The following is a 126,812-nucleotide window of genomic DNA, read 5'->3' as shown; positions in this document are numbered from 1 at the left end:
GTGTTTTGTTTTTTTCTTCGTCATACATTTTGAAGTATTGCTAACACTACAATGAAACCGTTCACAACGACTGCAGTTCAGCTCATGGCTCAATGAGAATGACGTTAAGTGTTATGAATGGAGCTTGAGTTGTGGGAATTCAAATGAACGATGTTAATCATTGTTTCTGTTTCTGTGAAACTCAATTAAACATTAAAGCATTAACACACACACACACACACACACTGTGTTTTCCTGTACTAGAAATATTTTCCCAGACACACACCCATACTGAAAGCAGCCACCCGGCTCGTCCGCTGCCTGCTTCCAGAAGATGAACAGCTAAGCATATGTATCTGTGTCATTGTCTTCTCCCTACGTCCCCGTTCTCTCCACAGTCACACGTCAACTCATTCTCACAGTGTTTGTCTGAAGTCACACTGCAGCGCGCCCAGGCGAGAGCAAAGGACGGCACAAAGCGCGGCACTACAGATACTGTTATCTGTCCTGCCAAGCCGGCGACTGCCAGGGAAACATTCCCATTGCTGGGGATACCACACCAGGAATTCTTATTGGTTCAAGCCAGGCTGCTGGGACCATCATGGCAAAACATATTTGGTACCAATGCAGTTTAATTCAAGTTCCCAGCTTTTAATCCTCCTCTATTGAACGTTAAACGTTATGAGATTTTTTAACGTGTTTGAATAATTTCAAAGCTGCGTCGTGACGTTGCTGCTGACCTGTGCTGCATCCAACACTTAAAGGATTTAATATTCCCCAATCAAGAAATAATGGGGGTACTAAGATATACACTTTATGAGTCATTTAAGAATTGCAAAAATTCAAAGAGTAGATAAGGGGATGGAAACAAAAAACCCTGCATCACCAGGAGAAGAGGAGGAATGACAGTTGGACACATTCACACTCAAAGAGTGAGAGAGAGAGAGAGAGAGAGAGAGAGAGAGAGAGAGAGAGATCATGTTTCACTGTCCTGAATTCTCTGTGTAACCCTCAGACAATACTCATACTGACATTCCTTTATTCCACCTGAAAGCCTCACACACACACACACTCTTATTACACACACACACCTGAACTGTCGAGCAGTGGGCTTCATGCTGTATACTACACATGCATCCTCTCTCAGCTCACCACAAGCTGCCCCTCATTTACTCTATCGTATCCTGCTCTCACTATGTCACAACCCTCGTGGGTGACTTAGCATCCTGGTGTGTGTGTGTGTGTGTGTGTGTGTGTGTGTGTGTGTGTGTGTAATAGCAGTGGAAAAAACGGTACTGAGGAATTTCACTTCTTAAACAGTCAGCTAGTTACTATTAATCACCCAGCTACGGCTCAGCTAGCTCAGGAATGTGGCCTTTAACAACACACACACACACACACACACACACACACACACACACACACACACACACACACACACACACACACACACACACACACACACACACACACACACACACACACACACACACACACACACACACACACACACACACACACACACACACACACACACAGTTAGTCTTATAAGCTGGTCTTTACCTGCGTTTATGACGCATGCTTTAACTTCTTCAGTTTTCGGAGGAGCGTTCGTGTTTTCATCTCTCTTGCTCTCAGCATTTTACTTTCAATCATTTCAAGCAACATTCAGTTAAAGGGTAAAGCTCCAACAGGCACCCACATGTTCCAAGAGATGTGTGTGAGTGGGCCACTGGGTGAGGGGTGACATGGGGTGTGCTTTCTGCGGGGGGCCTGTATGGGGTGTGTGTGTGTGTGTGTGTGTGTGTGGGGTCACTCTCCTCCCTCCTCCACTGCTGTTACTGTCTTCACTCAGCACTCAGAGAGAGAGAGAGAGAGAGAGAGAGAGAGAGAGAGAGAGAGAGAGAGAGAGAGAGAGAGAGAGAGAGAGAGAGAGAGAGAAACACTGGCTCTTTTGTACCATTATAAGACAGACCACTACCACACATCTATTCCCCCCCCCCCCACTCACACACGCACACACTCTCTCTCTGCTCAGTCAGCCCTATCCTTCTGAGTAAGGTGCACCTGCAAGACAGCACAGCACACTCACACACACACACAGAGACTCACACAGATACTTGAGGTGACGTGGAGAAACAGAAACAGGGACGGTAGAAAGAAAAGCCCGGAATTCCACATTACTCCACAATATTTCTCTTTTCTTTCTTTCTTCAGCGCTTAACTGAAGTTCCAGGCCAATCGCTTTCTTCTCTTGTTTTTTAGTCTTTACTAACGCACATAATGATGATGTGGGTTTGAGAGTGGGGGAGGAAGGAGGGATTCTGGAGTAGAGTCAGGCTCAAGCCGGTTTGAAAGCTGACCAAAAACTGTGTTTGAAGTTCCACATCTCACAGCAGTCAGACAAAACGTGTGCACTGAATGCATGCTGACCGTCTGTCACTTTGACTGTACCGTAAAGACGACGCCTCAAGCACCGTTCACTCATTTCCTTTGACAGAAAACAGACAGAAAACTAGTCAAATCCAAAACTGAAAGCTGCGTGGTGACAGATCCGTCAAACATTTTGGGCAGCGTTCGAGGCTATCCTGGGATGTTTGACCTGTTGACCTGAGAAAGGTCATCTTGTGTGAGCAGTAAAACTATACTGTCACTGTTTGTGTATACTGTTTTTTTTATAACTGTAAAAACTCATTTACCATTCCATCGAGGACACATGTTCGAACCATGTGGAAAACTAAAGCGTAGACACATTGAGGACATGAGCATGAACAGGCTCATTTAAAGAATCGCTCCATCTACATCATGCAAAAGGTCCAAAGGTCCTCAAAGACAATAAGTTAAGAGCGGAAATAAAACAAAAACAAAGCATGCTGTGTAATACCTCATGTTTGAGTCTTCAGATAACTTCCTGTCAAATCCCTGGTATCTATTGTCAGTGATACTTTTATTATTGGTTTATTGGTTACGTTGACAGTATTTTATGTAACTGGGCCAATCGGTTATGTAAGTGATGCCCCCCGCCCCCCAGAGGTTTAGCTTATCAACATACTGTAGGAGTGAACTGTTTTATGTTTGTGCATGTGTGTGTGTGTGTTTGTGTGTTTCTTCATTATTTATGCCCTGCAGTATTGCAGCTGTACAGTGCAGAGTGGGAATTAGATTAAGACAGGAGCTGGAGAAAACAGCAACTGAAAAAGACGCTAACATCACAGTGAGGGAAAACACAGACAAGAACCTCTCTCTCTCTCTCTATCTCTCTCTCTTCACTACAGGAGCACTAATGATACAACCGTGAGTAATGAGAATGAGAAAACACGATCTAAGTAGTAAAGCACTAAGTTAAAGATGGTTCTGACACACTGACTGACTTGTGTTGTGCGTGTGTGCCGTGTTAATGCTATGAGTATTTCCCACTAACTATGCGGTTTAATTTGATTTGTCTTACTCTGTTTAACTTCCTTTCCTTTTGGTTTTTTCTCCAACAGGAATGCTGCCATGCACCATTCAAACTCTCAGCTATAATCCAGACCGGTCACACATATTATCCTTTGGGAACCACTGTGCTGGATTCATGGGTGAAACTAATTTGAGTCTCAGACAGGCAAAAAAAAGAAAAATGTCATGAGCAAAAGAAAATCCCCTTTGAGTGGAAGGTCTCTCGACTGTGATTTAAAGTGTTTGTGTTCATGCGTGTGGATGTGTCTCTGCAGGCAGAACTGTGTCAAAATGGCAGTAAACCGGACCCAAAGCAAGGAAGTGTGGCTTTTCTGAGCTCTGACACTCCTGACTGCTGAGACAATTTCCATAGCAGAGAGGGAGAGTGCTGGTCTGAGTCGTGCATTACTGCCAAATTCGCGCAGATTTTCTAAAAATAAATAAATAAATAAAAAAACATTCATTATTCATGACTCCCCGCTGCCTTTTTCCAGCCCAAACTCAGACCCTTTCCCCGAGAGCTGCTCAACACAAGTCTTTGGGTTAAAGCACACACACATGTTGGAGCAAAGAGTGAAGGATCAAAGGAATGCATTCAGTGCATAAAATGTTTTTTTTTTTTAAAGTTACCTGCTTTTAAACATACTCAACTACATGCATGTTTAATATGTTTCTAAGTTTAGAAATCGTCAAGATTTCCCGCTTCCTGAGTATATGGTTTAAATAAGTAATTAAGTGTGCCATTAATTCATGCTGTCGCCTGTTATGTATATTCCTGCCATATTCAGCAAAAGGACATGCAGCGAGATAGAGATAATCTCACTTAAACGGCATTTTGCCATCGTTTCATCAAAAAAACTGACTCGTTACTATAGTTACAAGTTAACACAAGTCACAAGGCAAATGAAATTAAAGACTTTGAATCAAGAATAAAGTCATTACAGGCTGGAAATAAGAAAGCAAAGTCATGTATAGTTTCCATGTGTCCTCCTGCCCTGCAAGCGACAGGCTGCAAGAAAAAGACAGATTTGGTAAGGTAGGAATGAAAGGAAACGGGAGAGAAGAACATGTGTGAATTGCAGTTTCAGAATAAAGATGGCAACATTTTTGCACACACGTGTGATTCAATTATACTGTGTGTGAAAATGTCTTCTTTATTTGAAGAAGAAAAAAAAGCGTGTGTGTGTTTTAACAATCCAGACAGTCTAATTCCTTCCTGGGACATCAGCATCTGTCTGTCTGTGACCTTGAGGAGTGTCACCCCCCCCCCCCCTCCCTCCCTGAATTCACACAAGAGCCGTGAAGCAAACAGTGGATTTCGACTTGGACAGAGAATTAAGAACAGAAATGCACAGAGTGAATGTAAGTTATGCGACTGAACTTGCCTTTCAAGCTCTTGAGAGTACATTCCTCTGTACGCGAGGTGAAGTGGTTGGGGGGGGGGGGGGGGGGGGGGGGGGGGGTGTATTAGAAGTATAGCTGGTGTAAGTGGCCAGTAACTAATGTTTCAACCAAACTTAATAATAGGCTTCTCCTCAAAACTATAGGCTATGACGTGTGGCCGGAGCCTCCAGGTGTAGTCATTCCTTAAAGCAATCTGCTCAGCCTGCAAATACACCTGTTCTCAACGCAGGCTATTGAACCCTCTGATACATTCACATCGAGAGCAACAGCACATGATCCGGGTACCCCATGTACCTGCACTCTCTCCTGAGTGGTCTATTCTTATTTATGTTCATTTACTAAATGTTTTTGGTTTGCCTCTTTTGGAAAGCACATCATTGCCCCGACAAAAGCTTTCGCTTAATCCAGTCAACTTTCCCGACATCTCGGAATGTGGGTGGCAAAGCATGCATTGAGCCCGGCAACGCGTCCCGTCTACATCACAGAATGCCATGCAACATGAAGAAGAAAAACCGCGATTCATTTCAGCACATGCAGCGTCGAACAGCTTACCTGCTCCGTGCATGACTTGGGCACCTGAACTTCGAGTATCTTTGATTCCGTAGCCTATCCTTCAAACCGCGGTCAAGTAGCGGCACATAGCAACACAAATTACCCTTGTTCAGCAGCTCCAAGTTCCCCCACCAGAGAAAGACTTCACCCGCCGCCACCATTGGAAAGCGCGCCATCGCGCGGCCGTTGAGCGCGCGCGACTCAACAGGTGCATAAAGGGAGGGGCAGGTTAGAGTGCTGCCTTCATGTACTTGCGAAAATATAGTGATTTGCACTACTTTTTTTTTTGTGGAAATCTGGTCATGCACTTTTACCTGTGAGGCTAGTAGGCCATAACATCTCTCGTGCAGTAGGCGTAATATTTATTATGCTACCATTTCATGTGCAGTTTCAGCTCATAAGACTTGTTCTTAAAATCCCGAGTAAACAAAATGGGCATGATGCATAACATTGAATGTGCAATATAACAAAGCAAAAAATAAATAAACGTGCAATTAAAATCACGGTGCAATACAATTTAATGTGCGTAATATTCTTCTACGGTGCAATGATACTCAAATGTCATACAGCCCTGAAGACTGCACTGAGTATTGTTTTTTTTCCTCTATACTTCTATTTCGACTTCTTTTATGGACGAACGTGTGATTACTAAGAACACGTGTGATGTTCTTTGTTTTGTTTGTATTGATGCACAGCTAATTGACAACAAAGCGCTTCTATTCCATTGTATTTATTAAAAGAATAAATAACATGAAACAATGAACAATGATTTCTCACCTTACGCCTATTTTCTTGATTACCATCAGCAAGGAGATAGCTCAGAGGGATATATAGATAAAAGCCTGTTTCATTTAACCAGCTGAATAAAACATCAAAGCAACCAAAAAATGATTATAATATTATTAGAGTGACTTTTATCATCAGTAATAAAAGTAGTAGATTACTGGCAAAACAGCACTATTGACATTGTAACAGTGAAAGCAGCACAGCAATCTAACACACTGTATGATATCAAAAAGATGCATATCCTTCACACTATAGTTTTAAATGTAATTAATCATTATGAGCGTATGACAGCCTCATTCATCCATTAAATCGGCTCTGGTAAGGAATGCACTGATGATTCATCTATGTGATCAGTAGGTGGCAACATTTCAACACAAGTCATCCATCTGGATAGGATATGTGCAGTTTCCGGCACACCAGTGTACCGGTATTAAAAATTAGTGGAGGTTCCAAAGACTTCAAAATAAAAGCACAGAACTAGTTCCTTCAAAGTCGTTTTTAGTTAGTAAATGAACATCTTAATTCAGTATTGGGACCTTTAGATTGAAATCAAATCCTAAATGAAAAAACAAAACAAAAAGTAAAGCAGATTTTGAAATTCCTTGGCATGTCTAATTAATGGAAGTTATGTATTGTGTTTTTTTGAAGCACAGGCCGCTGTAATATAATAATGCCATGAAATCATTTCGGATGACTATCTTCTGCCTTTTTTAAAAACTGTATTTCACATGATAGAACTGAATAACACAGATTGTCCTATCTCTTCATGAAAACATTAGTTGTTAGAACTAGTTGAACATAAGCCTTTGTGAGTTTAAAATATACTTTAAATGAATGTCTTTAAAACATTTTGTGCATAATTTGTTGATAAGTGAACTAGGTCTTTGTACAGAAATAATCTGTCAGGGTATTATTTTGAAATTGCTTCACCGGATATAGTAAGGTCATAGGATGTGTTGACACTAGGGACCACGAGCGATGAATGACAACATTGAGAACTAGCTCATCAGTATTGTAATATTCAGACAGGGATGTGTGAGGATGTCGACGGACTTAACGCAGAGCCACAAACCCTCTGTCATCTGTCTGCACTCCTTTTCTCTTCTCCGGTGAGTGGAAGCAAAGAGAGGCGCACAGTTTGTCCATCTCTGTTTGTTAGCATCATCACCCAAGTCTAATGCATCCCTGACAGCGATCTGAACTATTAAAAACAGCAAACGCAGCATACGATTTTACAAATTATTTGGGGAAGTATGGGCATAATGAATATTGTTTTGATTGACTCTAACACTTTTCATTTGCACACACCATCCTGCCTGGTGTCATTGTTGATTTGTGATGTCACAGTGTTCATGCCTGATATTTAGATTATTATTGTTTCTGACTTACAGACTCGTCAAATGACAGAACATGCCATCTGCACAGTTGTATTTGATGAGGTAGGTAGGTGTGTCAGGTGTGCTTCTCGTTGCCAGTGTAAACACACATCTACTTACTATCTGGAGGCCAAGCAGCCTGCTGAACCTCGCGATGGCCACCGCGGGTTTCCCCAGGAAGAGTGTGTACGTGGCTGGAGCTAACGTGACAGTCCCAGCTGTGGGCCGGCCTGTGTGTGTCAACGGGACACCGTGGATCCTGTACCTGCTGGAGGAGTGCGTGGATAATGTGTGGGAGTACTGCAGCGTGGTCATAGGACTGGTATCCATGTTCTGTTTTCTGCTGTCCACTTTACCGTGAGTATGAAAGAAACTGTGATTTCATCGTCTTTACCAAGTGTTAAAGTTTGTGTGAGAACAAGGTGCTCAGTAATAATTTACTCTGAGCAAGTGATTGGACCATGGTTTTCAGTATTATAATTAGGTCCACCCAAGAAGATTTCATGGTTGATTTATTTTTAGTTTGTCATTTTTTAAACATTGAAACGTAATTGGAAATCACACAAATATTGCCAGAAAACATACCACCTACAGTAATAATGTTTTATCTTCCTCTGTATCTTTATGTTTATGAGCATGTGTGATTATGGAAATAATTTGATCTTATTTGTTTTTGTCTAATAATATAGGCAGGTCTATGAGGCGTACAGGAATGGTAAAGTAGAGGAGGCCATGTCTTTTGGCTTCCTTATCTTCCTCTTCAGTGGAGACCTGACCAGCTTTGCCGGCTGCTACCTCACCAGCCAGCTTCCTATCCAGGTAAAAACACACACACACACACCAGATTCGTTGGTTAGCAGCCATCTGCATCGACTGGATGGCCCAAGAAAGTGGAACACAGGGAGAATAAGAAACACAAGGCTTGATAGAGACAGGAATACATACTCACAAAGCAAAAGAAAAAAACAACTACAGGTGATACAAGCATATGTTTACAATGATGATTATAGTCTATGCATCTTTCTTTGCATATACATTGGAGTACAGCAGGCGAACACAATAGCACTCACACATGGTTATTTTCATGCACACACAGTCAAATTAACACTTTGAACTTAACTACCCATAAGAGACATGATGTGAGTTATGTGTCAAAACCTAACATTCTGAATTACCTTTAACGATCCCTTTTTTTTTTTAAGGTTGTCACAGTGGTGTTCTACATCTTCACAGACCTGATCCTCGTCTCTCAGTTTCTCTACTATAAGATCAAGAACAGCTCCAGCAGAAGTAAGCCCTAATAATGTTTCAGCGGTAAAATGCAGAAGGCGAGCGATGGTGTCTTTATGCTTTTTAAGTTAAAAAATATATATATATATCTGAAACTGTAGCTTAATGGAAAGCGTAATCATGTAGAAAGACACACTGTATGCCAAGTTGTTGACTTGTTTGCTTTCTAATTGGAGTTGCATGACCTTCAGGAGGGAAAGCTTGGATGAAGGACACTCAACTGTACGAGAACCTCAGGAATAACCCTTTAGTCACAGGCTGCATACAGAACCATCTAGACCAGGGCTTCCCAAACTTTTCAGCTCGTGACCCCCAAAATAAGGATGTCAGTGACTGGGGACCCCGACTGTACCTGGAGGTGGTTATAACATACAGTGTAATGTGCCTGTCTGAACACCTGTAACACAAAGAAACTACACACAGGCATGAATCAGCCGAATAAAATCATAAAAGTAATTTATCATGTCAGACAGGCGAGAAGCAGAATACGTGTAGGTCCTTTCCATATATAGGCTTTAGCGCTGAGTGGACATACAAAACATAATGAATAGACATACAGGTGTGTAAAAGCAGCAGACATACACATTTTATAAACATTCATTTCATTTTCATTTGAAACAACGATAGGATTATATATTTTTCAAAAAGAGCTACCGTACTTTTGTATATATTTTTACAATCAATCGTTAAATACACAATTTTAGTGTATGTCACCCCCCTCTTGGTGCCCACGGCCCCCTGGGTGGTCATGTTTATATCAATCCTCCTTCATGAGTAAACCAATTCATGAATTATTAACATCATATTTAACATCATGATGTGGGATTATAACGGGAATGGAAAAAAATCGTGTTTCTCTTCTATGCGTGTAGAGATGAACCAGGTCCAGTTAAAGCTGTCGTATATCTGAGTGGTTGACATCAACTAGCTCGTTTATGACTCCTACTCAGTGTAGTGGAATTTGTCAAAACTCTGTCGCCTGTGTGTGATGCTGTGGACTGAGTATCAGCCAGTGCAAATAGTTGGATTTTATTCTTTGGCTTATTTGGACTGTGTTCATCACTCTTTGTTCTTTGCGTTTGTGTGTACCCTAGAGAGCCCTTTTCTGAAGTGGATGTGCTTCACGTGGTGTGGCGCTGCTACAATCATTCTCCTTGCTTTACCCAAACTCATCATCGATAACAGTCCAACTTTAGACACCCAGGTAGGTGGATTGTGTCCACTTTCTACTGTACATATTTGCGTTCATGATTGATTGTGAGGTACTTCATTAGACTTAATGAATATATGATAGTCTCCTTTTTTGTTTTATTTTTTTGGGGGGGGGGATTGCAATTGTTTGGTTACCATTGTAAAGTTGCAACATTTTTGACTCATTCCCCTCTCTTTCTCTCTCTCTTTCTCTATGCAGAGTCCTCCTACCTCTAGATCAGTGGAAATCACCGGCTATATATGTGGATACCTGGCGTCTGTCTTCTACCTTTGCTCCCGTTTCCCCCAGCTCTATAAAAATGTAAGTCAGATGTGGAGTTTATGTTCTTCTCGACGGGAGACCGTGCTCGGGGTCTGATCTAAGGGGGTCCATAGAAAATGATCTTATTGTCTGTTCGTCATAAACACGGACTCTGTTCGTGCGCTTGCAGGGGGAGGCAGGGTTTGTGTGTTTGTATACACACAAAATGTGTGAATTAATGAGAAGCAGAAGTTAAAGACAATAGAGCAGTTGTGCTGGAGAAGCATCCTGGCGCTGATCATCCTGGGATCATTGTAGTCTGTAGACCATGCTGGAGAAACTTCTGGGCGCACACCACACACACACACGCACAAAAACACATATTCCTTGACTTGTGTGAGATATTCAAGTTAGATTTTGTTTGTTGTAAGTTTAGACAAGCCTTCTTTTTAGCAAAAATGTTAGTTGTTACTTCATTGATTTAATGCTGTTTTCTTTGGATGTAATCCAGTTCCAGCGACAGTCCACGGAGGGCACCTCCTACCTGTTGTTCGCCCTGGCTATGATGGGTAACGGGACATACGGATTAAGCGTCGTCGTTGTCCTTCCTGCACTGAGGGGCTCAAGACAGTCCTTCATCATCAAACATCTGGCCTGGCTCATCGGCAGCCTGGGAGTGCTCATACTTGACTTCTTTGTATCCTTTCAATCACAACTCGCAGCCACCAAGCCTATGAAATCTAAAACCTGCACGGGAAAAGATGAAGTACTGTTCACCGCGTTTACATTTGCACACAAGCAAAATGGTTACTGTCTTTGGCTTGTCATTTAAGCTCTTTCATACAGTTCTGATTCACATGTTGGAATGAAATTACAACAGTGTGTTTAAGGTTGCCAATAACATCTGGTTGGTGAGGGGGGCTTTGGCTCAGTTGGTAGAGTCGGTTGGGGAAGGTTGGGCGTTCTCCAGCTCCTGTGGCATCTTGTCCACTGTGTCCATTAGCAAGACACTCAACCACAAATAGCTCCTGGTGCTTCATCAGCGGCATATTCATGTGTTTGAATGGGATGAGTTACTTCTGATGGACACGTTACATTCATTGTAACCTCTGCCATCAATGTGTGAATATGTCAGCGTAAAAGTGCTTTGAGTCGTCAGAAGACTAGAAAAGCGCAGTATAAGCCCAAGTCCATTAACCATAAATTATTTATCTCCAAATTAAGACTTGAGCCAAGCGTTCCCTCTGTTTCCAGTCTTAGGCTATACTAACTGGGAGCAGGTCATAGCCTTGTTTTGGACACTTTAAAGGGGAGACATTGCTGATTTCCTGATTTTCTCATCTAATACAATTGCAAGAAAGGAAACTAGCTAAGAAGATGTCATCTGTGCATTTAAGATGCTTTATCATAACTTCTCATTTTAAAGTTATTCTATGTCTTGTATGTCTTTGTGGAGCCTTAACCTGTTCAGGTGACTCTCCAGTTTGTCATGTACAGGAAGAACAAATCTGCCAAAAGCAGCAAACCACTCAGCATCCCAGAGGTGGAGCCGCTGCTGTGTGAGGAAGTGGAACTATCAATGCTATAGGACAACATCATTTGGATCAAGAGCTGACTGTCAGTCTTTGTTGTTTTTTTGGGGGGTTTTTTTTTATTGATTTACTCTGAACAAGTTCAGGAACAGTACTACACCACACTGTCCACCCAGAGGACTACAGCCCCCGTACGACAGGCCTGCAACCTGAACTGTGAGACCAACCAGCAGCCCATGAGTTGATTAAATCATTGATTAAGTCTCCACTGGGATCCCTTGATTTTGTTTTGCATGGAACAACATTTTTTTTTTTTCTCTCAAAATCTCAATCTCTCATTATCTCAATCTGTCACACCCAAAAGAAAAAGATGTCTTTCCCCAAGTGTCATAGAACAATGAAGTGCCTGTTAGATTAACTATTTTTTGACAGGGTAAATATTGATGGAGAGGATTGCGGTATTATAATTGGTTACATGTTATTGGACTGTTTAACCTGATTTGGTATTTGAGTGGCGTAAACATCCGAGTTTGTCTACAGGGAGCTTTTCCTTCTACCTGAAAGACATTCATTTGACTTCAGGCATGTTATGGCCTCATTCCTAGTTCAAAGGGATGCTGCATTTCTCTGATGTTTTTGCTCCCCTGATAAAGAAGAGACAGTTTGTGCCTTCAAGACTAAACACGGTCCCAATGTGAAAACACTGTATAGTTAAAGTATTTTAATTTGAGAATGGAGTTGAATTCGTAAAAGATTCAGAACTGTGTTTTTTTTCATTTTGTACATTTTCCTATTAAAACTAAAACAGATTGGTTATGCCTTTATAATTGCAATGAGTTGCATTAACAGTTTTTCTTGTAATCTTTCAACTGCTACTGTCCATCTTTCTGACACCCAAAGGCTTTTATTTAAAAACAGACTTGATGGTTAAATGGCTCATTTTAAGACGGATTGAAGAACAGGAAAACTAATAGTGTTTTTTTCGACACTTATTAAAGATGTACAAAACTGGAGGTTTCAGTCTTATCAGGTTTGAAGTAGAAGACACCCTTGTCAAGTCAACTTGTAAATTCACCTTCTTTTAGCTCCTTTAAGGTGGTAAGATGGCGTCAAAGAAGAGCAGAAACAAGAGAGAACACATCCTTGTCCTAGTCATGAGCTCCATGAACACTACCAGTAAACAGACAAATGTTGCACAGTACATTTCTGATGCTTTCCCTCTCCAATAAGAATACCTAACGTACTGATCTGCATTTTTTTCTACATCAGTATCGTACAGATGGGATTATTTCTCCGCAGTGTGTGTAATATGAGCACAGTGCTTCATGTTTCGTAACAGTCCTTCTGTAAACGGAAGGGAAAGTAACCTGAGCCCATTTATTTTGCAGCATCCATCATTTTTTGTTCTTATTTTGGTCATGTGAACTGGTTGGTTCTGGTTTTGGTCCATTATCCATGTACTTTGGAGAAGAAATATTGGAGTGGTCTGTGACACTGGTCTCTCATTTATGGTGCAATCTTATTTCAGCTATAGCTCTGATTAGTTTTCATGGTAAAAATGCGTTCTTTCTTGTTCAGATTTAGAAAAGGTCATTCATGCATTCGTCCCTCTCAGACATTTCCGTTAAGCACTGTACTCTAGTATCAGTGAGGGAAGCATTCATTATCCACACTTTGTACAACATGAAACTGCTTGGCTTAAAACTGCCTCCAGAAGTAACAAGCTCTCAGTTCTCTCATGTTCTCAGTGCTCTTCACTGGTTACCAGTTTAAGAATTCATTTAAAGTTTTGTGTTTTTAAAGCCCTCCGCAGTCAGTCACCATGTTATTTTTGTGATATTTTACCTCATCTGATTTCTGTTTGATCATTCCTTAACCCTGATTTGTGACAAAGGGTCATGGGGTTTGAGATGTTTTGGCCCCTAAACTTTGCATCTCCCTGCCAGAGGATCTCAGATTATGAGCCAATTCTGTGTCCACTTATAAATGATTGCTGAACACTTTCTTTCATCCAAGGGTCCTCTCTTAATTGCTGTGCTTCTTTTTATATTGTCACTTTTATTTATTTTATCTTACTGTGCATTTTTGACTTTTTTATCACTGCCTATGTTTTGTTTGTTTTTTCCCCAGGTATTGAAGTGTTGGCCTGCGTGGCATCTTTTTAAAGATACATTATAAGGAAATTGTATTACTATCTTTATTATTACTATTATTATTACTTTAGGCATTTTTTTTACCTATAGTCTTTGTATATTATTTTTGTATTGCATGATTCATACTTTGATACCTTCTGAGTTATGTTCCAAATGAGCCTGATGTACTTCTAAGCGTAGCACTTAAACCAGCATATTCATTGTAAATATAACTACTGCATACTGTCGCACACTTACCTTAATTGATTATTTTCACTCTGTAAGTTAATGTGTTGTTCAGATGTATTTATTGTATCACATTAAAGCTCCTGTGAGATGTTTTTAGCTGAAACAGACTTCATTCTAATGCACCGTTATGACTTACAAAAGCCAAAAGCTGTATCTATGACGTCTATATAGTAAATAACTGTGTTTTAGTTCAGCGATATCGTCGAGATCTAACGGAAAAATTCTCACAGGAGCTTTAAGACATACGGCCAGTTTTATTTTAAATGTTAGCTCTTGCTTTTCCTCATGTAAAAATGTCATATTTATAATTATAACTGATTATTTATTGTACAAAACTTAAATAAACTGTGTTAGTCTTTGTTTTTTGAATGAGAGGTAACTTTTCCCTTTAAGTATTATGATAGATAGATAGATAGATAGATAGATAGATAGATACTTTATTGATCCTTTATTGAACCTGTGAAGCAGTTAATAACATATCAAGACGAGTACGACAGGGACGGAGCTACTGAATGTGCGGCCACTCGCGTCGGCGCACAGGTTGTGTGTATGTGACACAACAAAGATCCTGATATGATGTGAATGCACACAGAGAGAAAGACTTAAGAACTCATGGTGTCAGTTCCTCCAGTAGTCTAAGCCTATAGCAGCATAACTAGTAGCTGCATTAGCCCTAACTATAAGGTTTAAAGGAATGTTCTAAAAGTACAGAGTGTATGTGCCTCTCGGACCCTGACTGATGTGAATCCAAAGGACAGGCGCCTGATAACTGAAGGCTCTACCTCCCATAGTGCATTTAGAGAGGTATTAGAAGAGGCTGGCATTCTAGGAGCATATGTTCTACTTAATTTTATTCTTCTTAACATGATAGAGGTTCAAAGAATGTGGAAACCATGATTAGTTTATTATTTATTATTTAGTTTTCGTTTCAATCATTCTTATTTATTTAATGACATTTTTCGCACCTACTAAAAATGACGTTGAATATTATGTTGTTTGCATATATTTCAGAATGCCTTGATTTACTCACTTTACTGACTGATCTGTCATAACGAATTGACGTGGGCTAACTGTTAAGCATGTATAGTTCCATTATTGGTTGTAACTCATTTTTAACAGTAGGCCTATTCAAATGTAATGTAGTCGAGCTGGCTGAAGTATGATTCTAAATTCAAACCAGGGGCAATGGATAGTATTTGTGAAAAATGGATAAACAAGGGAATCACAGCAATATGCACAACAATTGATCGGGGCAAAATTAAAAGCTTTTAAAAACTGAAGAGGGAATATGGATTGGAGGATTACGACCAGTTTAAGTATTACGAAATTACAGACTTCTTTGAGAAAGAAATAAAACCAGATGTTCCTCAGGAGCTGAACAAAGTAACCATAACACTATGTAATGCATTTAGAAACAATACTGAAAAGTGGTTTCAGCACCGTACCAGGGTCTGGAGAAGAACAGAGGAACTTATACATAAGAGATGGATGGGTATACGAAGGTAAAATACCTAACTGAGGAGGACTGGTTTAACACAATGTGATGTACAGAAAACCACCAGCTCTAGGAGGTGGAGATCATTTTGCTGGAAAAATATGATCTCCCAAAACAAAGAGGAAATTTTCGACTACACAACAAACTGGAGACGTTGTGGGGTGCAAATTATAGGTCACACCCAATGTTTTTGGGACTGTAATACAATCAGAAAATATTGATGTGTGGGTAAGACTGAAAACAATACTGGGATATGAACAACCAAAGATGTGAGATATTGTATCTGTGTCTAACCTGACTGGGGAACATGCACAACCTGAAATCAGATTCTGGTTGAAATTCTCCTGGCTGCTGCCAAAAAGGCAATCATCAGGAAATAGAGAGGACACTCCAACTCTGAGGAACAGGCTGGAAGTGGTCGAGGAGATACTCCATATGGAAAGACTCACGTCTATACAGAGTCACCACCGAAAACTTTGATGTCTGAGGCATTACTACTTAGAACTACTTATGAATCCCACTGGCACTGTCCTGTGTTCTTTATGTTTATACCACAAATCAATGAAATCAGAGTAAAAAAAAAAGTAATGTAGTCTGCACAAAAAATAATGCTCAATTGAATGTTTACATTTATTTTAGGGTTTAGTGCTTCAAATAACTATTTGTGATATTTTTATTATGGCGTTTCACGAATCCTTTTTGCATTTGATGGAGCTTCCTAGTGACCAATAGATGATAGTGTGCTCCTCTGAGGGCGGGACTAGGGAAATTTCTGGGGGGTTCGAGGGAGGGACTTCCTCCATGGTAGTGGTTGGATGGCAGGCAGCTGCTTGGCTTGACACGTAACTGAAGTTAAAGGTGCTATGGAGGCCTTGTAGAGGACTTGAGGATTTACTTCACTCTTCATAAGCGTTTTAGACACTGGACACTTCTAAGTGGGCTGAGAAAAGGTGAACAACGTAGAGCAGCGGTTTAGTCGTCAGCCTGTGAACAGCAGCGCAGAGTTTGACGTGAAGTCAGGAGAAAATCTGAGCGGCGACTTTGAAGTCACAGGGGAGAGTCGTAAGTGGATGCGGCTTCGCGAAATAATGTACACACTGGGAATATATTAGCACTAAAGTCGTCTTTTCAGTGTAGAAATGCTCGGGGAGGGGGGGTTTCTTTAGTTCATACACCAGGAGGTGGGAAAAAAAAGTTGTGTGTCGGAAGTTTCCAGCAGCAGAGACGGGGCTTCCTCGCGCAGACAGCGGGGAGGGCTGCGGGTCCAACATGGGGAATGGGGTGTGCTCCCGGAGGCAGCGCAGGATCTTCCAGTTTCTCCTGCTGCTCACCGTGGTCTGCGGGATGATGTACGGGGGGATGATCTCGTATGAGGTGCACAAACAGCTCAAGAGGACAGAAGCGATGGCGCTGAAGTACCAGCAACATCAAGAGTCGCTGTCGGCACAGCTCCAAGGTAAACGGGTGGGAAAGTGAATTGCAGAATCTCACCTGACTTGATTTATTAGCTTTCACATTTAACAGAAGGTCGGTTCGACATTGCAATACCATTTTTAAGTTTGTGTTGGAAAACTAGTTGAACATCGTGCGTATGCAATGACTCCAGTGCAGATTGTGTGTGTGTTTGGTCTGACCTTACTGAACTGCAGGCGACATACACTGAACAACATGCTGAAGCCTTCTTTGACCCCTGACCTTGTTTGGCTTCATAATCTCGTGATCACCAGGTTATGGTCTGAGCAGATTTGGCTTTAAAGGTCAACAGTGAGTTATACCCTATTGGACAGGTCTCTTACTGTCAGACTGAAATAGGGCCCCTCACTTGCTGAGGCTATGATACAGTACACACACACACACACACACACACACACACACACACACACACACACACACCTGGCTGAAGTCACTGTGTCCCCAGGCTCACCTCAACAGTATACATCAGTACACTTGAATGTCATGAGGTCACCCAGAACATCTGCTTCTCTTTGCCACAGCTGGAGAAGCATCAAAGGAAAAATGGTCACCAGCAGCTTAATGATACAGAAAGGTTGACAGCGTAGCACACAGACAACACAACAGTATTGATTGCATCACTTTTGATGATGTGGCCTTGTTGTTGTCTTGTCACTGCTAACAGAGTAGGCCTTCCCTTAACTTTCACATGTACTGTACTCACTGTGGAATGGTTTCTGCTCAATATTATAATGAAGGGTGAACTGATGTATCGGTTGAACATTAGTCTGCCGATACTGATCCTGGTTCCGGTTAGAGCTTTAACGATCAGATATTTGACCATATTGATTATCTTATTGCTTCTATTAATTTTGGACTGTATAAGACGGACAGTTGTGAAAATGTTACAATGCTGTTAAAGCTCAGATGTGTTGATGTGGCTTGTAACGTTTCAACGAAAACTTGATTTAGTTTGTCTTAAGAAAAACTGTGAGTCCTCAGAACTAAGCGGCAATCTTTTTCATTTATTCTTTTGCTTCAGTTATGGTCGAAGCGATCTGTCTTTGGACTGCTGAAGGATCTGTTTTCTGTTAACTTATCAGTGAATTTGAAAGGCAGACCAGTTTGTCTGCCCTTTTTGGATCAGATATGTTTCTTCTCCTCTGAGTCCCTGGTTGAACCCAAGAAGCATCCTTCCAGTCCTGAAAAATGGAGCCGATGCAGAAGTCTGCGTGCTTGTGGCTGGCTCCAAGATCACTGGAAGTCAAATACACATGACGGGCAAAAAGCTGTTTTTACTGCATAAATAAGCATTACACACTGTACGGCTCTGTAATGGCTCTGTTGTGATTTTGAAAATGATAAATGTTATCCATAGTTAAGCGGGTAGCTGACATGATTGACAGGTGGGCGTGATGCAATGATTCGTCAAGATGTTTTAAACCCGCCTCAGCTTGGCTTCTCAGCCTGTCGTTAGGTTGACTGAAAGTTAGAGAAAGATTTCCAGCACGGCGGCGGCTGCCGATGATCCTCCAGAGCCGTGACAGAAGGATTCGTCCATTAATCTTTAGTCTACAGTTGAACCCCATCATTTAAAAGGGGGGAACATTGCTGCTTTGTTTAAATCTGTCGGCAAAGAGTCAGTCATTTTAGTCACAGACATTAAACATTGTCTGGAGAACAAACAAAAATCCCACTTCAAAATGCTGACACTCTCAACTGACCTGACCTTCAGTTCACTATGTATCCCTGTTTAACAGAATGTAATGTTTCAATTACCACTCACAGGCCCCATCTCTGCTAATGATAAAGGCTCCTTGCCCTACAGTAACCTCACGGGTGTGCTCCCTCTATATAAACACTTGAACACTTGCTGCTGTGTGGGCAGGATGGGAGGTTTTGTATCATGCCGTTATGCCATGAGTTTGAAATGAATAGCTTGATGCAGAGCACACTCCTACATCACATCACATCAAACGTGCCACACACACACACGCACACACACACACACACACACACACACACACACACACACACACACACACACACACACACACACACACACACACACACACACACACAGTCAAATACTGTGACTGTGTTTAGTCCAGAGTCTGGACCTGTTCAAACCAGCTGTCCTCGCTCCACAGCTTGGTTCTAGGAGTTATCCTTCAGACTTCTAGTTGTCACATTTAATAATAATGTGGGTAGTAATGCACACAGCCACAGAATGAACTGTGATTGTTTAGTCATCACTATGTGTAATGACATTGACACAGTTAGACAAACAGCTAATAGTTAATAATAAATATTTAACTCTCTGAATCTGTTCGCAAACACGTTTACTTTATCACTTATTAATTCCTTCAATATATAAACAGACCACCAACCATATAAAACAAGTTTTATATCCATTTGAATGCTACAGATTTATTTCCAATTTTTCACTGCTGACAGTTTTCTCTTCTTGAACTCTGACCTTTGGATTGACACTTCATTTGACCAATCAGGACCTTTCATTCACTGCTCCTAGTCTTCTTATAGCCTGAGTTGAAACAACGCTTTTTTTTTGCCTCTCTTCTCCATGGCAGCAGTTCACCATTTGTTCAGTGTTGTAGCTTGTATGTCTGAGATTATAGTGGTGAAAGTGAATTCAAGCGATGTAATTAAAATCATTTATCGGAAGTTAGATGTTTGAGGTAACATCCACGTTAAAAATGAATACACAAAGTGAATGCTGATAACTAACACGTGTGCCCAGATCTTGCCCATCCAACATGCAGACTGAACATTTTAAGTCTTCTCTCCCAGAGCTAAAAAGAGGTTCCTTAAGGCTAGTTTCCACCATGCGGTTCACTTCGGTTCATCCCGTTACGGCACACATTTTTTGTTTCCATAGTCTGAAGATCCCCAAATAACCGATCCGTACCATCCTACTTTTGGGGTGCCATGAATATCGATCGGACCCTAAAAGCTGGAGCTAAACACTGCAGTCTCTTGATTGGTCGAAAGGATCGTCACTTGCAAAATGCAAAATGCAGCGGCATTAAAGGACAAACACACCCCCGCCGTGTTGAAATACTCGATTGTTTACGTCTGTATTTCACAGCCTGCTCTGAAACAAAGCTGGATTGTGTTTTTAACAAAGAGCCACATGTCAGTGACAAAGTAGATGAATTTGCTGAATGTTGGTCTTTCTTCACCGTGTCGCGTTTTTCTTCTTTGTTGAATTTATTAGCGGGGTACACTGTGTCGCGCTGCTATGACGTCACACTATTACTGTATGTAGCTGACGCTGCTATCAGCATCCGGCTTACACGCCGCCTACCAAACAGAGCACGTTTGGCTGTGGAAACACAAACGGGAACCAAACTGTACTGATCCATATCAGAGCGCTTCGTGGAAACATATCACACATATGGCTCTTATTTAGTTTTTCCTAGGACTGTGACAGTATAATGTGACTCTGGAACACCATCGCTGAACTCCAAGCACCACACCCTTCCCTTCATTGTGAATATATGGATCATTTAGGAAATCACAAGGCCATGGCAACCTGATATCCATGGCTGACTGTTGATGACTTGTTTTGTGTCCTATATTTAGAGGTGGGCCGTAGCCTGGGGGACGTAAGCCAACCATATTGATTCACTGCTGCCCATGCTAACCACCCGCTGCCAGCTGTCTGTCATTTAAACAGATCAACCGGCACTTGTGGTTATGGATGCACTCTGACAAATATGTCCTTGTAATTCAGCACGCCCCCCCTCCCTCACACATACACAACCGTCATTGTTTACATATCTTTGTTCAGCATAAATCAAGTGAAATAATTAGTATTTTTCTCAGTAAGCTTTGTTAAAAAGGAACATGAGGACGGTCAAATTGTATGTATGTGTATGTGTGTGTGTGTGTGTATATGTGAGTGTGTGTTTACTGGGTTTAAAGGTACCTGTGTAGGTTGTGTTTACTTGAGGTTTGAAAAAGAAGCAACAGGAAATACCAGGAGAGGAGGTGGAAGTTTCATAACAGTAATATCTTGCTGCCTGTCTTTGAAAGTTTCCACGTGTTTGTGCTTTTGGTGGCAGCGTTGCCCTGCGTGATGAAAAAAATAAATGACGATAAAATGACCTTGTGCACTTGCATACTTACAAAAAATGTGCACGTTTGAGATTCAGCGCTATATTGTAAAAATGTTTTAGAAAAAAAAAAAAAAAGGAGCATTCATTCATTTTCTGGAAAACTCAAATTGCTGTCTGAACTGTAAGGATATTATTCTATAGTTTGCTTTTATGCTCAGATTTTCTGATCTGGTGTTCTCTCCAGCTCGGGGCTTGTCCTGCAGAGAGAGTTGACCTGCATGAGTCAGACGTCACTTCAGGTCACACGGCTCAGGTGTTCGGGAAGCTCTGATCAAGTGAGATCGACATACATGAACCAATCATTCAACAGCTATTGGATAGATTTATTGTCTTTATTCCATTTGTATGCTCTCCTCAAGACATTTGAAGCTTGGCTCCGGTGTTCGCGGTATGTGTGCGCAAGGCTGGTAGTGTAAACACACACTCCTCAAACAAAGTGGTGGAGCTCATTTTCCCTGTGAGATTGATAGTATTCCCCAGCTCGCACCTGATTGGATAACTTAAAGTAATCGTGTCTCCCTCTCAACCAGTGAGCCAGTAAAGGTCACTGGGATAGAGAGCCGCCTTGTTCTCTCTCTAACAGTGGATGAACTTTCACCACACCGTGAAGGAAACGTTTCGTCATTCATTCTCCTTTCTCATTGAGTTTTTTTTAAATTTATTTTTATTTATTTTTTTATGTGACAAAGGTAGTCGGCACTGCAGCAACAGTAACGGTTGTCTTTTTGTGAAATCACATTTTTATTGAATTGCGAAACAACAATAATCATCATTTTCTGATTCAGAGCAGTTTTTGATGCTTTCTCTTGAAGTTGTCGATGTGAAGCCCGTGCAGTTGTATGTGGAACATATTGTGTTCAGATTGACTTTTCCTTCTGAGCACTATTAGTAGGCTTGAATAATTGAAAAGCACATCGAAATAACGTCATCTTTATGCTGTAGCTGCTTTGCCCTTCTTGTCTGTAATATCCCCCAGAGAGAGGGAGTGTGTGCTGGGACTGAACTCAGCTAAAAGCAACATGGCCTCATGTCCTGGCACTCCCTAACGTCATGTAACTGCACATCCATCCCATAATGCTCAGAAGACATTTGGCAGCGTTTATTTTTCTCTTTCAGTTATTGGTAGTTTGCAGCATTTCAGATGTTTTTTTTTTGTTTGTTTGTTTTGGGGGTTTTTTACACTCGGTAAACGTTGAAGGTCACATGTTACCTCTTTCTCAGTCTCACGTTGTGAAGCCGAGGATCACCGTGCTCCATCCACTCTGTCGAGGGCATCATAACAAAGACTTTCAAAGCTGTCATAACAGACTCAATGTGGGACCTCAGCAGTGACTGGTGAAGTAAAGTAGGGACGCAATGTGTTTCCTCACTCTGCTCTTTTATGTTGACGTTTACAACGAGCAAGACCTTCACTCCTCTCCATGTGCTTTTATAGAGGCAGCAGAAGGCAGATTGATTTGTTTTAATTGTGACTTTCGTCTGTTTGAAATATGCTTTCAGAGACAGCGGCCGAGAAGAACATACAGAGCCTTTCTTTTTCCAAAGCAGTTATTGTTTATAATTGTTATATATATTATATTATGTTATTATTTGTAGTTTTAGATTTAAGTCATTAAGTCACAATTAACAGACGTGACAGGGGGGGAACAGCCGCCACGTTTCACTACGAAAAGTTCAATCAGACATGAAATCATTCAACACTGTTTTTCCTGAGACGACTCTCACTGACATGCTCAGTTGTTCCCCCGTTGAGCCTACAATGCCACTCTTTGTTTGCTGCAGCCTCCCGAGTGTGGAACAGAAGTCCCTGTTGTTACAGTATATGTGGAAGTGGAGGAAGCTTTTAATCATCAACATGAACACAGTGAGAGAGATGGATCGATAGACCAATGAGACTTGAGCCTCAGCCTCCAGAAAGCGCTCTCTCACTCACTCACTCACTCACTCACTCACTCACTCACTCTCTCTCTCTCTGTTCATCCAGTGACTTTGCTCGCTCTAGTTTGGTCCTGTCTTTTATTTAGCTCTTTGTGTTTTTCTCTTTGCCCTCTCATTCCCTCTCGTACATTTGTCTTCTCTGTTTTATTTCCCTGTTATGTCCCTTATTGTCCTCCCTCAAGTTTATCCTGGAATCTGTTGAGTTGGCACTCAGAATGAGGAACAGACACATCATCCGTTAGCTTACTCTATTTGTCTCCGAAAGTACTTTTTGTTTTTAAACGTGCTCTCCGTGTAAGAGAAGAAATAGTTCAACAGCTTGAGTGCAAAACCCCCCCCCAAAAAAACTCATTGAAATATTTTTTTCTCCTTTTCATATCCGCCACTCTTCCTTCCTGTCCTCTTTTTTTTGTTGGTTGTTTCTCCAATTTCATCTCTGCCAAAATGTGACACACACACACACACACACACACACACACACACACACACACACACACACACACACACACACACACACACAGAGACACACACACACAGGAGCACACTTAGCCTGCAGAGGCAGTTTTATAAGTTGTTCTGGTTTGCTGAGGTGGTTTTCTTTTAACCACGCAAAGAAGATTTCTTCACCGGTGAAGGAAACGAGTGGACCAAAAAAACACGTAAAAATGCAAACCAGCACTTTGAACTCTTTAGTTACCTTTCTTTACCTGTGTGTAATTCTTGCCTTGAAGGCTGTGCTGATATTATCTCCATCCTGTTCGCTCCTAACATGACCCTCATTCCAAACGAGGATTATTTCTGTGTATCCATGGATTTGATCATCTTCAAAGTGCCGGAGGTGAAATCATTAAAATCTGTGTGATAGGAGCAGCTGGAGAGGTCAGAGGTGAATGTGAGGGATGCGGGAGCGTTCAGGTGATCCAGGAGCTTTTGTTGATATTTACCATGTGCTCGCTTTGTCAGCATGAGCTTTACAATAAAAGAAAAAAAAAAACATTTCATCCTCTCCAAACTCGCCTCCGTAAAGGTGCAATTGTTCATGAGCTAACGCTACCTAGGAAGCACGAAAGCATGCCCAGCAGAGAGATAACGTGAACAGAGGTCACACTGCATATCACATCCCCACAAAATTCACCTCCTCGTTCAGTCGTTCACTCTAAGATCAGCGTTTGTGAATTCCTCATTTGTGCGCTGTGTGTATTTGTGTAACCGCTCTTTTTTTCATTTAGTTAACTCTCCTTCAAACAGAGTTCAAACCTATCACTTAACCTCTCTGTTCCCTCTCTCTCTCCCCCTCCCTCCGTCTCCGTCCTCTGTGCCCAGTGGTGTACGAGCATCGCTCCAGGTTGGAGAAGTCGCTTCAGAAGGAGAGACTCGAGCATAAAAAGGCCAAAGAAGGTGAGAAAAACGACGTCCACACTCCATTCCAGCTCTCGCGCTCTGACTGTCCGTGAGGAGACACTCGGCTCACATTCTGAGAGCACTTCAGGCATTTTTCACATCACTCTCGTATTTTGTTCCAACATATTCGAAGACCTTTGGCAAGTCACTCCGAGACTTCTCTTTAACGCTTGAGACGTGATGTGCTTATGTTCAAAGCTTTTTTTATGTTCACAGCTAGAGCTGTGTACTCGCAAAATGAACCATAATCAGGATTATTTAGATGCATATCAAGATCAAGATTGTTAAACACAGTCGCTCGTTCATTTTACAACATCAGATGAGTGAATCCTGATTTTTTTGTTTTTTGTCATCTTGGGAAGACGTCGAACTCAAACTTGAAACTTTATCCAGCTCTGTTCACAACATCTGCAGCATCTGATCTAAACAGAGTTATAACAGGCTCTTTTCTTTTTTCTTTTTTTTTTAAATTTCACAACAAGATAACGGCGGGCGGCGCTGGTGCTGCAGTGTGTGTGCCCCCTGTACGGAGGGGTTCAAGTCTGACCTGTAGCTCCTCTCTCTCTCTCTCTCTCTCTCTCTCTCTCTCTCTCTCTCTCTCTCTCTCGTCTCTCTCTCTCGTCTCTCTTGTCTTTCTTGTCTCTCTAATAAAATCTCAAAAAGCCCCAAATAGAGCTTTAAAAACAAAAAACAACAACAACAAAAAAACGAGATAAGGCTGTGAAAAAACATGTTATTATGAGACCCAGTAAAAAAAACAAAACGGGGGTGGTAGAGTCGGTTCTCACAACCAGAAGGTCAGGGTTTGGGGTCTGCAGCAGCGACATGTGCGATCTGTCCTCGTGTGGGAAGCTCTTTGAGCAGTCAGAAGTCTCGAGAAGCTCAAGTTAAAAATGCCGGAGTATTCATTCAAACTGGAGGTGAATGTTTTATAGAGTGAGAAATGTAAATGCATGTCACCTTACGTGTCATTCTGCTTCTGTTTCTCAGATTATCTGGTTTATAAACTTGAATCACAACAGTCGCTCAACAAGGAGAAGGTAGGTTTTCAGCTCTTCATTAACTGACCCACGTTTTCTCTTTTTTTGTCTGATTTGAAGTAACGATGGTTTCACTTCACTGCTTTGGATTTTGAAGCAGCTTAAGCAGCTGCTGCTACAAACGCATTAAATATAATTCAAGTGTTGTTCATTACCTGATGTGTCAGCAGCAAAAAGCCCAAAACATAAAGTCACGCATGTCGTTTTTTTAAATTTATGATTGTATAGCACGTTGTTTTTGTTTGTTTTATGTTCAAACAGCAAGACTCCAACAGCAAGTTCAACTCTCTCCAGGTGCAGCATCAGATGCTGAAGGTACAGATCCTGTTGAGCATCTCATTCCCCCCTCTCATCTTCATCTTCTTCTTGTTTCTCATAAACACCTCACACTCTCTTTTTTTAAATATATATATTTTTTTATTATTATTTATTTATACACCAGGCGGTAATTACATATTTAAATTGAGAACAGACATAAAGTTGGGTAAGGGAAATGGGGGAATTAAAGTTGGGTGAGGGATAAAAACAACGGGGAAAAACAGAATAATACTATTAATAGTAATAATGGCAATTATAAAATAAAACATTAACGAAGCAACAACGAAAAAAAAATCCTCTCTCTGACCTCAGCACACTGTGGGCTGAAGTTAGTTTAATTGACCGGTTTCACTTTGATGAATGTTGACAATTTTACGAGACCAAACACATCCTTGCAATGACAATGCTGTGTTTGGTTCAGAATCAGCACGAAGACCTGAAGAAGCAGTTTTACGAGCTTCAGGACCAGCAGCAGGTTCAGGGCGAGGACCACAGCCGGCTGCTGGGCGAGCACAAAGAGCGCTACGACAAACTGCAGCAGGTCAAAGAGCTGGAAGTCTCTCAACTCAAAGGTACTGATAGTCACACAGGCTGAAGCTTCTGTACCACACAGCCGTCTCATCATTGAACATTCTCACTCTGTCTCCATCTTCTGACTGGAGGAAATACTGCACGTCTGAAGCTGTGCACACTGTCGGCTCAAGACCAGAAATGAAACGTTCGTGCTCGTCTTTGCTTCACAGTTTCTTACTTTGCTTTTACTTCCCTCAGCTCGTGTGTCGCTGTTCGTGAGACAGAAATGTCATGTGTCCGATGCTTTGAACAGAGACTATTTGTATCGTGTTTAAAAAGGATTAGAGGAAAAAGATTCTAATTCATATGTTGCACATGTGTTCAGTTCTGTTTGATGACACTGGCTCCCTGACTTGATGCATGTGATGTTTTGTTCTCTGTGTGCTGGCAGAAAATGTTTATAACCTGAGAGAGGAAAATAAACAGCTGAGGAAAGCCCACCATGAAATCCACACACAGCTGCAGGAAGCACAGGTGAGATGTCCACACATGGATCCTTTAACGTTAAAGCGCTTCATTCAAAAGAGGAAAAGTGTACTTCAGTGTTCGGCTGCTCTGGTGCGTTCAGGTTCGTCATGAGGACCTGAAGGCATCCCACGACCAGCTCGCACTGACACTGGAGGACCACAAGAGTGCGCTGGCTGCAGCACAGGTACGAGACATGTCGACTCATTGTGACCGCCCGCTCAGCACAACGGCTGATGGGTGCAACATTTCTGCTTTACAAACACGTTTGTTTTTATCAAGTCAACTGTTGATGTAATTGTCCTTGTTAGTTTTCTTCTTCCTCCTGTTCAAACAAGCCTCCTCACTCTGATCCATCCATTTCACTCCTTTTTAATCTTTTTATGTAAAACTGCCAATTATCTCCTTTTAACTTTGTGTTTGTTTTATTGTTTTTTAAACCCTGCATGTAAGGTGTCCTTGGGTTTTTTTGAAAGGCACCCTCAAATAAAATGTATTATTATTATTATCATTAAACAAAAAAAATCAAATAAGCTCGAGCAGTCATCTGATGTATGCATCATCGTGTTTTTAGCTGAGGCTAGTTTACACACTTGTCCCTAGTAGGGCTTTTAGTTAAGAATAACAATGCAAATTAATATTGTTAAAAAAAGTTAAAACTAATAATACAGATACGTGTTGATAAAATAGAAAATGAAACAATGGAAGTGGGAAAATCATACAGAGAGAATACAATATAAAGTACAGAGAGAACACGGTATGTGTTTCTGTCGTTCAGGTTAAATGCAGAACATGAAGTTCCTCTCGGCTCTTCTTTAACCTTTTGTTCTCACCTTGTCAAATGGTTCTTATAGTAGAACGTGTAAGATGGGAAAAAACATGTGGAAGGGGAAAAAAGAGGCCTGGGTCTCGCCTAGTGTTGGGAGAAATAAGATCAGATCTCTCACACACACACACACACACACACACACACACACACACACACACACACACACACACACACACACACACACACACACACACACACACACACACACACACACACACACACACACACACACACACACACACACACACACACACACAGACTGAAGACTCTGGTTTAGTCAGGGCTGTCTGAACAGTGCATCTAAAGCACGTTCCAGCCAATCAGCGTTGGGTGTGGAGTGAGACAGGGAAAGCATCTTTTATTTTTTTTAAAGTTTTTAATTATATGTATGTGTTATGTAGTCTTAACTACATGGTTCACAGACGTCACATACTTGTGATCATAAGAAGGCTTTTAACTTGACACATTCTGGTAGTAAACAGGTTTAGATGAAGCCTGGGGCAAATGTGGTTTATTTTTAGACACAGATTAAACATTGAACACTAAATGGAGAGCATCGGCATCAAAACATTTCTGCAGATATCCAGGCCATTCCTTCACAAATCCCAGCGCTCTCCCAGAGGTCAGAAAACTGATGGTTAAAGGCCGGGTTGGTCATTGTGAAAGTCCCTTTCTCTCTGTGCTCGCTCAAAAGCCACGCCCCTCACAGATTTTCTTTGTTTCTTTTTTTTATAGAGCACATGAATTATTAAATTCAACCAAATCTTAGAAAAGTTTATCTGGAGCAAATGAGCGACCCTGCATTCATGCAGCATCATGCACATGCCCCGCGATTTTCCCTCCTCGTCCTTCATTAGTTGTACTTTTGTTTCTTCTAGGTGCAGGTGGAAGGATTTAAGCAGCTGAAAGATTCCCTGAACAGAGCGCCCAATCCAAGAGAGTCGAACCCTAACCCTGCACAAGTAGCCATCGTAGCGCCTGAGTCCCATGTTCAAGAAGCGCATGAAGGCCAAATACTTGATCGGCCACATAACGACGAACCGGTCCACGAGGAAGATCATCAGGACGCCGTGTCCAGGGTAATGTGGGAGTCTTTGGTATCCCTTTGACATCAAGACAGGAGTTATTACACCAAATGTATATAAACGCACATTCCTTTGTCTTTCTTTTTTGTTTCAGTTAAACAATCAAGAAGAGTCCCAGCATGCTTTGCCAGAAAAAGAGGAGGATGGAGAGGGCGAAGCGGAGAGGAGGAGGGAGCTGGCGGAGGAGGAGATGGCTCAGGCAGGACAGCCTCAGAAGCTGGAGGAGGATCCCGATCAACCTCAGGACGAGCAGCAAGAGGGAGAAGAGGAGCCACAACTGCCGGACGAGAACGCGCTGGATCGACAAAGACGCCCGCCGCTACCGGTCAGAACTGGTTTAGACCTCTGAGTGTTATTTAAACAGAGCTCAAAGGGATCGTGACTGTATATCATTTTAAACGTGTATACAGACAGTGTCTTATTTTTAGGCTACCATCTTTTAAACTTTGTTAAAAAAAAAAAGGATTCCTAACCTTTCCTCCAAGCTTTTGCCACAAATTAGCACTAACTCTTTTATGTTTGTTTTACTTATAACTGAATATCTCTCTCCACTTGTCTTTTTTGAAAGGTTCTCCATCCTGAGGCCCAGCTGCAGCACGAGGCCCACGCACAGGCGGAGCGAGGGAAGTCGCCGTATGAGCAGCAACAGGAGCAGCAGCGTCTAGAGGCCCAGAGGGCCGAGGAGCGCAGGCAGATCCAGCTGCATCAGGAGGCCCTGCAGGCTCAGAGGGACAGGGTGCTGAAGGAGCGGGAGCAGAGGCTGAAGGCGGAACAGGAGAGGGAGCAGCAGCAGCAAAGGGACGCTGACAGAAGGGAGCAGCTGCTGAGAGAGGAGCACCAAAGGTCAGTTTGAATTAGTTGGAACTAAAAATCAAGCGCCAGAGAATGCCAACATTTCAACCCTAAAGGCACACGAACACTATTCAATCCGTACCATGCTCCACCCCTGTTGTTTGTTTGACTAGTGGGAGCGCTCCGATCCGTGCTCAAGCACTGAACACTTCCTAGGCTTTGGCTGTATTTTAGTGAAATGACTCAACATCAGTCACAAAGTCAGTAAAGCAGCCGTCATGTCCTCTGCGTTGATTTCCGATGTGCAGACGCAGACTCGACTGTTCGTCCTTTTTTTTATGTTTTTATTTTACTAGTAAAGTAAGCACGCTTCGTAATTAAGTGACATCCTGCGTGGGTTGTATCAGATGACAGACGTACACGGGTAACTGATCAGGCAACACTACAAGAACAAGAAATGCACTTCAGACACGTTTTCTTTTAACCCATCGTCTTTTTGCTACATTTTATTTATTTATTTATTTTCTTTTTAAGTCCTTTAGGGGAGATGGTGAACACACAGTTCTTATAAAGCACTTTCCCTCAACACAAACATGTTTTCATGATGGGTAAAAGCTTTAACAGCATGATGTCTAATAACTTTTCCTGACATGTAAAGCTCTGTTTGAATGTGGCTGTTGTCTTCTGACTGCCTCGCACTGTCACTGTTGTTCTTAGGAAGAGGACAGAATATGAGAATATGGACAACGACATTGTTCAGGGAGAGGAGGAGCGTCACACCGATGATGAAGAAGGTGAGACACAATGATCAACTGTTGCATGGTATAATCACAGAAGCAGTGTGGCTATCGATGTATTTATTGTCGCCATGTTTTACAGAGAGAGATGTTCACATGTTGCACGGCAAGGAGGAGAGACGAGAAGCAGACCCCCGGGCGTCTCCACATCAGCGGGTGACTGCACGCTCCATCTGTCCCAACAGGCGCATCCTCAGCGCCTGTTTGTTCTTTCAGCACGCTCAGTCACTTAACATTCACACCAGTGTATCATGTGTCCATTCAGCCATCCATCCACGAATCCATTCTTTTACCCCCACGCAATCACACACACACACACACACACACACACACACACACACACACACACACACACACACACATCTTCTCCTTGTCTGTCATCCCAGTGAGCTATTAAATCTCCTGATTAGCAACAAGGCAATTAATACAACATCAGGGAACACTAACGACCACAGTCAGCTTTGATTTATTATCCTCCATGCTGCAGCTTTATAACATTAACACTTCCATGCTCTTATTGCAATGTTCCTGCAAACATCCAGCCACCCTCTTTTGTCCTTTTTTACGGAACTACTCTCTCGTCCTCCGCAGGGTGCTGGGGAGGCCGACGTAGACCCTGAGGACGATCCAAACAACCAGGGAGAGGACGAGTTTGAGGAGGCTGAAGACCAGCAGCAGCAGCACAAGGTCGCAGCGGAGGAAGAAGAGGTGGGAGAGGAGGATGAGGAGCCCGCACCGGCCCAGCACAAAGACGCACATGAAGGAGCTGAGCAACCCGCCGTGGAGGAAGAACTGGTTGTAAGTAACACGATGGACGGGACAATGTGGGGGACAAGACACTCAGCTTTTAGTGGAGTCAAGTTCAGTTATTAATATCACAGCAAAATGAAGCTCTGACCTCGGTGAAAGATTAAAGGTAGGCTTGATAACGGAAGAAAGAAGCATGTATTTCATGTTGAATGTCCGGCCTCTTTTTTATTGTTTTAAATGTTTTCAATTGGGAGAGCGTTTGCAGCAGCAGGGTGCCACCTGATGCCTGAGCTCTTCACCTGTTTTTGTGCGGCCGCTCCGAAGGGCTCAACTTGAAAATCTTCCAGCTTTTCAGAAAGGCGCTGTTGAAGTCACCAACTCTCTTCCAAATGTCTGACATTCCCCGTATATTGGCCTCCGACAGATCGCTTCTCATATCAACATCCTCTTTGCTTCGTGTCTGCTGGGGTAAATTACAAAACTGCAGCGTCAGTCATACAGTGGCCATTGTTGACAGACGGTTGTCATAGAGACAGGATGGACGTACAGTGCTTTTCTGCCAGGAAAAAAAAACATGTGCACATCAGTAATGGTGGTATAACAGGGTGTTTGAAATAAATATGGTGAAATTGTGATTTAACATGCTGGTACCATTTCTTCAGATTGCTGGAAACCCGGATCAACAGGAAGACGCACTGGATGACCAGTACCAGGAGGAAGCAGAGGACGAGGTTTGTATCATTACACTAGGACAACGACATAGTTAGATAGTTATTCCAACTATTCACTCCTCAAATGATTTTGTGTAACTTTTTTTGTTTTGGGTGGGTGGGGTCTTACAGGCTCAGGAGGACATCGCCGGTGGTCGGAGGAGGGAGGAGGAGGAGGAGGTTGAGGAGGAAGGAGAGGATCCATATAATGAGGAGAACTTAGAGCAGGTGGGTTCTTCTTCCATAGAGGACAGACGCTCTGTGTCGAATTTAGTTTAAAGATTGATTTATGCTGATCCATAATAAATACAAACATATTATGTTACCATACTGGATGTCTATACTAAACTGTTGGCATTTTCCCTGAACGAAAACTTCTCGAGAACCTGCTGACCAATTAGAGCAAAGAATGATGCCAAGTATATATATATATATATATATATATATATATATATATATATATATATATATATATATATATATATATATATAATAGTCTCAGGCAGAGGCTTAATAAGGCATTTTTCTGACATGGTTAAGAAGGTTTTTTGAGCTACAGTCGGTGTCCCAGACTGACAGAAGTTGGTGAATGTCAGTAGAGCCATTTTCACATATGCACTCCGGATAATATGTGGATAATTACGGTAGGATTGCTCCTGAGGTTCTCCTGACCTGCCGTTCACATACACTCTTCACAGCTGGAGACTTTCCCTGTTAGAAGAAAGGGGCGGGGTCAGGGGATTTCCTGAGGTACTTACATGACGTAAAAAAACAAACAACAGAGTCGGCTACACAATGCTATATTGACAATGTTTACTTTTGATCAGTGCAGTCAAACGGAATGACAACATCCACAAAGGAGAGGATAGGAAGAAACTGGGGGGGGGGTGTCTGTCTGTCTGTCTGTCTGTCTGTCTGTCTGTCTGTAAGTGATGTGACTCTTCCCTCAGCATGTTCTGATAAATGAGGGAGATCAGGTGTGCAGTCTGTCAGGTGTCTGGTTACCAGCCCTGCTTGCTTTATTTCATTTACCCAGAGAGGAAATGTGTTTTAATGGAGAAGCTTTTCACCATCAACATGAACGTTATTTCCTCCTCCGGTTTTAAACTGGGATGAAAAGGGTAACAATAACCAGGTTGGACTTATATATTACCTAGAAGTCCTTTTTATTTTTTTTATTTTTTTATTTTTTTTTTTAAAGATTTGTTTTGGGCCTTTGCCTTTAATGATAGAGGGAGGAAAGTGGATAGAGTCGGAAAGGGGGGAGAGAGTGGGGAGAGACATGCGGGAAATGGGCCACAGGCCGGACGCGAACCCGGGCCGCCCGCGCGCGAGGACTGAGCCTCAATACGTGGGGTCGCGCGCACTGCCGCTGCGCCACTGGCGACCCCAGAAGTCCTTTTTTTAAAGAAGTGATAGGATCTTGAAAGTTGAGTAATGATAACTAGCAGTCTTAAGCAAGACATCTGACTCTCTACTACTCTCTGTTTGTGTAACTGACCCTGACTTTTATTTATTTAGCACCCCTTACTTTTTTGTCATTAACAGTCTTTTTTTGTGCAGGTAAAATGTGTGGATATTATAACAGCTTTGGTGAGATTATCTTATTATCACTCCATGTGAGTCTGGATGGGGCAGACGCAGCTTGGCTCGTCACCTACCGAGTGAATGTTCTCTGTTGCTCTGTAATTTGAGCTCAGTGGAGCTTTCATTTCATTCAGCTTCATTCATCCACCGCTGCACAGTTTGAGTTTCAGTTGACCCTTCACAAAGGTGTCACTGCTTCTGTTTGCCCCCAGTGAGCAGAAGACAGATGCTACGTTGTGAACAAGCCTCAAAGATTCGAGCAGCACGAGGTTTCACACGTTAGGCCTCCATCGTGTTCTACCTTCTGCTTTATCTTCATGTGAAATTGTCCGGAAGACGGTAGAATTCTCATTTGTGTGTGTTTGTCATTTGTTTTCAGGACGAGGTGAAAAACCAGGAGGTAAAAAGAAAGGATGTGGCTCATGGAAAACAGACAGGGAATAATGAGGAAGAGAATTACGAAGAGGAGGAAGCAGAGGAGGAAACAGTTGGTAAGGACAAGGGAACCAATAGGAGGGCAGAGATGTAAGCTGGATGCAGACTTTGACCAATCGCAGTGCCTTTTTAGGCTGACCATAGAGCCTATCAGGGTTTTTTTTTTGCTCGTTTCCCAAAGGAATTAAATCAGCCATCCATTCAGAAGCCTTATTTTGAAAATTGTGATCTCATGCCTGAAAGATGGGATGCAGTTCAAAAACTGTGGAGATGGAACTGAGCAGCTTACACTGTGGAAATGGACAGACTTTTTGGGTGGAAATGGCATGTATACTGTATTTTTTTTATTCATTTGCCTTTCTGTCTACTCCCATGTCTGCCTGTTTGCATGCCTGCTTCTGTTTAATAGCAGCAAACAGGCAGAGAATGTATTTTTATCATGAGCTGTCTTTGAGTATGTATAAAGAAAGTGAGGATAAATTAAGTTGTGTTATTCTGATTTCTTTACGTTCAGGCTTTTGTATGTATGTTTTCTTTTTAGTGTTCAAATTTGAATAGATATATTGTCATTCCAATCAGTCCAGTTGTTTTCTGTTATTTATTGTTGATTGTAACATCTCCGACAATCATAAAAAGGTGCAAAAGTGTCCTTTAACTTTTCAAGACTGATCTGATTTGTTACATGGTGGCTTTTATGTGCCGTGACACAGGAGTATTTTTAGTGGATTTTTTTTATTCTGCAACTGGCAGTCAAAGAGATGATTCTAGTGAAGCTGTAATGTAATCAAAGTGCCTTTTACATTTTCAGAAACCTCTTCGAGGTCTTCGACATTTTTCACTGGGATAAGTTTATCAATTGGACAGGACCTTATATGGAGTGGCTGTGTGTCACTTTAACTGCTGGTGTGAATGAAATTCACAAACGCTATGCAATTCACTTCTTTAGCAAACTGTTGTACAATGTAAAGTTCAATAAAAGATGACAATTTGTACTTTTTCCAACAGCTATATTTGATACAATAAAATGGGGTTGGATGGGGATCAACTCTGTCACCTGAATGCTCTGTATGTGGGAAATAAAGAGGTTGAAGAGTATGGGTTGCTTGTGTTCAACTTTTAGTTTGCAATTTGTTTCCATGTTTAGTAAGGAGGGTTTCTTTATGGGCCGGCTGCAACTCAGTTGGTACAGTCGGTTGTCTCTCAATTGGGAGGTCATGGGTTCGATCCCCAGCTCCTGCAGGAGCAAATAGCTTCCACTGCTTTATCAACGGTGTATGTGTTCGCACGGGATGAAGTTACTTCTGATTATTAATTTGATCCATTCTCCAACCTTCACCCAGCGTGTGCTAAACACTGAACTTATAACCGCTCAAATATATAAACAACTGGGTCATCCTCTCCTCAGGTAAAAGATCCAAAGGGCAAATATCTCAGCGTTGCTCATAGAAGCTACCTTAATGACTGATGTCTGTTTAGAAAAGAATAAAAACGTCATGTCCTTGTCTTTCACAGACTGACATCAAAGGTCTTTTCTGGGGCTCATTTGGTAGTCGTCGTCTCTCAAAAAAAAAAACCAGAAGGTTGAGGGTTTGATCCCCAGCTCCAGCAAGCAACATGTTGACCGCTCTGTGCCTTTGAATTGCCCCACTCGGATAAATAAAGTTATTATTTTTTTAAAAACACATTAGTGTATAAATGAGTGGATGTGACGTGGTGTAAGAGCGCCATACAAGCTCAGTTCCATTGACCGTTTTAGAAAGGTTGTGCATTAATGTGTCATGTCATTACAGGCCTTGGTTATATAAAGCTTCATAAAGAACCTGCTTTCAGCTCTGATGTTATCAAACAATCTGTGAATCAGCAGGAAATACATTGTTTGCATCCTTTTTTTTTTTTTTTTTAATATATGAATGTAAAGTGTTGTTAGCTTTGGAGTCTTTTGACTTGAATATGTGTTGAATATTACTGAAAGGAGACCCTCCACAGAACAGTTGACTCCTTCTCTTTTCCAGACAGCACCTGCAGAGGAAGTTGTTGGGCTTCTCTTGCTTCTGTCCTGTTGCCTGACATAGATGATAAAATGGATGGATGGACTTGTAGTTAGCTTATTTGAGCTGTGTGCACTTATTCTTCATGTCTATTTCCATCAGTGGCAAGACGATCATGAATGTTTCAGGCGAGGGGGGAATAATCTGCTATTTCTGTAAACAAACCCCTTCACTTGTTAGTAGATCCAGTGTTCACTTCAAGCTCAGGCTGCTGAGTAGAAATCCGGTCAGCTCTGTTCCTTCCTTCTTCTGCTTCAGACTAGAGGTGAGATGATCGTGTGGTGTGTCTGCTCACATGGGACGTGAACTCACAAATCAGGCAGAAGTGAAACATCAAACGAGAGGAGGTTGAGGCAGGCGATTAACAGGATACGTCCCAAGCACAGCGTCTCAATCAAACCGTCCCTCCACACCTCTCAGTCTCTATTCCTGCCTTCCCTCTCACTTCCTGTCACCACTTCCTCTCTCTGCCTCTAACCGTGCCTTCCTCCCCACTCCTTACTCTTTCTTCCTGTCATCATTCGTCTATGCTGCTGTGAGTTTGTTGATCTCCCCAGAGGGATTGTGGGATGCTGGATGAGTACACGAGCAACAGGTGTCTCATTACTGTGCTAATAGCAGGCCACAGGGAGACACACACACACACACGCACACACACGCACAGTGACGAGCAATGGTAGGGATGAAAACTCCTCCTCATTTCTCATATTCTTGTGCTCAATCCACAGTCATTTCATGGCTGATTTACCAGGCGTGAATAATTCCAACATGTGATGCCTGAAGCTGCAGGCTATCTTAAGATGCATGCCCACACAACTGCCACCAAATCTTCCGTTTAACACAAGTGCAAGATTTACTTGAAAGGAGGAGCTCCAAGCCATGACAAAGTGTATATTTTACACCCACATTTGTTTGGAGGAAAATCGACTCAAAATAATCTGCTATTTGGTTACAAGGATTTTTTTTGGGGGGGGGGTGAATAAAAACTAGCGTTAAAAAATAAGCCACAACAATTATCGACGGTTTATGGCAAACATTACTTGCTTCTGGTCTTGACCTGAATGTGGTTTTGCAGCACACAAGAATGAATCCCGCAAGCTCATTATATGGTCTCTGTGCAGCAGCTCTCCTTCGTCAGCTACAGTTCGATCTCTATCGCAACACACACACATAAAATATGCAATTGCACAAACAATGTAGCACACTTAAACAAACCCCAATGAGGCATGTAACAAGGAGTTTGTGCCTGGCAGTATGCTTGTTAGAGAGATATCAGCTGCCTAGATCGTTAAGTCTCAGGGTAACTTTGAGCGAAGAGAAGGCGAGCGCTGTTTGTGTGTGTGTGTGTGTGTGTGTGTGTGTGTGTGTGTGTGTGTGTGTGCACCAGTTCATACTTGAGACGTGTGTTCTGCACTATCAGATAACAAAGTGTGTTTATGTTTCAGGTGGAAGGCTGTAAATGAAACCACCATTAAAGAATATGCTGCTGCTGCTGCATTGTATGAATAAATCACCTCAAGCTCAGACAGGAAGGTGGTGTGTGTGTGTGTGTTAGTGTGTGTGTGTTAATGTTGGTTTTATTCTTTTTTTCCAGAACACTTTGCAGAAGCACGAGTACAATTATTTATTGAGAGAATAAAATCCCGCACGTGTGACAAGGATGGCTCTTTCGGGTGAAGTTTCTGTGTTCATGTCTATCGAAGTTTGTGACCTGCTGCACGACGCTCACGGGTCGTTACCCAGTCATCAGAGGACAGGAGCAGCCATTATCACAGGGAGTCAGGACACTAAATGTTTGATAAGCCTCAAAGTGGAAGTCTTGTTACTCTCCTCAGATAAAATGGATCTACAATAAAGACACAGTCACTGATGAAAGACTTTTCAAAAGTTGCACAGCTTGTGTGGGACCATGAAAACACACTGATGTAAGAAATAAACAGATGGATACTGAAATAGTATTTTCCATTTATTATCCAAATTTGGGTAAAAAAAAATGCAAGTACAAAGAAATAATAATATAGCCAATAATAAAAAAAAACCATTTTGCATCACTGCAACGTCTTATTTGACAGCACTGACAGTGTGGCCTAAAAAGTGTTTTTCTCTGTGATGCAATTTGTAGTGTTCCTCTGCACAGCTCGGTGACAGTTTTTGTGGGATGAAGGGATATTTTTTTCCAAGGCCCTCTCATCATAACCACAACTATCTAGAGGGATGTCATAAAAGATTGCACATCCTGGTGGTTTCTGGGAAATGTAGTCTGGGAGGAGGAGAATCATCTGGCAGCTTGGGGAGTCCATCTAGGACCTCCAACTTTGGCAAACACAGGAAAACTCTGCACAGAGAGAAACGAATACTGGTTCAATCAACGTATATAAACTGTTTTTTTCTTCATGTACCCACTCTCTTCTTGCTCTGATGCACTCTGCTTCACGATCCCCCCCCCCCACCCGTCCTCACCGTGAACGGTAGTCCTGAGTAAAGGTCACTGGGTTGCGGCTGAGGCTGAGGGAGCGGATCGGGGTGTTTTCCAGAGACCCAAGTCCCCGAAGGGAGCTGATGGCATTCTCAGAGAGACATAGGTGCTCCACAGCTGGAAGCCTTGGCAGCTGACGCAGACATACCAGGTGGTTACGCTGCAGGTTAAGTATTCTGCACCTGCTCAGTGGAAACATGAATATAGCTTAGCTTTCTTTGACTTTACTCTACAATGCTTAACAGGGATAAAATGACTCGTTGAACACAGGTAACGGATGTTATTTGTGCTGGTTGTTTAACAGTGAAGACAGTGGTGCCGCCTGGTCAGTGTGCTTCACACCTTGGCAGACGTACAGAACTCAGGTTAGTGAGGGAGTTGTCTATCAGTTGAAGTTTCTCCACACGGATCAACCGGCGGAGGATCCGGAGGAAGTTCTCCTGCTGGAAGGGGTCACCCAAGTTCTGGTAGGACAAATTTAACTCCTGGGAGGAGACGGGTTGTGATAACTGTCAGTCTTCATTTCTCTCTCTCTCTCTCTCTCCATACAGTTATGAACAGTCTCATTTCGTTTGTTACAGACTCACCACACAGTTTTCCCAATTCTCCTGAAGCCTCTCCTCCCACCTCTGTCCCTCCTCCGCTCTTATTTTCCTCCCACGCTCCAAACAGAGGTCACCCCCCTCTCTTTCAAACAGCTCCTCCTCAGTTGGCCCTTTTTTGATGACAAATACAGAATAAAAAGTTGATCATTACATTGACATGAAATTAAAGCAAATATAAGGGATACCACAAAGTGGAATATTTCTGTTTAAGTTCATTTAAACTAAGGTGGGGGGGTATTTTAGATCCTGACCGATAATATCGACCGATACGAGTGCTAGATGGAATCATCAGTCACGCAGTATTTCATTCTAGTTTCATTGGATTACACTAGCAGTTCCCACGAGAAGTTCCCAGTTACTTTCCAGTTGAACGACCATCTTGTCTTCCTTATGCTGTGCATCTTTTCCAAAAGCGTTTGATAATGGCAATTAATGCAATAAATGTGTATTTCTAAGTCTATCGATCTCTAAAGTTCAAGCATAGATCAAAGCATGATATATCGGCAGATTTATCAGTATCAGATGTTGGTATTTGCACAACGTTATTAATCCGTCTTGGGGCGTTTAAGAACAGCTTGAGCACAGAAAAACAGGAATAAACATCATCTCTAGGACCCCCTCTGTGCATCCCATCTCTCCCGGTTAAATTTCGCATGCTGCTTCCTCACCTTTACGCCCCGCTGTACCTCTCTGAACTCACCCACCCACACTCTCAGCTCTTCCTCTTCCCTTCAATCACCTTCACGCCTGTCCACCTTCGGGTCCAGAGCCTTCAGTCGATCTGCCCCCCCCCACCTCTGGAACTCCCACCCACCTCACATCGACTTCTTAAACTGCCATATTCAGTCTGATCACTCTCTTCCCTAGTCTCATAAATCCACTACATCCTGTCATTTTATCGATGTGATTGTTACTTTGCTGTTTTTATATTTGCTTTGGAAGAGGACCTTGAGAGTTTTGAATAAATTTAAATTAAATAAAATGCGTTATTGTTATAAAGACGTAGTAAAGGTTTATTAACAAATACTTCAACAGAGCTCAAATAAAGAAAAGGAGATACCAACGTGATGAAGACCAGACTGGATAAACTAATAACGACATGATCATCAGTCAAAGGAATAAAAAAGATCCGTGGGCCTAAGAGGAGCGGTGAGAAAAAAAATCAGCATTCCCTTCTAATCTCAAACAGGAAGTCTCACAGCTGCAAACACAGAGCAGAGGAGGAGTTCTACTGTGGCTGCAGTGTTTCGTTTCCCACAGTGATCCAGACCTTCTCTGACCCTGGGGCAGGTCAGCTGGTCACCTGTGACATCACACTGCTCCAGGCGATGCCACGACACAAACCGGAAACGACTGGATGGAAGCTGACGTCAAAAGAGAAAGAGGACAATTCATGTGAAGGAATAGATTTAATCCACACTCAGGTTCAAAGTGAAAATACACACACACACACACACACACACACACACTGAAGGCTACGTCCAATGCTAACGGGCGATCTATGCCTCTAAACTACATGAGGAAGGTTTGACTTTCACAATGGCAGCTGTCACGCTTGCCTGCTTGCTTGCTTAATGGACTTGAGCTCTTCAGTGGTCAAATGTGTCGATTCGTTGATGTGCGGATGTCGTTTTATTTTTTGGTAAACTTGTTTATCTAAAAAAAAAAAAAAAAGGTAGAGAAGAATGATTGGAGTTTAAAAATAAAAATCCATGTTTTTTTCTGAATATTTATTTAGTGTATGACCAGGGCTCTCAGTGTTAGAAAGGGATTTATTCCATTTTAGATAAAATAATCCAACTTCCCTTATTTGAAAGTCAAATTCATTGATTCATGAAATTCCCCAGAGACAAATGACTCGGCATAACGGCCAAAAGGAGAGGTGTAAAAGGAAGGGCTTAGGAGAAAAGGAGACGCACATAAACTTAATGTAGTGTAGCTTCCCATTAGTGAAATATAAACGCTGCTTCCTCAATTTGAAGTTAGCATGTAGCCAAAACCAACGGGCAATTTTTAGGACCATTAACCGACATGCTCCCTGTGTTAACAAGGTAAACGCATTCAGGTATTACTCAGCCTCCTACTGTATTTCATCTCTTATATTTCTCTCCTTTATTTAAAAGAATCTTAAAATATTATCATTAAGACAGAACTACAGACATACAGGTGATCGATCTGCTTGTAAACCAAACGTCTGAATCTAGTCATGCTAAAACATTGAAATACTTTATTTTTCCGTTTGTGTGAGCTCCTTTGTATTCTTGCCGATGGATAGCGTAGGGACTTCATAGCTTATTAATGTAACACACAATGAAACATAGCAATTGTGTGTTAGCTGTCTTTTGTTGTGTTGACCCTGTTTGGGTTTTTGTCCCAGTCTAAATGTTGCTTGACTCTTTCACCCCCTCTTACACTCTTCATGTCATTCAGCCTTACTTTGTGTGCGTAACTTTACACCTCCCTGTGTTACTCTAGACACACTGTCAGAGTGACCCCTCTCAACCTGACCACTGACTGGACACTCATAGAACGGCCCTGGTCCTGTTATTGAGTTTGATGTAATACCTGAAGACAACATGCAAAGTAAAACAGAACTATCTTTTTTTAAGTTCTTTATGAATGTTGGATGGCTTCAGACCTCACAAAGTCATGAATGTGTAATGTATTTTACCACATACTCTGCTAGGAACATAGAGAGAATACCTTTTTTTTTTCAAATATTAAAGTGGGTAAAAAAACGTTCTTTTTCACTTTCAGTGGTCTGAGCATGAGAAGAGAGAGCGAGAGAGAGAGAGAGAGAGAGAGAGAGAGAGAGAGAGAGAGAGAGAGAGAGAGAGAGAGAGAGAGAGAGAGAGGAGCAGAAGAAAGGCTGGAATAAAAGGATAAGAAGGGTTAGGGAAAGAGGAAAGACAGATAAGATATATGCTGAAGGAGAAAAGGCAAAAGACCTGAACGAAGAAGAAGAAGAAGAAGAAGAAGAAGAAGAAATGCCTGGAAGACATCATCATGTACGAGTTCTTGTTATGTGTGTGATGTGCGTGTCCATGTTTGCTCCACTCACAGGTGTAGATACAAGTCCAGAATCAGGACTGTGGTCCACAGAGAAAGGAGTGCGTGTAACCCTGAGGTCAGAGCACTGTGAGGAGTGGGATTTGGGAAAACTGCCACTGAGAGTGTTCACACCTGAGGAACTGAGAAAGATAGGAAAAGCAGAAAGAGGTGGGACAGAAGAGGGAATTAAAGGTGGGAAGAGTAAAAAAAAAACAACAACACATTTTCACATGTTTTGTTGCTGACCCAGAAAGGAAGCTGCCTGTTTCGTAATGTAAACCCTGCTGAGTGCTGAAACCCTGACCACCGGCAGAGTGGTGTGAGTTACGGTGAACTGGGCCTGACAATGCACTTCAGCACTCGTTGCTAAGGCAGCAGCGGACACCTGAGCAATGTGCTGTTTTCAGTAGCCTATGTTAATTACAGCCTAATAGATAATTCTACATTAAGTAGGTCTACCACATTTTTCAATCATTATACCTTCAACAAAAAGTAAGATTAGGCACTATTAGCTCTGCTAGGCCAGTGGTTCTGAAAGTGGGTCCCAGGACCCCCAGGGGGTGCGGACCATAGCTTGGGGGTCAGTGGAATAATTTACAAAAAATTGTGTCTTGCACCACAAACGGGGACTTGCACTAGTAAAATCAGCTGCTTTGTCCAATACTCCCGCCCACTTTAGTTTTGCGCCAAGATATCAACTCTGATAGGATCTTGACATGACTGTCACTTTAGTCAAAACCATTAAAAAAAATAAAATAAAACAAAAAACACCTTGGAGGTAACATTTTCACAAAGTTTATAAAATAAATTATTTGAATTATGAAATATAAATGTAGCCTAATTCTACTGTGGGAAAGTATTCCATAGTACATGGATACATTGTATTAATATGTGTTTATCAACATAAGGGGGTCCTGTCTAATTTGAAAGGTGTCCATGTTTTAAAAAAGTTTGACAAGCCCTGATCAAACTAGGTATATACAGTAGGTATACAGTATATACCCATTTTGAGGGAGGGTAGCCTATAGCTTTAAAATAAATAAATAAATAAAGCTGTCCTCTCCTGATAATTGGCAAACAGCACATTGTGACAGAACACAATATGGCTGCTGTTTTTTTCTTACCTTTCTGACATGTCCCAGTTGTCTTGTGATAAATTCTTCTGGCCTTCGTTAACACTTGGTAAACGGCCCGGTCAAGCCCCGACACGCTGTAGCTGTTGCCCATGGAGCCCGATTGATTTTCACGGGGAAAGAAAATAAGCGTGCTGTCGCTCTTTCTCAGCAGTCTGACACCGGACGGTGTGTGGGCCCTACACTGCAGGTAGAGACCGTCCGCGCGCTGAACTGCTGGTTGCCTAGCAACAGTGATCAGGTGTGTCACACAGGAGAGGTAGAAATTGTACTGTTGCACGTCTACCTAATATTTATGACTTACAGGGCCTACAACAATAGACAACAATAGACCGGTTGAGAACAGATCAGCTGTTTTTTTAATTTTATTTTTTTATAAATTTGTGACAGCCCAATTAAAAAACCCATCATGGTTATTATTATTATAAGCCTAGCAGAAGCAGTATTATTATTGTTGTCATTCCTTTTTGTTTGTGCTAATGTTGTTGTTGTTTATGAGTATTAGAACAGACAGGGTTTTTTGAGTATTATATTTGTAAATTATTAATATTTGAATGCTTCAGCCAGTACATTTTAGAGTTACACTAAATGTATACAGTTATATTCCTGTAACTTCAGAATCAGAATCGTTTTTTATTGCCAAGTACATTTACATTTACAAGGAATTTGTCTTGGTGTATTGGTGCAAAAAACAGTGCACACGGGAAATAAGGCTAAAATAACAAGGAGCCTATAAATAAAATGAAATATAAGAAGCAAGTGTCAAATAAAAAAAACACACAAATTAGAAAAGGTGCATGAAAAAAAAAATAATTAAAGTCCAGTTAGTGTTAATGTAACACATAAAGAAACAGTTACAGCCTTCTTTTAGGTCTTGAGATATCTGATATACCCCAACAGTGATCACGGCCCCTTGTTATTTTACTGTCCACCTCTGGATAGTTTCCTAGATGCTTAAGCATTACTTGTCACACAGAGAGATTGATCGACAGCTTCTCTGGTGTTTCAGTCTCTCTGAATGTTGTCACTGGCAGGAGGCAGGATAGGGTTTTAGATTTTCAGAGCACACAATGAAGACAGAAGGCTCAGCTATCACACCAGCTGGTGAAAGTAATTTAGATTATAACTTCTTACACCCATGGGCTGTCATTCTTCAACAACGCAGCTTGTTGTGTTTAAGATATTGCAGCGCTGAAGCACACTGTGCACACTGAAGAGATGAAAAAGCTATTACATTTTCATAAAGGTAAATGAAAACCCTTGGCACTGAAGGGGACTGATAAAATGATGTGCTCAACATTGCACAGAGCTAGTTTTTAGCACATCTATTGCTTGTGCCAGTTATTTAAAGACCAGATTATCATTTGCCTTTGCTATTTAATGCTTTAAGTCAATTTAACTGTCTGAAAATATTGTTTACGTGTCCTGTCATAGATAATTCTTGTTCCAGAAACGTATACTCCAGGTAAGAAAAGGTGAGGATAACATGCAATGGCAGGAAACATCTGCCTGGGAAAACATAGTAAATGTTTTATTTTTTTAATTTCATGATTACCTTTTCAGTGCCATGCAGACAGCAGTGAATGTTAGCTATATATTAGCGATTCAATTAATTTATAAGGGACCCTTTTTTATTCAATATCAGTATATTTAGATTGTGAATACATACTCAGCTTTAGGCATAAAACATGTGAAATAAACAATAACTTTATATATGTGATAGACCAGGGCAGATTGTCTCTTTAATAGAGGGAGTAAAATTAAATGTAGGTTAAATATGTCACACACAGTAAGTTCTTTTTAAGGGATACATATCTGAATCCATATGCAGGCCTCATTCTTCCCACATCACCGTATACCCTTGCAAGGCACATAAGATCTGTTTCTTGTGTTTTTGTGAGTGCGTGTGTGTATGTGTGTGTAGCTAGGTAATGTCGCAGGTCTGAAACTAATCCAAAAAGCCTTGGCAGGACACTGTATTCCCTGAAAACCGGATTTTGGTTGAAAGCCAACATCTGTCCTTAGCCAGAGTGCAACAGATAATGATTTAAAGTCTATTCCATACAGTGGCTGAAAATATAATGGACTTTTCTTTAGCAAACCCTTGATGCATGTTTTAAAAACATCCTAAATGCCATGGATGGCCTGTCTAAGCTGCAACGTCCTTGAAAACACTGCACTTACTGTACAATGACCTCTTCTCAAAGACAAGGACACAAGCTCATAATGGGAACACATTCATGATTTTATTTTGTAAAGACTGAATACAGCTGGTGTTACTGTTTTTCCCTGTATATACATCCAAAACAGTATAGCACATCTTGCCCCTTTTTGTTTCTATAGCAACCTGCTATAGTTACGCAGTCTCTCTGCTCACCTGTGAGATGCCCAGCTTTGGCTTAACCAACCAATCAGATGGGATAAGGCATAATAGTTCATCAGCAGATGTGCCTATAGTGTAAAAAAACAACTATAATATTTTCTGTAGATATAGAAGATATGTTACTAAGATTCATTTTATTTAAAGAAAATGTTTGCACGTGTATTCTGCAATAAATATTGAGCATATATGTATATAACATAATGTCTAAGTTACAGATATTTTTAAGGTGTGAAAATTACAGTGTGTGCATACTGCATCTGGAGTAAGAAACAGTAGACTTTTTTAGAAATAGAGAGAAAATTATTTTGTGCATCGTGTTTGGTAGCAGGTGAGTACGAAGCCGCTAAACTTAAAGGGGTTGTGCGTGGATTACATTTCATGTGTTCTTTTCACTCATATACAAACCATTCTTAACTCGAGAATATGTACATCTTCCCCTTTTCTGCATTTCTGTCCAAGAGATTAAAGCTTACAGTATCAAAACACAGTCACATTATATTTCATATGTCATATTTCAATATATAATATATTGTATAGTATTTATTTTATGTCTTTTTTTCAAGAGTATAAAACACAGCTGAAGATGGCAATAGTAAGATAGGCAGCGTTTATGATGTCTGGATCTGATTGGCTGAGATTGGGTGACCTCACACCATTATTACATGGAGTCAAAGTCGTGGTCGTTGGGCTCAATGACTTCAGGGGTCATGACCCTGCCCATGAAGATGATGGACCCTGTGGAGTGGGGGCATGTACAATGCAAAGTCAGATAAAAACACCCTAAAAACATTACATATAGTGGTATGTTCAGATATATTCACAGATATACATACCTGTCCTTCGGTTTCTAATGACAAAGAAGAATGGGTGATCAGCCATGACCTGAGGGTACAGCACCAGGGTCCTGGTCAGGGCAATCATTCCTATAAAAGAGAGAGAGCAGACACAACATTTACTTTCAACGGGGTTGGGCAGTGACTGATGAAGTGAGTTTTCCATGGTGACCCATTCATGCAAAGAATTTTTTTTTTTTTATATGTATCGTAAATATTTTTTAGAGAAGAATAAAAGAAAAAGTCTACCTGACCCGACAGCTCCCTCTGCCCCCTCCTCAGTCACCTCCAGGTAAGCCTTCTGCACGGCCTTCCCGATGAACAGGTCTTTACCATCTGCCAAACACATAAAATCACACAAATGATCACCCTGTCTATACAATAGGGATCAGTCAGTCTGAGATGTGAAGAGGGTGCGATGTGGACTTTAATATTAGAATTAGTCTGTGCAGAAGTGAAACTTTTCAAGCTTAGAGTACAGAGGGTTCTCATAATTAAATAAAATCACATAAGAAACCAGATTACAAGGTCCCATCATACAGGAAAGTCCTGATAATTTGATGGAATCCTTTTAAAACTCTATCTTACCTTATCTATCCACAGTAAGGCATTGCTTGTGGATATAATGTGTGCCTTACAACTAAAAGCCCAGTACAATCAGCTGATTTACAATAACAGTTCCTTCAAATGACGAGTCAGAATAAGCTGTTTTGGACCTGGTCATCAAATTGGTTTAAAAAGGTGTGCTACGATATTTTGGTAGATTTAAAGTAATGAAGTAGGGAGCATTTTAGCTACTCACAAAGTGAATTACCATTTTTTTTCTTTAATGCATATCATCATAACTTATTCACGTCTCAATCGTTCTTACTCTGCTGAATCTCTCTATCTGTCTTTCTCTCTGGATCTATTTTTGCCTTATGATGTGACAGCTCTGACCTGCCCACTCTGTGCCAGTTACCTTGGTTACCTTAGAAAGTACTGGAGGCTACTTTACTGCAGCTAAGGAGCAGAAATACTAAACTGAGCACCTAATGTCAGCATTCTGGACCATTTGTCTTTCTTTGTTTGTTTTGGCTGTGGTGGGTTTCAAGTTACCTGTCATGGCAGACAGATCAGCATCATTGGTGAAGATGTTCTTTATTCCTAGCTCCTGTAGTGTGCTCCTCAGGTCAACCTTCTGTTCCACTTTGAATCTGACAATACCAATCACATTTTTGATAATAAGTCATGAAAAAAAATACATACACTACAAATCCCAAAGGAGAAATTCTGTTTTTTACAGTTGTCCGTATGACTGTTATTGAAAGACATGCTTCTCAAACACGTAGGCCCTAATTACAAACATTACCACACTAACAGGACCTGTGGACATGCATTAGCGGAGAGATGTCAGAATGGGTCTGCGACACAGAGAAAACACCAGAGCTGTTGGAGGTTCAGTGTCTTACTGCACCTCTCACAAGTACCCACCTGGAGCCTCTCCAGCAACCAGACCAACTCTGCAACTGGGACTTGAACCAGTGACACTTTGGTTCCCATCACTCGTCCCTACAGACTGAGCTACTGCTATTACCAGAGTCAATCATTTTTAGTTAACTTGCTGTGCTGCAACATAAAACTATTATTATTGTTACCTTTGGAGATGTTGCAGAAGCTAAGATATTTAAAACATGAATACAACGTTATGCCACCCTTATTTCAAAAGAAGATTTTAACATTTAAGGGCTCAACGCTGTGTGGTTGTATTTTATATTTACAACTAACTAAAGGCAAGGTATATTATTTATTCTTGCACCTGCAATGTTTGCACCCTTAGAATTAAAAATCAATTTTATGAAGAGCAGTTTCTTACTTACAGGAATAAGTAAATCATACAAGGACGTCAGGGTGCAATTAAAAAAAAAAAAAGAAGCATCAATGCTGTTAGAGATCTTTCCACCTACTTAATAAAACTACAACTTACACAGGGGACGTTCTCTGTTTGCTTTGGAGTCTGGTTAATATAAGCATTGAACAGAAATCCAAGATGTAGAGCCAATTAAGTTTTTATCTAGCAGCAAAGGCATGTTAGGTCAACTGGGAATGCAGAACAACTTCTGGTACTTCTGGAACGACTTGCTAGTATACAAGAATGAATTTGTGAGTACATGTGTATGTCTTCTCTCACCTCGGTAGGTAGACCTCCACTTTCTGCCGTTTGACATTGTTAGCCCATTCCTCCAGCAGCTGTGCTTTGATGATGAGCTCCAGGGATGCTAGTGGTACCTCCTGCCGGGGAAGAACGATCATCATGGACATGTCCTCTCCCTCATAAGGCATCTCCAACACCTGGTACACGCCGCCTGCTTCCTGTGAGCCATCGCTGAACTCGCCTGACCAGGAGGACATCAGGAAAAAAATGCAAACATTAAAGGTACGAAAACACATGAATTGGTGCCTGCAGTAATGGATTTGTGAGGCTAAACCTACACAATTGTAAGACTGTTAAAGCCGATAGATTGAATGTATTGCAAGGTACGTGGTCCTTTTATTGATTGACTCATTAAAATCAACTGGTGCTTTACTTAAATGACTTAAGTCACACGTGATGTGTAAAAGGTATTACAGGCGTACTTGTTTGTATTCCTGTCGTGCTGAAAAGGCTGTGCGGAAATCTCAACAAAAAGCAGGAAAGGATTCCGTGTTAAGAGTGAGTTTGCACACAAATCTTTTCAGGAAAGAAATAAATCCCAGTAGCGGGAGAAGAAAAGGAAGAAAGAGCTAATATCTTCTTAGAGTTACTCTAACAGGGGCTTAGAAGTGATACGTTAGAGCCTTCAGGTGGAGCTTTAAATGACTTCCTCTCTATATGTAATTAAAAAAAGATAATAATCCTTAACAGGACGACAACAACAGTTAACTTGAATTAAGTGATGCAGAATTTAATATTATAATTTATTCCTCAGCATACCGTAATAATGATAATGAATTATGTAATAATCCTTCTGTACACAAAACAAGTCCAACTAGATTTCACGTCTACATGCAAGGTTATCTCACTGACTTTTTTCCGTGAAACATGTTGATTATGGGGCAATTAACAACGCCCAATCTTTGCACATGGTTTTTCGTTTGAAGCTGCTTAAAAGGGAAAATTAGTACAAAAAGACTTTTCATCCCTCGTTTCATCCCAGAGAAAGGCAGGCAGGGCTCCACTGAACATCTTACTTTAACCAATATGATTGTGTTTCAAAAAGAAAAAAAGCCTTCCCTTCAGGGACCTGAACACACAAACACTCATTATGCTCATTACACACACAGCGGATCACACATTCACAGATTTCCTCGATCCTGCGTGTGTGAGGATGAGTATGTGTGCACCGTGTGAACGTAGGTGTATGAAACGGTGCCATCTCACTGCAAACACTAAGACTGCACCAAAATAACTCGATGCGTCCATTTTAGCAGCAGTGCAGTTAGAATCTGTTTTTGTGTCTTTGGCAGTTCGTCAAATGACGAGGAGAAAAGACAGACTGGAATCACTAAGATGTAGCAGCATTATAAAACAGCCTTTAGGACTAGGTAAACACAGGCTAGCACCTCACGATGTTCTCAAAGTACCTAATACACAGATATATAACACATAAAGTGCAAAAAGGTACAGTAAAGATATACTGATAAAAACAGTTCATGATGACTTTCCAGACATGAAAACTGTTTGTTGCATGTTTGTGTCACGGTTTGGTTTTGTGTATGTTGTATTTCTGAGTTCTGTTTCATATGTTCCCTCGTGTTGTTTTTCCGAGATACTTTGTTTCCTTGTGTCCTTCTATGTTGTCTTTAATAGTGTTGCCTGTTTTACTTGTGCATTCATGTTTCTTAGTTCAGTCTTTAGTGTTCCCTGTTTTAAGTTGTAGTTCTGGTCTTCAGTTTTCTTGTTTCCTGTCTTTCTGTGTTTCCCTCCTGTCTTGATTACCCTGATTGTCCTCACCTGTCTTATTAGTCTCACCTGTGTCTGATTACCCCTCGTCTATTTAGTCTCTGTGTTCCTTCCCTCGTGTTGTCGGATCATTGTCTTTTGTCTGTACTGTAAGTTGGATGTTTCCAAGCGTTCTCTGCTCTCTGGATTTACTTTGTTTTAGTGCTCAGGGTTTTTTCTCGTTAGGATTTTGTTTTAGGAAGTAGGTTTTTGTTTGTGTTTTTGCCTTTTAGTTGAATTAGCTAATTTTCTGCACTTGGGTCCTCCTCCATGTTTTCTGCCCGAGTCGTGACAATTTGCCTCGTAGATCACTACAGAATGCAGAACAATAACGGCGGAAAATCAAATCAAACTTTAAGGATGCTATATGAAGCTCTGGTGATGTACAAGCCTTACGCTGCTTTTCTCTGCCACCATGATGCTGTTTTTCCTTGATTCTTAATATAGAATATTATCCCTTGAGCTGTGTATGAACTAGAGCTGCTTTTTGAGCGTGTAATTAAAATAACTATTTAAATGTAGCTTATTGCAATAGTGTAAAGACTAAATATATTGTAGGGTAAGTCGCAGCTCCAAATAAAAGCTGTTTGTTTCATTTGACTATTTTAAGACTATTTTCATGAAGTAAAGGTTTGAAGGGCAACGGATATCATGTTGAATGAAAACGTAACACCGAATTAGAGCCTTTGTAATACAAAACTTTATGAATGAACACAGACTGCCATATTATAGCCGATCCCAAAGGCTGAATGAATCAAGTTTATCTGCAGTATGTAACCATATCAGTGCAATAACACCATAAAAATGGCCTTTAAAGTGTACTACGATCTCATACACGTTGAGAGTTTTTGCAAGCAAAAAACTTTGCAGCAGCAGACTCAGTGAGCAGAACAAAAAGGAGCCTTTCCTGGGAATAACCCTCCCATTATGAATATTTTAAATCTAAGATTCACATTTTAAATAACCTCCAGAAAAATTTGATGAAATTCCACGTGTCCGCACACACAGTCCTTCCCTACCGTAGTAGAAGTCTCCCAGTTGGTACATCATGAGCGTCTGGACCTCAGAGCCGTCGTCTTTGCTAAAGGAGAAGGTTCTGGTGTTCTCTGGCCTGAACTGGTTTTTCCAGGAGCCCCTGAAGTAGATTGCATTCACCAGAGTTAGGCGGGTCACGCTACTGAAGTCCTCAGCTGATAGCAGCTCACGGATCTTACCTGGAGGGGGTGAGATAGATAAATAGATGTGTATTTATTTATTTAGTACGTCTTTCTTCCCCCTTCCCTCTCTCACTCACTCTCGGTATGATTTTCCACCCAGCTGTTGATCTGCTCGGCAACGGCTGCTGATTCGCTGAAGTCTACGGTTTCCACGTCAGCCCTGAAGTACTTTCTCATCAGGTGCAGAAACTCAGGGTTAAAGGTGACACCCTCCTGCAGGAAGAGGCTGTTGGCAAATCGGATCACGTAGTTGGTGTCATCATCTGATAGAGCTGTGGTGAGGTTCTGGAGCAAAGAGAACTCCACGCCTGGAGGACAGAGAGAGAAATCCACACTTTTACTGGAGGTGAGTCAACAGGAGGACAGACCTGTGGAAACATTTGATACTTGATGATTTTGAAATAGAAATCCTTCAAGGTCCTTCAGTTTGTTTTTAATTATTAAGGGTACAGCACTATAGAATTTCTAAGTAAGAAAAAACAAATACAGTATGTGTGCACCTTCCTCCTTAAAAAGAGAAAAGTAGGAATATTAAAAAGTGGCACTTCCTCTGTAACGGTTTAAATAATTTTATAAAAAATTTGAAATACTCAAGTTGTTTAATATCACCCATCCTAAGAAGTAGGTGACTCACAGGAGAAACATAAAAACAGGACAGTCAATGTTGAAGCAGCAGAGGCCAAGGCGTTCAAAGGTTAGATTGGATTAGTCAGAAAATGATACTACCTCTAAATATCCCTCTCTTTATTTCCCTCTTAAAGAGACTGTCTATGTAATTCAGGCTTTTTGATGAGGAAAAAAAAGTCTTATCAAGGTGACATCATCAGGGTTTTATTGTGTAGACTTTGAGAAAACTGTCAACAGAGCTATAAAGAACATACTCAAAGATTTCCCGGGCTGAGAAGAGCTCCTTGTGACAAGTTGTGGATGTATATACAATTGAGAGTGCCTCTTGAATTAAATATTAATTCTTGGTGGTCTTGTCTTTGTGAATGTGTCTCTCACCTGGCAGGAGGTGGCTGAATCCCACCGCCTGTCGGATCTCCTCCAGTGACGTCCCCTTGGCTCCCAGCTCCACCATGCCGAGGGCCACAGCCACACTCAGCGGGGAGAAAATGATGTTGTCCTGATCCCCCACTGCCTGCAGCTGGTGGTACAGTCTGACCGAGAACTCTGATGTAGTGTCCTCTGGAATATCCGCCGCCCGGCAACAGTAGCGTGGAAACAGGATGGAGGGGAGGAGGAGCGGAAGGAGGAGCGGGGACAAAACTTCCAGGGTCAACATGGCAGCGCAGGCCACAGATAGCTGAGGAAAAGAGGGATGAATAAATGAAAGAAAGGAGGGAGAGAAGGGATTTAAAGAGATTGAAGGGGGAAAGAGAGAGTGGGGAGAGAACGAGGCACAAGACCGAAAATATGTTTAAAAATCATAGAAAGATTGATGAAAGGATTAAGGAATGGGAAATGATGGAAAATGGGACAAAAGTGTGGAAGGAACAGATGAGGATGGAGAGAGGACAAGATGAAAGACAGAAACAGTTTTGGGGAGGGACAGAGCCAGAAGTGGAGAGAAGAGGATTTGCAGAGGGGCGAGAGAGGGAGAGATAAAGGTAGAGAAGGGAGGGAGACAGATGAAAGGAGAGAGAGAGCAAGGATGTAGGACGATGAAAAAGAGAGACAGAAAACTTCCGTTGGTCAATTATTCTGCCAATTTAACCGTGAACAGAGAAAAGGAACGAGTTTATGAACAGCGGGAAACAATTTAAACTTGTGAGCAGAGGAGAATCTTGAAACACAATGAGGACTTAATAATCACTTGAAGTGTCCTTTTAAATGAGAAAGAAAGAACGTATGGATTCTGATAACATCAGATAGAAGGGCCAAGGTCAAAGAAGAGATAGAAACGTAAAGGGAAACAAACAGAAAGAAATAGATTGTGTATGATAACAGAAAAACAGAAAGAGAGGATGAGAATGAGAGGCAGACTGAGATAGATGTAACAAAACAAAAATAATACTCCGTAACCATACAGATGTAGTGCTGACGGCAGCCAACTCTGAGCTAAATGAGCTCATGCATATTTTATTGCCATTCTTATCATCTAGAGTCAAATCAGCCTTTTCCCTTCAAATCTGCCTTTCCTCTCTCTCTCTCTCTCTCCCTGCATGCGAGCCTTTGTATGTTAACAAGCGACTTCCTCTCTGTCTGAACAGAATGACTGATTGAGAAGAGGCCTTTGCTACCCCGCTTCCTCCATCCATCCCCCCCTCATCTCCTCCCCCCCCATCTCATGTCTGCGTCATCTATCATCACCCATCTTGTCTTCTCTATCATTTTTCTACTTTCTATACCTTTTCGGATTCCCGAGCCCACCCGCTACCGCTTAAAAATACAAGGAATATACACACACTGCACCATCTCTCTGGCGCTGTTGTTGCCAGGCAACATTGTTCTGCTACCCAAATAAAAAAAGGCAGAATTATGATATGTGATATATAGTATAAATATACAGAGAGATGGTGAGTGGAAAAAGAGATGGGGGGGGGGGGGGGGGGGGGGGGAGAGAGAGTGTGAATTATCACATGGGCGCTTGTTTTGCTGTTAGTCTCTCTGCTGTGTTGTCATTATACAGGTTGAAAAGAGAATTCTATTAGCAGTCCCATGCAGGGCTGGAATCTGCTGGCTGCTACTGTATGAGGGGGACTGCAGGTGACTGCACTCTCAATGTACCTGATTGTCAAAAGCAACAACAATGGGCAGCAGCCAGAAAATGAGTGGACCATCCTGCTGAGTACAGTCCTGTCCTCTGCTGTGCTCTGGCATGGGACAAGGTATTTTCTCTCCAAAATATAGCAGTCCTGCCTGAGGGACCCATTAATGTTAAATCCATTAAAGGATTAGTTTTTTTCTGTGTTTTTTTTTTCTCTTTACTGTCAACACATTTCTTAAGCAGACTAAATGAAGTATTGATTCTATTACAGGTGGGACAAAATATTGATAAGGAAATACATCCTTTTCCTGACTAGTGTGATACAGAAAAATATAAAAAATACGATTGTCTAAATAGATTTCCATGCAATTTAATTTACCCTGTTGGCACTGGTGTTTATGACATCAATGAATGCAATCTGACCAGCAGTTAATTAGCCAAAGAAGAAGTTGATAGCAGTAGGTAGAAATTGATAGTGGTCAAATAAGATCACAGGACAACAGACAAGAACGAAAGCAAAAAGAATTTAGACGGGGGCGCCTGTAGCCTAGCGGTTAGCGCAAGTGGCCCCATGTGGACTCTCCCACTCTCTCTCTCTCTCCTAGACCTCTAGCTCTATCTACTGTCCTGTCTCTAAAGATAATGGCATAAAAAGCCCTCCAAAATAAACAACAAAAAATAAAAAAAAATAGAAGTGAAGAGAAGAAGCATGAGAAGATGTGAAACTGAAACCAAATTACAGTGAATAAATACAGTATATGGATTCTGGGCTGATTGTTTTCTTAAGTGAATCAGATATTGAGACGTCTTGCAAAAAAACAATCATAGCAAAATGACTGTATTGTAATACTATTGTCATTGTGTATTGCATATTGTGCCGTTGGTAATCCTGTTTTTTTTTTTCTTACCACTACTAGATTCTATTCCTCTGTTTCTGCAGCCAAAGATATCCCCTGTTTTTCATAACACTGACAATAACACATGAATGAATACCAAACGTTTACAAAAATTGAAACTATATGAGTTTTCAAAATACTCAGCAGAATGGTCATTTTAAAAATTATGTTATGTTATGTTTTCCATTTTTTGTGTGTTTGTCTTTTTATGTAAGCATCAGCCTGACAGCTATATACATCCTGGTGAAACAACACACAAAGCTGACCAGCCCTGCATATATTTCACTGTATCAAGCCGAAAAGATTTCAAGTAGGATTTCCCCTTCTCTTTCGAAACGCACACTGCCCCCGTCACTTCCACTTAGTATCCCTCTGAGCAGACGGTCAAGGTCTCCTCTTGTTTTTACTCTCTTAATAAGTCTTCTGACAAACTTCTTTTGACAGCTATGGCACTGACCAAACTGTCAGATGGATTCACATCCACTTGAATTACCAAGTGGAAAGGCGTTCGTCTTTCGAGCTACCTCACATGGAAATAAGTCACAGCCTCTGACTTTTTTAGATCCAAGATATATTTTTTTATTGTCACTAATCACTCACTAATCCATAAATGTAGGAGCCATTTTAGTCATTTAAATGTATGAATACTGATTTCAGTAAATGCTAGTCAAACATGTGATGAAAACAATTAGAAATAAGAATATTTAGAAATAGGGAATATTACATTTAAAATGTGATACTGGTATTGCTTATGTTAATGAATAATGAAAATGAATATTTTTTGTGATGGGTGGAGTTGAGTAATTATAGTGGGCGAGATTGAGGTTTGTCTGTCTGTGGTGAAGTGGGAAGGAGCATCACGCTGAACATTTTTTGATCATGTCTAAGTTCAGATTTGTCGATATTAAGTTTGGACGGTGTCATTTTCTCAGGAGTCCTAAAGCAGGTATTTACAAAAAACTAATTTACAATTACAAGACACCTCACAGGACAGTGCCCAAGACAGAACAGAAAAGTTGTAATAAAAGGGCTTGCTGCCAAGAGTTAATACTACAGGATGCTCCATCAAGTAATTGTAAATGTACTTGAGCTTGTATAGAGCTTCTGAATACCCAAAGAGCTTTTACACTACAGGTCACATCGACCAATTTAAACCCATTCAAACACTGATGGCAGAGACAGTTATACACCAAGTGACGACCGCCGGTGTAAATAAATGAAGCCTATGCGGAAGTGCAGCATCCTGCAGTTCGTGAGTTTTCCACTTGAGGCTGGCTGAAGAAGCACTAGGAGTTACATACCCTCCGTTAAAAGAAAAAAAAAAAAGGTGAGAGCCAAAAGCAGCAAATTGGAGTCTTGACTGGCACACAATGTAAGTCAGGTGTATTTTTTGATAATTAATCCATTTGGATTTTTAGTCATAAGTTGTATAGCTGACCTGACCGACGGGTGGGTGCGAGGTAAAGTTTCATCAAGAGACTTTTAACCCACCTCAGCTCCAGAGCCTGTTGTTAGGTTGACTTAAAGTTAGGGTGAGAGCATTTCCATGGAGACAGCAATCTATGGGACTCCAAAGCCCCCTGTATTAACAAGATGGGTGATGTCACTCAGGCTTCGTCCATTAATCAATGTCTATGGTATTATTAACTAATCCATTAATGCTCATTCACACGCTGCTGAGGAAGCAGCAGAAACAATTCTAAGTATAATGTCTTGCCCAAGGACACATCTGACATGTGGCTGCAGGAGCTGGGGATTAAACCCCTTAATGTTCCGGTTCAGAGATGACCGACTCTACCACTGATCCACAGCCAATCCCAGTTCCCGGACAGTTTTCGTGTCTCAGTTGGCAGCTATGAAGTCATTTTCGAATGTATTCTCTACAGCCCCGTTTCCACCAAGCGTTCCGGTATGGATCAGTGCAGCTTGGGACGGTTTGGTTGTCACATCCCCGGGTTAAGGGTTTAGTTTATTTCTGTTTCCCTCATGTATCATGTCTTGTGTTTGTGTTTTACTTCGATACTTACCCTGTGTCTCGTTTCAGGTCTGTTGGCTGCATGCCCTTCCCCCAGTGTTTCCCACTCTGCTGATTCCCTGATGTGTCTCACCTGTATCTTGTTAACTCCACCCCCTTTCAGTATATAGTGTCTGTGTTTCCCCTCACTCCTTGCCAGTTCATCTTGTCTCTTTGTAGCAGTGTTACCAACATTCTTCTGTTTAGCCTACCTGATCTCACCCAGTGTGTTTTTGACCTCGATATTCTGCCTGCTGTTTTTGATACTTCTGCCTGGACTGATTGATTATCGTTTACCGAACCTTGCCTGCGATCAACGGATTGTGAAACTGCCTTTACCCTTGAGTCGTGCGTTTGAATCTCTTTGCCTGGTCTTGATATTGGTTCGGTAAAACCTGATCCTGTTTGCATTTCCACCGCCAACCGTGCCATAAGCCAGATGCCGATAGCCACGTCAGCTACATAAATAGCGTCACATGATAGCAGTTAACAGCTAACCTGCTAATAAATTCAACAAAGGAGAAAAATGCGAAACAGTAAACAAAACCAACGATGGAAGACATCAGGCAATTCATCTACTTTGTTACTGGCATGTGGTTCTTTATTACAGAAATGCAATCGAGCTGTTTCAGAGAAGGCTTTGTGTCACAAGGAGAAATACAGAATAAAAAACAATTGACTAAGTGTTCAAGCACGGCGGGGCTGTGTTCCCTACTGTCACACAAGGAAGTGATGATCCCTTCGACCAATCAAAAAACGGCAGTGTTTAGCTCCATCTTTTAGGGTCAGATCGATTAACTTAGCACCCTAACAAACAGTAGCTTGGTACGGGTTGGTAATTTGGGGATCTTTTCCGACTTTAGTCTCTGGAAACACCCCAAAATGCTTGCTGTACGAAGCGAACTGAACCGCTAAGTGGAAACAGGGCTTAATTAAACTGAAACAGAACTTTAAAATTAAAATCAGATTTTAAAAATCTCTTCAAAGGAACACAGACATAGAAGTTGTGGTTCTATAATGATGCTATCATTTTAAGTTGAATGAAGCTTGAAAAAGTATCCCATAGGCACAGAACTTCAGTGTTGAAAATAGATACTGTCAGTCACGTGTCTTCACCTACTCTCAGTTGTCAGCAGTGAGTCAGACATTGCGGAGAGAGGGACAGATTTAGAGAGTTAGAAAGGCTGAGGGAGAGGTGGGGGCAGCTGGCAGAGATGTAAATGGAGGTAATGTTCCTGACCTTCTGAGCTGTGGGAGCTGAACTTTTCGGAGACAGACAGCCCTACTTTCTGTAAGGGAAGACGCAGCCATGCAGCTAAGCCAGGGAAAGTAGTGTGGAGCATAATTGTGAGTGCTCCTCTGTGTGTCTGTGTTCCAGTGTGCATGTGTGGGTGGATAATAACATCATGGGTGGCTGGCTATTACTTGTAACCGTGACACCATTTTGACCTCTTGAGTTTATGGCACTGTCTCCAAGGGAAGCCCACACTTGAGAGCCAAACGTTGGCTCCAATATGCTCAGGTGGGGTTCCCAGCATGCCTCACAGGTTGGTTGGAGAAACCCAAAACCTGTCTATAAAATTCCCCCCTGCGACTTAAAGAGCTGAATATGTCAGGAAATCTCTCAGGGTTTAAGTTGCAGGGGCTTAATTCTGACAACATGATTAATTCCATGCAATTAAACTTACTGGCCTTTAAAAGCAGCCTCTAATCTGTCCGTGTAATCCTAATTCTAGAGCAGAATTAATCGCCAGTTGACATTTAGACAACTAAAACGTGATGTTGCCCAAACCCACAGCATCTTCCCCAAATCTTTCTGCCATTTAAACCCTACACCTTCAGACGACATGCTTCGGAGACCAGGGGGAAATTTATCAAACATGGACGTTCTTATTGACAGTTCACGTACACAGGTACATACACACATTGAAGAACATAATTCCATAGACTCCACCAAGCGAAGGTTGCCAAGGCAACTGGTAGTGATCGACATTTTTTGTTTGCCAAGCTGACAGAGAGATTTTTTCCCCTTAAAAGATATCTTCCTCCTTTCATGTAGACAGATAAACTGTCTTTCCTTTTTTTCCCCATACGACTCAGCACTTTCTGTCTCACATAGCCCTTCTCTGAGCTGACTACTCACACCAGCTCCAGTTCTGTTTGACTTTGCCTCATACACACACACACACACACTGAGGATGTATTTTTTTCAAAATCAAGGCACATCCCCACTTTTCTTCTTACCTCTGAACTGATCATTATGAAGCTCCAGAAAAGTCCCCCAACGGTAGCTCCCCCTTCGCTTCAGCTCATATCACAGCACAGTGCTACACTTAAAGGCTCTGAGTACACTTCCAAACTGCTGAAGCTCATCGGGACTTTAACGAAGTCTGTGAAAGTGCTAAACTCCCATATCATCCAGGCCTGTGCCTCTGGGAATATACTTCAGAAAATCATGTCTATGATTATCTCTTGCCCTGAAAAAAAAGTCTGCATTTCTGCAATGGACGCCCTGCAAAAGATGGCAGGGGAAATCTGAATATGTCTAACTTTAAAAGCGCTCTGCAGAACAGAGATAATAGAGTCTGATTATCATTCATGGCTTTCAAGTTTTCCTTGGAGGCGCCATTGTCCCCACTCCTTGCATTTTGTTCTGTACTTGAAATGAGTTAAATGCAGGCAGGCATGCACACACACGCACAAGAGGGATCAAACCCACATCATTAATATCACATCTCCAAATCTATGTAAGTGTCTCACTCTCCTGTTTTTGTTTTTTTTATATATACAAATAGACACCTAACCTACTGCACATTTGCTGGTGTGTAGAATACATGTACCGAGTGGTGGCAGAACTTTTTCACAGGGAGGCTGCCGTAAAGCCCAGTGGTGGGCAGAGCTGCAGTCTAGGACAAAGAAACTACTTAACTCTTATGGCGGGTGGGGACTTTCATTACTGTGCCTGATAAAGTGGCTACAATTCATCAATCTAGTCGACCTCTTTGCTTCACGCCTCCAGTTGTACCCACTACAGCAACCAGGCAACAGCAGTTAAATTACCAGTACTGTGTCTCTTTATAGAAAGGCACATTTTGTTGATAAAAGCCCACATGTATGCAAAATTAGTTGGTTCTTTAGCTCATTTAGTTACACCACCTTTCGCAATTTTCCCTTTCCACAGGTCCTATTTGTGAGAAGCATGTCTCTAGTCTGATGTAAACCAGAAATTCCCTCGGGTAAAGTATGTAAAATAAAATAAAAATGTTAAAAATCTGTGTGTGTCCATTTTATAATGTTATAATGCAATATCTTTCAGCAAATTATTATCTGACAATAAGTTTTATTTTGTCACAAATAATCCAGGGGACCAGAACAACTACTTTGTATCCAGTGTGACTTGTATATCTGTTGACAGACACAGTGAGAAATGTGTAGACCAAGGTGACACCTTTTATTGGGTGCTTATGTAAAAGGTGAAGCTATATTTTGCTGCTTGTGGCTCAATTGTGGCTCAGCTCGGGCAGCATGCTCAATAGAAGGACTCTGACACCGTTACAGCTTAATGAACATCAGCTGTGATTCAATTCATTATTTACACCCAAGCTTTTTCCTTCTGTAAAAAAAATAGTGACCTGGGCAGCTCTGATATTAGTGGTGGAGTTGAGATGCAGCCTTCATAAACATTATCAGCTGTTAATAATTAAACCTGTACTTGCTCTTGGTAAAAAATTAAGTCCCACATCAATAAAGTTGTAGTTAAAAGCCAGAGGGTTCTACCCAGATCAGAAGAGGATCGTAAAATGTATCATAGATTATTATTCTTCGCTCTGATACAAATGGCTGTTGTCGAAACGGTATGCAGATATAAGTAATGCCATATAACTTGACATTATTTTGTATTCTCAGAGAATCCTGTCATTGCAATATTAAACACCGGTATGAACTTTTCCCCATAAACAGTTTTTTTACATTAAAAACCTAGATCCATGAGTCCAATGTAACTGTGATATGTGCCTATTCTGCTCTTACCGTCGTCAACCAGCCGTCAACCTTTATCTGTTCCAGTGACAGACAAAATCTCCTTTCTGCAGCCCATTGCAGTGTGTTAGCTCAGTCCGCCCTTTATTTGGAAAATAACATGACAAGCTAGGACACCAGCCTGAAGTCCCGGGATGCTCACTGTACACGCCACAGAGGACAAACAGAGGTTAACAACCCTTTATTAATCCCTGATAACAGAGACACCCACAGGGTGAGGCACACACACACACACACACACACACACAGATAAAAAGATATAAAGAGTTCAATAGACTGAGAGACAAAGTGAAGATTAAAAAACAGGCAAATACAAGCAGAAACTAACAATCAAAAGGAGATATGCAGGTAAGACATGGCACACAAGAGGAAGATAAAGAGCGTAAAGAACTATGACAACAGCTTTAATGCAGATTCCAGCTATGAATCTGAGCCAGAGATGCATTGTCCCCCTGCAATGTATGGAAACATGTTTGCCTATACTCTATAAGCGCAGAGTCTGCCAAGAAACAACGACTCAACAGTTTCTCACTTAATATCAGAAAACACACACTGAAACACAGACGAACATACGCTGTTAGCTGCAGCACTGTGGGAGCATAGGGGCTTTGAGCTGTAATTGGATCAGCCCCGATATGGGGTCAGTGGAAGAGTGAAAAGACTGGAGGCTTTCTCAAATTCACTAAAGACCTGGGGGACACCAGAGAACAAGAAAGGTCACTATCAACTAGTCCTGAGGGAGGATGGTGTGCAAACATATATCTCAGTGAGTGTGTGTGTGTGTGTGTGTGTGTGTGTGTGTGTGTGTCTAAGTTAGAAGAGAAAACAGAAAATAAATTACAGAAGGTAATACACCAAGAAGGTAAAAGACAGAAGTTGGCATTCTTCAGAGGGAGGGATGGTTATGTGCTAACTTAAATTATTTGCATGGAGGTGTGAAAGTGAATCTATCAGGACCATCCTTTAATTTGCCTTGGCATTTATTCTCTTCATTGCTGCTGTATGGTCCGAGTGATGAGAGTGCATTGGTTTGAACGATCAACCATTTCACTCCTCCTTAAAGATCTTCCTCTCTCTCATTGTCCCTTTCTCTACACTCAGCACATCCTTCAATGAAACCAATCAGTCAGCAGATCAATTCTAGGAACGTCTGTGTGTGTGTATGTGTGTGTGTGTGTGTGTGTGTGTGTGTGTGTGTGTGTGTGTGTGTGTGTGTGTGTGTGTGTGTGTGTGTGTGTGTGTGTGTGTGTGTGTGAATCTTTCAACCAACAGATGGATGTATACAGAATGGACTAAAAGCTTGAAACAGAAAAGGTTACAGAGGTTGCACAGTGTGTGCGTTGGGAAATGGAGGGTCGCCAGTTCAAGTCTTGATGCGGACAAAAATATGGAACTGGGACTGGTAGCTGCACCCATAGTACTCACACCCATTAGTGCATGTCCACAGGTCCTGCTTGTGATTGTGTGTGGTTCAGGCCTGTGTGTGTAAGAAGCATGTCTCTACAATAACAGAGTGCGAACCACAATTTCCCTCTCGGGGATTAATAAAGTATATAAAATAAAATCAATTTTAAAAAAATACAGTGCACATTACATTAGTACAATCTTTTGGGGGGTTTTGTAGTTTGAGTTTCAGCATTGTCCCACCCTACAATTTTCAAATATTGTGAGGTAACTATATGCAACAGTTGTGGTGTTCATCAGAGAGTTTGGACTTCTTTCTGGAGGTTTCTTTTTGTATTCATCACATTTTCACCAGCACAGATGTAGTTCATTTCACTTTGGGACATTTTTATATGGAAGTTTAAGTTTAAGACAGTGAAATTTAAATCCTATTGCACACACACACACACACACACGCGCAAACACAAAATCAAGGTTATGTTCGGCAGTCACACACTGTGCACGAGTGCTTCTCCCCTCCCTGCGTGTTTTGTTTCGCAAGGCTGATTTGAAAGACATTTAATTATTGAAATGCAATTAATGTAGCGCTCACTGGGAATAGACTGCACGCACAAACACCACGCACCTACATACACTGACACCAAAGGTATAGCAGAGTGAGGAAAACGCAGCCTGGGAATAGAGATTAACCAGTGATTCAGATGCCTATGGGATTAATACATTGAGATTATGACTGAGCTGGATATTATTTTTTTCTGAAAATGGAGCAGCTATATCTACAGGACTAAATAGGATTTAAGAGGTCATTTTCTTAGCTGCAGAGGTAAAGAGCTCATATGTGCAATGAGAGAAAAATATGAGGAGGACACTGAGTTGTGTATTATTGTTCATCATTTCTGCCCTGTTCTCCCACACATATATCATCCCTTTAATTTAGCTTGAGTTTTGTATATTTCTTTCAGGTGATTGAAAAAAAAGTATTGTGTCTTTATATAATGGATGACCTAAAACAACATGTTTTTTGTTTCTCAATGAACACACATTTACTTATACAGGGATTTTTTTTTTGGACCAGGCTAATACAGGCTGCCTCGTTAATTCACTCATTCACAAACACACACGCGCGCACACACACACACACACACAAACACGCGCGCGCGCACACACACTTACTCACTGCGCCTTATAGCCTCTATTTTCAAGGACAAGAATCCCACAGCAATGAGCTAGTTTCCAGGGGAAAAACAAATCAACAGAACAAAAATAAACCCTGCTTTTGAGGACCACCTACCAAAATTAAACAGAACTGGGTGGTGGACACACGTTATGCTGGGCTTTATTCCATAGCCTTAAAAAAAATGTTTGGCTCAAATGTGCGTCTCCATCCGCCCCTATATTAAGACCCAACACATGTTGATTCTGACATAATAATCTCCTTCATAATTTCCTTTATAAAATCCTCTTCTACCAGAACAGATTTTACACCTTGATAAAAAAAATCTACGATAATTCTCAAATGCAGGCTGTTATTTTTAAATCATAAAGCACATATAATTACGTTTGTCATACCCTGCTGCCGTGTCAATCAGAAACATCCGCAATCACACCCACACCCACACCCGTTGTTTTTTAATGCATAAAAACTGTTCTTACCGATAAACCAAGCAGTGTAGGGATGGATAGATGTGTGCTGGATTTCTCTGCTGCTCTCATCCAGAGCTGCAGCTCGGTGCCTGTTCGTTTGCCGCAGACCCCGCCCCCTCCACAACCAATGCTCCAATGAACGGAGACCAAAGAGTTTGATTGGGAATAAAAACAACACCCTCTGCTGTTTCCGTCATTGTTTGTGCGAGGGTTCATTCACCTATGTGTTCGAGCCAAACAATGGCAAAATACTCTCATTAAAAGTGCATTCACCTGATTCTACGAGTCGTAACATGCAGACCCCGACATATTTGTATTGTGACTTTTTCCCCTTGAAATGATCCTGTCTGTTGCCAAACGTGCATTCAACTTGTCCAGAATAACCCGAAAATCCCGTGAAAACACAAGACAAAATGTATTAACTCTGCCGTTGAATTTAACGCCAACTGTTTGAGAATAATGAGATAAAAATGATCTTAAACTACAACCACATACTTTGTAATATTAAGCATACAACGCAGTTACAGTAATTTAGCACTTTGGTCATAATAATAAACCAGGTAAGAATAAAAACGTTAGAACTTCACAACATCAGTTTACGTTGAAGCTGTTTAAAATGCGATTTTATGTCATTTAAAAGAACAAACGCGTCTGTACGCAGCTCAATAATAAGGGACAGCGAAAAAAGGGTTAAAAACGACACCACCTGCTCCTTCTGGGATTTGAAGTTTACTTTGGTGTCTATTACAACGGAGGCGTATGGGGGAGAGTTTCCGAGAGAACTACAAGCAGCCTCTCGTGCGATACCGAGGGACGTTCACTCAGCACCTCCCACCCGGCTCTCGATGTTTGTCAGGAAGAAAAACTTCCTGATTGACATAAAGCACAACAAGAGAAGGTGAGTAGACCCCGTTTGATCAACTAACTGTGCATTTCGCTCTCTTGTTGAGACATGTTTTGTATTATCATCATCATCAGCGGATACTTAGATGGTAACGTGGCGCTGTTTATCTAGGAGCGGGGTGGATCACCTGCTGTGAACTGGTAATCTCTTCCTACCTGCAGGTAGGCTATAATTAGCTCTTTTCTAAGTGTCCAACTTATCGCCGTGTTCTCCGTCAATGGCAGCATTAAACAGGCTGCAGTCATGCCTTGCAGCTACTTCCCCAGCCTCTCCATCAGTTGGATGAGGTGACTCGTTGGGGTACAGAGGTTAGTCCATCTCCTCTCATCACCCTCAGCGTCTTGATGCCATGAGCATCAATACTATGAACTTTGGGCCGTCTGCTGCTTTTTGAGGATACCATTCCACACAGCTTTATATGTTAAGGAATAACTATAAAGGTTTACAGACGTTTTCAGAAAGGCCTTTGTCCTGACAAGTGTAACTATAAGCCATAGTTGTGCGCAAACCCCGCGGCAGGCACACCTAACAGGTATTTGTTACACCTTGGTTAATAGGCTGGATGAACAGGTGTGGCAGTATCTGTTGTTTGTATTGAGCGTCTATGAAATAGGAATATTACATGTATCTCTGTCAGTGTCATCCTCTGTCCTTCTACTCCAAAAAAACTGCAGGCAATCTTTTCTTATTTCAATTAAAGACAATTCGCTAAACCTTAGATGAAGAATGAAGGTGTTTCAGGCCCAAATTAAATGTCTGTGTCTTGGCTGTTAATAACCTTAAAAGTTAAAGTGTCTTTATTATCCCCTGTGAAATGCAATTTATTTTGCAGTCAGCAATGATACTTCACCAGGCCAACAAAAAAAGACAACATAATACCACAATTGAAAACAATCACTATAGCCAATAGTCCAAAGGGAACAATATCGAATCTATTTGATGTGGATCTTTTCTGAATTTAATTTCGGGTTTGCCTTTGATTCATTTACTGTGTTTTGTTGTCACAGTTGCACATGCACACCTACTCTTGTGGGCCTGTGGTAATATAAATTCAAGCAGTTTCATCTGTCAATTGTTTGAATTGTGTGAATGGTCCTGAGGGGAAAAGAAGGTCAGAAAACAGCTGGATTGACGTATATATTCTACAATGTTTTAATATAGATAGATAGATAGATAGATAGATGGATAGATATTATTTTCACAAAAATGTTGTGATCTGAGAAAAGGGACAAGACCTCACAGACAGGACAGGCAGGACAAACTTCACTGATAGGACAGAAAGGGCAAAAAGCCAGACAGACAAATAGGATTTATTTAGAAAAGAATGGCATGGTCATACTGATTGAGCTACTGAGAAACACTGCACATTATGGTTTGCTGTAGTTTTAGTAAGAAAGGAAAGAATTTTTGTAAAAAAAAACAATTCAATAAAATAGAAAAAAAAAAAAAAAAAAAACAGCAGTAAACAGGAATCAGATTTGAAGGTGTTGCAAAAAAGAGGACCAAGATATTTTAAAAGGAAGCCATATGATTTTTTAAAGATGCTGTCAATTTTCAAAGTTTTGAGGTTTGAGTCGTCTGTGTGAGTAGGTTGAGCCGGTGGAGTATGGATACTTTGGTTCTGTCTTTCCAGGTTTGTAGCACAACTTTTTTTTTTTTTTATTGGCAATGCTGAGAGATATTAAGAAGAAGGGTTTGAGGGGTTTTGAGAGTGACAGAAAAGAAATGTCACCTCGTAGTGCAATGACGGGGCATTGGAGGACCTCAGACAGCTCGCTCATGACCTCGGAGCTGAAGGTTTTGAACGTGTGTGCAGGTCCAGAGGGCGTGGAAGTAGTCATCAGTCGTGGTGGGACAGTGTGGACAGGGGTTATTTTGGCTGAAGCCCATACAGTAAAGTTTGTGAGAGGTGCAGTGTGTTTTCACGGATGACCTCAAACTGAACGAGTTTGGTTTTTGAATTACACATCGTAGAGAATATGTTATTGCATTGTTTGTGATTTGGGAGATTGTTGATCCGTTTGTCTGTCGGAGTTGGTACTGTTCTATCTTTAGATGTGTGGATTGAGTTTTGTGGTGTTGAAACAGTTGTAGTTTTACATAGAGAGGGCTGTGCTAGTTAAAGGCTGAGTTATTCATGTATTTCCTGATCACTTCTTTGAATGAAAGTAGCAGTGGTCTCGTATGTTGTGATTCGCTGCCCCTGACTGGTGACTCCCCTCCATTCCAGTTTGGGAAGTTGGCGGTTTTATTGTTGATTAAGAACATGGGGTTACTCCAGAGTGGGCTGTGGATGGATGGCTGTAGACTATATTGGAATTTTTCATGGGACTTCCACCATGCTGATAGAGTTGTGTTGATTGTGTTATGCTGTTTATAGCAGCTTTACGTTTGAATGGATTCGTCTACAAATGGGAGCGTGTGTATTTGTAATTTTCCAGATGAACTAGTTTCAATATCTAACCAGGGGGGGTTGCTGTGGTTTGTCCAATGTCTGATGGATAGTAATTGGTGTGATAGAAAGTAGTAGTAGCAAGAATTAGTGGCTCAGTGTCCACCATATTGTTTGGATTTTTGGATGGTAGACGGTTTGATTCTGGATTTATTTTCTTTTTCCAATAGAAACGAGTGACTGTACTGAGAGAGGGGCGGGGTAGTAGGGCTCATTGCAACAAGGGTAGTTAACTTCAGGGAGGTTTATTGTGATGGTGGAGATTCGGCCTATTGAGGATAATGGTAATATCTTCTGTCTTTCCTGAGTGTATTTTATTTCTGGCAGAAGAGGAGCGTCGTTGAGTTACAATTTCCAAGTTACATAATCCATTTGGCTGCGTCACTTTATGGACTGATGGAAGAGATGATGATGATGATGGATGATTTGTGATATATAATAGGATGTCATCAGTATACAGACTGATTTTGTGGTGATCTGATTTGGATTTGACGCCTGAGATATTGTGGCCGCCAAGGAGTTCAATTAAAAGGGCAAAAAGAAGTGGAGATAACGGGCCATCCTTGTCGAGTTCCTCTTTGTAATTGGAATGGTTTTGATATCAGTCTATTAGTTTTGACAGTGAGTTATAGTGAGTGTAAACGGCTTAAAAATTTTGGTTTTAAGTCACTGGGGAAGCGTGCAAATAAAATCAGCTTCAGAGGCGCTATCGTGAAGAGCAGAGTGTGTTTCTCTTAACCGAAAAAATACACGTATAAAACATTGATAAGCTTTGGATGGACAACTGAAGATGTTAGTGAACTATTTTAGCTTATTTAACCTTCGTGTGTATTCATGTCATTTATAGGGATACTCTTCACACTGGCTGCCAAAATAATCCACCCTTTTCTTTGCTCTCCGTCCCAGGAAACGTCTGACACATCCCAGCAGTGATACTGCACGAGGCCTGAGGTTTACCACATTAGAAACTTTCAGCCAGAGAGGGCAGCAAAGCATTACTTTTCAGGCTCCTTTGTAACTCTGCTCGTTGTTTTCTCCCGCTGCTGTCTGCGTCTGAGCCCCCTCTGTGCATGCCTGACACTCGTCTGATCGTCCTGCTCAGTGGCCCTGATGACTGTCTCCTTACTTATGTGATGGAGGCAAAACTTAAACATCCATCAAACCTTTTTAAGGCCTCTCAGTTACACTCTTAAACGACCAATCAGGTTATCAGAAGAAGGGATTTACTGCAGTCTTAAAAAGTAAAGACACACATCAAAACAAACTTGGTATCTTAAGTGTATCCTTAGTGTATTGTGTGTGTGTGTGTGTGTGTGTGTGTGTGTGTGTGTGTGTGTGTGTGTGTGTGTGTGTGTGTGTGTGTAACAGACAAACATAGCAGCTCGTGAAAGAGGATCTTTCTCTCTTATATTAACCACCAGTTTTCACTTCTTCCTTATTGCTGTTAGACGACACTTGAGTGTGTGTTCCTGGTTCTAAACTTAGCCTTTATTGCGGCGATACGATGGGGTGGGGTGTTCCTCATGATGAAGGTGTGACTCATCTCAGTTTTGTCCCCATTGCACCCGTTGGAACAGTAAAGTACACACGCCCTCCCACAATGTGACTCTTGTGTGCTGATCATGACTGAATGGCTTCATGGGAAGTCGTACACATGGGCGTTTCGTGACCCTGTTTGAAGAAGAAATAAAGCACTGTACTCAATATGCATTTTGAGTCAAATACATCTCTCTTCACATTTCATACAGTAATATTTACACACTAAATCAAAGCGGTTGAAATGTTTTGTTTTTTTTCTGAGGATAACAGACTTTTCTCTAGGCGCCTCTCTTCCTCGTCTCTTGTTCTGCTTGCTCACACTCGCTGCTCTCCTCTTCCTCAGGTCCTTGTCCGTTTCCATCCTGTCAGTCTCTGCGAGTGATTCAACGTGCTGAAGCGAGCGCACAAACAATTGATCGGCCATCGATCGGTCAAGGATGACCATGGAAGACACGAGGAATGAAGCGGACACTGCCTCGACGGTTTCCATGGCTCTCTACAGTGTCATGTATCCCGTCTTTGACCAGGTAAAGTTTCAAGGTTGTAGTTAAAAAGGGAGTTAACATGCAGACGCGTGCAGTATGAGAAGACTAGTTACAGTGAACGTAGTTATCTCATCGTCTTCCTGACAGATTTCTGAGCCCGAGATAACGTTGTAATCCCTTGAGTATTCAATTTGTGGATGTCAGTGAAATGTCTTTGTTGTCATGGTGACCACAGGATGCCTTGTAATTGTAGTTTAAATATCGGAGTTAGTCAACCTGGAGGTAAGCATCGCTCTTGACAGAAAGCTAACAGGATTGCAGAAAAAAACACCATGTGGCAAATAAAAGTTTATGGACCCCCAAAGTTTTGTTCAACATTATCATCTTTATTGCTGACACTGACATGTAGGAGTACAGTAAACCATACATCTGGTGATGTCAGCAGCTAAGGTAAGGCTAGAAACAAGCTACAACATGACTTTAATGCCATCACTATAAAGAAAAAAAAAGTTTATTTTTGTTTTTGTTTTGTTTTTTTCTTTAACCAGGCTAACATCCTGACACAATCCTCTGTTGTCTCTATTAACCATTTGCTAACACACTCCGTGTTTAGGGCAAGTAAGAGCAACCCCCCCCCCAAAAAAAAAAAAAATCCCCCAAAAAAACAAGTGGAATATCTAGCGCTGTGCATGTGCTCTTTTTCAGGAATCTAACCAAACAATCCATCCAACGTTTGCTTATTTCCAGCTTTAAGACTCATTTCTGCTGGAGAAAAAAAACACACCCATATAAATGTTTAAAAGGCCAAACTGAAAACTATGAAATACACACAAGAGGTTCAAAGGGGCACATTTTAATTGAAAGGAGGCAAGGCGAAAAAAAATCAATGTGGAACATAAAATGTGGCAGCACATACCGAACAGCAGCGAAATAATTGGCCCATTAATCAACAAATAACATACAACTGTACTGAAGCAGTTTAAAAGCTCCTTCTTCTTTGTGTAAAGGGCAACATACAGGGATACTTGTCGGGCAGAACCTTTCATACGGTCTCATGGAGGACAGAAATGTTGTTAAGTATCGGAAAAGCGCTTTAGATTTGACAACTTTGGGAAAGTTTCTTTTTACAGGTGCCCCTGGTGACTCATGAGCTTGTGCTGCTGATCGTGTAATCACATCATTCCTCAGCTCTCTTTCTCTCTCTCTCTCCCCCTCCTGTCCATCCACTCTCCAACAAAGATTACACCTGCCAAATAAAAGTTTAAACGCCAAACATAAGACGAGTCTCGCCTCTCGTTGGCTCTGATCGCTTCAACTCTTTTCTTTTTTTCTTTTTTTTGTTTTTTGAAGTGTTTCATTTCACCCATTCTTGAGTATTTCACATCGTCTTAGTGAGGCTTGATTCAGAAGTAATAATGAAAAGACACCTCATTGTCACCCTGTGGGGGTATATTGGGAACAGACAGACATTCAAAACCTGCTTATTTGTTCAAGTTGTAATACCACAGTATCAGCTCAGAGGATTGGAATAGACTTCAAGTCTGCTGAAGTTGAGATGGAGATACAGATGGACAGACTTAGCACAGCTTTTCACAACGCAATAACACAAAGTCCTCTTTTGATATTGCAGAAAGCCTGGCTTGTATGTACTCTCTGCAGAATTACATTTCAGGACAGAGAGGAAGCCGTGATAAGAGCGAAGCTGTGTGTGTGTGTGTGTGTGTGTGTGCATGTGTGTGTGTGTGTGTGATGATTTGTGCTGATGTGTGTCTTATAACTTTCAGTTGGAGAGCATCAACTTATCAGCTGCACAGACCTTGAGAGCTGCTTTCATAAAGGTAATTTTTTTTTTGTCTTTTTAGGTTTCATGGCATGGCCCTGCAATCTTTTCTCTAAGGCCCAAACTTTTTTTTTTTTTTTATTACAAATAATTTAAGAGCATAAGTTTCTGGTCATCTTTTAGAGTTAAATGAATTTAGCTCTACAGGACACCAAGACAGGCGGTGATTGCTTCTATTGCAGCTGAATGTTGGTGTGTGTTTCAGGCAGAGCAGGAGAACCCGGGTTTGACCCAGGATATCGTCATGAAAATACTGGAGAAGAAGAAGTTAAGAGTCAACTACAGCGAGTGTCTACTTCGCATGGCTGGAGATGATGTGGAAGGTAAGTTCAGTGTATGATGCGTGAACGGACAGAAGTAGAGACTGTAATGTGACATGAAGAGGTTTGTGTTGCTGTAAGCTCAGCAGGCTGGATGAATATCACCATAGCTTTGCATAGGCTTCTGTGATGCGTCCGTCAATGCTACAATAGTCTGATTCTCCACTAGGGGGAGCTGTTTCTCCACAAATCAGCTGCTCTCCGGTTATAAAATGTTCCTCACTCCCCTCTCTGCCTGTAATTGAATTCCTTGTGCCATGTACAGTGATTGATGGTAGTAATGAATTCACACATGCACACGCGCAATTTGGATGAATTTTAAATGTACCTCCTGCATGGCACAGCCCGAGTTCTACCTTAATCCTGCTTTCACTCAACAAGCTAAACACAGACGCTTTAAATTACCTGCACACGCTTCCACACATTTCTATTTGATCCTGTATACATGTGCACAGTGTGTTTTTTTAAAATGTAGCAGTGTCATTAATTGCTTCATTTCAGTCTCCCTTGAAGTTGTTTTGAATGTGTGTTGACGTGCCTGTCACCGAGGAGTTTGACGTCGGTATTTTTCCTGTCCTCTTTGTGTTCCCAGAATTTGTGATTGACAGGCCAGAGCCCGAGTTTCAGGAGCTAAACGAGAGAGCCCAAGCTCTGAAACACATCCTCAGCACCATACCAGATGAGATCAGTGACAGAGCAGGCTTCCTACAGACCATCAAGTAAGGCGGCCCAGTGTGTGTGTGTGTGTGTGTGTGTGTGTGTGTGTGTGTGTGTGTGTGTGTGTGTGTGTGTGTGTGTGTGTGTGTGTGTGTGTGTGTGTGTGTGTGTGTGTGTGTGTGTGTGTGTGTGTGTGTGTGTGTGTGTGTGTGTGTGTGTGTGTGTGTGTGTGTGTGTGTGTGTGTGTGTGTGTGTGTGTGTGTGTGTGTGTGTGTGCACAGTTTACACCAAGTCACATCTCTGTCGCAGATTATTTTTGTCAAATTTGATTTTATTGTATTGTAAATATATATATATATATATATATATATATATATATATATTTGTAATTTCATTGTATAGTACACATGTCTTAATGATTATTGCAACTATAGTTTGATTAGTTGTGGATTCGGTGGAATAGATGTTCAAACCAGAGAAGTGATTGGCTTTAAAGAGAATCACGTTTTCTCGATGCAGCATAATGGGACAAAGACATCTAGTGTTAAAAAATGGTACTGCAGTCCAAATTAAAAACTGTTAGATCTGTCACTCATGGGGAAGCTTCAGTGTTCAACCAGCTCTGCATCAGACTTTAAACATTTCTGCACTCTAACCTTTGCATTTATAAAAAAGCAACTCTAATAGTCTCTGGTAAAAAAAACAAACAAACAACAACTAAATAAATACAGACCATTCTTGACCAGAAATTAAATTAAGGACATACTGGCTGCTGGGTTGTTGCAGCATGTTTCCTAATGTCTGATGATATAGTAAGGTCATTATTTCATTCAGTAGATACCTAATGTATAGCTCCTTTTAAAGCTAGGGTTGTAAATTGATTTACAAGTACTGTTTGTAATGTGGATATTCTCTTTCTTGCATGGAAAAGAAAAGTGAAAAGAAGTAACCCAGTATACCTCTCGCTGTCACAGATTTCCTTTGCACTGAGCCCTTTCCCTCCACTAATACAGTAGACAGGCAGATGATGTGAACTCTATTGTTGTTACAAGAACCATAAATAACGTTATTTTGAACATCTGGTAGAAGATCTTTGTAAGGTATCAGAATAAGAAAACACAGTGTTATGCACAACTGAAGTTCCTAGATGCTGATCTTCATGTTGAAGTTTCCTCATATGTAATGGGATAGTGATGACTCAGCTGTAGCTTCCCAGCATGCCAGTATATATATCCCTTACCACTGCACTATACCCACACATTAAAGAGAGAAAGTGAGAGATGCTTCATTTTTTTTTTCTTCTTGGCCCACTTTGCCATTATTTTGATGGAATTCAATACTCTTAGTGAGTCACTGCTTAAGTTACTTACCAAGCGGAGGGCTTAGGAAAAAAAAAAATCAATTCAAAGGGAATGCTAAAAAAAAAAAAGTTATGCAACGGTAGATTTCCAGCACTTAGGAAGGGAGAAAAAAAAAGTTGAAGGTGACGAAGCACGTCGGAGAAAAAGGAGGAAGATAAAGGAGACAAGGGGCAGGATCAAAGATTCTTACTTGAGAGTAACTTGAGAGCATCGGTGCCTGATACAAAAAAAAAAAAGCAGACAGATTGAGAGATATTGTTTTTCTTAACAAGAACCCATTTGTGCTTGTCACCCTCAGAGACATTGCCAGTGCCATCAAGGAGCTGCTCGACACGGTGAACACTGTCTTCAGGAAATACCAGTATCGGAACAAACGGGTGAATAGATGCTTGACGAGGAACAGCTGCAGATGTGCAAACCTTTTCTGTGAAATGAGTGGAGCTCAAATGATGTCTGTGTTTATTGTTTAGGTTCTGGAAAGGCAGAAGAAGGAGTTTGTGAAATACTCCAAGAGCTTCAGTGACACACTCAAAACGTACTTCAAAGATTTAAAGTATGACATTGTTCCTTGTTTATTCCTGTTTTTTTTTTTTCTGTTGGTTTTCTTTTTTTTTTTCTTCCGTCTCATCACACACATATTCAGCCTCTTCACAAGCAACACGTTTAATAGTTGTACACGCACATGCCATACACACACACACACACACACACACACACACACACACACACACACACACACTGTCTTCAGCATGTAAATGGTCGTTTGATCACAGGCCCGCTTCTATCAAATCCACCAGTGCTGAATAATTCCCTTGACCCATTTCCTGTGGATTCGTGCGGGCTTGTATTCTCTGAAACCTGACATTCTCCATTCCCACCAGATCAAAGCGTTTCCTGGATCAACCATAAATATTGTTGCCATGGTTCCTTTGCCGTATGATTGACACACATGTCCTTGTGTCTCTGTCACACTTTGTTTCCAGTGCGATCAACGTGTTTGTCAGCGCCAACCGGCTCACTCACCAAACTAACATGATCCTGCAGGCCTTCAAGACGGTGGTGTAGCAGCCCGAGAGGACATTTTGATTAGAGAATAGATGATGTGAGGCGTTGTAATTTGTAAAGACTTTTTTTTTTTTATTATTTTGGCTGTATAATTTATAATTCTGTGGCTTTGAGGGGAGATCAGGTAGTCTGAGGTTCAAAGCAAATCAGGTTGACAGTAATTGCTAGAGATTTTTACCTCTCTTTTATGTTGTTCTTTTATCAGATTCTTAAGTCGATATATCTCCCTTCCTTTATACATTTCCCTCTGTGTTCAGAACGGTGTAGCTCTAACAAAAGTTAAGAAGAAATGTGATTATTCCCCCATGTCCTTAAAAGTTTGGGGATTGCACAAATCTAAAAGAAGTGCAATGAAATGCAATTGTATTATGTTTCCCAATTCTCTCCATCTTCTCATTCTTCTATTGTAAAAGATCATCTTGATCTATATGGCAGTATCATATTCTTTGGTACCAATACTCTGTCGCTATCAGCATACATCACATTTAACTTCAGTCCGATATGTTCTTATCCTCAATCCATGTGCAGCGATGTTTATGCATTGAAATGGAGGATGTGTTCACTGTCTGCTTTCTCTGTGCTGTCTGCTCCACCCTGTGCATCATAAACACAACACTAAAGGTGAGCAGTAACTCAGATGGCTGTGCTCTCTTTCTTTTTTTAATCGAGCCCCAGGTTTTGTGTGAAGACTTCATGTGGACTGTCTTCTAACAATTGAATAATGAAAAACTAGGACAGCAAAGCTGAAAGAAGAAGGAGGGGTCAAACTAAAGACAGAAATATAATGTGTGAAGAACTAAGGTGCTGATGTATTTAAATACTTAAGATTACACAAAAGAAATTTGGAATGAGTCTGCATTTCCTTTTCAGATTTTTCTATCTACCGGTGTGTCTGCAGATTCTAACTTTGTGTTATGACCCCTAAAACTTTAGACAGCTGAGGCTTACTAAGTATCTTACAATAAAAGCAAAAGGTTGTTTTGTTAGTTTGCCATTTTTAATCATCAAATTGGCTACGTACAGAGCTGCTGTGGAAGTTATTTATTTCGATGGAAGCATGGTGTTCGTCGCCTGCAAAGTATTTCTGCCTGTCATACCTCCACTGGTGCCAACAGAGTTGTCAGCTGGAAGCCCCCTTTCAAAGACGTTTCCTCGCTTTCATCCCAGAACATCGCTGTGTGGTGGGACAGCATCAGGAAATCTGAAATGGGAACCCTAAGAAAAGACTTTAAGCCTCACATCATTATTGTAATTATTAATTTGGGCTGTTAAAATGTTTAGTTTTTATACTAATGGAAATTTGCTGCCATATGATATTTCCTTTAAAGGTAAGTAGTAGTTACTAGTTAGTGAGATATTTTCTTTCAGAAATCCAACATCCATTCGTAAACATCTAGTTATATGTTAGAAATACATATCATCAATTTAAAAAGAAAACAAAGAGCAGTACTGTAGCACAGCTGCATCCACATACTTTAAAAGGGTTGGCTGAAGGAGTCTGTGTGTAAAGCACAAAGTGGTAGTTAGAGAAAAGTGTTCATCATTCAAAGACGGATAAATACAGTCACTATTATAGACATAAATCAATATAAAGATCAACACAATACTGGATTTATGTGTAATGACCTGAGGACATTTCCAGTGTTGGAGCAGCAAATGTCATTAAAGGCCTTGGTGCAAACTTGTTGAACTTAACCAAACATGAACTTTCTTTACTTTCTGCTATACCTTTATGTTTTGCTTCATTACAGTGACCCCAAACACTTGTCCTTGAATAAGTAAGTTGGAAAAAATGAATACCAGTTCTTGAAATCAGACACAAGAGTAATGAGTGTGTTGAAAATAATTTAAAAATAGACATAACTTCCTGTTAAAAATCAAAGAGGTCTGTCATTGAGAAAGACTTCCAAAAGTAGCTTTCTTCAGTTTGAAAATGTTGTATGAAAGTGCTTCATTTCTGCCGGCTTGCCCTTGCGTCCTTTCTTTCTCTGCCTGCACATCTTTCCTCACAGTCTTAAAGATCCGTACCAATTTTCCCCCCCCCTCATTCCAGCAATTTATTCTTCTCCCTGTATAATAGTGGATTTTCCATGGTGGATTTGTGGTGGGCTATTTTGGGCTCTGCACTGGCTCCTGCATGCACCACTGTAATCCAATTGTGATAGTGTTAATTTTTAAAGCTTTATTATTGAAATTGCTGAGACCTCATTTTGCTGATCCTGTCACCGTTGACGACTACAGTAATCAGCTAATTCAACTTATTCCAGGATATTAAGTCACATGCAGGGGTTTTGGTCAGTTGTCTCAATATAACAAATCCCAAGAGACTTTTCTCCTCTTTTGTCGTGTGTGTGTTTGTTTGTTTGTGTGTACAGCTTAAGTGACCCACTGAAAGTCTCCTCTCAAAGGTATTTATACGGCACTATAAAGTTCTGGTGGTGTGTGTTTGTGTTTTTTGTTTTTTTTCTCCGTAATCAAGTTTCTATTTATATTCAGTGCTCTTTTTGAGTGGCAGTATTATACCACTGCTCTTGTGTTATTGCCTGTGTTGCCATAGCTTTGGTTGTGTGTTTTGTATTTTTGTAGGGCGGTAATTGTACTTTACACGGGTTACTTTCTCTCCAGTGCCTCATGTATGAATAGAAAAAAACACACACACACACATTGTGTTGCATACTGACATGGACCCACAAACAACTCTTTTTGACTACTTGGTTGCCGGGAAACTTGGCCTGAGTCTTAGAGAGTGAGGGATAATAAAAGAAAAGAATTGTGTGTGTGGCCTCTGTCTTTGCTACAGGGGGCAGTTACAGCAGTTAACTCTCTCCGGGTGTGTGCTGCAGCCAGGGCTGAAGGCGTTGATTGCTTCTCAGAAATCAGCACCTTAGACAAACCTCTCGATACATAGCTCCTTGTATCATCTAAATCAAATTCAAGACTGGACCCTGCAGAGCCACAAAAAGACCAAGCTCAAGGCTGAGGATTTGTTTGAAATGTTCTACATTTGAAGAATGATCTTTCAACACCTCCAAACATGGGGAGTCTGGGGCAGTTCACTCAGGACAGCTATATGGACTGACAGGATGAAATAGTTTGTCTTGGTAAGTTTTGTTATTGAATGAGAAAATGTGAGTAGATCTACTACACAAGCTCGTTCATTAAAACAACTTGACTTCAGTGTGTATGCTCCCTGGCAGCATTTGAAGGTTTCAACTAACTTGAGAGTGATGATGCCTCAGCCTAGAGCCTATCATTATGTCCTTTCAGCCTGGTGCTGCGATGGCTTTTTGGACAGTTTGACTGCAGTCGATAATACTCTGTGCAACTTTTATAAACCGCAGATAGAAATCCAGAAGTGAATGACTTCAGAGTTGACTGGACCTGAAGTGGCCATCTAAGAATTAAAAATAAAAATAAATCCAGGTAAGTGGGTGTGTTTCAGAAATAACAGCACTAAAACATGCTTTTTTGCAAATCATAATTGTTTGAAGCTGGCCCCTAAATGGTAAAAGCACCAACATATCAACAGCAAGGGCATCTGCCTAACATGTGGGTTTGTCATTGTGCTTTTTTTATGGAGCTTTGTAATCTCATAAAGACTGACTCCAGCTGCCTGACGCACAACTTGTCAGGATGTGGTTGATTTAAAGTCATTACACTGATAAACAAAACACGATTGAACTGTCCCCAAGGGGACACCATTCTTTTCCTTCATTGCTGTAACATAAACATATCTGTTGCTGTCGATTTCCTTGTTGTTAAAGATGTAAATAAAGAGGTTGATGAACTATCATCACCAATCAACGTCAAACCTCAGTTAATCTTCATCATAAAAGGATTAAAGGCTCGGGCAAATGACAGACTTCTTGCTTTTGTTAACAGTCTTTCATCTTAATTCCAGTGTATTTTGATGGTACTACCAATGGATTTGTGATAGTAAAAATGTTCTTTTAGGGGAAGAATTGGACGTTGTCCATGCCCTTAGTATGTTACAAAATGTCAAAAATAAACTTTCAAAAATAGCTTTTAATCACCACACAGACTTATTTAACAAATCCCTCTGCTATTCATGCTGTCCATGTGGCTGACGCCAGTGTCTTATTTCACATTACCTGATACACAGATACTTGGCATGTTTTGGCAACCTGCCGTCTCCTGGAATCATTTCTGAGCCTTAAAATGTGGCCGTCTATTCACCCACCTTTGAAAGCTGCTGCGCTGGGGGGGAAATATCTGTATGAAATGAAAAGAACTTTAGACACCATTCACACTGACGTGTGTGGATGGAATGAAAATAGCCAACAAAGGAAGTCCACTGCTGCTGTAACTGTGCTTTATGATTATGGTGACATGACAACCTGCGGTGAACCTGATATTCAAGGTTACTAAGGGATTACTGAAGCCGTAAACATCTAGTCCGTCCTATAACACCTTTGAATGTGGAAAAAATGTATTATTTGACTCTGCATGAAGTCACATACACATGCCTCACCTCACTGACCTTGTCTGGTATTTTGGTGATTGATTGACAGGTCTGAGCTGTAACCATGGGGACAAGGATGGAGGTGGCACAGCTTGAGAGCAGAATGAACACTGAGGACTATAGAAAGCTACAGGGCCTTTTCCTGGTTTGTGTTTTTTTTTTGTAACTTCAAAAGTTTCATAAAACATATTTAAATGACATGAGAAACACTTGAAGAAGAACATAATCCTTTTAATATAGCTCAGTTTATAAGATAAGAAATGACTAAATGACTCATTTCCCCTGTTGGTCTTGATGCAGGACTCCTCTGGTTTGCCTCGCTCGCTCTCCAGGGCTGAATTCATCCAGCATGCTTGGTCATCAGTTGGCCGTGGCTCTAAAGAGGATTATGGCCTCCTGTTTGACAGCGTGGTCATCACTCAGGAGCACCACTGCCTCTTTCTGGATATTGATACTGTGAAGGAAGAGGGACGTGTCGACTGGGTTGGCCTGTGCTCTTTCCTGCACCTGGAACTTTCTGACAAAGTAAAGAACAGCAGGACAAGCAGTGTGCCCTGCTGGACGCCACCACGCACTTTGGCCTGTCCACATCGAGACCCTATTCAAAAGGTAAAAACTTCAGAAAAAAAGCGAGTTAGTACAGAAGATTCAAAATGGGTTTTCCATTTCAAACTTAAGATCTTGCAGAATTTTAACTAAAACATTCTGACACTGACAGACTGTCTAGAGAACCCAGACTCTGCTGACTTGCTGGAATTACACATTATTAAACATTGTGTGAGGGAAAGTTCCACAGTATTAGGGTCTTGCTCATCAAAATGGCCCACCTCAGTTGAGATAAATGGCTCTCGACTCCTTTAAGTTTAACATCTATCAATTAAAATGGAAATGAAGCGGCTGGTGTAAAGTGCCTACCACTGTGGATAAAGTGATGGCTCACCACTTCAAATCTTTCAATCCTGTGAATGTCAAAATGTCATGTAAGTTGTTTTGGAAATGGCCTGAAGGTTCTGACCTATGATGTGATTTTAGAGTCTTGCTTGATGCCACATTCACTTTACAATTAAACTTTGTCTCAAGAGAAAGGTTTTGGTTTTTTCCTGGGTTTTTTTTTTTTTCCTGGGGGGGGGGGAGGTAACTTAATGTCCGGAAAAGGGAAACAGGAACAGATCAGTTTCTGTAGAAAACATAAAGCCTGCTCGAGCTATGCAAAAGGCAGACAAAGTTAGCAGTTAGATGGTAAAAACAAAAAGAAAGAAAGAAAAAAAAAAGGTCATATTCAAAGAGTTTTTTTGGGTCGTTGGATCTGGGTGGATTAATACGAGGGGCTTCTTTCAATTTTTGTAGATTGGGCTTTGGTGATAATTTTCAAATGTACTGGTAAGTAAGAGTGGACGATTACTCGATGGGTGGGTTGGGTCATTGTCAGGTTTGACAAGTGGCTGTACTCATGTAGGTAGTTATTTTAAAAGTATTTTTTTTTTATTTTCAAGGTTGCTCTGTAAAAAAAAAAATGGTGAGAGTATGTGCTTGAAATTAGTCTTAAACTCTGCTGGGAATCTGTCTGGTTCTGGTGATTTATTGTTGGGCATTTTAATTTAAAGCTTGATGTAGTTCTTTGGACAGATTGATCTGTCTATGTGCTCAGTTTGAAAGGATGGGTAAGTCCAAGTTGTTGAAGAAGGAATGAAAGTCTTGGTTTATCTTGTGCTGATCCTGGATAATCTAGAGAGCCCCATTAGAGTTCACTATTGTTGTTGTAAATTAGCAAAATATTTATATATTATTGTTATTATATTTATATTGAATGTTGCCATATTTAAGTTGCTGAATAAGAAATTGAATCTTATTTTTTATTATGGCGAGTTGAAGTTGTGCTTTAACATTTCTTAGTTCCTCTCTTATCAGTTTGGGAGTAGTTTTATCCTCTCTTTTAAATTGCTTTCAAGTTGTTTTTTTATTGTATGATGCCAATAATATGATTGTTCCTCTGATTACTGTTTTACCCGTATCCCAAAGTAGTGATGGAGATGTTTCTGTGAAGTCATGCTTTGATTTTAAAGTTGTTAAAGCTAGGGTCTTCAAGTAAGGATGTGTTGAAAGGCCATTTGGTGGATGGTCTCATAACTGATTACATGTTTAAAGTGAAAGTGACTGGAGCGTGATGGTTTATGTTAATTGGATTGATTGTGTTTTGGGGGATGTAAGGGTGCTAGCTAGTTACTGATCAGGAAAATGTCTATTTGGGAAGAAGACTGATGAGGAGGGTAAAATGAGAACGTTCTCTTGCAGATGGATGCGTTTCAGCAGATAGCCAGTTTTTCGTGCTACCAGTAGATTGTAGGCTATCTGTTCTGGATCTAAAAAACAGTAAATAAAATCTCCAGCAATTATAATATTAGTTAATTCATTTAGTAATAAAAAGAAAGCATGAAAGAAGTTTGAGTCATCATTACTGGGTCCAGAGATATTAGCGAACGAGAATTTGCTATTTATAGAGGCATCAACAATTATAAATCTACCCTCTGTGTCTGTAATAATTCTGTTATGAATTAAGGGTTTGTTTTTTTATGTATTAATCTATAACCCCCTGGTATTGTATGTGAAAGAGAACATTTGATTAAACTGTTTTGGTTGGAAGTTATTAAATTATGGGTTTGGTAGATGTGTTTCCTGAGAAAAGCGCATACTGTATATCAGCCTTTTGTTTGGATTGATACATCTTGATAAATTTGTGGATACATCTTTTCACATTGTCAACAATGTGAGAGTAATTCTTTTAGGTTTGTGAAGCTATAATACATACATGTAAGAGATCTCATTACAGCAGCAGAGTTATATTTCATCCAGTGCCAACTGTCTGTTGTTGATGAGAGGTTTTGCTTAACATAGATGTTTGACATTTGAGTCAAGGAGATGAGTTCTTCATGCCTTATACAGAGTCAAGTATTTGTAGGCGTTCTTTCTAGCAGAATAGAAGGAACACTATGAAGAAGAATACTTTGGCCAGTGACTGCAGAGTCCTGGTCCAGCATGCCAGTAACTGCAAGCAAATGTCCATTCCAAGGGAGTTCATACATTTTTTAAATTGAGATACAGCAGGTAACAGGATGCTGAAAATGTCAGGGCTCCATGTGAGCTGTGTCTGTGTTACAGAAAAAAACCCTCACACTCCAAGTCACTCAAACGCAGCATATAAACTCAATTTATCAATACAACAATATAGGAAAACATTTGACACATCCGCTCAGAGATCTTACAAAGGCTGCAGTTGACTCTGGAAAATGGAACTGGTATGTAAATATTCTACATAAGTACATCAATATATTAAAACTGTCTGTCATTAAAGATATTCAGTGCCTTTTCCCCCTGGAGTACTCTTTTTTGTAGCTAAGCCAATAAAATGGCACCATTCATTAATCCTTTGTGTTTTATTGGTTGAAGAAAAAAAAATGTCTCACCCATACAGCACTTGTACTTATGTGGATCCAACAAGAGAGAGATTTAGGAACGAAGTCATGTTTAATTTTGTTAAGCAAGTGTAAATTTACGACTTAGATCAGCAAGAATGCAGAGGAAGTACTTTATATTGAAACCTCCTAAATTGTAGCCTCCATTCCGCTAATTATCTTCCCATTAAAATGTTGAAAACTGCATCACATAGAGCTTTAAAGCTGTCAATTGAACAAAGTGTGAACTACGAAGACAGTCTTTTTTTTTTTTTCTTTTAACTTTGCTCAATGCTTGTTTTCTAGAGGTTAAACGTCGTCCTCTGGTCTCTCTAGGTGTTGCACCTGCAGAGTTCAGGTCAGTATCTGACCGTGAGTAAAGGAGGCATCGTGGGGCTGCGGGATGGAGCGGACATGTCCCTTCTGCACACACATCGACTGCAAAACAGCACAGTGGCACCCAAAGACCTCTGGGTCACTGACATGGTGATTCTGCACAACCTCGACAAGGTGACTTTTAGTTTATAACAACATCAATATTTGAGCGCAGTTATAGTGCACAATGGTAAACAGGCTTTTTACTCATTAAATTCAATGCTAATCACTGATTACTGTCATTGCAGACTTGCGGCTGTTGCAATATTTTCCGAAAATAAATCATAATGTTTTCAGGGTAATTAGTCAATTAATTGCGTGACGATAAGCCCATTAATTTCTTTTGATTAATAAAGCAATAAAGCAATTCTTAAACCGACTGACGCTGCGATGAGGGATTGCATAATTCTTTCGAGTGTGAGTTGAATTCTCTTTGTATGTCTCACAAACTCAATTTTGTTTTTCTCTTTTTTTTTTCAGATAGCCGTCTCATTCACAAGTAAGGAGGTGTGTTTTTACGACATGGTGTCAGGACAAGACTTCAACTGCAAATATAAACTCCAGGTAACAAACAACTACACGTTTGTCCTCTTAAAAAATTATAACTTACATATCCAGTATATAGTATATATAACATATCATAATGTGTGAAATGTGTTGTTAATGGTTTTTTCTTTCATTATCGGGAGCAGCCCTATGGTATATAGTTAATATGAAAGTATTACAGGACATGGTATAAATACGTGCACTGTATCTCCAGGGTTTGAAGTTCACTCCCTGGTGTCTTGACTATTGGACGGATCCTTTACAGCCAGACCAGGCTGTCCTCACTATCGGAGATATTGGAGGACAGGTAACACTGGGAAGAGAATTGAATAATTTAAGAAGCGAAGAGAATCTGGAGGGAGGCAGGAAATTCTCAGGCGTCCTCATTGGTCTGCATTACCTCATCCCGATCATCAGTGCTTTTCTTCATAACTGTGTGTGTGTGTGTGTGTGTGTGTGTGTGTGTGTGTGTGTGTACGTTTTATCCCAGGTGAGTGGTATATACTTCACCACAGCTCAGATCTCTCTGTTTGAGAGACTTGGTCTGAAGACAGACTGTGATTCAGCTAACATCGTCCAGTGGGACGAGCTGGTCAAAGGAGCGCATCACACCTGTTACACTGTGACACACAAAGCACACACGCCTGCCTGGGTTAGGAAAGGTAAGACATACACACACAAAAGTTACATTTTCTGTGTATATACTGTACATTCAATCTTCTATCGAGACCACACTCATAGTCCCTCTTTAATGAGCAGGTATGTCAGGGTTGTAGCTTTGTGGTGCTTCTCTTTTATATTGTAAACGAAGGGGTCAGCATAGCCTCATCGAAGAACTATTTCAACAAAATAGAAAAGAGAGTTACAAATGAACTTCTAGGAATTTCATGCTGGCTAATGGGACACCATGTTTGTATTTTTTATTATTTGGACACAATGAAAATGAAAGTGAGGGTACAAAGTCGGTGGCTCAGATAAAGAAACGCCAGAAAACAAAGCACACACTGGAGTTGTCAGGGATACCTGATGCACGCTTTCACCTTGACAGCCGGGATGAGAGCCTCTCTCTGTGACTGCTTGGTTGCTCTCTTTTTCATTTTAATAACAGCTTATGCAACACCATGGAAATGCTTGGGTGTGTCTCCTCTGCTGATGAATACACACACTGACACACATGCACTGAGTCCTGAGTCATCCACTTTATACTCTTGCATAGCCAGACCTTTGACTATTGGCATAAAGTCACAGGCTCAGGGTCTAGCCCTCTGAGACTCCCCACTTGAGCTCAGTCTGGGTAACAAAGAGGTCGCTTAGTTGTATCTCGATTGCATCATTGGCACGGAGTCTCTCTGAAGACTCATTGGGCTGTTTGATAATGATTCAGCGGAGGCAGCACTCTGAGACTAGCTTGGCTGAGAGGGGAGATTCTGATAAGGAGAAAAACAGGACTAAAGTACTAAATAAGCACAACAAATGGGGAAACAAAGGGAATACAAAATATGGGGGAAAGAAAGGAGACAATGCCAGAATGGTGAAAAAGGAAAGTTAATTGAAATTTTACAGGCTGTGTGTGCACGTGAAAACACAAGAGAGATTATGCTGCATGTGTGTGTGTGTGTGTGTGTATGTGTGTGTGAGTGTTTGGTGTTTGTGGACTTGAGAGAGGAAAAGAGGAAAGTGTCTAACTGCATATATGTGTGTTGTCATTCCTCTGGGGTGCTGGTGCTGTTCTTTTGAAGTTTCCCACCCTGCAGTATGAGTGGGCTGTGTACCATTAGACATGGCTGGTTATCCAGACCTCCAAACCTTCAGGCTCACGGGGCCACCAGAGAGGAAGAGAAGAGCAGGGGTAATGAGGATAGACGGAGAAAAGCATAAATATATCCATTTCATATTGTGATCAACAAAACGAGGAGGACAGTCACATAATTGCAGCATGGAGGTAAATTATCTCAAAAAAATATGCAGAAAAAAAAAAGAGGAAGATTTCTAGGTACTCCTGTTTTGGGTCTGTAAATTCTTTACACACAACATTAAGTCATAGATGCTACATGTCTGTGTGTGCATCACAAATAGTTTGATGTGATTATGATTTGTGTGTGCCGGTGAGAGAGAAAAGGCCTCATTAATCAACGATGAGTCATGCAATGCTGTCTGGAAATCCACTGATCTTTTAATTCACAGGATGGAGAAACGATGTGGTGTATGAAACGCAATCAGACATAATTATTTGCCCCAGCTATGCCGCCGATCTTTGACCTGCGACTGTCACATGCCATCTCATATCCCACACTTATTTGTGCAGTGTATGAAAGCTAAGCAGCCGCTAATAGAGACTTGTGGCATCCAATTTAGCTGTTCTCAATCAATGCATTAATTGAGATAGATGGTGATGCAACATCCATTACATTTTCTGTAATACCAGTGAGCAAATCCAACCAGCCTAATTCTATGCTGTGCTGAGCGGCTGTGGATTGGTTGGTTTACTTTACAGCAGCATTGCGGTTCATGCTCATAAAGATTAGCTATTTCAGAAAGTGGACATCCTTCAAAGTTCTGGTTTGTGAAAGCTCCTTGGCTTAACGAGAAAAAAAATCTTAATTTCAAGAAATTTCAAGAAATGAAAGTGTGTGTCATCATCAAAATGTCTCCCAACATTTTTTTTTTCACTAAATACAATTTATTCCCCCTGCATGTAGCTTTTGCAGCTAAACTGCTCCAAACTAGGAAACAGTATTAACTTATGTCTGCTTTCTCATTTTTCGTTGTTTGAATGCATTTGTACAAGAACAGTTCGATCAATCTGTGTGGATAAATATTAAGATGAATGAATATTTTATATTATACTCATATTAGGACTTTTCTTGCTCACACAAAGGGCAAAGTTTTCTACGCACATTGGGGCCTATTGCGGTTAGCATTACTTAATTAATTAACACAGCAGAGGAACATTGTTATTTCATTGTTAACTGTCCTTTTTTAAATAGCTATTAGCCTTGTGGGTGACTCCATTAAACCGAACTGTTAGGCTATAGTAATGTTGTGCTGGGTATATCTATGCCAGTCCCTGCACAAAGTCAGGATGCTATAAGAAAGAATGAAGGCATTCTGAAAGCAAAAGAAACTACGCTTTAAAAGCTGATCAGAGCCAAGCACAGGAGGTGAATGTTCACTTGAAGACTAATGCTACTGATTATATATATTATTTTATGACATATGTGGAGGGCTCATTCACTTAGTCTTTTAGGGTCGCAGCCATTTCTGTGGGCGGGCCTGGTCACAAGAAAAAAAGACAAACAAAAAAAAAGAAAAGTACCAAAAGTTACTTAATTGCCTGATTCTCCTGTATTTTCCCTCCATTATCTAATTGACCTTCATCATGGGTCGGCTTGTTCCTTCCCAGTAACAAACTCTTTTCTAAATGTAATGAAGCTAATAACAGTATCTACTTTTACTTTATGACTCTTTTCTTTCATTACAGTTTATTACCTTGGCTGCGTTGAAGCCTTTGTGTCGTGCAGCACCAGACCAAAGAGCAGCATGGTGATCGGCTGGAGGGAAAAGGAAAGCAGGAGTCTACGAGTCACTTCTTTCTTTACTAAGAGAGGTGTGTCGGACATGGACCATCACCATAGACTCAATCTAATAGGTAGGAACCAATATGTAGTTACATTAAAAAAAAAAAAAGTTTTTAATTTAAGTTTTGTTTCTGTACATGCAGTATGTTTGACTTTTAAGTATATATTTTTTGTCTTTTTGCAGCACATTTGTTTGTTTATTTCTTTGCATTTGTTTTGGGAGTTAGCATTTGCTTTCGAATGTGCAGCGTTTCTGAATACTCGGTGCATTTTTGTAAATGTTTGTCGTTTTATCAGTTGCAGAGCGTTTCCCACTGGCCACCATACAAAACGATATAGTTTTTTTTTTTTTGGCACCTGCAGCTGATTTGGCACTTTTTGAATGTTTTGTAGCCACAGCAGGTGTGGATCATCGGGTCTTGCTGTGGAACCCTTATGTGAGCTCAGAGCCAGTTTGTGCACTGAGTGGGCACATGGGCCCTGTCACTGCTGTCCGCTTCATGCAGAACAAGAAACAACTGTTGAGCTACTGCAAAGATAAGGTAGGAGTGTATGTCATTTAACTCAACAGATAATGTAGTTATACGGAGACATAGAAATATTTCCAAAATGTATGACCATATTTCCGCTAAGTTCCCTTTTGATGATGTATCTTGTACTTCTTTCCTCACCCTGTTGCTCCTGTTTGCCTTCTCTTTGGCTTTTTTTATTTTTTTATTTTTTTAATAATGAATATTTTAGATGTTATGTATGTTCCAGCTGCCTTCTGCTCAAACACCTTCTGCACAGCTTCTACCCCTTCATTCATGTACTTTACACTTTCCAGGTCCTGTGTCTATGGGATGTTTCCAGTCAGCTGTGTGTTCACCGCCTTGCTGGTATCTTCCCAAAGATGCAAGAGGACACACACAGCCTCCTGTTCCTCCATGAGGAGCGACAACTCCTCCTGCTCTCCTTCAACAGTCAACTCCTCCTGCTGGAGACTGTGAAAGAGGAGAAGAGGACCAGCAGCCATGAACACCCTGTTACCTGTGTTCTCTATAATAGTCTGTTCAGACAGGTATGCAGAGGAAAAGGCTTGTTGAGACTTTGTTTTTCTGCAAAATAAGGTTCTTTACGTGTAAAAGTATTAACTGCAAAGATAGATACTGAGATAGAGAGACGGACGGACTGATAGATAGATAGATAGATAGATAGATAGATAGATAGATAGATAGATAGATAGATAGATAGATAGATAGATAGATAGATAGATAGATAGATAGATAGATAGACTTGAGATACTTCAACACTCCAATTAGTAAAAAAAAAAGAGAGAAAATAGCTGTGACATTTGTAAGTCATATTTAACTGAATGTAAGCATACTTTGGTAAACATGTGCAAAAAAACAGTGATGACAGATGTAAGCAGTATTGATATAAATAGCAGAAACTATTGACTAATGATAATGATGAGTAGACAGAATGATGAACTAAAGTGCAGGGATACTAAACTTTGAGAGGTGAGCTGTTGTACAGAAAAGATTTCCTGTATCTGTCCTTGTGGCAGCGGAGTTGGATCAGCCTGTTAGAGACGCTGCTCCGCTGACTGTCCAGTAGGTGGTGCAGAGGGTGATCAGGATTATCCATAATGGATATCAGTTTGTTCAGAGTCCTCCTCTCTGTCCCCACTACAGAAGAGTCCAGTTTGCAGCCTGTCACAGAGCAGGCCTTCTTAATGAGCTTGTCCAGTCTCTCAAGGAAGTTTGTGAGGTTCCTGTGCTTGTATGCTTTTCATCCGTACATGAAGTTTTTGCATGCATGTTGTTATGAGACAGTACAAATTTAAAATGTTCTTTTTGGACTTAAAAGAATTTCTTGTTGTGATTTTTATCAACACATCTGCTGTTAAACATCATGTTACTTGGACAATTAATGGTAATAATAAAAACCTGGGCAACGTCATGGACCTTCAGTAAACTAAAACTGTTTCTGCAAACAGTTAAATGCACACATATTAGGGAAACTTTATCTTGCATTCATTTGTATTTGATATACAGTAAAATGCCAAGTTCTTTTAGACATGCTTTATGACCTCTGCCATTGATGTCCTCCACAGTGCAGGAACTATACAAATACTAGGAGTAAATCCTTTATCAAGTGTAAAAGGTCACTCAATTGAAACGGTAAACCCTATCTTGCTTTTGGCCGTCTGCTTTTATTCCCACTTGACAGCAGCATTAGTGACATATTTTCTCTGGAGGTGAAAGCCTAACAAAGTGTGGAGAATGGTTTGCTTACGTGCGAGTCATTAAAGAATACATCAACGAGAGCTGCTGTTCAAACATCAAACATCTTTAAAAGGATTAAAGCAGTTTTGATGATTGACGTCTCCTCTCTCTCTCTTTCCCTCTCTCTCTATCTATCTCTGCAGGTAGTCAGCAGTGACTCAGCCTCGTCTGTGATCTGTTGGCAGGCTGACACAGGCCAAAAGGTGAAGCAGTTCCAACATTGCCATGGCAATTCTGAGATCTCAACCATGGCCCTAGATGGCACACAGACCCGTCTGTTTACTGCAGGCACTGATGGAGAGGTCAAAGTAGGTACACACACACACACACACACACACACACACACACACACACACACACACAGAACACTTGTTTAGCAGTAAACCGTGTCAGTGCTGATATTTTCCGATAGAGATGCAAACTCTGAAATGCACTGACTGAAATGCAAAGATGTCAGGGGAAAGTGTTTGATGGAAAGATTTAAAGAGGGAGGTGAAGTGGCAGAGAGTTAAGAACTCCTCCACAAAACACTTGAATTTCTGAACACGGTTTTTTAAGCACAAAGGAGTTGGATTTATATTTGATGCAAGGGGGAAATGGATGATACAGGGATGTGGTGCAGCTGCCTATTTGTATTTAGCTATAACTGCTGGCATAGCACAGATTAAACAACAAAAGGCGAATCTGAAATCATGTGCCTCAGTTGTATTCCTGTCCCAAATGATATCTGACACAACTTTTAACTTGTACACTTTCCCTACTATTCTGCTTGGTTGAATGGACTGATACAATGTCTGGACCAAGGTGAATATTTACAGAAGTTTCAACTTTTTAAATTATACAGAATGACCTACAGAGCAAATATCAGAGTCAGAAGGAAGTTATAGAGACTGCTTTGGTAGTTGAAGTTTCAGAATAAAATCTTCTCTGTAAACTATATCTCCTGAGACATCAGAAATATGTTGCAGGAAATACAAGCAAAGAAAAACTTTTTTTGTTGCATTTTTTGAACAAGAGTATTTCTGTTATGGATGTAGCAACAGCAGCCAAGTAACAGATGTATAAACACTTTTCACATATACAGAAATCTACGTAAAATTACCTGAAGGGGCAGTATGTGTGAACACAATACTCCGATTTTGCCCGGAGTTTCTCCTGCCAGACCTCAAAAATTGTTCTGCAGAATCTCAAGAGGGGCTGATGTGAGAAGCAGCAGCATATTCTCCGGAGAACTTACTTTGTTTCTTTTGTGACTGCTGCACAATCCATTGAGTGTCTGCACGCGGCCACTATGATCTCTGTGCACGTTATTAAACAGCGGCATTGGGCTTTTCTGTTTGCCAGTTTGTTGTTCTACGCTTTTTTCTTGATGTTGTCATTCCATTTGACTACACATCGCATTGTTATAAGAGTAAATATTGCTGTTATCGCATCATGTAGCGGAACATGACATGGCTTGTTTTAGGGCTCATCCCTGTGCCGCTCTGTAGGGGACAGCCAGACCTTCTCCATACCATTCAGTGCACTGAACTATTTCTTTTCTACAGTAATTGCGGCTATTTCTGAGTGTTTAACTTGTACCCAATGTATGCTATACCCTGGCAGCACTTTTAATAATATATGCCATAACAGTCTATTGAGTAAATCCTCCTTGTCAACATGCCAGTCTACATGTATAGCCTTTGTTTTACATATCTCTTGTATGCCGCGTAAAAAGAAACCTAAATAAAGCAAATGTTTTACTTCATATCATAGATACATATTTGAATTCTTAGAATGTGTACTGCATCTCTCAGTCACTTTTTACACCCTCTTGACTTGAAGTTGTGACTACCCCTAGTGCTTTAACACTATACATGGCAGGTTGACCTTTTCAAAGACATTTTCCATAGTGATGGCAGAAGCTGCTTATTTTACACATTCAACATTTTCATCTGTACTAATCACAGTGATGTACATTCAGTTGCTGCAGCTATATATGGGGTATATATGGAGTTCAGTGCCTTGCCCAAGGTTACTTCAAAAGGTGGACTGCACGAGCTTGGATACAACCACTGACCTTTTGATTAGAGATGACCCACTCAACCTCGGAGCCGTCTCTGCCTGTATTGTAATTATATGTGACCTTTTCTCTGCAGATGATTGATTCTTGCACACCTTTTTTGATATCAAAATGTGTGGTATCTATTAACGTGTGTTCCAATGCCGTGATGTGTTTTTTCACATAAAGCAATTTTTTACCAACACATAAACAAAAACAATATTATAAATAATAATGCATGTTATAATCAATTTAATCAACCACATCAGGTGCCATGACCCCATGGGCTTGTGCCAGAATGTAGCCTTGTGCATCCTGTGCATTTGTGCAGCCAGTGCCAGGTAAATACCCACAGTGCCATTTGAAACAACTACATAAGTCATCCTCTGCAGAAGAGGCAGGCACCCCTCGGGCCAATTAGTAACAAGATGCATCATCTCTCCAATTTTCATCAACACTGAACCCGCAGTGTAGCAGTAGGGCCATTCAGAATTGAGATTTTGACCTTTTAATTACAGCATTCCCATCGGGCCAATCAGTGATGCTTTGTTAAATGCCAGAACACACAGTTCCAAACTGCATCATCATGCCAAATGGTACAGAGAGGGAGCATTATTACCTGAGCTGTCATGTTTGATTGATGTGTAATAGGATAATAGCTCAATAGTTTGTACCTTCATGTGCAGCTTCTTTTTGTGCAGATCTTTTTATTAAAAAAAAACAAAAAAAACATCTTGGCTGAATTTCCTGTAATAATATCCAGCATGACCTCTTTCAAAAACAGATGAAACAACCACTTCTATGTCAGTCAGAATCAGAAAATTAAACAAGATAGCTGAGCGAATGTTCAGTTCATCTATCCAGATTACTTTCTTCTAGATTTTCCAAAAAGCATGAAGATGAATAATTACTTGTGCTTCACCATGAAGCGCAAGTAATTATTGTTTTGGTGGTATTTTGTATGTGGCTTATAATAACTTCATGGTTAGAATGCACATTTGTAATAACTATAAAAACAAGCCTGAGATACTGTATTTAGTTGAATGTATGAGTGATTTGCTTGCGCAATAAAATACATACAATGTGAATGTTTGTATGGTCTCCTGCAGGTGTGGGACTTTAATGGCCGCTGCCTCCACAGAATGAATGCTGGCCTGGGTCGAGCTGTGACGATCTCACAGATCCTGTTGCTGAAGAGGAGTATATTGGTGATGGGTTGGGACAGGTACTGCAGATGAACTGTATGTATGGCTTTGTTGTATTTTACAAGAATATATTATCTTGACTTTTTCTAATATTAAAGACATCCCAAAAAAGTTAAAAGTGTAAGACCCAGGCTATTAGCAGGTGTTTTGTTGGAGTCACATCTTCAAATGTGGGCTGCCCATTGTCAATAAAGGAGACTGGAGAGAATAATTCTGTACAATACTGTGTGTGTGTGTGTGTGTGTGTGTGGGGGGGGGGTTACTCTATATGCCCTTCCTTGCTCCCTCTGCCCAATGACTCCGGGCCAACCAGACATCTGGACTCTAACGATGCCACTATCTCATGTTTGAGTGTGTATGTGCCTTTGTCTTCCAACATCACATCTGCTCTTCATCTTCATCATCATTTCACACCCAGTGAGCTTAATTCAGCAGTGTGGTATCATCAACTTATATGACTCGCCTTCTCTTCTCGTTTTCTCTCCCACATACATACACCAGTAAAAACACGTTTTGTGGCTCTCTGGGGTTTCTCAGTGGTGAAGAGAAAATAGAGGACAGATCAGCCGCACTAGAAAAAAGACTGCCATTGTTGTTTTCACCGGTCATATCATTTCCTGTTTCTTCACATCCACACAGTCCACAGTTTAATCCATATTGTGCTGTGTTGCAAGGGATCTGATTCAAAGTCATGTTGCCTTCTGCTACTCACACAAAAACTCTTGCAGATTCAAATATCCGCATCTCACAGAGTGACACAGTCCTCAGGTCGAAACTGAAGTGCATCATGTTCTTCTTATTTCATACCTGCACAAAAATGAAAGGGAGGAAGAAGAGCTCATTGCAGGTGGGATAACAATTTTCTGTCATGCTAAATATGCATATGCATGATGTCTGCTGTGGCACAGTGATGTGAAAGAACAGCTTCCATGTACATTAAAAGAACTGTCAAAATTTGAATCACTTGCATAGAAAATGTTAATGATCTCACTTAGAAATGGCCTTTATTTGAGATAATGCAATTTTTCTGTAGGATGGAAAATCTATTAAGTAATGTCTTTTACTGCCATGAATACACCATTTCTATTACTGCTCTTACTCTGAGGGCAACTGTGACTCAGTGGAAGAGCGAGTCATCAGCTGGATCACCGATTTTTGTATCCTACATTTAGAAGAGTCATTCTGCAACACAACTCCAAAAGGCATTTATTTCAGGGTGTGAATGTTTATGATTGATTAGATCAGTACTGAGGGCCGGGCATATTGGAACTTTCCACAGTAGCCTCCACCATCACTGTGTGAAAGGGTGAGTGCAAACGAGATTTTTAGTGATCCACAAAGTCAGTATACTACTCCTATTACCAATATACTGTAATCCGAGCATTGCACTGCTCTATCTAAATCAGAATTCAAGAATGCAAAGTTTGTTACCAGTGAACAATTCCAAGAAAAATCTTGCTGGAATTCTGTCCTGGCTTTGTACGTTTCCCTCCATTCTGATTGCCCTCATTGTTTTCACCTGTCTCATTATTCTCACCTGTGTGTGATTACCCTTGTGTCTTTAGGGTTCGCTTGGATTGTATATCCTGTCAACCTTTCGCTCTCCTTTTTAGCTTAACCCTGGAAGCATTTAAGTGGTGGTCATGATTAGAGCTGTTTGTATTCTCTAAAAGTTAAGGAAAGGTGGGTCAATGCTTCTTTTATAACCTCCTTTAGCAAAAGAAACACTGGACCATGCTTTACCAAAGGAGATCAGAAAGTGGTGTCCTTGCGGCCTTCCATACATGAAAGCTAACGTATCTTTTGGAGGAGAAATGTTTCTGTATAGATTTGAATTCTAATTTGTAGCTGCCTTCGTATTTATTGTTTTTTTCTTTTCAGTATGTGTATAAAGGAGGTGAAATTTGCTTTTAGACATTCTTGTATCATGTTTAGTGGAGATGCTTTGCTGTAATTTCATGTTGCTCTAATACGAGAAATAGTAAGAGACCTATAAAACCTTGTAAATAATTAAGAGTGAGCCTGTTTGGGGTGGGTGATGGAGGCTTCAGCTTGGGGAAAGAAGCATGGTATAAGAACAAAAAAAACTGTGTTCAGGGTGTGTTGTGTCCTTGCTGATATTGGCAATGTTGATGCTAGTAGCATTAGCACACTGTTAATAAAGCTAATATCCAAATATCCTTTATTTCTACCAATGTTGCTGCTCCTTCTGCCACCATTACAATAATAAAAGGTATTATTTAACTGCCTCTATTTATCGTACTTTTGGTACTTAAGTCATAATAACCTGCTACGCCTTCTAATATTGTACCAGTGCTATAACTGATACTGCGATTAAAGCGCCCCATGACTCTCTAAAATTTGTTTCCCCAACTGTAACTTCTGCCGTTTATAAAATACTGTAAACTGAGTGAAATGTAGAGTATTTGTGTTCTTTGAGAGACAAGAATGTAAATACACTTATACTGTAAAGAAGGTCTAGAAAGAGGAAATCTGTAAAGGTAATAATCATTACTCTCCTCACTTCTCACCACCAACTTCTTTCTGTGTCTCTGTCACTGCAGGATGTTAACAGTTTTCCGCCTGCATTCCTTCTCGCAGTCCTTTGTTGAACCTTCAGAGTGGAAAGGAGGCGTTCAGCATCGAAGCAATGTGCTCTGCGCCGCATTCCAGCCTCCACAGACACTTGTCACAGGTGGGTGTGTACTGTCTATCAATGTATGTGTGAACTAGTGATAAGCACATTTGATACTGATACGGACTACAAAACATGCTGAAAATGTCAAGGTTACAGTAAATCCACAATCAACCATGTCAACTAACATAATGTCAACTTTAACCCTTTATGGGGCAAGTGACTATTTTTGGTAATTTCCACAAACATTACATATGGCCACCCTTCTGCACCTCAGTAAGGTTGAGAAGCATGTGATCCTCACTCAGCCAATCAGAAGAGATCACCCTACGTCACTGATCCTGCTATTGTGGCATTTGAACCAAATATGCTAACTTTGTCAATGTTTATTACAATTAAAACATTTTTAAGAATGTTTTAACAGTAAAAACGTTCTGTTATGTCCCTGAATAACACTATGAGATAGAATTTTTGAATTTGCGTGTAAAGGGTTAAACAGATGTTGAGCCAAAGTTTGAAGGGAGATTGTGCGTGTGTGTTCATTGGTTTCTGTTTCTCTGAATTACAATATAAAGAATTAAATAAGACAAAATAAAAGCTAGTAAATGGAAATGAATTTCATGGAAAAAACGTGAGTGAAATAAAAAAAATAACTGGGAGCAGTTATCTACTTACTGAAGTAAGTAGTGTTGTTATCAAAGGACAAACGCTTCACAGTCTTCTCAGCAGGATAGAGCTCAGTATTTAAGTGTGTTGGTTTACGTGTAAAAGAAGGAAGAAGATTAATATTTTAGAGTTCCTATTCTAACATACAGCTATACTTGTGTGCAAAAACATTTAAAGGAAGAGTGTGTGACTTTCTACATTCTGTAGATGTCGCTCTCCTCCAACAACACACCTCCAAACCTCCTCCCCCCAAGTTCACCCAGCGGAATTTAGCTCAAACGGTGGACACACTTGTCCCTTGCTTGAGCTGTTACCACTTGTTTTATTAGCAAGCTAATATTAGCACACTTTAGCTAGCTAGTACTGTCGCTCCACACAGAATATAATTTCCCACAGCATGACCATGATATAAAAACGCTTACATGACATTGAAATAAGCAATGAATGAGTTCTTCTTTTTTATAGTCCGAGACTAAAATAGCTTTTATACACAAGGGGAGGTGCCGGCTATTCTGTCCATGTAAACCTGATGTAAACACAGCTCCAATAACAACACAGCCTGCTGGACTCGTGCTTCCCACTCATTGTCGACAGTCATGACTTAGAGAGACATTTGCATTGGGTTTCAATGTTTGTATAAATGAGGAAGCAAAATGAGCATTACAGATTAGTAAATGTAAGTTTAAATAGGTTAAAATTGAATAATATCTAAATAGACAGTTTTGTGACAACCATTAGAGATTCAGTTGCTCTTTGTAACCCACGCTGTTAAAACAAAACAAAAAAAAACCAACCATTGTATTGACAGGTTTTTCTTCAGCATAAATCTATATTTTATTCCTCTGAGGTTCAACAGCTTCATCTTTCTCTATTCATAGCTGACATTTTCCTCTACCACTCCACAGGTTAAAGCCTATTAAATGGCATCTTCCATACTAATTACATTTTTAATTAGAGATGTATTTAAGGTAGGTGAACTGGAAAGGTCAAGCAGTATAATAAGATAACAAAGACACACACATAATGTGCTCTTTGCAGAGTGATCAACAGACAGTACATTGCCAATAAAACGTTCTTGATACATTGTATTTCACCTAACACTAAGTTGAACTTGTTTTTTTTTCTTTTTAATTCTGATTGCTGTTTCTAATTTCCCTCTTAATCTTTCTGTTTATGTGAGAGAGAGAGTGTGGGTGGGTGAAGGAGAGAGAGAGAGAAACAGAGAGCAAGGTAAAATCACCATAACTAAAGACTTTACACACAGGGAGCTAGAGACATTTTCAAAATGACAAATTTTCTCTTATGTTTATCTCTTTTATGTTTTGTGTTGCTTTTCTTTTGCCAGCACAAGGAGAAAAGTCAGGCTTGTCAAGTTTGTTGCGTCTTTCTGTATTTATCACTGAGAGTGTTCCATTTTTAATTGTGCAAAATAAGGTAAAAAAGGTAAATGGAATTAAACATTGCAGAGAATTATCCAAAATTACCATTGGGCAACTGATCCCTGCATGGTCTTAATGTTATACAAGCAAAATGTTTTATATGAGAACAGAATCAATGACTAAATTCCTATAACTGGATGCCGCCATCCAGTATTCCATCTTCTTTCAATCGTCATATGTTGGATCTCTCTCGAGTGTGAACTTGCCAAATTTGAACTTCTCTATGATATTTATGAGATGATTTCATCTCATTTATTTATTTGCTGTTCATATGATCAATCCTGCAGCGCTTTATCTTTTTGCAGGGTAGTTACACGAACCTTGAATGTAAAAAAACAAAAAGGAAAAGCAACAACCAAAGAAACAAAGATTATTCCTGTTACATAACAGAACCAAAATCACACCGGGTTATTGAAGGTTCATATTTAGTGAAGACAGAATACTTAAAAATATATCAGCAAGGCGTCTCAGTGCAAATCCTTAGATATTTCTCCCCTCAGGGATTGACTGGGCAATTCTCCGGTCACTGGTCCACTTCGTTAACCATCAAACAACAAACACTCTGCGTCCAATCTTCCCCAGTATGCTCTCTAGTTTTGAGGAGTTGTATTTCTTTGGCTCATATATTAAAAGTCCAGTTTCAGTTTTCCAGAAGAGTGCAGACAAAACTGACCTTCTGTGGCCTTCTCAGACGCATATGCTCCACAGATAAGTATAGAGAGCAAAAAAGTGAGGGCCAGAGGTGGAAAGGTAGACAAGTGTGGGTGTTCTTGAAGCAGTGGTTTGGAAGAAAATGAATAGTTGGACCTGGAACAAAAGCACGATTCAGGAGCTACTCTGTGAACTTGGAAACTTCTTCAAAGTTTGGCTCTTGTGTTTTCTTGTCACTGTGTTTGTCTCTTCTCTACTTCCCTTTCTGGGTTCCAGGCTCTGACTGACACTCCCCATTCACTTCGATTTTTTTTTTCTTCCTTTACCTCATCCTCTGAGCAAGCCTGCTGCATTTCTTCCCCGGCAATGCTCACACACAAAGACAAACACAGCCCCACACTGCACCCTCCACCTCCAATTTAATCCTAATGCCCAATTTAAATTATGTTTATTAGACCTCTCTCAGTGGGAGTTAGAGGAAATGAGACGTAGGCTATTCTGTCTTTCAGCTGTGTGTGTGTGTATCTGCCTGTGTTTGTGTGTAATATGTCTGCAGTGGTGGGGCAATGCTATGCAAGAAAGAGAGAATGCATTTCTGTATTCTAGTGTGTTTGAAGGTTTTGTTTTTTTTGCAGGGGTTCTGAAAACATGACAGCTTTATTGCATCTCCAAGCTTAAACCATATCAGTGAATCATTTTATTTATAGTTCATGTAAGAAATTGACACAATAGAAGCAATGATTGAATATTTTTCAGCCGACGACCAGTTTTTCAAGGAAACCCAACTTATCTGTCATCTTTTTCTGTCACTCAATCAATTATTTCATAAAACCGGCGCCGACCTTGCCAAGGAATGATTCATTGCTTTGATAATATTCATATTGAAAGTTAAAGCCCTGTGTGATTCTATCTCTGGCACAGACTTGCTGGTTTCCTAAAGGAAGACTATTTTCTTCATTTTTTTGCAATCATACCTGTGACCTTTTTCGTTCTTGAATTAGTTTTATTTCATAGGGTACCGGTATATCTAGATTTACTACTGTCTTGTTAAAAAATAATCATAAAAGGATGTTATTCATTCATAAATTCCTCCTACGCTTTAATATCCTGTGCTTGTTCCTGCTGTCTTCCTCTGGGCCTCTGGGTGAATATGAAAAAAAAACGGATGAATCACATTTCTACATTTCCACACTTCTCTACTCACACACCGAAGCCAAGGGTTGATGTGAACATTCATCCTGTTATTTTTAATCGTTCAATATTTTTTTTTTACCAAATTTTCCTTCTCCAAATCCGCCAAGCACATGGTGGTGTGTCTGAAAGCAATGACACGCTGGTTTCAGTTGCCAGCAAGTTTCTTCAGGGTCCCATGGAGTGATGCCGTCTCACAGCAGAGCATGTTGCCAAATTAGATGCTTGTGCTGCCAAGAGAAAGCTGTGGTCGCATCATGGCCACTAGTGACAGAAGTCAATTTTAAGTTCAGTCTGACACACACATGCTCAGTACTAGTTGTGTGTATTTTGTTGTGTGTTCACCCACCTTTAGTTTGTGTCTCAAGTCGAATCTAGTTGATGCAGGAACATTTGGCTGGTGATGCTGCGAAGCCTCCTCATCCATATTCAGACATTTCCCCTTGGTTCTGCTTCTCTTCTCAAGCACACTGTCAAACTCACAAACCAATAAACTCTCTCACACAAACACACACACACGCACACAAACACACACGCACGCACGCACGCATACACAGCAGAGTACATATACACAGGGGTCCTGTGTATCTCATTCTTGCCTTGGATCCCTTAATCCTCCATCTCTGAACATATTCCAAGCGAGCGGTCTAACTCATCTGAACTTTGATGGATGGCCAAAATGTTTAAGAAATGCAAATGCAAGCACAGAAATTAATTGAAGCAATGAGATCGTTTTCAAGCATAGAATGCTCTTATTTTGTACACTGGTTATTTCAAGCTTCTTTGATGACATGTTAACAAGTTAAAAGAGGGAAATCTACCCATCAAATGTATCCATTTAAACAGACGATATTGGTGATTACATTATTTAAATGACCAATGCCTCCAAAGCATCTTATAACAAATACTGGCCCCTGAATTGAAATATATCAACATTATTTATGGCAGGCTTGACATCAACATACCATGTATGGTATTATATCATCAGAACTTAAAACTTAGAGCTGCTATTGTTTTTTGCTTCTGGTTATTTTATCCTGGGGAATGTTACCATCATTTGATGGTAACATTTTTACCATCAATGGTAACAATTTATTTGGTGCCATAGATACTGAAGAGAAGGGTGAAATATAACTTGAAAGGTACAACATTACTTGTCCAGGTAACTTTTTGGCTTACTCTTCTTGTGTCAGTGTAGACTGACTTGTTGTACTTCTTCACGGTTGTATTATTGCAGATTTGTGTGGCACAGTTGTCCAAGACGGGACAGTGGACTTTAATCCTATCCTAAAATCTAATTTAAAGGGGCTATATGCAACTTTACATACAATGTTTCTCGTTAGACTGTCGAGCATCTTCATCAGCCGTGAAATTCACAGTCTAGAAGAATGATTTTACTTGTTCAATAGAAGTGAAGCCATCTCTGGGTCGGTTTTCATGCCCAAAACCAATCAAAGCTTCCTCCATGAACGAAAAGCTCTCCCGTGTTCACTCTAGTTTTCATCCGACGCCTGTCAGATTCTAGTTTGGCTTGACAGGCTTCTACAGATATCGGTTTCATGTGCTTACATGGAGTCTGCAAAGGAGTCTGTGTTGTGCAAGAGGCTGGTTGTCCATCCAATCAGGCACAACTGTTGATCCTCCCTAAGTACACCTTGAGAACACTCATAGAAAACCATTTCCAGCGGCATTCTTGGAAAATTGAACCTGGCAGTACAGATAGACAGTGAACAGTGACAAATGAGTAATAAAACACAATTTAATTATATGAGAAAGGTACATACAGCCACTTTAAGTGTGTTCAGACCAAGGTCTGTATAAAAAATGCTAAAAATGTGGAACATTTAGTACCTGAGTAAAGTTGCTCAGTTATGCAGCTTGGGACTCATGTCTGTCTGTCTGTCCTGTACATGTACCCTTCTACCCACTCACATGTTATCAATCTTATTTCAGTGCTCTTAGCTTGCTGTTATGTTTGTGTGTGTTATATTATATACACATATATTGATGAAATGCACTGGAGAAATAGTAAATGGTGTTGATCCAGCTCTATATGAAAGCTCAACATTGTCTATATAATTCACGTTTCTACACTCTTATTCCGCACACACACACACACACACACGCACGCACACACGCACGCACGCACACACACACATTGTATCATAAAAGTCACTTGCAATACAGACAGAAGCTGGCCCAGGGCTGCATGAATAATGCAAGCGAGCCACACTCTCATAAACTTTATACCTCCTTTTGCTCACACACACACACCTCCCATAGCAAACTGCCTCCTCACATTTCTCATTAACACCTGCTGTTCAACTGTCAAACCACCTGATGAGAATTCTGCCTTATAGGAAAAGCATGCACTCACACATCTTCTTATATATAATAAGGATCATTTGGAAAGCACTTTCTCTCGAGGTTCATGTTGAGGCTTGAGTGCAGGAACAGATGGTAGCTGGGGACAGATGTTGACTTGAATTATCTGAAGAGTGGTTTTGATGGCTGGAACGCATGACTCAGCAGTATAAGGAACGAAAAATGAATGAAAGGCTGTGTACTTCATAAACGTCATTTTCTGTCTGTCATGATACGGTTGATATAAATGCCTGTCATGTTTGAGACAAAGTAAATGTGCCATTTTAAGAGTTCATCATGAGTTCTTGTTTTGTCCCACTTCCGATGTTTGCAGGAAGTTACGATGGAGAAATCCTCGTGTGGAACAACAGCACTGAAACAGCTTTAAGAAAACTGCGTCCACACAGAGGAGGCAAGAAGACACACTTTTAGCTCTTATTTTTTACACACACAAATGTGCTGATATTCAACATGCAGTACTTCATAGAGGTATTTCAAATGAAACCTGCCTCCCCCAAGATCTTCTCTACTGTCATATTTTCTTTTTACATTTTATTTTCTTTTATATTTTAGTTACTGATTTCTTTTTTGGCAATTTCCCAGATTCTCATCCTGGTGAGAACAGCAAGGAAGACTCTGACAACTCCATTGCCATCTCTCAATTGATCTTTATACCAGGACGTTCGTCTGCAGCCGCTGCATCAGGTGAAGTATAAACTGAGCTATTTGTAATCATTATTATACCTCGACTGTGGGCTATTTACTAAAATAGCTTTTGAGTTATTGGACACAGTAATGTTAGAATGCATAACTACTTTACTTTATATTAACCAGCAATCTTTCAACCCCATAAATACTGTTACATCATCACATCCAACATATATAATGTCATGTTTGTTGCAGCAATAAAACCTCGTCTTTTTTTCTGCATTCTTACAAAGACTTTGTAAAAACTAAAGATAATGTAAACTCAGTGAAGTTATTTTAGAGAATTGAAAGAGTTTGACAGATAAAACCTTTTTTTACATGATAGATACAATGCACACACAGCCCTGTTTTTAACAGGAAACACACAGTTGCAAATACATCAACACTATTGTTCTGTGCTGTTTACATGTCAGTCAGACCTTCCTTTTTTCATTGGTAAATTCTCTCTCTCTCTGTCCCAATATGACACCAGTCATCTGTCAATCCAAAGACGTAGGTTTAGATTATTTGTGTTTTTAATTGTGAAACAAAAGGGGAAACGGAAAACCCTGAAACACTTATTTTAGATGCCATTGTTCTACTCACCTCTTAGTGGCTTATGTATTTGTACCTTTGATGCCACTTCATCACTTGAGGGGGCTCTATGTAACTTTCTCACATAATCAAATTGTGTTTTATCGCACATTAGTAAGAGAACAGTTAACTGAGACATTCACTGTCTATCTTTTGTTGCCTGTTTCAACTTCTATTTTTTGACGAACCTGGGTTCAATTTTCTGCGAAAGCTGCAGAAGGTGACATTCTATATGTGTTCTTGACGTCCTCCTCACACAACTCTACTTACAGAGATCAACAGTTGTGCCTGACTGGATAGACAATGAAACTAAGTTAAATTAACCAGCCTCTTGCACAACACAGACTCCTTCACAGACTCCACGTAAGCACAAGAAACCAAAAAAAAGTTTTATTTATAGAAGCCCGTCAGGCCAAACTAGAATCTGACCGGCCTCGTGCGAAAACTAGAGTGAACATGGGAGAGCTTTTCAATTGTGGAGGTATTTTTGGTAGATTTTGCGTAAAAAAAACAAACAAGGGCCATCAAGGGCGAGCAACAGGATGCTGGTGCAGTTAACCTAGCGGCCTGCTGTGTCACTAGAAACACAATATTTTTGGAAGTTACATATAGCACCTTTAATTAATTTACCATGTTTCTGCAAACGTTTTTTTTTTTTTTTTGCACAGCTCCTGGCACATGCTCTTGTAAAACAGTACTGCAAATTGACTATTGCAACTCCTTACTGGCAGGTCTTCCTGCAGGCACAATCAAACCTCTGCAGATGATCCAAAACACAGCGGCGCGACTGGTCGACAGGTAGACTGGCGCAACATACCTGGCTTTCGCATCAAATTTAAAACTCTTCTGCTTGCCGACAATACAACACCAAAAATTGGCTTACTTAAAATCTATCATCCAGGTCAGAATCAGAATCAGGTCTACGCCCCTTCCCACCCACTGACCTCTTCCAATGAAAAGAATCTGGTCCAACCTTCCCAAAAGGCCCCTAAACATAGCCAGACTGTTCTCCTCCCTTTACACTTTCAGTAAAAAGCTAAAGACCCAGCTCTTTCATGAACACCTACTGTATGCTCTTAATGAAGTTTGAAGATGTTAATAATTTTTCATGATGACAATATTTAAGATAGTTTTGATACTGATTAGAACCCCCCCCCCATCTCCATCAGGTGGTGCCAACTTAATATCCTGTGGAGGTTCAGGAGTGGTCAGGCTCTGGAGCACCACCCACAGCTGCTTGGTGGGACAGTTTACAGCTCATAGTAAAGACCTGGGCTCGATTGTAATGAATGTGAGCCCCTGTGGACAATTTTTAGTCACAGCTGATTCTGAGGGGACACTCAAGACATGGGACATACAGGTAGGTGTTTGTTGCATATATGCACTGTCCGTATATAATAGGAAATGACAATGCAAAAACGTGAAGACATGGACAGAAGGAGGGAAAGAGATTAGGAGACACTGAAGATGAAGTGACCTTCAGTATCTCCAATAAGTAAAGAATGTCATCCACTCTGAAAAAAATATCTCTGTCCATCATTTTTGATGCCCCCTTTGGTTGATGGAGAACACAGACCAGTGAGTCACTAGAATAAATCTGCGCTGATATTCACAGCAGGAGGTAATGCCCCCACTTCCTGTTTCATTTCAAAGCAGTTTGAATGAATCAACCCCACGTTTGCAATTTGCATCTGCCGTTAAACAGGAATACATACTGAAATGTGTGTAAGAGCACCGTGACTCTGATTTACTGTGACATCTAATCGGCAGTAGGAGAGGATATTATGATGAAAGAGCAAAGTAAAGTTTCTGCCACATTAGCTGATCATAGATTCAGTCCACACTCTACACATAAAACATGTTTGGTTGCCCAAGAGTTTCTGACACCTCAGAGAGCCCTTTGACTTTCTGACTCTGATCATAAAGACTCAGATCGCCGCATCAGTATTAAGGCATATAGCTGCATCACTGTCATGCTTCTAATTGCGGTAAAAGAACACCCTCTTGGGTATTATTGCCACAGTATTTACAGCTCAACTCTCTGTCACAGTTTATAAGAGGGGATGAATTCAAATGGGTGCGTCTCATTTGGCTTCCAGTTTAATTTATGGAGATGTATGTATATATGTAGCAGCAGAGTTGAAGAAGTTGGACAGGCTCAGTGCTCTGGTAGAAATCTTGTCCTGCGGCACGTTTTGAGCGTGCTTTGGAATCAACTGGATGACTAATGTGATTGCACAGTATACGGTGTCGTGCTCTTAGACCCAGGAATTTTGCACAGTTCAGTATCGGGTCACACCATAGCATGATGCAGTAGATTATGGTACCTCTTTTACATATGCTAGTCCAAAACATGACAAACAAAGCTATAATCATGTCATATACACTGAAACATGAATGAACAAAATGTACACATATACTAGTTCATTAGAACAGATATTGTCACATTTCAACATTATTTTACAAACAGCCACATTGTGTTTTCTGTTTGTTTTTATTAAAATTATTCTATTTAATGTCACATAGCATTGATATAAAATCATTCATTCATCAATCATTTTTAATAAAGCATTGTATATAGGGGACTATTTCTGCATCGTTTTTTATATTATGTCTTACCTCAGGAGTCCCCCTGCCCTCCCTCCCGTCTGACGGGTATAGTCTCCCAAAGTGAGGTGCACATGTGAACAGCCAGGCCAGGAGAATATCCCAAGCAGTCCCCCTGAAATGATCTAGATATTTTCAGGAGTGCATATGTGAAAACGGCTAAAAATTCACATGAACATAATGATAATAGATTTTAATTGTTACATTGGAGCGCTCCTTTAGTTAAGTTTCAGTTGACCTTGAGTTTGACCTTGAACAAAAAACCGTCATTTTGGCTCATCAACTCTATAAAATCAATCAATCAAGGTAAACAAGAAGTTGATGGGTGTTCTTACATCCATAGCAAAGCATAAAATAATCTAATGCTCCTCTCTCCCTCAGCGTTACGGCCTTGTCTCACATGATTCAACAACCAGAGAACCTCCAGAACTCCTGTGTACTTTCCGACCACACCTTGAGCGTGTCACTCACCTTGACATGTGTCACCATGGGGATCGACTCCTCCTTTTCTCAGCGTCATCAGACTGCAGTGTGGCTCTTTGCTACCTGCTTGGAGACACAATTGGTCTATTTGGACAGGCAAGTTTATTAGTATAGCACATTTCAACAACAATGCAATTCAAAGTGCTTCACACAGGACATCAAAAGCATCATGACAGAGGAAGGAAAAGAAACACTAAAATAGAAAATGTAATATAAAATCGCTGAAATTATTAAATCTCAAAATATGTTCAGGTCTTAGCGATCCTCAATCACCCGCTAATTGGTGCACTTATTGTGAAGTACAACGCTGTACACAACGCAAGCTTGATTACACAACACAACCAGCATGTTTTGAAACAAATGGCTTTGGATGGTAGAACTATGTTCAGCAGCACACTGTGAGGGTTGGAGCACCTCATGGTTCAGTTGTTCAGCGGTGCATGCTGGCTCTGATATAGCTTAACCTCTCACTCTGCAGTGTGCCAGTGGGGGAGGTGGTATCCTGTTGACAAACTGGATGGGAAGCCCAGCATCATGCCCCAGTTTAGGGTTTGTGAGGGTTTTTGTGTCAAAGGAGGCCATGTTAAGTTAGCCTCGGGTGTCGTCTAGTGAAAGTTGCTTCATTTCAAATTTGCCTGGGGCCCACACATAGCCACACAAGTTGAGCAATGCTTATGCACAACTACAAAATAAAATCAGTCATGTACATATACATAACATACTGTGTTGAATAAAAAAAAGTATGCATGCTTTTATTTCTGTGTGCATGCCCGTTAGCATTGTGTAACAATACAAACGCACAACAAAGCTAGGAGACAAAAAGCTGCCTAATCTAGCTTGTTGCTTTGAATGATTTAAGAGCTATTGTGCCACATTTCTATTTCATTAGATACTGTTTCATTCATACATTGTCTGTTTAATGCTTATTAGAGGTGAATTATGCAATTAAAATACCACATCCATATTCATTACATAAGGATATCAAAGTAAACAATCCATTATGAATGGGTTTTTGCAAAAGAAGACAATACAGACAGTGACTCAAATAAAGGGGCTTTCTATTAAAGCGTATGGAGCTGAAGGTTTCTCAGGAAGACTGAGCTGTACACTCCCCCTGATCCTGAATGTTCTTGCTGCTTTTTACATCTTTAGCAGGAGCAGTGGTGCTTGGAAACACCTGGGCGGGTGCACCCTCAGCATGAGCCAAAACAAGACCCCAAAGGAGTCGAGGACACATGAATAAGAAGGGGGGACGCCACCTCAAGATCCCAGTGAGACGACCCCGGACCAGGGGACCAACACCTGTGCAGATGGTGGAGAAGTGGGGTTAAAGGACGGGGAGAGGACAAAAGGAAGCCTGCACTGTTTTTTAATGGTCTTTTGGGTGTTAGAATGTTGAACTTAAATTTTAAATTCAATTAAAAAAACAGATTTTTGATGATGCAACTTTATTTTTGAATTGAATAAAAAAAAAAAGATTCATTTTCATTATCCTGAGAGGAAATGAAAATTATGTTTTTATTTTACAGGTATTTGACATGGTCTCATTTCTAGGTAATTGATATCTATAATTATAAAGTTTAATATAAGAACTAGTTCATGGTCTGTCATGTAGTAAAAAAAAACTGCATCAAATTAGGGCTTTTAAACATTTCTTTTTTTTTTATCCTCAGGACAGTTGTGTGCAGTGAATAATTGTGATTGACTCTCATAAGTGCGAAGAATGAAAGAGCGTTGTGATCCTGTGATACTTGCTCTGATCTTTATGGAAAAATAGTAAACATTAAGGGTTGTTTTCCAGGGAATGAGAGTGTGCCTTATGGAGTGAAAGTAACTGAACTTGTGATGAATAAGTCAATAAAAGTTGGCAGTGATTCTTGGCGGTTGAGTTGCTTCAGACTGGTAAAGAGAAACAACACTACAGTTTAGACTCTAAACTGTAGTGTTGTTTCTCTTTCTAAACTTTAGAGGTTTTGATCGGTTTTTAAGTTTTGAGTGAAGAATGAGTTAAGATTTTGATATAATTAAAGGGAAAATAACTGTGGAAACATTGAGGATGAGAACTACAAAAACCCCCCACACTTTTTAACCACTTTACTACATTAATGCTGTCTTGAGAAAACTTCTGTGTGTCTCCTAAAAAAAAGGGACAGCACAGAAAGTGATTCCACAATGTCTGCCATCTCTGCTACTGTCGTTTGTGGATCTCAATTCACAGTGGACACTGGAGAAATGAGGATTGAAAAGACCAATACAAAGTGTCCAGTTGAACAAGGACTAGAGAAAACATTTTGACCATTTATCTTTCATCTCAGACTGGACTTGTACTGTGAATTTAAACTTTTGTTTGAGCATGGATTTTTGTTGCCATCCATATTTAGTAGCCATTCTCTATGAAATATGTCTGCAGTCATGCTAAATGCTCTGTAAGGCTCAAGATGTTCGCATGCTAAGATTTGCAATTTAACACAAAGTAAAGCTGAGACTAAAGGGAGTGATATGAAATAGCTGTTAAAATATTTTATCTGACTGTTTAGGTCTCTTTTTAAAGATTTATTTTGGGACTTTTTCTGCCTTTATTTGAGAGATAGGACAGTGGGCAGAGCTTGAAATCAAGGAGAACTATGCAGGATAGGAACCACGGGTTGAATTTGAAGCCCGAGGTCTACAGCCTCCGGAAAAGAAAACAGCAACTCTATTTTTCACTCATGCCAGGATTTAAAAATCATTGTAGTCAATCTTGGTCTATTATTTCCCACACCGGTTCAAAGGAGTCAGTATTAATGATGGGCCTGGGTCATGATCAACAAAAGAACTATGTTTATCAGACCTTAATTAAATTGTCTGTGAGAATGGTTTTAGAGGTCTATCAAACATGTTCATCTGTCAGAAAGAGGCTTGTACATGCCAGAATATGTCATATTTAGAAGTAATGCGATAATAATTAAAGCAATTGCATGTAGTTAAACTGCAGTGAATGAGAATAAAAACTTGTCTTTAATTCTTCTTATTATGACCTAAGTCCACAAGAAGTCATTACATGATCATAAAATTGTAAGCAATCATAAGAATAATGAAATATTAATCTATATTATGGTTTCAGCGGGATAATAAAATAGGTGGATGAGAAGATGAGTTTAAGTGTCTAAGTTAGCCCAAGGGCAAGTCAAGTGACAAAAGACACCGCATGTTGTAATGTAAGAATAACTAACTGATGAACGTCTAATAAAGTGTGAACTTGGGAACAAGTGCTCAGCAGGACTCTACAGGGGGGAATCAATACTGACCCTGTGAATCTGTGTGTGAGGAAAAGTGCGCGCACACATGTATGGACTGTACTGAGCTCATCAGAAAAGTTTGTGTGGTTGATTTGGTGGAAGGGCCAATTGGCAAGCCTGCACTGGGCTGCCAGCCAATGACTGGGCATGAGGTGAGGAGAGGGAACAGCCTCAGTCCATCACCAGCCTTGTGTGTGTGTGTGTGTGTGTGTGTGTGTGTGTGTGTGTGTGTGTGTGTGTGTGTGTGTGTGTGTGTGTGTGTGTGCGTGTGCGTGTGCGTGTGTGTGTGTGTGTGCGTAAATAGCTTCAGTCCATCAGTGCAGCCATTTACCGGTGAGTGTGAGCGTCAGGTCTGTTCCGCTTACTCCATCAGTGTGTGTGTGTGTGTAATACAGGAGCCACGGATATTGATGAGTCTGGGCACTCAGTCTAATCTCTGCAGTAGCACAAAGTACTCAAGTATCCACAGGAGAAATAAGACACGTTGCCCTGTGACACAGACACTCACAAGGGGAAGTGGTAGATTTAATCGGAGCAGCGTTACACAGCTATAAAGTTGGACTTGGAATTGTAACAAACTAGATCAAAAGGGTGAACATTGGAAACAGTTCTAATAATCCAAAGAGTCTCTGAAAATGTTGACGATTTTAAATTTATCTCCAACTTCACACACTCACACACACAACATGGAGGCGGAAAAGCAATTACAAGCCGGCAGGTTGATTTTGATTTTAATTGGAGCTCTTGCTGTGAGCTCCACCTGTTATGTCTGACAGCCAACTAAAATAAATGTGCAGCATTCGGTTTGCAAAATCCTCCCACTCTGTAAAATCGAAATTCCTGTGCCCTCATCACTATTTCTGACTCTAAACTCTCATAGTTAAACTGTTGAACAGTTGGAGTATGAACTCACTATTGACGGTATTTAAAATAACGTGTATCACTTTATTTCGCAAAATTTAAGGGCAGACTGTGTTTTTAGCCATGCCTTGCCCTTATTTCCTCCAGTCAGTTTACAGGCGAGTTTAGAAGAGGATACAATTCAGCAATTGGACTTGGTTCAAACAGGCAAATACTCACAGGTTCACAAGATCACAGGAAAAAAGACCAACAGGCAAACAAACGCTGGAGGTTGATTTGCTGTTCATTTGGTACCCATTTTGACATAATGTTGATAAAGTGATGGGATACACAACAGGGAGTCTCTATATTGTGTTTATTTCTAAATTGACTAGATACCCTGTGTGCTCTCCTTTTCTGTTTTTATATCTGGAAAGACCTGCTCTGCTAAGCTTGATGCATGCTTCCGTGAGCCCAGTCGAAAAGAAAGCAAAGCAGGTCAGAGCTGCTCACGTGGTCCCAGACAGACCGCGGCACGTACTGTGGAAGTACGAGCCTTGACCAGAGTGGGAGTGAATGGAGCCTTAGTGCCTAGCCCTGACAGACTTTGTTGGGCGGGGAATATGGGCAAATTAGCAGCAAATGTTTTATTAATTGATTAACATCACACCAATAAGGTTCATTCAATTCCCATATTATGGCAGCTTCCTCTCTCTGGGCAGTTTGCATTCATTCAAGTGTGGTTCCCTCTATGGTAGGCTACTCCTGCTTTCTCCCACAAATACATTGTGATCAAACTGTGATTGACTGGGGAACAGTCTAGTCTCAAGTGGCTCAGTGGAAGACACGATCTTTCATAATGTTGCTAAATGTAAATGCATAAATGTATTCCATATATTATCCTCAGTACAGGGCACTGATTCTTAACCGTTGACTTAAATATAACATGTTGTGCCATCCTGTTTAGAGGAACTTGCATGTATCTTTAACCGTTTTTCCGTTGTTAAGGTGAAATCTGCCTTCCTTAATCTATATAAGTGAATTTACATAAATGATCGATCTCATCGTTATGTTCCGCTCCGCTCTCATTAAAGCCCCTCCCTCCAAAGTCAAACCATCAGTAACTGCTGATGGATTCTAATGGGAGAGATTGCAGTCATTATCATTACCCCCCCCCCCCCCCCCCCCCCCCCCCCACACACACACACACACGCACACATATATGGGATAATCAGAAATAGAAAAAACTCATACATGCTGTGGAACATCATATGTTGTGGTAGATTACAGCACTCCTCAATTCCCCTACCCTCTTTCTTCATCTACAATTCAAAGCAGGTCCAGCATGCAAATGATGTGCACCCAAAAAGGCCCAATTAATTTTATTCAGTGTGTGTAAAATATGAGGCCACTGCACAACTGCTCTGTGTTGAAAGAGAAGAGTTAAATTGTGGGGAAGCGCGCTGATGATGCTTGCCTGCCACTGTATGCCCCCGAGCCCATGGCAGTGTTAGCATTTCAAATTGAGTTACACGCTATACAAGCAAGGCAATGCGCTAGCGCTTACGCATCTGTTTATTGCAGGACCTGCCTTGTTTGATCTCCTGATGAGTGAGTTTTTATATAGATATGTGTGTAAGTGCATGTATGTGCGTGAGCGTATCTACTCCTAACTAATCCTCATTCTTAGTCTTAGAAATAAGAAAGCAAATTACACTCCTTAGAGGGTGTGTGCGTTTGTGCGTACGTACGTATGTGTGTATGTAAGGTTATGGCGGTATCAGTGTGTACTCTTATGTCCCCTTTCCGAGTAGTTTGTCTATGAGGCTAAACACTCATGTAAATCAGCGAGCTATTAGGAGCTGGCTCCTCTTCCTCAGCTTTCTTATGAAGATGAATAAGAACAGAGCCAGTGATAAAGGAGAGCGGGGAGGAAATGAGATGAACTCTGTGATTAACGTGCATTGCTATACTGGCCTCCTGGTGCAGAATACTTATCTCGTTGGCGTGATTTTGACCAAGGATGTGCATTTGTTCAAATGACTTGTATACCTTTTAGCTTCAGTATATAATATTGTAGTTGTCCCTGTCATTAAGCTCAGTGTTTTTTATGTGAAATTCAGTCAGCCCGACACTTTTTCACATTTCTAAAATGTGTGCATAAATCTTTATGATCAGGTGTTTGTGTTCATATATCACGCACAAGCGCATATTTATGATACTATCAAAATGCAATTCAAGAGTTCCCACATACATTGCCTCGAGAGAATGAGGGGTCACTTATTAGAGGTTTAAACTCATAACTGAGGTTATGATAATTGCTAACATACAGCATATTTTATATGCATACAGGGTGTGTATGTTCATGGTTATTGCAAACATTAATTGCTCCAAAGCAACCAGCCATGTATTATTGCCTTATCTGTTTGCATGGTACATAAATCTCTGTTAACATTCTATGTTTAAAATATCTTAATTTGTATGCATGAGTTTGGTGTCAGATGAAACAGTCACAGTCTGCATGCACACTACAGCTCCAGCTGCATTATTGCAGCATAATTACCATAAATCAAATTTACATTTGTCATGTAATTTAGTTCTCATTTTGGTGTTGCCTGGTTAATTGAAGCGTCCAGCACAAATGAGATTTATTGTCATAGAGTGTAATAATTGGAACACAAAAGCCCTTCCCACACATGTCTTAAGGGAGCTGAGATAAAACAGTGTGAACATTTGACACTTTACATTATTTTCACCCTTCAGCTTCATCCTGCATCCTAACATTCCCCCAATCATACACCGTGTTCAGATTACCAGATAATTTACTGCAAACAGAGTTTTTCAGGCTGGATTGGGGATCTCATCCAAAGTAAGGGGGAAACAAAACTATAGATTACTGTGAATGCACATTATACTGAAGTTCTGCTTGGACGTAAACAGCAATGTATGTAAAAAATGACAAGACCCCGAGAATCTCTGAGTTTAACGCACTCATTTGCAGATTTAAATCCAAGTATCATAGTGTTTAAAGGATGTTAATTTGTAACACCTGTCCGAGGAGGGAAGAGTTACAAATTAAAAAAACTCCTAAAGATACAATAAGGCACACATTTAGCTGTGATAACAGAATAGTGGCAAAAAGTATAGTTGTGCCACATGGCCATGTTACCTGCATCAGATAGAAAGGGCAAAGCTAAGCTTTGTCCCCAAAAGGTAGATCTACACATCATCCCACCAGTAACACACAGAACTGCAAAAGAAACGTGCAACATTTTACACACAAATATAGACAAAGTCAAATATATCCTTTGTAAATATCTCTCTGAGTCATGACTGTCAATGAGTGAGAAGTGCAAGTCCCCACAAGCTGCGTTGTCGTGTTTACATGGATGAGACGGTTGGCTCCTCCCTTTGCATGTAATAGCTGTTTAAATGAAGGACGAGAGACAACTACTAATACTTATAGTCATCATTCACTATTATTGACAAAAACCAACGCAATTTTTGAAAACAAGTTGGTGTAATGTTGAACTGTCACAACTGTGGGCACCTCAGGGTGGGGCTTTCAGTGCGCCTTCGGCCTGTGCCGAACATAGATGGAGCAAACTGTGTGCAATCAGTCTCAATTAGGGACGACCAGCAGGGGACTCTTTGTCCCTCAGGAACACAAGACTCTGGGATTTTAGAGCTTTATTACATTGGAAGGTGCTCAGATCAGATTACAACTCCATTACAAATTTGAGGTGATTTATATATTTTGTATTTTAACATTAAACTTCTTTCTCCACTTACTGCCAGGTTTCTGTATTTTTTGGGGATATTTAGATTTCGATTGTATTCAATATTTTCATATTAAATGTCTTTGATTGCATTTGTGATTTCAAATGTTCTGTTAATGTTTCTGTCCCCCTTTGCCGTGATACTTTTGATGTCTCGTGTGAAGCACTTTCAATATCCTTTGTAGCTGAACGGTGTGATGTAAACAAACCTGACTTGACTTTCTTTTATCCAATAGCTGTGGAGAAGAAAAGATGTGCTACTGTATCACCAAGGCACTTTTCAGACGTCAATCTATCAGCCTACATTTGGTCAAGGTTTGCCAACTTGTCACTATCCTGTCTACATACTCACCACTGCTACAAAACAAAAACACAAGCTAATGGGATGCCCTTTTTGCATATATATAATATATATATTTTTGCATAAATATAATGACAACTACGACAACAAAAGGACATGCAGAAACAGCAATGTCTGGGAAAGTATTTATACTTAGGTGAGGTTTTAAATCCTTCATGGAGGAGAATGCAACTTGAAGTGACACATTGAGTGTGAGTCTCACAAGAAATGCTTTGCCCAAGGTATCAGCAGCTAACGCTCACCACTGTGCAGCATTCACACTGTTCATTTCTCACAATTCAGAATTTGCAAAAAGTGCTTTAACCTGCCTCTGTGGAGATAGCACAACCAACACATAGTGTCTGCAACCAAGGCACCCTGTATCAATACAAGTGTTTATTTTTCTGGATTATTTGGACATTACATCCATATCTAAACTACCTCTTGACATTTGGTAACATCTCCAATACTGTCCTGATCAAACAGTCTTTGTCTAACATTCGATCCGTTTGGCAGCTGGTCACCCTGTGCCTTGTAATTCTGTTCATAATGTGATTTTGATATACAGTATATGAACAGTCATAATTATTATTAATATTTTGGTAATGGCCAAAATCGCCCTTAAATCTCAACACAGAAAGATGAGAGAAATATCTGTTTCAAACCAAAACTCCAACCAAAGCCGTCATTAAAACAGCTCCCTCAAATGTCCTTTATCTTCTGTTTTCATAATTTACACTATTATTTGGATTACTCTTTGTTTCTTTCACATTAAAGTCATCGAGTTCATGAGTGGTTAAGAAAACTGAACCGATGTACATCAAGGTTAAGTCAACAAGAGTACTGTGTTTCCAATATGAAAAAGACCGAATAATTTAAGAATGATGAAAGCTGCAAGCCTCTGACCTTTTTTTGGTATCTTTCAAGAGGCTCCATTCAACACCTCAGTGTAGCTTCATCATCTGTGTTTTAGTTTTACCAAAAGTTTCACAAACTCATCTATCTAATGTCAGTGGAGATGATTTACTTTTTTTTAATATATTTTTTTAATTGCCGTCAGAAGTTGAGGAAGCAATTAACTGAACTAATCACAGAAACAGAGTACCCTAATAATAAAGTAGGCAATAAGGCAATTAAGTGAAAGTTATTGATAGAAAAGAAAACCTGCCACAGATGCAAACTGACAGCCTCCCAGCTGTGAAATTATACAGTATAGAAACAATTCATTTAAACACGCCTGTTGTGGAATAGAGGAGCTCAACCCTAATCCTCAATCTGCTGTTGCAACCGACCATGAAACATTTTTTTTTTTTACTTTACCACATCAACACTAAAAGCAAAATAATATTTTTCCATGCAGATGGATTTCGATGATGTTATTACATTTATTTACATATTTAAAGATAGTTTAGCAGTGGTCGTTCTTTTTAATCATTGTCATTATATTCTATATTTTGATTGTATTTCATTTATTCTGTGCCTGTTAATTTAGTAATGCAAACTGCAGTGGCTCTGATCGATGGCGTAGACAGACTTTTTGGACTGGGGTGACTGAACTGGGCCACTTATTTCTGCAGGGTAAAAGTAGAAGTGTACCTATGAATAAAAAGTATTTATTTACCCTTATTTACTCCTGGATAATGTGGCAACATAAGATCATTTAACATTACTCTAAACACTTTAAAACACCTTTTTCCAAGTGTCACATGTGGGATCCATCAAAAATAGCCTCCGTATGTCCAAAGACATCTTAAAATCAAATGAAAGGGGCTACATTGGGAAGCTACCATCAGCACGTTGTAACAAATTGTTGAATTGAACAAAAGTCCAATCATTGTTCAGGATTGCCACTGGAATGACTAATCAGATTTCTAGGGGCACCACAATATTTAAAAATAGATACTTTACTCACAACATGTTGATTAACATGTTAATTTATTCATGAAAAAAGTTGTATTCTCATCTGAGTTTGTAGAACTGTTGGAACTTTGGCTTTGACTTTGGCTTGTGCATTCATCAGTAAACTTGTATATCTACTGTCTGCTTGCTTACCTTTCTAATTTTTTAATTTACTCTGTTTTTGTGTTTCTCAAAACAGCCGATCCAACATGAATGCTGCCTAAATTACTTTTTAATTGCATTGTGGGTATTGCCGCAGCTGTAAAGATGGAAATATTCTGTTTTTTTTATGAGCAAGATGGAGGGAAAGAAATCGCTAAGAAAGAATTTACTTTTTTATTGTCATTCTGCGCTTTTTTGGTTTGTATGTTCAGGAGACATGGTGGTCACTGAAATATGTGCCGTGTTACTGTCCAGCTGAAAGAAGGATATGTGCATGGGTGAGTAATATTCCACCATTTTTGGTACATTTAATCTCAGCAGGATGGTATCAGGAACGAATAGCATCACAGAATATGTATGCACATAAGTTTACAGCTACATTTCTTTATGCATTCAAGTGTTTCTGTTTGTATATCTGCACTGAATCAGAGCAGGGGGACATTTGACTCGGAGCACTGAGATACAGGCTCTCAAAATGCTAAGCAGCACTTTTAAACAGTCTTAATATTAAGAAGGTGTAGGGCAATGAATTCACTTTGACACTGTGCGCTGCCTCCTGGGGTAAGGCTGCCACTGATCAGCAGCTACACACACACTTTGGTTGTAAATACCCAAGCCCTCACTAGTGAAAACCGGCTTCTCTTCCACTTTATCTATCCACAGTCTGTCCAAGAGTGGAGGAGGTAGGGGAGAGGAGAGGGCAGTGGAAAGGCTGTATGTAAGATGAAGGGCAGAATGGGAGATGACGGGTGTTGGTTGAGTTGGGGAGGTAGAAAGAAACGAGTAAAAGAATTGCAGATGACTGAACGAAACAAGAGCTCAGGGCAAGAATGGAAGGAACAGAGTGAAGATGAAAAAAGAGGATAAGAAAGAGAAAGAAGGAAACGGGGAGTTGTCTGGCGGATGGAAATGGAGGGTTAAAGAAGATGTGAGAGTGCAGAGTTTGGACAAGGAAGGGGTGAAAGAGGAATTTCCATAAACAGCAAAAAAAAAAGTGGAGAAAAGTGTGTGTAGGAAAGCGTGAAAAGAGATGCAATAAGCTGAGCAGACAGCAGAGGATATGAACAGAAGAATAAAGATGGTGAAGAAAGAAACTTCGTGTCTAACTGAATGTCATGATTGCAAACATGACAACTTGTATGTGTGTGTTTATAAGACACCTATTCCATTATCTCCATTCCACTTATCATACAATATTTATCCTGTTTATGATTTCCTCCAAGCTTTTTCATCATGCAGAAACAGTTTCCAAAAACTGTTTTCATAGGTGCATTCCTGAAAGTGGCCCCCAGACAGTTGTAGAAGATCAGAAATATAAAAGATTCAAAGTTACAAAAACTCAGCAGTTAGACAACCTGGAAGCTAGCTTTAGTGTTTGATCTCTGCCTTTATCCTCAGATCAGTGAAACTCCTTTGCATCATTGTTTCTGGCAACTCTGAGAATGTAAAGGTAAGGGCAATACAAGCAAAGAAGCTTTTGTGTCGGTATTCTTTGCACATCACGACTCCACACACACAGAAGTTAGTTCAGCACTCAAACCTCCAGCAGTAAAGGTCCCGTGCCATCTATAGGCAGTCCAGAATGGAGAACGTGGCATAAATATTCATATATTATTACTATTCTGGTACCATAGCTTGCTCCTGTGCAGTTCTCCTTAAGGCCACAGTGAGCTCTTCAAAGGAAATGGATTTCAGAGTACTTTAACATATATTATAAAACCTTGCATTTTAAAAGCCTGTTATGTATATCTGTATGTGTGTGTGTGTGTGTGTGTGTGTGTGTGTGTGTGTGTGTGTGCGTGTGTGTGCAGTTGCATAGTCCACATTGTCTTTTCTGAATGCTAAAAGCCCCTCGAAACACTTCAGCATGCAAATCTATATGAAACCGGAGAAATTCACTAACAAATACTCACACACACATGCACATGCTCACACAGCCACTTAAACTGCTCCAGGCTGGAAGCTTAACTCGTTTCATTCGCTATAGGCTCTCCCCACACACACACACTCTCACTTGTGTGTTGGCTCAGAACGCGATGTGACAGTCTGGCCTGTGGTCACGTCCCCTTGGCTGATATCCCCTAATAATCTCCATCCCACCGCTAACTGCCAACGTGTGTTGTGAAAGTATCATAGGCTGCATATGTGGATGTTAGTGTAGAGATAGTGATAAGAAGGTGAAGCATGTTGCATATTGAGTTTAATAACAAATATACAGTACTCACAGATTTTAGCCAGGAATTAAATTTTTTATGTGACTGAAATATTGAAGCCCTCCACCTGCCTGCAGCGTGTTTTTTTTTTTTTTTTTTTTTTCCCCCCAACCTTTCCTCACCCCCTGTTCATGGTTTTTAAAATTCTGGACAAGCCCTTAGATCTCTCTCTCTCTCTCTTTATATCTCCCTCTCACTTTCTGTCTTTCTTATCTCCTTCCTCCTGTGCCCCCCTCTCTCCTCCCTGTCCTCTTTCTCTCCCCCCACATCCTGTCTATCATTGCTGCCTTCTGTGGCTCAAGTAATCTTCCTCTTTGCTGTGTCTCTCTCGCTCTCTCTCATCTTCCATCCGTGCTTTCAATCTACTCTTTTGCTGCTGCGTGTTTCATTCTCTCTGTTCTATCAGTCCACCACTCCCTCCCTCCCTCTCTCTCTCTCGTGCTTTTTTCCTTCCCCTCTGTCCATGCATCTGTAGCCCCCTCTCTCCCTCCATTGCTCTCTCTCTCTCTCTCTCTCGCTGTCTGTTCTTCCATGAAATTAAAGCGCTCTAAGCTGCTGTTTAATCAGAGCCTGTTTGGGAAAGTGCTGCGATGACAGAAACTGTCCATTCCAAGTGCTGTGTCTATGTATGCATGTTTATACTGTTTGTGTGTGTGTTCATGGCTAAAATTATATATAAAGAAGGCGGAGAGTCGGTGTGCCTGAATTTCTTCAGATGTATTTTTAAAACTGTATGTGTGGTGAAATGCGTGTGTTTAGATGGCCATTAATCCACGGATAATCAGCATTAGCGGATGGTTTGGCTTGATAAAGTGATGATTAACTAAAAATCTGGATTGTTTGCTGTTGGGGTCTGGATCAATGAACAAAGATAAACAACGCTTATTAAATCCCATTTGGCACCACCAAACAGTATTCAGCGCCTCTGTCTGTGTCTGACAGTACAAATGTGGGAAGGCGAATGCAAAATCTGAGCCTGAAAAGATAGTTTAAGAGACACTTTTACTTGTTGCAATGTTTATTTCCCAGATTTTGTTGGTGTTGTTGATGATTGAAGAAATAGTTTGACATTTTGACCACTTCATTATACCCTTGAGTATGGTCGGTCGACTGATGACACTCTTGTGTTTGTGTGAAGTTTATGCAGTATGAAGCTGAAGCTGGGAGTAGCTCAACGTTAGCATATAGATAGTTGCAGCAGGTGTCACATGTCAAATAAATCTATTTAACAGCACTTCTACTATCCAAATATTGATACGTATCGTGTTTGTGTAAAGACGCGAAATAGGATGAGCATAAGCAGTTTAACACAAAATAAATCCTGCTCGTTTTTCTTGTGAAACAACTGACAGGCTGCATGTTGTTTCTTGAGGACTACTGCAACCCTACTTTATATACAAAAAGACACAACCTGTTATTTAGCAAGCTTTGGAGGAGGCAGTTGATGAAATCATGAGTCAGATGCTTCTGCAGCTTGAGCATACACAAACAACACACGCTGGTTCTTTGCTCGTCACGCGCACACCTTTCCATTCTAAAAGACTTCTCTCTGATGACTTTTTTTCTGTATAAAAACAATCTTTGTTTTTACAGCTGCAAACTTGAATCAAATGATGTGTCATTTGTGATGTTGCTAACCAAGCTCCTTGCCTGTGTATGTAGAAAATCACAATGATAGCTTTAGAGACATCAGTTATATCCTACATCAGGACTCACACCTGATGTGAGGGTATGCTCCACATGTGAACTGTAGATGGCAGTAGAGGTGCAGCTCATTGACAGACTATCCTGACTCTGTGTGTGTGTGTGTGTGTGTGTGTGTGTGTGTGGGTGTGTGTGTGTGTGTGTGTGGGTGTGTGTGTGTGTGTGTGTGTGTGCGCGCGCGTGTTTTATTTTGGCGTTCGTCTGTACCTGCAAAAATCTTGTGTTTGTGTTTGTGTGTGTGGGATAGAGAGAGAGAGAGAGAGAGAGAGAGAGAGAGAGAGAGAGAGAGAGAGAGAGAGAGAGAGAGAGAGAGTGCGCAAGAGTGATCAAGCAGGGGAAAAAAAATCCTGCAGTGAAAGGTATCCGAGTTTTATTTCACCTGTGCACCCACGCACATTGTTTTACAGACATTGGGGGGGAAATTGTCTATTCTAAATCTTGTTTTTGCCACCATTTGTCTCTGTAATCCGTGGCAGAACAATAGGCTGCTGTGATCAAACAGTTTCAGCTTGTTCCCTGCTTATTAAACGTCATGTCTGACCCAGATTCCCACACAGAAGTTACTGTCACACTCACAACCTTTTCCTAGAGTTGGATGTAATAGAACAGGGTAAAATAAAAAAAAAGGAATGACACATATATATTTTTTTTATGTTGACACAGCTTTTACAAGACAGTCAGAGTTGCTGTCAAACCTTCCACCTGCACCAGCATTAACAATTCATCATAATCCGATGGAGGATTGTTGTATACTGTATCCTCCAACGATGTATTTCTTTTCTCTTTTTTTCAATTTTTTTCTCTTGCCAATTTTTAGCAATCGGTTTTTATTTAAATGATTTTATTTGCCTCTAAGAGTCATTTCTTCTATTTGACACTGACACACCCTTCTTCCTACCCTTCTGCTTTCATTTCACAATCTCCCAGCCCATCTGTCTTTTATTTTATCAGGTGATCATTACAAACATCACTGCCTGCCATCAACCAGTCTGAAGCCTCACTTCCTGTCGGATACCCATCTGAGCATTGACAGATGTGTGTGCGTGAGCTCTGTGAATGTGCTTTGTCTCGTCGTAATTGCGTGTGTGCACATCTGAGGGTGTGACACAGAGCCATCAACTTAAGCTACTTCACATGATGAAGAGCCACTCATGAGGGTTGCTCAGCCACACATCTCTCTCTCTCCTCTTCCTCCCTCATCTCTCGCACACATCAATCTCTCCCTCCCTTCCATCCTGCTTCTCTCCCTTACTCAACCTCTCAATTTCTCACTTGGCCTTTTCGTCCGGCCCTCTGGCCTCTCTCCTCTCCTCCACTGCTCTCATTACCTCTCCTGCACAGCGACATACAGCGTCTGGCTGGCCACTGGATCCTGACACCTCGATATTCTCTATCTCTATGTCACACTCTTTTTTTTTCTTTCACACACTCTGTTCCTGTCTTTATGCTATTTCCTGATTCTGCTAATGGATTATTCTAAGACTGTATTGTATTCCTCTGTCGTTAACTCATACAACTTAAACCAATGCATTTCCAGTTATGACTTATATATACAACACGGTGGTTAGTCGGACATAACTTTCACATTTTAAGTCAGCTTTTTTGTTATTTTTCTCTTCAATTAATTATTTTGCTCTTCTAGTAAGCTCACTTTGTTTCCTATTCCCCCCCCCCCCCCCCCCCCCCCCCCCCCCCCCCCACACACACACACACACAGCTTTGCCACTCACACACACACACACACACACACACACACACACATTCAGTATATATAAGAAGAGACACCAGCTAATCACACACCCTGTGGGGACCTTTAGCAGGCAGTGTGAGGAGAAATAATATATCATTAGGGGAGTCAGTACATTGGACATTCTTCATGGTGTCAAGGACTTGGACAAGTACTCCTGTCCCCCGTCCTCATCCCACTGTGGCTGTTAGTGATGGCACTGATCCTCGTTCTCTGCTCCGTCCTCTCTGCCTCCTCTTCATGTAGCTCACATCTTTTAGATTGGCATGTCTGCCAAGTGTCTTTCTTCACCACACAGTCATGGCCTGAGATGGGTTTTCATTGATGAGAACCTCAGTGAGAAGGAATCTCATTACTTCCAGTGAATGGAATCTGCTGTTGGGATGTTCCATGCAGCACTTATACTTATACCCTTGAAACTCATATTACAAGAAGTTAACAGTGTCTCTGATTTGAACAAATGGCCTTGGGCTCTAGTTCACAGCAACAACACGAAGGATGAGCAAAGTGTTATCATATAAAGGTCTCCACTCCTTATTGAGGTTCACGTTTCTTATATATATGTATTTTATAAAATCAAAACACATGAGTTTTCAACAACTGAAGTACAACTGATGATTAGAAACCTTATAAATCAGACAGAATTACACTTACAGTGAAATAGGCTGTTGGTTGTGTACAGGCTTTTCATATCTGTTGTTTATCCATCACTCATATTGTTCTGGGATCAGAGGGTTTTTGAGTTAAATCTCCAGCTCTCAGTCAAGGCACTGAAGACTAAAACTACTCCAATCAAGTCACCAGCATAGCTCAATACCATTGGCATGTTTGTAAATTGATGGATTGGAAGCAAATTGTATAGCACTGTAAAAGCTGTAGAAAAGCAGTCCATTTAGCCTCACCGGTATTTCAATGATTTAAGCTGATTGGATCATTTTTTTAAGGCTCAGTGGGTTTGTTAAGACTATACTGACACGCTGCCCCTTTGAAGGTGGGACATTAACTTCACCATTTAATTGTTGTGTTGAAAATGGTGACTTTGCTTAATTTCAAGCATATACCTTTAACCTTATGTGTAATTAACCAGAATAATTAAAACAGCTGTACAATTTATGACTTAACTGTGCTTGGTTAGACATTTCATTGGCCCTAGCTTTTTCAAATCATTTCCCCCCTTAAATAGCATTGTGCTTGCTATCTACAGTTTTCTGATGGAAAAAACCCCCCAATAAATGCTGTTCAGAGAAAGGTCAGAGGTCATTGTTTCTGTTGATAAATATTTCAGAACTATTTTTTTAAATACACTGAGCACCACCAAAGGAAAAAAAATACTTTTACATCAGACGCTCAAATATTTTAGAGTAAGAGGTTTTATCTTGACAAGTCGTACACTCTGGATTCGGCCTGTAGTAGTGTTTTCATGAATTTTGAGCTGCAAATGCAAATGAATGGTTTTAATTGAGTGCTTCTTTAACTTAAAGTGATAGTTTGGTATTTTTTAAGCGGGGTTGTACCTGTCAATATTAAACGTATTACCCACAGGAGATGCCTGTCAGCTTTGCTCCTTAAGCGAAGAAGTTAGATGGCTCACATATGGTTGTTAGATCCCCTTATTAAGCAAATTTGAACTGTACTAGCAACCACTTCACTTTAGCACTATTCAACCCTCCACATGGCACCGTAATGGCTGTGGTTTCAGATCCAACCTCAGCGCTTTGCTGCATGTTACTCCCCTCTCTCCTCCCCACATTTACTGCTTCTCTTTAAAAAATGGCCCACAAATTATTTAAAAAAAAAAATTCTTCCCCTCTTGCTTTTGGACCTGATTGTCCCTCTGCAGAGGTTTTGCCCCAGTCTTCTGTTTTGGTTCGTTTTTTTCTTAATATTAGGTAAATTACGTAGAGCAAACGACCCTGTCTGCATATCAGTAGAGCCTATAGCTTCCTTCCACGGGAGTCTCCCCTTAAAGTGACCAAGCTGACTGGCAACTTATGTGGCTAATACATTTCATATTGACAACTACGTCATGCAACCCTATATTTCAAGAATATCAAACTATGCCTCCAGGAAAGATATCATGAGCAAGTGCACAAGATGATGATGATGATTTTATCATGTAAATGGTAAGCGATCATTTTTACGTGCAAGTATGTTCTTTTCCACTATTTCGTCATCATTTTTGCATGGATATAAAGGCAAAGACTGTTGTCATAATGTCAGACGCTGTTGTCATTTGTCTTTGCCATTTCTGCATCGTCCTTTTTGACATCAAGACCTTTCTCCTGAGACAGAACAGTGGGGAGCCTGTGTGAACAATGTGTTAGTTACACTCTAATTGAGGCCACTCTCAGCATATAAAGGTACGTCTTTGAATAAAATGCTTTCATTAGATTAAACACATTGTAAATAAAATGATAAAATACCAAACCCTGCTCTTTTTAGATATCAAAGATTTCTTATCAGTTCTTGTGAGCAGTGAGTGTTCAAAGTTTTCTTATTCCTGACTGCTTGTGATGTGCTGAGCTATTTAGTTCCAGTCAAGCTTGAAATAAGATCAAGACAATCATGTGTTTTTAATCTTTCTCTGTCAAATTGTGCATGATTCTCCACTTTCCTACCTCTCTTTTTACTTGTTTTGCTTGGTGTAATGGATTGACTTGCCAGCATCAATGATTCCACCTACTGCCTCACTTCACTGTAGTTTAGTAAAAATGGCTTCAATTAATACATCATACATTCTTTGATTCAGACTTCATAAGTTTGATTTGGTAAGATAATTTCAGGGCAGAATCCAATTAGTTGGAGGCTAAATGATTTTCCTACAGTTAATTTTCTTTGCAGGGCCTCAGTGGGTATTGCTGTTTCCTGACAGCCAAAGGAAGAGAGTCCTGGTATCATGGGCCAGCTGCTCTTTCCATCTTTCTTTTGCTTGCTCTGGTCTCCCCCCCCCAAAACCACCACCACACACACACACAGTCCAAAGACATGCAGATCAGGTGAACTAGAAGATTAAATTTGCCTGCGTTTGCTGGGTGTTAATCCGATGATGGACTGGTGACCTGCTTCCCTGCCATCTTGTGCATGCGGGGCGAGTCTCCATCCCCCTGCGACTCTGAGCAGGAATAAGTAGGTATAGAGAATGAACGCTATGTGAAAGCTTCCAGGCACCTTTTCAAGGTTATTTGACAATTTCTCCATTATTTGGTCAATAGACTCTCAGGATTATCTACAATGGTCCTGTGCATACAAGAAGTCAAAAAAATGTTGCTGATTCTGGCTGGCTGACTACTTTGTCTTTGTCCGTGTTGCTGCTGCTTTGTCATTGCTAAAAGGTTTCCAGCCACTGCCAAACAGTCAATGTATATCCAGTGTGTTGCTGCCGCCGAAGGTTTAACCCAGCAGATGACATTCAGTACAGCCCCATAATCATTGCCTCCTAATGAATTAAATAGCCCTGACATTTCACAGCACAACGCTTGTCCTTTTCCTGCAACTGCTCCTCTGTTGTACCCCTCCTTTTATTTATTCTGTCGCTCATTTGTTTTTGTGGTTTCTCCTGCATCGCTCCTAAGTGCCTTTTGGCCTCAAACTATGGCCCCCTCCCTCTATACCTCTCCATACTTTAGTTCTTCATCCCTCACTCCCTTTCTTATTGCTTCTCTTGCTTCTTCTCCTCACTTGTCTGCTCATCGGTATGCTGCTGCACGCCTGGATGTCTATGCAGCCCGAGCTGAGAGAGAGTGAGAGAGAGAGAGTCACAGTTTAGCAGATGAGACAGAATCCAGCTGGGGGGTCACAACCCTAAATGACCATCAGCGCTCACACACTTGCAGGCACGCTCAATAAGTTATACACCCACACATCCCTGATGGCAGGAGCAAGAGGTCATTCGCCAACAATATAGGAAGAACAAATGGGAGAGCAAAAGAGAGAGTGAGAAAGCAGGATTTAGAGATGAGGAAGAGGTGTGTACATTGCTTGCTGGGCCATCATTCTCCTATGGTCTGGTTGGAAAGATGGCAAGAGAGGTTATAGACAAAGAAAAAAAGTGGCTATGAAAGGGGCATAGCCTGTAGGAGAGCAGTGTTTTTTCAGCAGTGTCAGAAAGTTTGTATGTTTGGGGAAAACAGATGAGGGCAGGACGGATGACTTTCTGACTGCACTGATGTGGGACGGAAGGAAGCACGGACCAATGGATGGACGGACGGACAGACAGACAAGCAGATGGACAGACATAAAGACAATCAGACAAGCGCAAAAACATTGTGTATTAAGTGTACAAATAATAAATACTTTATTTTAAGCTATGCAACCAATTCAGTCTAGTTAATAAAGGAAAAAATATAATCTTGCGTTCAATTTATAAAACTTTCCACCCTTGAACCGAAAAGGTAGTTTTCTTGAAAAGTTAAAGAAAAAACGTTGGATTTCTTTAAATTATTTTTTATTCTATGTTTAGAGTAAATTCATATCACAAATAATAATCACCATGCATGGGCAAACCCAAAGAACTTTTCTCTTTGTATTACTAAAATACAGATGCATAAAGC

General features: G+C 40.6%; 6 protein-coding genes across 10 annotated transcripts; 4 read left to right on the top strand and 2 right to left on the bottom strand.

Moving 5' to 3' along the window:
- Nucleotides 1–7,076: 7,076 nt before the first annotated feature.
- Nucleotides 7,077–12,120, top strand: LOC306830728 (lysosomal amino acid transporter 1 homolog). Its single transcript, XM_079354366.1, has 8 exons — nucleotides 7,077–7,268; nucleotides 7,551–7,892; nucleotides 8,225–8,354; nucleotides 8,738–8,825; nucleotides 9,920–10,029; nucleotides 10,237–10,338; nucleotides 10,790–10,975; nucleotides 11,750–12,120. The coding sequence occupies exons 2-8, from the start codon at nucleotides 7,690–7,692 to the stop codon at nucleotides 11,864–11,866; spliced, it is 936 nt and encodes a 311-aa protein (XP_079210492.1). The 5' UTR covers nucleotides 7,077–7,268; nucleotides 7,551–7,689; the 3' UTR covers nucleotides 11,867–12,120.
- A 4,340-nt stretch (nucleotides 12,121–16,460) lies between these two features.
- Nucleotides 16,461–35,095, top strand: golim4a (golgi integral membrane protein 4a). The gene is made up of 16 exons (XM_079354357.1): nucleotides 16,461–17,142; nucleotides 24,542–24,616; nucleotides 25,610–25,659; nucleotides 25,921–25,974; nucleotides 26,399–26,549; nucleotides 26,942–27,024; nucleotides 27,119–27,202; nucleotides 28,723–28,923; nucleotides 29,024–29,254; nucleotides 29,498–29,772; nucleotides 30,439–30,515; nucleotides 30,601–30,674; nucleotides 31,110–31,316; nucleotides 31,931–31,999; nucleotides 32,111–32,206; nucleotides 33,945–35,095. The coding sequence occupies exons 1-16, from the start codon at nucleotides 16,956–16,958 to the stop codon at nucleotides 34,092–34,094; spliced, it is 2,064 nt and encodes a 687-aa protein (XP_079210483.1). The 5' UTR covers nucleotides 16,461–16,955; the 3' UTR covers nucleotides 34,095–35,095.
- Nucleotides 35,096–38,001: 2,906 nt separating this feature from the next.
- LOC306830729 (uncharacterized protein) lies at nucleotides 38,002–43,531 on the bottom strand. 2 transcript variants are annotated; one of them, XM_079354367.1, is made up of 7 exons: nucleotides 43,305–43,531; nucleotides 42,191–42,320; nucleotides 40,400–40,493; nucleotides 39,112–39,239; nucleotides 38,867–39,009; nucleotides 38,509–38,706; nucleotides 38,002–38,383 (listed from the first exon to the last, which is right to left on the bottom strand). In XM_079354367.1, exons 1-7 carry the CDS (start codon nucleotides 43,313–43,315, stop codon nucleotides 38,266–38,268), a joined length of 822 nt encoding a protein of 273 aa, XP_079210493.1. In that variant the 5' UTR covers nucleotides 43,316–43,531; the 3' UTR covers nucleotides 38,002–38,265. The 2 variants fall into 2 exon arrangements, with proteins under 2 accessions (XP_079210493.1, XP_079210494.1); XM_079354368.1 differs by having other exon boundaries at nucleotides 40,433–40,493.
- A 2,006-nt stretch (nucleotides 43,532–45,537) lies between these two features.
- Nucleotides 45,538–64,520, bottom strand: serpini1 (serpin peptidase inhibitor, clade I (neuroserpin), member 1). Of its 2 annotated transcripts, none has more exons than XM_079354460.1 (9): nucleotides 64,423–64,520; nucleotides 52,713–53,013; nucleotides 51,785–52,015; nucleotides 51,510–51,704; nucleotides 48,700–48,904; nucleotides 47,628–47,725; nucleotides 46,779–46,865; nucleotides 46,530–46,619; nucleotides 45,538–46,431 (listed from the first exon to the last, which is right to left on the bottom strand). In XM_079354460.1, exons 1-9 carry the CDS (start codon nucleotides 64,480–64,482, stop codon nucleotides 46,355–46,357), a joined length of 1,344 nt encoding a protein of 447 aa, XP_079210586.1. In that variant the 5' UTR covers nucleotides 64,483–64,520; the 3' UTR covers nucleotides 45,538–46,354. The 2 variants fall into 2 exon arrangements, with proteins under 2 accessions (XP_079210586.1, XP_079210587.1); XM_079354461.1 differs by lacking the exon at nucleotides 64,423–64,520 and adding an exon at nucleotides 57,341–57,362.
- A 666-nt stretch (nucleotides 64,521–65,186) lies between these two features.
- Nucleotides 65,187–75,672, top strand: pdcd10a (programmed cell death 10a). 2 transcript variants are annotated; one of them, XM_079354525.1, is made up of 8 exons: nucleotides 65,187–65,311; nucleotides 69,652–69,835; nucleotides 71,578–71,631; nucleotides 71,839–71,956; nucleotides 72,546–72,672; nucleotides 74,270–74,348; nucleotides 74,442–74,524; nucleotides 74,955–75,672. In XM_079354525.1, the coding sequence occupies exons 2-8, from the start codon at nucleotides 69,746–69,748 to the stop codon at nucleotides 75,034–75,036; spliced, it is 633 nt and encodes a 210-aa protein (XP_079210651.1). In that variant the 5' UTR covers nucleotides 65,187–65,311; nucleotides 69,652–69,745; the 3' UTR covers nucleotides 75,037–75,672. The 2 variants fall into 2 exon arrangements, with proteins under 2 accessions (XP_079210651.1, XP_079210652.1); XM_079354526.1 differs by lacking the exon at nucleotides 65,187–65,311 and adding an exon at nucleotides 65,328–65,478.
- A 2,202-nt stretch (nucleotides 75,673–77,874) lies between these two features.
- Nucleotides 77,875–106,571, top strand: LOC306830317 (cilia- and flagella-associated protein 337-like). Of its 2 annotated transcripts, XM_079353713.1 has the most exons (18): nucleotides 77,875–78,137; nucleotides 78,378–78,459; nucleotides 79,569–79,664; nucleotides 79,820–80,128; nucleotides 83,305–83,478; nucleotides 83,824–83,907; nucleotides 84,104–84,196; nucleotides 84,380–84,551; nucleotides 87,371–87,538; nucleotides 87,861–88,009; nucleotides 88,294–88,527; nucleotides 89,881–90,045; nucleotides 92,888–93,003; nucleotides 95,548–95,678; nucleotides 102,264–102,341; nucleotides 102,533–102,634; nucleotides 104,380–104,570; nucleotides 106,199–106,571. In XM_079353713.1, exons 3-18 carry the CDS (start codon nucleotides 79,584–79,586, stop codon nucleotides 106,412–106,414), a joined length of 2,463 nt encoding a protein of 820 aa, XP_079209839.1. In that variant the 5' UTR covers nucleotides 77,875–78,137; nucleotides 78,378–78,459; nucleotides 79,569–79,583; the 3' UTR covers nucleotides 106,415–106,571. The 2 variants fall into 2 exon arrangements, with proteins under 2 accessions (XP_079209839.1, XP_079209840.1); XM_079353714.1 differs by lacking the exon at nucleotides 84,104–84,196.
- Nucleotides 106,572–126,812: the final 20,241 nt, after the last annotated feature.

The sequence above is a fragment of the Symphodus melops genome, assembly GCF_947650265.1.
Source record: "Symphodus melops genome assembly, chromosome: 10".
NCBI classification, from domain to species: domain Eukaryota; kingdom Metazoa; phylum Chordata; class Actinopteri; order Labriformes; family Labridae; genus Symphodus; species Symphodus melops.
The sequence above is the reverse complement of the archived record's forward strand: the minus strand, read 5'-3'. Positions and strand labels throughout refer to the sequence as shown.

Bases quoted from the DNA above. Each gene is read 5' to 3' on its own strand.
- golim4a (XM_079354357.1), top strand. From the start codon at position 16,956: ATGGGGAATGGGGTGTGCTCCCGGAGGCAGCGCAGGATCTTCCAGTTT. The intron at 24,617-25,609 runs GTGAGAAAAACG...TCTGTTTCTCAG, and splicing joins GCATAAAAAGGCCAAAGAAG to ATTATCTGGTTTATAAACTT. The intron at 29,773-30,438 runs GTCAGTTTGAAT...TGTTGTTCTTAG, and splicing joins CTGAGAGAGGAGCACCAAAG to GAAGAGGACAGAATATGAGA.
- pdcd10a (XM_079354525.1), top strand. From the start codon at position 69,746: ATGACCATGGAAGACACGAGGAATGAAGCGGACACTGCCTCGACGGTT. The intron at 71,632-71,838 runs GTAATTTTTTTT...TGTGTGTTTCAG, and splicing joins TGAGAGCTGCTTTCATAAAG to GCAGAGCAGGAGAACCCGGG. The intron at 72,673-74,269 runs GTAAGGCGGCCC...TGTCACCCTCAG, and splicing joins GGCTTCCTACAGACCATCAA to AGACATTGCCAGTGCCATCA.
- serpini1 (XM_079354460.1), bottom strand. From the start codon at position 64,482: ATGAGAGCAGCAGAGAAATCCAGCACACATCTATCCATCCCTACACTG. The intron at 48,905-51,509 runs GTAGGGAAGGAC...CCTCCTGGTCAG, and splicing joins ACTGGGAGACTTCTACTACG to GCGAGTTCAGCGATGGCTCA. The intron at 46,866-47,627 runs GTAACTTGAAAC...TGTGTTTGGCAG, and splicing joins TGATCTGTCTGCCATGACAG to ATGGTAAAGACCTGTTCATC.
- LOC306830728 (XM_079354366.1), top strand. From the start codon at position 7,690: ATGGCCACCGCGGGTTTCCCCAGGAAGAGTGTGTACGTGGCTGGAGCT. The intron at 7,893-8,224 runs GTGAGTATGAAA...CTAATAATATAG, and splicing joins TTTCTGCTGTCCACTTTACC to GCAGGTCTATGAGGCGTACA. The intron at 10,976-11,749 runs GTATCCTTTCAA...TAACCTGTTCAG, and splicing joins TGCTCATACTTGACTTCTTT to GTGACTCTCCAGTTTGTCAT.
- LOC306830317 (XM_079353713.1), top strand. From the start codon at position 79,584: ATGGGGACAAGGATGGAGGTGGCACAGCTTGAGAGCAGAATGAACACT. The intron at 90,046-92,887 runs GTAGGTACACAC...GGTCTCCTGCAG, and splicing joins GCACTGATGGAGAGGTCAAA to GTGTGGGACTTTAATGGCCG. The intron at 93,004-95,547 runs GTACTGCAGATG...CTGTCACTGCAG, and splicing joins TTGGTGATGGGTTGGGACAG to GATGTTAACAGTTTTCCGCC.
- LOC306830729 (XM_079354367.1), bottom strand. The intron at 40,494-42,190 runs GTGAGTGGAGCA...TTTTGACGTCAG, and splicing joins CTGGACTTGTATCTACACCT to CTTCCATCCAGTCGTTTCCG. The intron at 39,010-39,111 runs GTGAGTCTGTAA...GTCTCCTCCCAG, and splicing joins AGAATTGGGAAAACTGTGTG to GAGTTAAATTTGTCCTACCA.